At 27.5% G+C, this 143,434-nt stretch overlaps 2 protein-coding genes across 10 annotated transcripts; both read right to left on the bottom strand.

The window, feature by feature from the left end:
- Nucleotides 1–10,475: 10,475 nt before the first annotated feature.
- On the bottom strand, nt 10,476–11,198 carry LOC136081638 (protein UXT-like). Its single transcript, XM_065799180.1, has one exon. The coding sequence runs from the start codon at nt 11,101–11,103 to the stop codon at nt 10,621–10,623; it is 483 nt and encodes a 160-aa protein (XP_065655252.1). The 5' UTR covers nt 11,104–11,198; the 3' UTR covers nt 10,476–10,620.
- A 12,177-nt stretch (nt 11,199–23,375) lies between these two features.
- Nucleotides 23,376–116,850, bottom strand: LOC100200117 (voltage-dependent L-type calcium channel subunit beta-2). 9 transcript variants are annotated; one of them, XM_065799174.1, is made up of 13 exons: nt 116,657–116,850; nt 116,173–116,277; nt 54,373–54,480; nt 54,083–54,205; nt 41,787–41,854; nt 30,042–30,178; nt 25,398–25,534; nt 25,068–25,148; nt 24,894–24,952; nt 24,659–24,771; nt 24,402–24,553; nt 23,935–24,030; nt 23,376–23,654 (listed from the first exon to the last, which is right to left on the bottom strand). In XM_065799174.1, exons 2-13 carry the CDS (start codon nt 116,263–116,265, stop codon nt 23,436–23,438), a joined length of 1,386 nt encoding a protein of 461 aa, XP_065655246.1. In that variant the 5' UTR covers nt 116,266–116,277; nt 116,657–116,850; the 3' UTR covers nt 23,376–23,435. The 9 variants fall into 9 exon arrangements, with proteins under 9 accessions (XP_065655246.1, XP_065655247.1, XP_065655244.1 ...); XM_065799175.1 differs by lacking the exon at nt 116,657–116,850 and adding an exon at nt 65,057–65,233 and having other exon boundaries at nt 116,173–116,372; XM_065799172.1 differs by lacking the exons at nt 116,173–116,277; nt 116,657–116,850 and adding exons at nt 89,846–92,200; nt 92,283–92,329.
- Between the last annotated feature and the right edge of the window lie 26,584 nt (nt 116,851–143,434).

The raw sequence follows: 143,434 nt of genomic DNA, 5'->3' as shown, positions 1-143,434 counted from the left end.
TAAATATGAATGGTTTTCTATACAGTGAAGACAGTGGCGGATCCAGCGTTTTTTGGTCTTTGAGATAGCTAACTTCCAGACATGGAGCAAACTCCAAACATTTATATGTTTATACTTATGTCAAATAAGGATGCTTTGCAAAAAATTGCGATGATTGGAGCTTGGGAACAAAAAAGCGAAGTGAAGATTATAAAATTAAAAACTTTTACGATTCTTCTTTCGAAACTGGAGCAATTCCCTTGAATAATCGTCCAATCAGAGTAACAAAAAACTCAGTGTCTTTGATTGATAATATCATTACAACAGATATATCCGACAATGATATTCAAACAGGTATCTTAAAATTGGATATATCCAATTTTAGGATACATATCAGATATATATTTAATTATTTTCCTATATTTTTGTTGCTTAAATCAAACTCTGAAAGTATAACGTTATATGGTTATAACCAAATCAAATAAAATGGTTATAACCAAATGGTTATAACCAAATAAAATGGTTATAACCAAATCAAATAAAAAATTAAAACATGCGCTTTTAACGAAACCAGTATAAAACAATTTAAAAACCAATTATTACTCCTACACTTTAATGATAATGCAGACAAAATTTACAATAATTTTTTTGAAACATTTTATTCCGTGTATGACGCTAACTTTCCTATCATTGTAAAAACAATAAATTCCATATCAAAAAAATATAAACAACCCATGGGTGACCAGGGATTTAAAGAATCATCAAAAAAAAAACAGAAGTTTTATATAAAATATCTTAAAACAAAATCATTTGCAAATGAAAAAGTATATAAAGAATACAAATATCTATTTGAAAAAGTTCTTAAAAACTTGAAAAAAATTTACCACTCAAGACTCATAGATAAATTTAAAAATAACTCAAAACGCACTTGGCAAATAAAAGAATTATCTTATGAACTATCTTTTCAAGAATTTGAAAAAGCTTTCAAAACTCTAAAAAAAAAAATCAACCGGAGAAAATGACATAATCGGCAATATAGTCATAAAATGTTTTGAATACTTAAAAGATATCCTACTTAAAGTCTATGGAGCATCTATACGCCAAGGAGTTTTTCCTGAATAACTAAAAATTGTTAAAGTTACTCCAACTTTAAAAGAAGGTGATCAAACAAATATTAGTAACTATTGCCCTTTCTCTGTCCTCTCCACATTTTCAAAAATACTAAAACGTATTATGTACAATAGATTATACAATTATTTTCATTCTAATAATTTTTATACAACTATCAATTCGGCTTTGAAAGAAATAAAATGGTTCAAAAATTATCAATCCAACCGTAAACAATTTATTTTCAGCAATAATGATCATCCAAATAAATTTCTGAATATTTCATGTAGCGTTCCACAAGGTTCCATTTTGGGACCACTATTGTTCTTGATTTATATAAGCAATCTAAACAAAGCCTCGAATTTAATGTGTATCATGTTTGCTGATGACACTAACTTATTCTTTTCCGATAATGACATTTACAAACTCTTCTATAATATGAATGATGAACTTAAAAGTATATCTAAATGGTTTAAATGCAACAAACTAACTCTTAACATTAAAAAAAAAAGTTGTTTTTTTTTCAACTCAGTCTCAAAAAAAGCTTATTTACCCCTAAGTTTCCCTAAAATATTTATTGAAGATGTTGAAATAAAAAGAAATAATGTAACAAAGTTCTTAGGTGTTTTTCTTGATAAAAACATCACATGGAAAACACATATCGACTATATTGGTACAAAAATTTCTAAAAATATTGGAATTTTATATAAAACCAGAACATATTTATGTAAAAAAATCAACTTTATTACTCATTAATTCATAGTTATTTAAATTATGCTAATGCTGCATGGGGAAGCACTGAAAAAAGTCGAAATGCCTTTATCACCGTCAGAAACATGCGATCCGTTTAATAAATTTTGCGGATCGATACACTCATTCCAAACCATTTTTTATTGAAATGAAAGTTCTCAAAATTCATAAGCTTAATGTTTTTAATGGTTTGTGCTTTATGTATATGTCGAAAAATGACATAAATTTACCCGTTTTCAAAGATCTAAATAAATATACACTTAGAAACAATAATTTTAAATACGAGCTTTTTTGTCGAACCAAGTTTAATCAGTTTTGTATTACATATTGTGCATCATATCTTTGGAATAAAATTGTTTTGTCCAATTTCGACATGCATTTTACTTTTTCCATTTTCAAATATAAACTAAAAAATGTGATTATCTTAATGGATGATGCGGTTAGGTTTTTTTAATTGTAATTTTATTATTTTATCAAACCGTAATAATTTTTTTTTTTTTTTTTTTTTACAAAACAAAAAAAAACAAACAGCAAAATTAATATTTTGTTGACAATCCTTTAGCTTTTAAGCATTCGTTGATCCGTTTTGGCATGGAATTCACTAAATTCTGAGTAATATCTTTTGGAACATTACTCAGTAATTTTGTTACTTTTTCTTTCAGCTGGTCCAGACTTTTTATTTCAATTTTGCCAAGATTATGGTCTAACCAAGGCCATAAATTCTCTATGCAGTTGAGATCTGGACTACTGGCAGGCCAAGGCATTATTTTAATGTTGGTTTCTTCAAACCATTGCTTGCAAATCTTAGCAGTATGACATGGAGCATTATCTTGTTGGAAGATAATTTCTATGTTTTTTGGAAAATGTCAATAGAAAGCATTAAATAATTATCCAATATATCTGAATATCTTTGAGAATCAAGCCTTCCATAAAATAGTTTGATGCAACCAACGCCTTCATAGTTCATACAGGCCCAGATGCCTATACTGCCATTATCTTGTCTTGTTCTATACATAGAACAATCTGGGTTTATTTTTTCATGTGGCGTTCTTCTCAGCATTACTTGGCTTTATCTTGAATCAACCTCAACGTTTATTTTATCGCTGAAAAGAACATTATGCCACATGCTCTTAGACCAAATTTTATGAGCTAAACACAAGTTTTCCTTGCTTACTGATGTTTTTTAGCAAGCAGCTCGCCACATGTAATTGTGTTTTTGTAGTACTCTTCTAATTGTTGGAGCTCTGGCAACAACACAAGAAGCTTCTTTCCATTTTCGACAGAGACCAGTTGAGGATAACTTTCAATTTTTTTTCACTATGAGAATAAGTGAACATTTGTTTCTTTCAAGATTTTCAATTGTGATATCGCTTGACTATTCTGCTAACAATTGCATGTGTTGTGTTTAAATGTTTTGCTATTTCTCTCATTGAGATGTTTTATTAAATTCATTGCGATGATTTTGATGATTTTTGCTATTGATTTTACATTTTGTCATATTATCGATAGTTTTTCTGGTCATTTTGGCTGTTTTATTTAAAAAAATATTAAATCGATACTAATTTTTATATTTTATTTTTTTTCAAAAAGTTTTTAAATATTTATAACAACTTCTCAATTAACTATTAAATTCTCAAGTAGTTATGAATAATTAGAAAATGAGTTAAAAGTTTAACTCAAAGACAAATGAAATTTTGAAGGAAGTTTGAATATTTTTATGAGTACTTATTTGAAAGAAAATATGATGCTTATCAATTAACACTTTTTATATTTGAAATGAGTCAAAAAATTATTGAATTATTATCAATCAAAGTAGAATATCAAAAAAAAGATGATGGATTGTTATTATTGGCCAATACTGTGTGTGCGTGTTTATATATATGTATTCATATATATATATATATATATATATATATATATATATATATATATATATATATATATATATATATATATATATATATATATATATATATATACTTATATCATTTTCTTTCACTTTTGTGAAAGAAAAATGAATGTAAAGTTTACTAAAAATCAACTTTATTTTGTTATTAAGGACAGAATTTTGATTTAAAGACATGAATTTCTTCAAAATTAACTTTTTAAGGTGACACACAACTGAAAACAAGTTTTTTTGTAAATAATCAAAGTTTTGATTTTTTTTTTTTTAATGACAATTATTTTATATTAAAATAAAATAAAAAACAGATAATTTTTTTTTTAATTAATTTTATTATCCATAATGGCCAAAAATGGGTTGTAAAACATGTGTTTTTAGTAAATCTTCAAAACCTAATAACTTAATTTTGCCTCAACTACTGAAACTAAAATTTTGAACATAGCTTCCTAATCATATTTCACCCTGTTTGACCGTGGGAATTTTTATAATTTAAATTATTTCATGAAATATTGCATTTCTAACAAAATCACCTAATATATATATGAAATATCAATAAATTCAGCACTATAAACATCAATATTTCACTTTCTATAACTTTTTATGAAAATTCTGAGGGTTAAATGAAGTATTATATTATGATAAACAAATCCTGAAAATTGTATTATGTAATTCTGTTTTGTTAATGAGAAAATGTGTTTCAAAGTTTAAAAAAATACATATTGAGAAAAAAGCAAAAATAAGAAAAAAATATATAACAACATAAAAATTATCAAAATCCACCAGAGATGTAACTATCAGTTGTTTCTTTTATTTGCTGATCGTCTATGAAACCTTTTTTAACTGCTCTTATTTTTTTTCTCTGCATTTTACTTTTATCCGTTGACTTTGACTTCATATGTCGAATTCTGGTTTTGTCAACTTTACTTGACGAAGCTAATGTAACAATTCCACTCAAGCCAAAGTATTTTAAAACTTCTAATACACCATTAGCACCATCATTATAATGCAGCACTGCTGAGTATGTTCCCATTTCAATTGTAGACTTACTAACAAATGTGTGCTTTGGTACGCGAGACCATATAATAGAATTTAATGCTTCATTGGCATTTTGCGTCGTTCCATGCAAACATTTAATTAGAAGATCATCAGCCTGAAGATCCTTGATGATTGGTAAAATAAGATTCTTAATCCAGATAGGTATACATGATTTTGATTTGTAATTTGTATTATTTAGAGCCCAATATTTGCACCAACTTGCCAATCCTCTTGGGCAAAACTGATGTTGCATTTGCTGGTTTTCAAAGTTGGTAAAATGAAATAAAATAGCATAAACTGCCTTTTTCATAGCATACAAGTTGTTGACATTTTGACGAATGGCCATGCCATAATAGTTTTGCATAGAATTTATACATTTTTCTGTTAGGTTACCTCTACCTGATAAAGGTGTTTTAGTGCCTTTGTGTGCTTTGACTAAATTTCTAAGTCGTGTACCCAATCTTTTTTGCACATGACCTACACATTCAAGTTTTATTGGAGTGATGTCAAAATCCTGGTAAGGGTTTGAGTTTTTGACATCTTTGAATGAAGAAGTGTCTCCATCACCTAGAAACTCTTTATAAATTAGATTATTTTTTTTAACCGAGCGATTAAAAATTGTTACTGCTCCTGCAGACTCCATACTTCCAGACGAAGATTTGTGATTTATTTCACATTGATGATCAATTATCCAACACTGATATTCTGGAGTTCCTTTTTTACTGTTCCACATTTTACAGCCCATGCAGTACTTAGACAAAACTTCAATATCAATGCATTTATCCCCAGAAATCGCAGTAACTACACCGTGCAATGAATTGTGACCGCGTTTCTGCCATGTACCATCAATTGAAACTCTTACACATGGTATATCCTGAGCAATGTCAACTTTTTTAGAGTCCTTAGTCGCTAATAACATACTTTTCTCTGAAGCACTTTTATAAGCTACCATAATAGTTTTGTTTAATTGTTGAAATCCATTTTCAGATATACATTTTAAGTTCATGCAAGATGAAAATGTTTTTATAGCTCCATAACCACAGCCTACTTCTCGAAAAGCTATTATTGCACGAATATTAACATCATATGGTGAGTTAGCTGTTACTGCATCAAATTTAGCATTTATTGATTTGTTTGATGAATTAAATCTTTTAACATAATCACAGTGTTCACATTTTAATTGAAACAAATGTGCAAATCCTTTTCTACTGGAATCAACATCTGTTAAAAGTAATGGCTGAAAGCAGTTGTTGCATGCAGTTTTAGCTATAAGTTCTTTAAGAATTGAAAAATTAATAAAAACAAAATAGTTATCTTTTCCAGAATCAAATGTATTCGAGTAGTTGGGTTTGATTTTTCTTTCACTAGAACAGCTACTTGCTGCTTGAGTTGTGGACGATGTCATCGTCGATGATAAGATGTAAGAAGAAGATGATTTTTTATTTCCAACAACACCATTCCATTTTCGTTTTATCCTTCTTGATAAATTTTGTTTAGTTTTATTTCCTTGTTTATTCATTTAAAAACAACTTTATTCCAACTAAATTGAAATCAATTTTTAAATTATTTGGTATAAAATGAGAGAAAAGTTACAGTATAAAAGACTAACATTAACAGATTAAAAACACTCTTGTTCGTAAATAAAATTTTGAATTATGACTTTTAAAACTGAAAACTAACAAGAGTATAACAAATTAAACAAATATAACAAATTAAACAAGTATAACAAATTAAAACCAAGTTTGTGATGGTGTTTTACTGTTTTGAATTCAGAAAAACTCCTATGACTGATGGTTGCTAAGGCGTTGTTAGGGAATTTATTTTCAAGTGTCATCTACTAAAATGATATTAAATCAACTTTTATATCATTTTTGAGACTAATTTTTTTTTTATATGTTCAAGGAATGGTTATAGAATCAAAATACCCAAAAATCTAAAAATTGATTTTTTTCAAAAAACTTGCTTTTTTTCAGTTGTGTGCCACCTTAATTACTTTAAAAAATTTAAAAAAAAATTCTACTCCCCTCCCGACCATAATTGACTCTATTTTAAAGAATTTTAGTCTTCTTTCTGTCTACCTTTTAAAAAAATAAAAAATTACATTACGTCGTTAAATTAGACTTTTTCGTTACATTACCATGTAATATATGCAAAAAATAGATATATAAATACAAATATAAAAGGACTATGCTTTTTTAACTTTTATTTATGAAGATTTCGAATTTCAAATAAATAAAAATGAGATAAAACATGAACAACAAAAGAAGGGAAGTTTACAGCTAGTATTATGAACAATGTTTACATATTATAATTCATATTACACTTACATATTATACTTCATATAAAATAAATTTTTCAGCAACTCTATCATACAAAACACAAAATTATAGTATAAAAATTGAATATAATATAAAAGAAATATATTTATAAGAAATAAATAAATATAAGAACAAATTAAAAAAAAAAAAACAAATAAGTTTTTTTGTAACGCTATTATACAAATACAAAATTATAGTATAAAAATTGAATATAATATACAAAATATATATAAATAGGTACTCACTCATTTACACATTTCTAAACACATATTTTATAAAACATATTGTTGTTACAATTGTTTATATATCAGATTTATTAAGATTCAGATCAAGATCAAGGAATAATTTGATCAAGAATGTTGTAAAAAAAACAACAATAAACAACAAAAAAACAACAACAAGCGATTACTTCTATTTAAAAGTTTCAGAAGTCGTTGTCAATTATCAAAAGTTTTTGTTTAAGTTTATTTTTATATTGATCAAGAGTAAGAAATCGGCAAATATCATCGGAATCATCGACAAATAAAACAAAGTTAAAAATATTAGAAAATTTATTTAAATCGTTAATGTAAATTAGAAACCAAAGGGGTCCTAGAATTAATCCCTGGGGAAATCCGCATGTGATTGTCGTTTAATCCGTTTTTCCACCGTTGTTTATTTTTTTGAGACATAACCTTAATGATAACAAATAGATCGATTTTGACGCCCAATCAATAACGCCTAGAAGTATTAAGGACCACAGCAAAAACTGTAATCTATTAAATTATTATCTAAAAATAAAAAGCTAATAAATTTCTTTTAAATTCAATCGTTTCATTAAAAATACAAAAAACAATACCACATTAAAATAAAATTGATATTCTAGTCTATAATAAATGATAAGACAATAGTGATAAGACATTAATAATAAACAATAATAAAATAAACAAAATAGATATTAATAATTTACCACAAAATAATATACAAACGAAAAAAATGTAATCTTGAAAATACTAAAATTCTGTCTCAATAAATGAAAATATTATGAAGTAGATAAGGTATGAAAAAAACTATACACTACTATTGTCTAATAAAAGGTTTCTTACATTACTTTCTTAAACATCACTCAAAGATTTTTGAGTCATGTTTAAGCTTTAGGTGTAAATTGTGGGAACTAAATTATTAATTCTGTATTATAACATAAGGTTAAATAACAAAAGGTTATTATTTGATTTAGTGTGTCACTAGAATCTTTCTATATGCATATGTGATTTGTGTGTATGTATGTATGTATTCATGTATGTATGTATGTATGTATGTATGTATGTATGTATGTATGTATGTATGTATGTATGTATGTATGTATGTATGTATGTATGTATGTATGTATGTATGTATGTATGTGTGTATGTATGTATGTATGTATGTATGTATGTATGTATGTATGTATGTATGTATACATATATATATATATATATATACATATTTATATATATATATATATATATATATATATATATATATATATATATATGTATATATATATATATATATATATATATATATATATATATATATATATATATACATATATATATATATATATATACACAAATTCTTTACAAAGAAAAAGGCAAAAAGTCACTATTTAAATTAAGAAATCATAAAATTAAGAAAGACGATTTAACAAGAGATCAATTAACAAAAAATAATGGTAATTTATAAAAATTAGAAAAACACAAAAGAAAACTTAAAAGTATCTTTGATCATGACAAAAAATTATATAAAAACTTTATACAAAAACTTTTGAACCTTAAAGAATAATAAGTCATTAAATAATAAATTTGTTAGCTGCAGCAAGAGATAACTTATTTTAGAAATTAACATAATTGTAGAGAGAGACTCATCATAGAACTGAAGTCTGTTAGATTTTGCCCAGCCAGATATTTTCAACTCATTTTATATAGAGGTAGAGGAACAATAGTAAATTGACAAGCAACCTCAGCAGATCCACAACGAATTTAATGGTTTCCAGCAGATTCCACAACCTCAGCAGATTCCACAACGAATTTAATGGTTTCCAGAAAAGTTCAGCAGCAAGAAATAATTAGAAAAGCCTTTAAGATCTTACAACCTTAGTTTGAAATTCCTTTGAATTTCAAATTAAGATTGTTTATTAATAAAATAACTGTAATTTTAAAACTAATTGAAAAAAAAAATGTAATAAAAACTTTTCACAATGTTATCATTGCTCAAATGAACTATGATAACTTGAGCAATAATCAATACATAATCTTGCATAACCTGTCATCTGGTAAAATTATCCTTTTACTGTCCTTGTACTATTTCCTCAAGCTAATTAAATTATTGTCTAGTTTTTTCCACAAACATCAGTGCTTTAAAATTTCTCTTGCCTTAATGTCTTCTTAACTCAATATAACATATTTAAGTCTTCTATTTAACCGATTTCTTGTTTTCTTGAGCTTTTTTTTTCTACTTTTAAGTAACTCCCAACTAAAAAAGTGTTTGCCTACAGCCATGTTGGAAATGAATTTACTAAAAGAAAAAAAAGAAGAAGAAAATCTTGGTCTTTTATTTTTATCTTTAAATCTTCTTAATAATTTTTTTTTGAGTAACTCACAACTTAATTTGTAACTTTAAGTCAAACAAAACACAGTTTAAAATATACATAAACACATTAGGGCTTTTTAAAATAACTGGTCGTTGAGATTAAAATAATTGATGACCAATTACTGATAATAAAAATGATAAATTAAGATTTGATAAGAAAAACTTTCATAAAATTTATCAAAAAATCTGTTGTTTTTTTTTACATATATACATACATTGTTAGTTTTTTTTGCATTTGCAAAAAAAACTAACAATGTATGTATATATGTTTGTAAAAACAATATATGTATATATGTCAACAACTGCAATAACTATATAGAACTAATATAAAATTATTATAACCTTAACTTAGAAAAGATTTCAAAAGTTTTATTTTTTCACACATTTAAAAATCACAATTCTTTAAAAACAATATTATTTTTGTAAAATAGGTCAAAATTTTTTTTTTGGGAAAATTTTTCCACGTTGAACCATTCTGCAATTACATTTTTTATCATTTAATAAAAATGATTTAACAGAATATTTTGGAGCCTCTTTGCAGCGACACTATATATAATAATATAGCAACACTATATATAGTATAATATATTAATTTTAATAAATTGTAAACTATTATTATGCATAAATTTCATTATAATTTAAAATTTTTAGATATTTTTTTACTTTTTATTTTATTTGTTTTTTTCCTTTTAGACCTCTCTTAAAAGTAAAAAAACAGCAGTTTATCAACATTAATTTTGATAACTAAGATTCCACAAATAAGAAAAAAAATATAAAAAAAGCGCATTTTAATTTTATTAAAACAACTGTTAAATATTATAACTAAAATTCTCAGCATATTAAGAGCATATATAAACATAATGTAATAATCATTATTCATTTTAGTGTTCTGTGTATTGTACTTAATTTCCATTAAATTTATATAAAACACTCTTCACTGTTCTCTACATTTAAATTTTGAATTTCTCTTAAGCCCTCCATCACTAATCTAATATGAGCTTTTATTTTTGCTGAATCTTTTACAAAACGATCACTTTTTTCTGTAAGAATTTTCATCTTCTTATTTATAAAAATAATTGCTTCTTCTAAAGTCATTTGAACAAAGTATCCATAACCAACTGAAACATACACAAAAGACGTATCTGGAATGAGTGCCTGACAGTAAAAATTACACCCTAAGTCTATTTTAGTGCGTAATTCAAATTGCTTATGAGAGTTGATGTTTTCCTTTTGCTGTTGTTGTATTATTTCAATAGTTTTCTTTAACTGAAGATATTCAGCCATCTCTTTATAAACTAAATCTCGTTGTTTATGGACCTCAAGGAGATCAGATTTTAACTTAGAATTCAGGAAATCTTCGTATTGCAGAACTTTAGAGTTGAGATCGTTGTTTTTACTCATTTTAAACTTAATCAGAATTCATTTATATATTTAAAGTAATGCGCGAAATTTTATTGAGCGTTAGTACTAACAATTTATAGTATCAAGGATGCAATTTATTGAATAACCCGAAAATAAATTACATTTTATTTACACTCGGATTATTCCCCGAATAGGTACCCCAAAAATCAAATTTGATTATCGGGTATAGAAACATCAGACGGATCATGGGTAAAAAAATGTTTGTCGAAGAAATTTAATTCGCCTATGGACGCGCTTCGATTTCCAATCATTTGTCTAAAGAATTAACCGATTTTTTAAACGGAATTCAAACATCGATTAATAACTTTAATTTAAAACTTAGTATTTAAAAATTAAATAGAAAGTTGTAAGGGTAGTAGGGTTAGAAAAAAATCTAATTATATTAAAAATCGTAATTTTTTTCTTCCCAAAAACCATATAAATAAGTTCTATACAAGTTAAAAAGCTGACTATTTTTTAATTTATTTTCCTCGCAACGCATTTTTATGTAAAAAAAAAACAACTAATTTACAAAAAAAAAAAAAAAGCAAAAATGAGAAAAATTCGTATAATTTATTTTAATAGACTAAAAAAGTACCTAATATAAAATACAAAATATTTATTTTTCAATAGTTACATTTAATTATAGAAAATTTTTAGTTGAAATGAATTTTATATGAGGGCTAAACATCAGGGCCGTCTCATAGATATAAGGGGCCCAGTGCCTAAATTGTTGGAAAAACCAGGCCGCACACCCTGTTAGCCAAGCCTGCTGAACATCCCACAAACAAGTATAAATTAAATATTATATATATATATATATATATATATATATATATATATATATATACATATATATATATATATATATATATATATATATATTATATTTAATTTATACTTGTTTGTGTTTTGGTCCTGTCCATAAATCTATTTTAACAATAATTTTTCATTTGATAAATAAACGCAGTTTTTTTAATCTCTTTTTTCAGTGATCAAAAAAAAAAAAAAAAAAAATCTATTTATAGTTTAATGAAGAGGTGCTACACCAAGCTCCTCTATGCTGACGAAAAAAAAATACAGACAAAGCAGCAATTAAGTCTCTAAAAGTTACTTCGTTATACTGTCTTTGAAACTATTGATTGATGGAGCGTTCACTGCTGCTTGGGAAATACATTCCATGGGACAACAACTCTATTTGTGTCGTTCTTCACAATTTCGTACTAGCTGGCATTCTAGTTTATGGTTATGACCAATCAAAATACACTTGGCTTTATTGTTTAAAAGTTTTTGCGGGACAAAAAAACTGATAAGTGATTTTAAATTGTTTGATAAGGTCTGCTCGTTTACGACGTTCTTCAAGTGTTGTTAGAACAAGCTGTTTGAGTCGATTTTCATAAGACAGGTGATTGATAGATGATATTGTTAATGTTGGTCGATGTTGGACTTGCTCTACCCCTGCTAAAAATAGAAAATATAACCATTGAAAGAACTCAGGAAATTAAATTTTTAGGAGTTGTAATTGATAAAAATATATCTTGGAAAGCTTACATAAATGCATTAAATACTAAAATATCAAAAAACATAGGTCTACTTTATAAAGCAAGGCCTATGCTGTCGCAAAGTAATTTAAAACGTATATACTTTTCTTTTATACACAACTACTTAACATACGCTAATAGAGCTTGGGGAGTACGCAAATAACCAAACTAAAATTATTATACCAACATCAAAAACACGTCCTTGAAAACAAACTCCTTGAAAACAAAGTTGAAAAATCTGATCCTGAATTTAAAGAAATACTCAGAATTTTACTAACAGACTGAAAATTAAATTAAATACTCATCAACCTAAAAGTAGTAGACCTCAAAATGTTTATTTGTGTTATTTGTGTTTTATAAAATCTGCTTTTTAAATTTCTAGTTTTCATTATAATTTAAAGGTTCTTAATGATAAGACTTCTCCTAGTCTTCTGCGAGCTTTCCTTCAACTTCATAATCTTACTAAATTTATAATATATATGTATATCTTCTTTTAACGACAACCACGAGCAAGTCTCTAGTAGCCCTGTGGTGCGACGGACTTGCATATATTTTTTAAATGCATGGGTTAATAGCCAGCACTTTATTTTATCAACCACGAACTTTTAAATTCATTATTTCAACCCACTGTCTAGCAAGCACGCGCTAACAGTATTTTTAACTTTCATTTATTGTAAATATATGTGGTGTAATAATTTTATTTTGAGTGATTTTGTACACATATATATCGGAGATTGTAAACACTTTTTACCCAATTAAATAATGTTTGTTGAAAAAAAAAAGAAGTTACCCTAGCATTTTATTCGCTATTGATGCTGTTGATGACCACTTGTGACCACTATCATGCTTGTTTGAAAAATACTTTCCACCATTTTGAATGGAATGGATGTGAGCGAGGAAGGCCAGTAATTTGATACATTTAGTTTACTCTCCTTTCTTAAAATAAGCGTTACATTCGCTTTTCTCCACAAGTCAGCAACTACACCAGTTGTAAACGAGCACTTGTAGATAAGCGAAAGAAGTTTGACAAAGGCACATTTACTAAAGATCCGCAGCTGTAGCGTCGTAACCGGCTACCCGTCGTAGCCGGTTGACTTTCTTTCATCAAGGTTAAGCACTTTTGTACTATACCGATAGAAAAATTTGCTGGATCAAAGACACAAATTGCTTCAGTACAAATTTCAAAGGCTGGCATTGAACCTTCGGGCTTCAAAACAAAATAACAATAGCCAATTACTTAACCATATTACTTTTAATTGAACGTGCAAAAATTTAAACAGCATTTTAATAGAGCTACTTTCTTTGCCAGTTCAAATTGTTTAAAATATCAATAACATGGATGTTAAGCTCTCTAAGCATTGTATCCTAGTGAACCCTTTTATTTTTCCATATTCTATAGCCCATGCAAAACTTTGAAACCTTTTCATAACCAATACACTTATTACCCAAAATTGCCCTTACAAGTTTGTTAATGGAGATACAGTGCTTTCAAAAAAAAAATAGGCGCAGTAAAATATTGGTGATCCGTTGGCGATCACAAATAATACCGAATATGTATTATAACTTATATTTTTAAGATCCTAACCGTTTTTACATTAACTATATCAATTCAATTTTCTATATCGTAAGCCAGAGGGATAACTTTAAACATTTTTATACTTTGGCCAGAGGGATAACTTTAAACATTTTTAAAAATTTTAATTAAACATTTGTAACTTTTAAACAGTTAAGTAACGTTTTACTATTTTTGTTTTATTTGTAAATGCAATCTTTCTTGCTTAAATTTTGATCTGAAGTTTGATGCAAATGCTCTTTACTATAAGTGAAAAAGAATAAAAACTACATCTTGGTAAACACAATCAAAAACTGTAAAACAGAATGTTGTCTGGGCGAAGATAAAAATGATAGCAAACAGCTCAGTTTTTCTTCTGTTTTAAAGACAAACGTTGAGATAAAATTAAGCGAAAAGTTTTTGGCTCAAGAAACAACCTTCTGGTTTTTTTACAGGGTGGTCAAAGTTACCCCGTAACTTAAACCGTAACGTAAACCGTAGGTTTATACTCTTTTGGGGTAACTTCAAACAAGTAAATAATGTTCATTTTAAAGTAGTCTGATAGTTATTTATTATAACTATAATATTGTTTTAAAGCATGTTATCCAAATAATTTATTTTGAAAAACAGTTTTTAGCATGAATGTATTTTAGGATTTTAAAAAAAGTATATTTTCTTGTTAAAGGGTCATTCCGTGTCAAATCAACCAAAAAAAAAAAAATTTTCGGCACCATGCGATCTTGGATTTTGATGATTTTTGGAATACAAGCTTAAATTAATGAAAAAAAACTTTACTCAAAATTTTAGTATCTGAATCCATACGGTTTAAGAGATATCGATACTCTGTCCCAATCTCTTTTTTGACTGTTTTTTTCAGCGCCATTTATTTTTTTAGCTAATTGCACAACACAATTAGCTTTAACTTCTGAAATACTTGTTCAAAAGTGGTAAAAATAGTATCTAACTATTTGTTAGGGCGAGGAACTCAAAACTGATGGTTAAAACCCAAAAATCGAGTTTCTATATGAAAATCTAATTTCAAAACACTTATTGTATGTTTTTTGATGCCCCGTACAAAAAAATGCTTATTTCGAGATGCCTAAATGATATGATTCTGAAATTTTTTCTTAAGGTTCTATATGTAACAAACTCCATAATATAAAAAAACTGCAAGGAACGTTGTTGCAGTTGCATATCTTTGCTTTGGATTATCATGTTTGACTCTTTAGATATGTAATAAAAATTAATTCCTATGATTTCATTTTGACGAAAATAAAACATTGCAGATGCTGTAAGTATATGAATTGTTGTTGTTCAATGAAGGCTATCAATAGAAGTTAGTCGTTTAGTAGTCCCACCAATACCATCACAGGGTAATTTACCGTGACTTGTAGCAAAGAAAGACCATGTACATTTCATAGAACTATCTTGTTCATGGTGGCATATATTTTTGAAATGTTTGCAGTATTTGTACTGGCCAGCACACCCATGTGAAAAGTAATGAACAGTTTCTATTTAATGAGAAATATTGCTTTTAATATGTTCAACTGTTAACTTCATCACATGTATACCATATCTACATCATGCAGTAAATCATCGGAGATAAAACATATTGAATCACATTTGAAAACGCTATTTACTTTATAGTAAATTACTGTTGGATGCAATGTTGCTTGAATTTTGTTCCAGTGAAAACTTTGTACTTCGTCTTGTACTACAAACTCATAGTTTTCTGAGAAATCACAAAGGACAATAACCTCAATACTACTTAACTCATCTTTTAATTTTTTTAAAGAAGCAGCTTGACTTTTCGCAATATAAGAATGAACAGTAAGCTTTTGTAACTTATTTGTCAGAGTATTAATGAAGCTACTTGTGGTTTCTGTTAGACTTACTAGCTCAGATCGGTCTGTTGTCTTCCATTGTTTGTAATCTATACAACAATCATCGTCTCCATCAATATCTTCTTGAGAACTTAATTCATTTTCAAGATACTTTCTTAATTTAGAATCTTCTGGACACAAACGGCAACGATGTATCATGCAATTCTTGTTAGCCCTACTACAAATAAGCATGTCAATAAGTTCATGATAATCCTTTGATAATTCAACTGCACTAATTATTAACTTAACATTTTAATGGTAGGTACACACATATACTGTATGCGTACCAGATGCTCCTACTGTAATCAAGGAGGTATAATAGCTTAGCTGGAGGGAGAACAAAGCCGAAAATGAATTAAAATCGCGTTACAGTCTCTGTAGTATAATTATTCCAGAAGCAAGTCAAAATGGTGCTTTTGCAAAAAAATGGAAAATTTTAAAACGTAATCAATAAGCTTTGAGAGTTGTAATCCAAATGGATTAATAAAAGAAAAGTTTGTTAGATACGTTTTTAACAACTATTCGATCAATCAAGAAGTTAATTAAAACAAAAATCACGATTAAGGCGAAGTAAATGTTTTTTGCTTAACTCAATTATAGGTATAAATATCAAAGTTTTAGACTCTCTGCCTTAATCTCTACTACCAATTTAAATCTTATTTTTTGCTTGCCTGTTCAGCTATAGGTTAGTTACATTCGTTAAAACTGTTATTTCGGCCAGGAACTTATTAAATCCCTCCAGGATTTTATTTTGTGTTGGAGTAGTTTTGTCGGATTTTATTTTGTGTTGGAGTATTTTTGTCGGATTTAAAGCAAATATAGAAACATAAAACTTCTTTTTGTAAATCCGGCAAAAATACTATCAAATTTTTATTTAGATATTTATTAGTTAAACTCTAATCTAGAAATTTATTATTAGTCGTTCAAAAGCACAACAAAAAAATAACAATAAACTAACTCTAAATATTGTTTACGAATTTCTTAAACTTCCATCTTTTATTTGCGATCGTTTATAACGTTTTGAAACAATATCATTGGATAATTTTTGTTAAACGTGGAATGTGATTGGTTAACTTTAATTATGATAATTACGCAGTGTTAAATAGAAAATTATTTTACTATAAAGACTGTTCCTTGAAAAATGACGTATTTTAACTTCGTTCTCACTCCAGTCTATGATAACTCTTTGCTGTAATGCACCATTTTGAACAATGTGAGCCAAAGTTAGAAAACCAAGTCTTTATATCTGGATGACTGGTTTTAAACTTAGCATATAGTTCTTTTTGATTTGAGAGAATCAAACGCTTTTGCATGTGAGATCTTCGAGCTATACTCACAAAATCTTTTTTACCAGTCATTTATCTGCTATTTTCATCATTACAATAAAATTCAATAATTTTATCTAAAGTCTCTTAAGTTATTTCTTTTCCTTTTTTTTTCTGGGAACAATAAAATATCATTTTTCTGCAGCAATTTGCGTGATACCTGCACCATATAATTAGTAACACTAAATTCTCTTTCTATATCTTTGTTAGACCAAGAAATTGTTAGACCAAGAAATTGGAACCAGTGTTAGTAGTTGAATTTTCTGATTCCGATTTGAAATTAACATTTCTTCTTTGATTTTTCCTATAAGTATGTCCATATCATTTGCTTTATTTTTAACTTTTTTAGACAATTTATTGAAGGAATCTTCTTGGCTTAACTGATCAAGATCTATATTTAAAGTCCTTGCAATACCTAACTTTACTGTTTTTTGAACATGTAATAATTTCTTTTTACCACGAGCAACTCTTGAGTGTCTATTCACAGCATGGATTTTAAGAAGACTTATGTTCATAACCGTCAAATAAGAATTAAGATTTTCTTTTAACAATTCGTTTATAGGTAGTTCATTATCTTTATTTTCATAAATCTGGCTGCAAGTCGGTTCTCCTGGTCCATTATCCTTAAATGACATCAATTTAATCTCACATGAGAGACATCTTTTCTCCAGGAATAACATTAATACCAGTGTTTTTGAATTTTCCAGCAAGTTGGATACTAGTTTCTTTACATCCTCCTAAAAACATTATAATTACTGCTTCAGTGAGAGTTTTGCAAAAAAAATAATCTTATATATAATTACAATAAAGCTTTAAAAAAGTTTTATGGCTAATTAGTAAACCGTTTTCTTCTTTTTCTATTGTGTAAATGAAATGGATTACAGCAAGTTATATGGATTGTTGAGTAACGTTTTAAGTAAACATATTCATGGTGTAGGCAAACTGTTGTATTTTCATTAATTTCAATACCAGAACGACTAATTATCAAGTCTTTATCAAAATCATCAAGACTTGAATCTTTCTTGATATCATTGGATTTTACATATGTTTGATTGTGACAAATTTTTTTATTAATCCAATTGAACATCTCTTTTTATCATTCATATTGTTATACTATTTTTTAGTTCTGTAAGAAATAATTTTAAAATTATTATTATTTTAAGATTCTTAAATAAAGATCTTTTTTGTGAAATGCAAATAAGTTTATATGTTAGAACTGTACTGAGATTCTACCAATTTTTTTAAAACATAAAAAATAAATGCATTCTTTTTTTTTTTTTCTTGTAATTTTTTTTCCAGAATAATATGAACAAGATAAATTTACAATGAATATATTACTGGTAGGACTTCCAGAAGATCATATGATCTTATCATGAAGCCCTTTACAATCTATATAAAAAAAAATTCGTACATTAAAAAATTACATATGCGTTATAATACTCTTCAGATGTTAAGGAAGTTTTAACATAATATTTATAATGTAAGTATATAACATTCTCAATATTAAATAATTTTATAATATAAAGTATTCAATGTAAGTTGTATAAATTATATTCTTTATACAGTAAACAAAAATAATGTATTAAATCATATTAACTTGAAATATTAAAAATAGATGAATATATTTTGTATTGAAAATATTATTTCTTTTAATTTCTTTTTAAAGGAAGGAAAAGACCACTTGAAAGAAAAATCAAAGTTAGGTAAGACTATTTTATTCCAAAGAAATGGAGAAATGAAATAAGAAATACAAAACTGGTCAATTTTCGTTTTGCAAAATGGCTCTTGAATATTTTTACTACAACGAAGTTCATCTTTGTTTTTGGGTTCCAAATTAAAGAGATTTATAAATACATTAGGAGATACATTTTCTTTACAATTTAAACATAAAACATAAAATATTAAAAATATTTAGTTTGTATATATTTAAAACTTTCATTTCTATAAGAAGTGTTGTTGAGCTTGAAAAACGATTTGCAAAATTAATTGTGCGAGCAGCGTGTTTCTGATGCCGACAGAGAGTTTTAAGTTTGGTTTTGTGAGCGCTTCCCCATATAATATTAGCATAGTTTATATGGCAATGAATAAATAAATAATATAGTTGAGTTAGTTGGTGTTTATTTAGTATATATCTAGCTTTATATATTTTTTTTATATTTATAAATTAACAATTACAACAAATTGATTATATTTCATGGAAATAAAATCAATTTGTTGTAATTGTTAATTTAATAATATTTTTTCATTATTAAATTAACAATTTCTTATTTTTTTTATACTAAAACTTTAAATGCATATAAATCTGATTTAAAAAAGAAAACTCTTGAAGTTTTTTTGTATTATAGAGTTTGTTAAATATAGAACATTAGAAAAAAATTTTAGAATCATATGATTTAGGCATCTCAAGATAAACGTTTTTTTGTACGGGGCATCAAAAAACTTAAAAAAAAAGTTACACCATTTTGAAACTAGATTTTCATATAGAAGCTTGATTTTTTGGGGGTTTAAACCATCAGTTTTGAGTTTCTCACCCTAAAAAATAGTTAGGTACAAATTTTCAAAACTATTGAACAAGTATTTCATAAGTTAAAGCTAATTGTGTAGTGCAATTGACTTTAAAAATAAATGGCGCTGAAAAAAACAGTCAAAAAAGAGATTGGGACTGAGTATCAATATCTCTGAAACCGTAAGGTGTCAGACACTAAAATTTGGAGTGAAGTCTTCTTTCTTTAATTTAAGCTTGTATTCCAAAAATCATCAAAATCCGAGATGGTATGGTGCCGAGTAAAAATTGAATTGAGCTGGAATGACCCTAAACTATTTATTGTTGTAGTTGCTAAACCATAATTTTATTAACTATATAGCAAAATTAAAATTCATAGACTCTTATTTTTAAATTTAATTGCAATTTAATAAAATTATATAGTTTAATAAATTACTACATTGCAGTTTGCTTGTGTTGTTTATATTTACTTTTGTTTAAGGCATAATGCCTCGTAAATATAACAAGCATAGCGTTGGAGAATGTGCATACAACACTTGTTCTAATACCATTCTTTTAAAAGAGTGATGGGTATAATTAATGAAGGTATGTCTATTCGTCAAGCCTCGAAAATGTTTAGTATACCAAGAAGCAATATACACAATAAAATGAAGTCAAAGCAAAATCGTACTTTAAAAATATTCAAAAACAATGTTCCTGGTAATAATTGAGTCTCAAATTTTATGAAACGTTCACAATTAACCCATAGAATTGCATCAAATATTAAAAGAAAACGTGCAGTTATAAACAAAGAACAATTAAAAGTTTATTTTGACAATATTAGACTTGAGCTTGAAGGAGTTCCACCTTGTAACATTTGGAATTATGATGAAACAAATTTGCGTGATGACCCTGGAAATAAAAAGTTGTTATGAAACGTAAAACGTGAAACCAAGTACCCTGAGAGAATAATGAATAGCAGTAAGGCTTGTTTCTCTGTAATGTTTTGTGGAAATGGTGTTAAAGAAATTCTTCTACGATACACAGTTTTTAAAAGCACACATTTATACAATTTATGGATAAAGCATGGTTCAAAAAATTCTTGCTTTAATAGAACCCAATCTGGCTGGTTTGATAAAGTTACTTTTGAGGATTGGTTTTTTCGAACATTATTGCCATGCGTTAAGAAACAAACTGGGAAAAAAGTATTAATAGGTGACAATCTCTCTTCCCATTTAAGTCATAAAGTTATTCTTCTTGTGAAAAATATAACATTAGATTCAAATGCCTTCTGCCCAATTCAACCCATAGGCTTCAACCTCTTGATGCTGCATTCTTTGCACCATTAAAAAAAGCGTGGAGAAGTATACTTCTAGATTGGAAACTTACTTCTCGAGGTAAAAAATTTGCAACGTTTCCAAAAGAAGATTTCTCTAAGTTGCTGTTTATTTAATGACATCCATTAATGAATGCTCAAGAAAAAATTTAATAAGTGGATTTAGAGCTTATGGTTTGGTGCCATTTAATCCTAATGCTGTGTATATCAAATTACCAAGTGGAAATGTCTTGAGTCCTCGTAAAGTTTTAGACCAGAGCCTTGAAGAGATGCCAAAAATTTTAAAAAAAAAAAACAGAGTTTATGTTACAAATTGTTTGTTTATTCTTTAGTACTATCTTATTTTTTGATTTTTCTGACATTTATAATAAAAAAATAATTAAAAAAATCAAATTAATTGAGCCAATATATTTCTTTAATACTGTTTATATTTATTTTTATTGTCCCTTTTTTAATTTCTTGACATATTTTAGGTACCCCTTTTTAAAATAAATGCTAAATGTAAGTTTAAACTACATTAAATGTGGTTAATAACACTTAACTTACATCCGGTGCTAAAAAACAATTTACTATGACAAAGTTACCTCATTGCCGGGTAACATTGACCACTTCATTATTTCCATAAAAACTTGGATTTTTGTGAATACAATGAATACACCATTTTACTAATTAAATGACATTAGTTATGCACAACTTTTAGCATCAAAATAGTTTTGGGAAAATGTTCCTTTCTTTTCAAAAAGTTATCTTCTTTGTCAAAATTGGTACAAATTTACCTCGGTTAACGGTAGTCGCCATATAATTGCTATTTAGTTTGTTATAGCCATATTGGCGCTATTTACTGGGTATAGCTACCGTGTGATTGGAATATTGTTTTTCTTGATGCTGATCCAATTTTCTTATTTAAAACTTCATAAAAATCCTTCCATATTTTCTAAAGGCAAATTTTTTTGAACAAAAGGAAAAATATTTCTCTATAACTAACATGTTTATGACAAGTTCACTTTTTTTATTAACTCACTTTTATTAATGTACTTTGATACAGGAGTGTTGATATTTGAAGCTGCTTTAGTTTTAACGGAGTATTTATTTATTTTTATTTCGTCCTTTGAAATAAGCTTTACAATGTTTTATAACATAACAATATAAAGTTTTGAAAAACTTTGACTGGAGCTGGGAGAAGACATGATCTTATCATCAAGCCCTGTTATTACAAATGTAGATATAACCTCGTATATAATACACATACATGAACATTTTTATTTTATATATTTTTATTACGTGCGTGTAACATTTATACAGGCCAATTCAACTAACATAAAATATAGAGACGCTAGAGAACTGCCCACACAGCTTGTATAGTAAAAACATAGATGTAAAGAAAACTAAGTAGATTTATTGCCCTGGCCAGCTCGTTTATAAGATTTGAATCCAATCGAACCTGTTTGGACTTGGATGGACAAAGAATTAGTCAAGGTACAAATAAGACCTATATAAAGCCTAAAGCAATAATTAAATTCCACTTGTAGAAGAATTCTAAACGAAATTTGCAACAATCTTTTAAATCGATTCAAAAAAGATGTCGATTGCAAAATAGCTCGTATATTTTAAATACTAGATTAACAATATATATTTCTTACATCGCAGTTTTTTTATTAATATTTTTTGAAATTATGTTTGATAACGTTTTTAGATACAGTTTTATATTTTAATATGTCATCCAAGTTGCGAGATTTGTTTTAAAAATTTATTTTTTAAAAATAAAACAAAAATTGTTCAATATCTTTGGTTGCAACTTTATGGTAATTTAAACAAGCTTTAAGCAACTAATTTTTAATGCATTTCTTTTGTTTGAAAGCACTGTACGTCCGCGTTGTTGTCATGCACTGTTATCATTTCTTGGTATCATTATTAGTAGGAAATAACTGAATTAAGTTTTAATGCGATGATTTTAAAAGGAGGGTTGGCAAAAATATTGTGACAACAATAGTATTTATAAACCTGTATGAGTTAGTATTAATTAAACCAAAAAAAGTATCAGTTAACTTAGCGCTTTATTTACAATTAATTCTCAAAATTTATTTGCACATTTTATTTACGTTAATATATCCAAATAAATATCTTTAAAAATAGTATACTGTAACTACAGAATCCTTCACTCCAATAAAAGGATTTCTTTAAGAAGAATTTAAGTATTTTTGTGTCCATAAAATTCAAACTTGAGCAGTCCTCAAATTTCTTTGTGGAGTTTCATTAAATTGGTTAATCTTATTATATCCAAAAGGTATTTGACTAGCGGATGAACTACCGATAGGTGTTGAAGTGTTATGATGGGATGGAGCAACTTTACGCCAGTAAGCTTCCAAAAATTCACCAAGATGTTCACAAGCGTCTTCTAATTGATTCTCATCCAAAACTAGATCAATCATATCCTGAAAATAAAAGATTTAATCATTCCTTGATTCGTTGAAATTACGTTGAAACTTCTTATTTTAAAACCAACACCTTTACTCATTTTAAAATTAACACCTTCACTAATTGTAAAATTAGCGTCTAAAGTAATCTGAACTTTGCAACAAGCGGTGTCACTAATTGCAAGGTTAACATTTTTAAAATAAAATAAATTTTAAATAAAGGTAATATCTTTTTACAGAGATGGCTGCACACTTTATGAGTTACAAAATAAACACATCGAATCAAATTAAAAAAAACCTCATTGCATTGTGCTAATTTTTCTGCAGCAACAAGTTGTACGCTTAAATGTTTCGATTGTGATTTTCCTCTGGATTTTATCAAACGTGTCAAAACCTGTTTTTTGAGAAAAAAAAAAAAAAATTAATCAAAAATGTAATAAAATTTTTTTTTTAATTCTAAAAAAAAAAATTTTTTTTATTATTATTTCTTTTTTATTACACACATTTATCTTGTGTAAAAAATAATTTTAACTTTCTACTTTCTAAATCTGACAATTAGAACGTTTTTGATTCTGCCATGAATTGAGTGAAATTAATGTGTAATATAAACTTGTAATTTATAACACATGTATCATAAGAATATAAAAACATGTTTTCTATGTCTTACAAATTAACATATATTATTTTAAACTTTTTAATTTAAAATCTACAATTTAATATTGAAAGACATATATGATAAAAAGGCTGTAAATTTTTGAACAATACCTTAGGAGAAGCAATTTTTATAAGTATAACAATTGGTGCAAGAGAACTCTTTATAACTTGTGAAGGATGATTTATCATATCACATTCAAGAACAACAAGTTGCATATTACGACATAATTCGAAAATGCGCTCAATTTCTTGCTGAACTTCCGCTATAAGAAATATTCCATAAAATATATCTCAAAATGTGAATAACAAATGTCAACAACACATTTACAGTACAAAAATACCATCATCAAATGTATTCAATAATTTACCTATCGCTGGTGCTTGATTAGCTTTCTTTTGTGTTAGTAATTGTTTATTAGGATTTTGAAGAGCAGTACGTTTAGCTAGAGATATATCTGATGTGACTCGTGTGACAGTAACTCTATATAAAATGCAAAAGAAGTTAAAATGAAGATACCAAACTAATTAGCGGCATCCATCACATATTACTAAAAGTTAATAAAATACAATAAAAAAAAAATAACTTAATAATGTAAACATTACCTTCCTTCAAACCGATGTTTTAAATAGTCAAACAAAGGTTTCTGCATCATATCTGTCACCTAGCACGCAAAAAAAGGATTTACTAAATGTTCTAAAATTTTGAAGAAATAAAATTACCTCACTATGTTCAGAAGAAGACCAATTAATATAATACTAAAATAGTAAAACAAATACCTCGTAGCCTTTAAGAGATGGACCAACAAATATAATTGGACGTATGGATGGTACAACATCATATGGTGGTAAATTTTCACTCTGAATAGATAAAATCTCTATGTAACAACTATTCAAACAAAACAAAAATTTGATAAGGCGCTACCATTTACAATTCAAATAATTTAATATGATTCCATTCTTAAATTTAAAACTCAATAAGAAATTTAGATTTAATCATGGTATTATAAGATCTTACCAATTTTCTTAACAAAATCAAAACAATCAAAAAGATAACCACAATATTTTATCAAAATATTTTATTGAAATATTTTTTAAGATAAAGATTACCTTTTTAAAAATCCCTTTTTTATTTTTTAATGCGTTATTTGATATGGCACTGTTATTATTATTTGAAATGTTACTTCCTATTGGAGTAAAAGTTGGCAATGATCCATCTTCATCAAAAGATGAACTTCGCTCTTCACCTTTAAAATTAAGAAATAAAAATATTAAATCTATAAATATTAAAGAAAACTTTTATATACAACAGTTGTCCAAAAAGGGTCCTAACTTCTTTGGAAATGACCCAAAAAATCCCTTGGAGGGGTGATTCTATAGGTAATAGGGATCAGTTTAAAGAAAAATTAAAATCTTTTAATTACGTCTGCAGGAGAAAATTGCATTTAATGTTTCCGCCTAAATACACCAAAAACCTTTATTTTCAAAAAGTGTTTGCACAGCAAAAAGTTCAAAAAAAAAAAAATTTTTTACTTTAAATTTTAAAACTAATAATTAAATATTAATAACAAATTAATATCCCTCAGATTCAAAATTATGTTTTAATAAAGAATACTTGTATATACATTCCTATACTAGTATATCAATATACAATATAATATATAAAATTTTCTTTAATTTTTTTGCAAGATAAAAAATCAAAAAATTGCATGTGCTTTGAGAGCGCATGCAATTTTTCATTTTTTAACTGAAATTCCAAGAGCTATGTAAAAATGGTTGAACTCTGAAATATTTTGACAGAATCCTGCCAAGATCTTTCCAAAACAAACTTTTTTAACAGATTGAAGCTTTCTGAAACAATCAATAAAAGGTATTGCTTGCAATGCAAAAGGCTTTTGTGCAAGACTCTGAAGAATGTCAACATTGAACTGTCCCCCATGATATGCTTGCATTTGAAGGTGCAAGAGATTCTGCAATTCTTGTGCTTAATCGCATATTTCAAGGAGATGCTTGAAAATACGGTTGAAGATTCCAAGAAAAAGATGGAGTTCCATTGGAGTAATTACATCAAGAATAAGCTCAGATTATCTGTAGGGGTTAATTTTTGGGGGATGGACAACATTTGAATAATTCTTCGCCAATTGAAGTTTTGCATGTGAAGAGAGGTATCCAGCATAGCTGTTGCATAAAGAACTGAATGTTCTTGATTGGCCAGAGCTTGTAAGATTGTCAGACTTTGAACATCACACCAGCAACATGGACATCACACCAGCAACATTGGACATCACACCAGCAACATGGGTGTTTGCTAGAGTGAGGCTGGATACCACATAAAATATTGGTTACTTTCATGTCACATGAAATTATGTAAGACACATCTTGAATTTGTATGAGGCTTAATAATGTCTTAAGATTTTCATATATTTCAGGAATACCTTCTGCTACAGCAACAATCAGCTATTTTTTTTTACACCACCATCCTGGGCAGAAGTAGAATGATTGTAGACATGATGATCCTTGAGTATAACTTTGCTTGGAATATGTGTCAATTACTCTGAGGGTAATTTTCAAGAATGAACCACCTCCATTAATTCCAAGTTTAACTAAATGATGTGATGTAAGACCTCTTACTGAGAGAATATGGTTGATTAAGACATTCATTCTTTCCAAAATGACAATATTTGACATCATGAAAAAATCTGCTAATTTTTTTGGGAGATTTTTTCGCTTCACGTTTGCCTCTACAGCTCTTTTTTCCACTGAGTTGTTTAGAGCTGATGCAAGCCTTTTCACACCAACATTGGAAAGATTTGTGCTGTTTTGAACTTGGACCAATGTTTCAGCAGTAAATGGCTGCTGCTTGTACTTTGCTGAATACTCTTTACTGAATATCCTCACAGACTTTTAAAGATTTTTTTTTTTTTTAATTCACCTCCCCAAGATAGAGAAGGCCACTACAGATCAGGAGGCTACTTGTGGTTATAACCCTCTCTCAACTCTATAACTCTGAAACACGAACCTTGACAAACAAGGCCGCTGCACGGAGAAACAAGTATCTACTTCCACTTGCTTGACTAAGTTTGACAGTACCTCCTGGAGAGGCATATTTTTAGAGATTAAATCAGTTACTATTTGTTCAGCACACTTATGGTCCTCTACAGCAAGTTTCTGTACATTTTTCCGCCTTGCACCTATAGTACAAAAGTGAGGATGTCCTTTCGCAAGTACTGAAAAACGAATACTGCATCTTTTTTCAGCTGACTGTGATGATGAAGGTTTAAGACTGAAAGCTTTGATACGGTCAGTTTCAGGGTAGACTTGATTTACAATTCAATATATCAAGCTTAATCTGTAGCAGATTTTCTTTGAGCTTTGATTTGGCCACCCTAAAAATTATACACTGGCAAGATCCAGAATATCTTGTAGATGGCTTAATGATAATCAAATTGAATTTGTACAAGTTTGGTATCTGGTTAATAATACTAACAGTATCAAGTCATTGTAGTTTGCTTCTAGATGAATTGCAAATGCCAGTTGGATTTTCCTCATCATAGAAATTAATATTATACTTAAAAATATTTTTGACTCTTTCAATCAAAAAATCAGTTAATCAATTTTCTTTAAACTCAAAAAGCAAAAAGATTTTCTGCAATCACCATGAATTTTTGCTGAATTGGGCATTTTTTGACAAAGACAAATTAACTTTTAACAGAAATGCCAATTTATTTGTTTAGATTATTCCAGCAGAAAAATTTGGCGCCAACATATTTTAATTTTATTGCCTTTAAATTTTAATTTTTATTAAAGAAGGAAAAAAAGTTAAACAATAGGTTAATCAGGCTTGGTTGGGAAGTGGGTGCAAAATATTATTCCTGGGAGTATAATATAATTCCTTATTTAAGTATTTATGTTTTATTTCAACAAGATTTTAATAAAACCTAAAAAAAATTTAAAACAATTTTTCTTAAGATAAACAAAAGACATAACTAAATCTTTGTGTTACTATAAAAATATTATAATGCCATTTTCTTTTGTGTCTTTAAAATGTTTAAAAAAAATTCTGCAATGCGCCAGACCCCTGGAACAGCGGTGTTTGACTGCTTCACAATACTGCTGATGATGTTTAGTGAGTGGGCTTTTTAATATATTTGTATGTTTGTGTTCTGTATGGACCTCTGGCACGGTGCTGTTTACCAGTAAGTCACGCTATATAAATGTACATTTGTGTTTTGTTCCAACTTCTGGCGCAGTGTTCATTCACTCGTAAATCACTATGTATATATATATATATATATATATATATATATATATATATATATATATATATATATATATATATATATATACACATATATATATTTATGTTCAGTTGCCTGTAAGTTCCTGTATATTTATTGATTAATAATTTTATTAACTTTGAATATTATTTTTTAAACTTTATTGGAAACACAGTTGTTGTTGAAAGCCTTCTTTTTATAAAATCAAACAAGTATTTTTTAATAGATTTACGTTTAAAGAATAAAAAAATAATCTATATTTTTATATAATTTTTTTTATAATTTTCAATAAAACATACTAAACTTTACTTTAAAAAATAAAATTAAAAATTTTCTTTTTATAAACGATTAATAAAAGTAAATCATCGCACAGTTTAAAAGCGCTTTGCCAATATAAAAACATTTGATTACAAAAGATTATTTACAAATTTAATTGTTTTAGCATGTCAAAACGTTTCGGACATACATGGAAACATATATAAATTGAATGTTCTCAAAACATCTAAAAAGCTGTGGCCAAGTTGTCGCAACTAAATATAATTTGATTGGTCAGCAATAGAGTGCGATCGCACCTGCTTCCCAACCAAGCCTGGCTAATAAAATATTGTTTAGAGATATTTGCATTTAAGACAAAAGGCTTTTTTAGTTACTTTTAGCAGTGGAAATTTTCAAACTAAGTTTCTTAGTGTAAATTAGACAAAAAACTTTAAATGCAATTTTCTCCTGCAACTACAATAATTGCTGTAATTAGAAGATTTTAATTTTTGTTTTAAAGTGATCACCATAACCTATAGAATTAGCTCCATGGGATTTTTTGAGTCATTTCCGAAGAGTTTAGGACCCCTTTTTAGACAAATGTGATACTTATGCACTGACAACTTGTATTTATTGCAGTTATAAAATAATGGAAATTAGTATGTGTGTGTACATATATATATATCAACACACACATATTTATTTATAAATAAACATAAGATTTTAGTCTAATGTTTCTAAAACATTTTAGATTTGTTTGTATGTGCTCTCTTAGATTAGATCTTGTCATTTTTTAAAATATTTTTATATTTGCAAAACTTCTGTTACTTACAAAAATTCAATTCATTCATATCAAAATAATTCTAGATTTTGTAGTTTCTTTGTTCATACTTCATTTCTAATTATATTATTTAATAATCATAAATTTAATGACTAGAATATTGTTTAAAAACAACATTAGAAATTATTAAAAATATGCATTAAGAAAAATTAAAAAATGTAATAGGCATCCATATTTCACACCTATTTTTATTTCATAAATTATAATAATCTTTTCATGTATTTTATTTTATTTTGAGATTACAACCAATATTCAAAATACTTTACTTTCCTGGGAATCAGTGAACTAATGAAAAGTTTCTTATAAAATAAGTATAATTAATTTATATATACAAACTAAGAATTTTTTTAATAATAGGTGAAAAAGTTTTAAAAAACTTACTTCCTCTTCCAATTGCATTTATCCTTGGAATTGATTGAGAGCTTTCATCTAATTGCATTTTGCTGGCGGATGCTGATTGATAAATTTTTCCTTTGTTAGCTGATCCAGATAAACGAATGCTTTCAAGTTTACTGGGGCTGAAAAAATCAGTACATAATACACAAAAACAATATTTCACAAAACATAACAAAACTAAAAGACATGCTGTAATGAACAGTATTTTGTAGAGCTGTAATGAACAGTATTTTGTAGAAAAGAATTTTTGTAATTGTAAGTTAAAATATTTAAAAAGTAATATCTAAAAAATAGCAATGATTTAACTTCATTATAAATATATGTATCAGTCTTCTTTGTTTACCCAGCATTTTAACACTTGAGTTTTTTTGCACTCGCACACAGAACTTTAAATAAAAAGTTTGTTTTGCTGTTTTTATTTCAATTATCTCATTTAGAATTTTTAATATAACTTTCATTTTGCTGTTCTTAATGCAATTATTTCATTTAAGATTTAAATAAAATTTTTTTGACGTTTGTTTAAATATATTCATTTCATCTTTTTTAATTCTTTCATTTAAAATTTAAATAAAACATTTGTATTTCGATTTTAATTGTAACTATTTTGTTTAATAATTATATAAAACGTTTTTAATTTTTTGGCTGTTTTTAATTTTAATTTAAATAAAACATTAATTTTATTGGATTTTTTATTGTATTTATTCAAAGCATTCTTTTTGCTGTTTATTTTAATTTAAATAAAATAGCCCAAGCCAACCTAAAAATAACCATCTGGCTAGCGCTTTTTTGTGCACTGACATTCTAAGGGAGAAGACCGCAAAGGAGTGCCAATAAATAGACTAAGGGTTTGGGCTGGGGCAGCAATCTTTTCTTCTATTATTCTTGTTCCCCCCCCCCCACCCTTAAAAAAAAAAGCTGTATGATATAAAAGATAAGAAAAAGTAAAGAAAAAAGAAAAATAAGTTATTGCTGATCTATATAGGCCAGAGATGCCACGAATAGTGATTTTGCTAATTGTTGAATATTTGGCTGCCAAAGATACAGCAACACTAATGTCACAGCAAGCATAATTTGTTGACTGTTACATCAAACTGTTTTAACTATGGTTATGTATAAATGTATCATACTCTTCACACCATTCAAAAAGATTACAAAAATAACCAGCTCTGGTATATCTTGCATTTCTGAGATAACTTCAGAAGATGATATGGATAGATATAGCACAAAGAACTTTAAACTTATTAAAAATAATATCTTCACTACAATGAAAATGGCAATTATGTGGTTGTCTTTTTTATTAATGTATGTATTTCCTAGAATGAGTTAAAACACAACAAGCAAAACAAAAAAAAAATTAAAATTTTTTTGTTTTGGAAAAAAAAAGTCCAGAAACTGTTTGCTCAAATTGGACAGCAAACTCTTACTAGTGGTGGTGAGTGGTGTTGTTACAACTATTAAATAACATAACTGTCAACTAAATTGACTTATATACTTTCTTAAATCAACTAAAATCGATTAATACATTTTTAAAATCGATTAATACATTTAAAATTTTTTTGATAACAGGACAATCTATTCACAGACCCCAATGATTTAGCCTTGCTACAATGATATATTATATAAATTAGATGCTTATATATTATATACAAAGAGGGTTATAACCACTATTAAGTAGCTTCCACAACATTAACTATATAATATTTTGCCATTTTTACAAATCTAGTATATATATATATCAAGCCTTCCCGGTAAATGTGTGCGGCTGCACACCTTGTTTGTCCACATTTAAAGTAATATTTTTACACACTGACCACGCAGTTCGCACCTTTTAACTTATAAAGGATTTCAATAATTCGTAGGAAAAAGCTAAACTTGTCAACTGAAAAAAAAAATCTCAAAAAAAGAAAACAAAATTGTAACTAAATATCAAGTTTTAATAAAATAAACTAGAAAATTTAATAATTAAAAAAGAAAATTAAAAAATATATATTTTTTTAATAAAATTTTTATACAAACAGGATGCGACTAATCAACGAATGTGCGAATGTCTGCTAAAAAAAAGACAGAAAACAAAGGTCACGTTTCTTTAATTTTCCTTACGCAAACATTGGCGTTCGCCTAAAATTTTTCAAAAGAAACACATTACTTAAGCAATTTTTTTTCCCCCAAATAATTAAGCAATTAAAGCGTCTTTATAAAAAACACATAATTGCAATAAAAAACAATTACTTACGAAAATTTTAAACACATTTTTAAAGACTTTAAAAGAAACCAGGCTAAAACTACTTTCTTCAATGGAACGAAGAAAGTAATTATGTTCAAGCATGGTTTTTGCATGCATTTACAATTTTAAAACAGCATTTAAAATTTTACTTAGGATGACTGCATTTGTAATTACTTTAAAAAAAACATGCTTAAACTTAACGATTGCTTTCTTCAATAGTGTGCTTTCTACAATTGCGTGCTTTCTACAATAGCGTGCTTTCTACAATAGCGTGCTTTCTTTTTTTTCTTATTTTCCTTAAAGTGAAGTAATGTTTGATTGCATATTAAATAAACTTTTAAAAGTTTTAATAACCATTTTTAAGTTTTACTAAAAAATGCATAATCTAATACAACATATAAATTTATTATGTTTATTATAGTTTTAATTCTTCATTGTGCATTTAACAGCACCAATAATATGATATTTTTATTAACTTATTATTAAATACCTAATATATAATACTATTATTTTTAAAGTTTTTTAAATGTCAAAACAACTAAGCATCTTTTCGATGTTAAAGAAAGATGGTACAGTGGAGCGTATCACTAAACGCAAAGGAGAAGAAGAGAGAAACTAAGCATACAAAAAAAAAAAGTGCAATGACTTGGATTGTGCTATGACTTTGGGAAAATTGGATATATGGCCAAAAGATATTGAATTTATGTTTAGGAACACCATAAATGGATTGCCACCAAGCAAAAAAAACACATGGGCAACAACTAAGCTGGATTCATATTGACAAATCAAATGAGTGTTTATCTTTTTGGGTTTGTCAAAAGTATCCAAATATTAACAATGCAACCAATTCAGTTAACAATAGGATGTAAATTTTGGAAAAGAACATACTTGTTACGCCACAATAAAGATGATGGGCATAAAGCCTGTATTTCTAAATATCGAGAAAAACTGTATCAACATCAATTTTAAGAACTACTGAAAATAACCAAGAAGAATTGAACAAACTTTTTCGGATATCGTATTTTGTTGTTAAAGAGGATCTTGCATTTAAAAAATTTCCTCAGCTCTGCAAGCTACAAAAGCTAAATGGAATTAAGTTGGGCAAGAACTACTTAAGTGGCAAAACTTGCAAAAACTTTGTTTCGTCAATTTGTCTAACTTAAAATGTGACTTAAGTTTAGACATCAAATGTTTATTTTATTGCAATTTTATCTGACGGTTCTACTGATAAGAGTATTAGTAAACAAGAAACAGTTTGTTTAAGATTTGTTAAAAATGGTATACAAATAACTATATTTGCTGGTATTAACTCACCACTGACAGTTGATGCCGATGGTATATTAAATGCAATAGAATTTGTTTAAAAAGTTTAACAACAGACAAAGTGAATCAAGATTTATATTTAAACAATATCTATGCAAAAACTGTAACTTTGATAGTGCATCTGTAATGTCTGGCAAAAACTGTTAACTTTGATAGTGCATCTGTAATGTCTGGCAATAAAGCTGATGTTCAAACTAAAATGCGAAATAAAAACCCCAGTAAAGTATATACCCATGGTGTGGCACATAAGTTAGAACTTTCTGTGTTAGACTCAATAAAGTTTGATATTTATTTAAAGAAGTTTGACGATAACATCAATAGTTTGTTTCAATTTTACTATTATTTATTGCAGCAAAGAAAGGAACTGAAAGAAATTGCTTCTATTTTAGATAAAGAGTTTAAACAGCTTGGGAGAATATTAGCTGATTAGCTGATGATGCTAGAATCGCTGTACTAGACGCGTTATCAGTTAATCCAGACTCGAATATTGGACATTTACTAGATAATTTAAAAGTAAAAGAAGATTAGTAAATCTACAAAGGTATTGATTTAACAGCATTAAAAAAGCGTAATTTAAAGAGAATTGATGAGATAAGACAACATGAGATGTTAGACAACAACTAAATGATTATTTTGATTATTATAATAAAAAATACTTTATTAAAATTATTGGCGGAGCAAAAGAATACATAGATAAAAAACTCCGCCGTGATTTCAATCAAAAGCCATTAAAATCTTTAACCACAATCTTTAATTGTTGAAACTGTCCAAATTTCTTTACAGGTTCGCTAGAGACAAAAAATGGGGATTTAATGAAATAAATTGCAGTGGCCTTTATTCAGGGAGAAAGTCTCTAAACTAAGAACAAATGAAAATTCAAAATTCAACTTCATTAAATGAGGACACCTTAGAAGATATTATGTGTATAAAGCTTGATGGCCAGTTAATTGAAGACTTTTTGTCCCAAAAATATGTTTAAAATTGGATTGACGCAGCAGTTGGTATGAGACATTTAAAAGGCCAAAATTATAAAATTCTAGCAATTCTTAAATCCATTTATATAAAAATTATAAATAATAAATATAAAAATTAATATATAAACATTATTGAGACATCATTTTGCGAGATATAATACTTTAATTCCTTTTATTTAGTTTCTTCAAGTTTATACGTATATTTTATGAGTAAATAAATTTAAAGAACTAAATTAAAAAAAATTTTTTTTTGTATTGTTGGATAACAGTTTACAATCATTGCATATTAATAAACAATAATTTGCGCACACTTTGCAAATGCATGAAAAATTGTTTTGAAAATATGACAAATGATTCAATTCAATCAGCATCTTTGATATATCCAATAACTTATCAACTATAATAAAAATTTATTTGAAAAGAAAACTCCCTTATTTAACATGCTTCTCTTGAATTAGACATTCATCAATAATTGAAGATACAAACATTAACATCCATTAAGAAAAATCAATTTGTTGCACCCTGACAACTTTTGTATTCTTTTTTTAAGGGTGGTTGTTGTTTTCAGATACCAAATTCGATACAAGTTGTTGAAAAAAAACATCTTTTATAAAAATTTAAGAACATTTGAAAGTTTTGATATGCAATTTATTCACGATTTTTATTAGTTCGTATAATTAAGAAACTATCAATGTACATTAGAACTAAGAGAAATTTTGTTAGTTTTATTTTCTTGTTTGTTTGTTTTGACAACATTTTTTAAGTTTTTAAATGTATTTAAAAACTTAAAAAAAAGTTTTAAATTTTTTGGAGCATTTTCAACAACATTAGTTCATTAGGAAATAAACTATCAGGCTTAAATACACAATTTGGATAATCCAACAAAAGTGCAAACAATTTCAATGGGGGTAGTGAAAACAACCAATTATTTTATTTTTTAAAAATTATTGATGTTTCTAGCACAAACAATAAAGCATTTCCTTAATATACTGACTGAAAAAAGTTGCAAAAAAATTGTATATCAAAAAATGTTTTTAATTTCGTTATATTCTTTTCTGCTTTTTTTCCTAGACTTTTATCAATTTTAGTAGTGGAAAATAACAAACACCCTAAAAATAAGAAAACAAAAACAGTAAAATATTCAAGAATATTTCTTTTTTGACAACAGTTTTTTTTTTAAATATTCAATTATTTTTAGGTTATTATATTTAGATTTTATATTTTGTATTGTCTTCGTTTCTTTTCTTCTTCAATGATATATATGTATATATATAACTATATATATATATATATATATATATATATATATATATATATATATATATAACTATATATATATATATATATATATATATATATATATATATATATATATATATATATATATATATATATATATATATATATATATATATATATATTATACACAGGGTGTGGAAAAAGTTCCCGTACAAAAGTATGAACAGCAAAAACAGCAAAAGTTCCGGTACAAGACGAGAAACAAATTATATTTTAATTTAAAAAAAAATAATACTAAAAAATACTAAAAGAATACGAAGGAATACAAAAGAATACTAAAAACACACTATATATTGAAAGAAAACACCATACAGATAATTTTTTTAAATTATACTTTTGTATGAGAACTTTTTCCCGCACCCTGTTTATATATATATATATATATATATATATATATATATATATATATACAGTGGCAGCACAAAGTAAGGACAAATCCGACAGAATCTAGCATTTTTTACATTTAAGAGGTTCTAACGAAAGAAATTTTAAGAGATGTATGTTTTCTTATATAAATTATTGAACACTACATACAGAGTGAACACATATGTAAAATAAACATTGTTTTAATAATATTTGGTATGGTATCCACGAGCTTTAATTACACACCTCATACGGCTAGGCATTGAGGCAAAAAGACCATCGATTGTTGTCTGTGGGATATTGTTCCACGCGCCTTGTAACAATACCCACAGGTCATCCAAATTGGATGGATTCTTTAATCAATGCTCTTAGACATGACACTCCATAAATTCTCGATGGGGTTCATGTCTGGACTCTGAGCAGGCCAGTCGAGCACGTCCACTCCATTTTGACGAAGGAAATTGGTTATCTTCTTTGCTTTATGACATGGCGCATTGTCATGCTGGAAGATAAACCGATTTCCTTGTCCGAACAGAGTATCAGCAGATGGTAGCATTGAGTCCTGAAGCACCCCAATGTATTGACCTTGGTTTATGGACCCAATGTACCAATACAACTGCCCTACCCCGTGTCCAGACATGCACCCCTAAATCATAACACTACCACCGCCATGCTTCACAGTTGGTGCAATACAGTCTTTTTTAAACTTTTCACCAACTCTTTTTCTAACAATCAGTCTCTTTGCCCCACAGAATAGTTGAAATAAACTTTCATCGGAAAAAATAACATTTTTCCAGTCCTCGACAGTCCAGTCTTTGTGCTCTCTGGCAAAGACCAACCGTCGCCGGACATTGGCGGCAGAGAGCAAAGATTTCTTTGCTGCCACACACCCTCTTATTCCGGCTTTTTGTAGTCTCTTCCGCACAGTTCTGGAAGCCAAATTAACTCCATGTTCCTCCGACAGTCTCCGGCTTAGTTGTAGTGCAGTCAGGCAACGATCCTGAAGTGACATTCGGACCAGCACCCGATTGGTATGAGCCGTCGTCTTCTTTGGCCTTCCGGAACATGCCTTGTCTGATGTAGAACCTGAATTCTGATATTTCTTAACAATTTTCCTGATGCCGCTTGCAGTAGCACCAAGAATTGTTGCAATTTTACTATAATTTTCACCATTTTCTGCCATGAAAATAGCACGAAGGCGCTCTTCCTGGGACAAGCGACGATATTTTAGACAGACAAAATAATATTAATACTGATAGTCAAGCTGTCAAAATGGAAGCAGATGCTAATAAAACCCAAAAAGATTGGCTAAAGTAAAAAAACTTGGTGGAGAATACCTTAAAACTCAATAGTTACCCTTGACTGCTGGTTCTCAGTAATCATATCGGGCTTTAGATGACCTTAAACGACCTTAAATGGTATATACTGACTCAATATGTGATTGGTAATACAATGAACACATGTTTTCTACCAATTAACAATGATGACATTAATATCACAATGAAGGCACATCACTTACCTCTACTGTCTTGTTTCCTTTGCTTAAAATATGATAAACAACTTTCCAATGTGTTATATTAATTTATCTAAAAAACATGTGCTTGTTGCTAAGGTAAACAGGAAGTGCAAAGATATTGAAATGTCAACACAACAGAGATCAATAAATGTAGCTATAACGTACATATATATATATATGTATGTATGTATGTATGTATATATATATATATATATATATATATATATATATATATATATATATATATATAAATATATATATATAGATCTATAGTTTGTTGTCTTTGGGAAGGAAAAAAGTGATTCTTACGCCAACACATACGTCACTTTTAATTACTTTTGACTCTCGTCCAACATTTGCGTGTGGTAAGTAAGTAAAAACCATTAATTTAATTACAAATAAATCGTTTTTTAAAAAAACCACAAAAACGCAAATTTAATTGACCAGAATGTTTTTAAAAACATTTTGAATGTTTTTAACAATATAAAACAATGTTTTTATTTTTATTTTTTTTAATAAAATGTTTTTATTTTTAATTTTATTAATAAAATGTTTTTTTTTTTTGTTTTTTTTACTGTAAATCATGTGTGGAGTGTTGCTACATCGACTATCTTATAGCCTGACTCGCAAGGGAGTGCTGCTACGTCGACTGACAAATAGCTTGACTCGCAGGGTAGTGCTGCTACATCGACTGACAAATAGCCTGACCCGCAAGGAAGTGCTGCTACATCTACTATCTTTTAGCCTGACCTGCAAGGGAGTGCTGCTACATCGACTGAGGGTTTGGTTGGGGCAGGCAGTCTATCAATTAATAAAAATAAATAAAAATTCCGGTTTTGCATTTTAATTTTTACTCTTTGTCAACAAAATATGGAAAAAACTTTCAGACAACATCTAAGGGTTCTATATATATATATATATATATATATATATATATATATATATATATATATATATATATATATACATACATACATACATACATACATACATACATACACACACACACACACACACACACAACTACACACACCATTAGATTTTTTTTAAAAAAACATTGAAGACTAGGAAAAAATCGAAAATCAAACTTAAAATTTTTTTTGATAGGTTGCCTGCCCAAACTAAAAGCCCAAGTCGATGTTGTGGCACTCCTGTTGTTATACTTATTTAAATCAATCGATATATGTACACTCCCAGCATGTTTTACCAATTTCAATCAATGTATGTACACTTCAATGTGTTAATCAGCAGGTCTTGTTAAGAAAGGTTATGCCATTCAAATTTTAATTTTTTTTTAATGGCCATTTCACTTTTTAAATTTTTTTAAAATTTTAAAATGGATTAAAAAAAAAAGTTTTTTCTTTATCATTAGTTTTTTAGAATGATTGTAGAATGAACGCTGATTAGAAACGATTAACTAGTTTATAAGTAGTATGCGAAGATTTTGTTAAAACCAAAATGGGAATTTTTTTAACACATTTAAACTTTATTAACAATTTTTTTTATAACATTGTTTAATTAAAGATGTTTCATATTATATTTGATAAAGATAAAGACCTGATTTTTAAAGTGGTTTCAAATTAAATTTATTTATAACGCGGTACTTTAAAATATGCAACTTATGTAATTTACACTATGTAAAACAATACGCAACTGACGCTTTTCTGTTATGCAACAAAATCTCATAACAAGGCCTGAATCAGTCGATAAAATAATAATGAAAAAACAATTTAAAAAAAACAAACAAATTAAATAACAGAAACAGTAAAAAAGAAAAATAATATTCTGAAGCATAATAAAAAGCAACATTCTATTTTTTCTAATATTTTACTAATAACTTGTGGGAATATTATTTGCATAAATACGTTAAATTTGCAGTATTAAATTTAAAATTTTTGCAATATTTTAAATGAAAAAATTAATAACTTTGAAACCTTTGGAAAATTTTATTTTAACTTTTAAAAAGTTATAAAGTTATATTTTAGAACTCTTTTTTTGATAGTTTTGTCTTAATTAGTAATTTTTATTAACTTTATTTATTACAATTTTTATAATTTTACTTACTAAATTTTATCATATTAGATAAAAAAATATAACCTCCTCAACATTGAAAAAATGCTAAAAAAATGTCAAAACTAAGTTAACTAAAGCATTTTTTTTTATTTATCAAGTCTTTTCATGTTAGTTTTCTGATTAGCTATTATTGGCTTTAACAAATGGACAAAAGATAAAATATAGCTTTCTCTTTAAATTTTTGCGTAGAACAAATTATGCAATTATTCAAAAAATTAAAAGAAATGTTCAGAAAAATCATGGTGTAGTGATAGTTAAGGTAGGGTTGACATCGGTTGCTCTTTTATATTAGTTAAAACAACTTGCTTTGCAATACTAAGTCTTTAATTATGTTTCCAAAATAAAGAAAAACAGTATCTACAAGTTTAGAATATTATTAATATTAAATTCAAAAACCTGTATTTTCATAAAAAAACAAACAACAAAACTACGGGTTGAAAATAAATTGCCACTATTTGCTGCATTATAATCAACTTTTACTCAAAAAAAGAAAAAAGAAATTAGATCATTGTAAAACATTTTTTTCAAACCCGGCAATACTTAATACATTTTTAAAAAAGAATTTTGTTTTTTTAATACTAGAGCAGGGGTTCCCAACCTTTTCGTACTCGAGAGCACATTTCAAAATATGGGTAGGCTATTTGTATGTAATAAACCTAGGCACTCAAAAAAAATTAAGACTCTAAAAAATAAATAAAAACAATTCATATTTTTAATTAATGTTTATGAAAAAATTATTTCACTGTCGAATAGTGATGGGCACATATGAATAGTTCAGTGGGTGCCATGGTGCCTGCTGGCATAAGGTTGGGAAATCCTTTATTAGAGAAATGAACATTTCTAAACTACAACTTGTATTATGCATACTTGCTAAACAATTTGAGAGAGGGCATGTTGGATAACTAACCTTAAAGTTATCCAGTCATGTCATTTAAGAAATTGTTTACCAGAGTTTCATTGTTTACCCTAAAGTATCTTACTTTTTACTTAACTTATTAAACTTTGTTGCATTTAATATAAGATCCTTTAACAGTGTAAATTATTTTTAAAGTATCACATTTGAAAAATAATGCATGGCTAATAATAATTGTGCATGGCTAATAACATTAACAAAAGTGCAATAAATTAGCTAATAATAACAAACTTTAAATGATTTTGTTGCAGCTTTTTATAAGTGTGTAAAACAAACCACTAACAATTGGTTGTAAGTCTAACATGAGTTAGTGCTAGATGTTATTTTCACTAACTCAGTCACTTAGTGCAAGATGCGATTTTCAGAAGGGAATTATGGAGAACAGTTTTGTAAGACTATAACAGGAATGTATTCTTGGCCACAAGAAGTAGAAGAGTTTAAGAAAGAAATTACTTTAGCAACAGAAGTGCCCCTCTGCATTGATTTCTTGCAATAATAAATAGAAGCTTATTCTCAAGAGAGCTTTTGTAAAAAAGATGAAAAAAATAATCATATTTAGAAAGAACACCTGAATAAGAAAGTGAAAACCATGGGGTAGAATAAGGATTCATTCGAAACCGGCAAGAAGGAATTAAAACTTCTGCACCTGCCTAAACCCAGAAGATCATGATCAGGACTGTCATAAAAGAAATCACAAATGAATCCCACAAAAGAGAAATTAAGTACAAGCTAGCTTTCTTAAAAAAAGGAAATAAAATATAGTAAAAATACGAAAGCTCATATAAAAGCCTTTAACATATACTAAAACATATATACAACTGAAAAAAAAAACCTTATCCTTAGAACCATTATATAAGTTAACTTAAGATTATCACAAACATTAAATTGTGATAAAAAATGTTCTTTGCTAAATATATTGCTTTAAACATAAATGACCAAAGATCTATATAAGATCTAAATAGGATCCCTGCTTAGTGTACAGTTAGTGATTTACACTCGCACACTTTTAAAAACTCAACTATATAAAAATTTGTTTAATGATTACCTTGGTACAAATCCGATGTCATGTCCTTCTTTCACAGCTCTTCCTATCCACCAATCATTGTTAAATTTCTGAAAATGGAAGATTTATTTATATAGGTAACTTTTTTTGATTAAACATTAAAAAAAAAATGCATAAACATTATATAATCATGTTAGGTTAAAAACTCTTAAGGGAAATCAATAAAAACATTTTATTACATTCCCACATTACAAACTTTTAAAAATAAATCTTGGTGCTTGGAATTTGATACTAAAAAATTTAACTAACAAATTAATTAGTCAATGGCAGCCCTCGGAATTAGGGTTGGCATTCAGCAACACCGACCTGAAAGTGTTTGAGGTTGGCAAAAAAAAATGCAAACCTTGTTTCAATGTTTCATGGTAACGCCTTTGTGTCAAATTTTTTTTACCAACCTCTAACAGTTTGAGGTCCTCATTTTTCTTAATGCCAAGGGTTGCAATGCTATATATTAAAAAAAAATGTTTGAAAGCAGTTGCTTAAATTGTTTAAATCATGATCATCAGAGAAATAAAAACCAGAACTTAAATTAAATCTTCTGATTTTAATTGTTTGTAATAGATAAGAATATTATTAATATAGTTAATAAACTTGGTGTAATGTGAAGTGCAGAAGAATTGTTACAAAAGCATTAACTAATTGCTGAATTGAACCTGATGCAGAGAGATTTAATATTGGTAACAGTATGGAAAAACACATAGAAAAACCTTTAGAAGAATAAACAATTAAACTTAACCAAGATGGTAAGAAGGAATTAAGCAAAAAAAATCTAACAGGCAGCTTAAATCCCATTCAAATTCTATTTTCTCGAATCAAATTTATTAATTACAAAGTTTTTTAAATAATAGATATTTTTGGGTTAAGTCTTTGATAATTTGTAAATAAGTTAACATTAAAATTTCAAATTGTTTAAAGATGATTTAAGATTTTATAATGTAGTTTTACTTAAACAGCTTTCTTTTTTTTATTTGGAAATGTCACCAAATATTTGTGACATTTCCAATTTTTTTACTTAAAAATTGGAAATGTCACAAATATTTGGTGACTATTCGGTACTCAGTCTATTCTGCCACTTTTTCTACTATACAGTATTCTGCTAAATATTGCAAACTATTTAGTTGAATACTAGATTTTAACAATAAAAAAAAAGGATTGCATATAATTTTTTATTTTAACAAATAATTAGCATATTTGATATTTAAAATCTATAGATGGTAATTTACAATAAAAATATTTTCATTGCTTGATGATAGCATATGAATTGTACATAATATATACATACTTTCAAAAATAGCGATTCACTATGTACACTGCCACTGGGATTGCAAAAAGTCTCAATTTTAGCTGAAGCCGGGGCCAATTAATAATAAAATTTTAGCAAGTTCTGTTAGGATAATATTTTGCAGTTGCCACCACTTGTAAGTGTTTGCTGTCCAATTTAAGCAAACAGTTTCATGTAAAAACTAATTACATTTGCAGTTGGACTTTTCTTTTCCACATCTTGATGTGTGCATAAATTTTGTAGAGATTGGTTAAATTGTTTTCATTTACATTATTTTTTCTTAAGTGGAAATGAACCATCACTGGTGTTGCTAGAAACCAAGGGGTAAAATTATATGAAATCATCCAAAAAAAATAATTTTCGACACCCTTACGTCTCAGAATTTGTTTATTTTTACACCACTTGCAGTCCATATCAAAAAAATAATAACTGCGAAAATTTTAGTTAAAAATACCAATGGGTTCCAGAGATATCGTCACTTGAAATAATGCTGACTCAGCATTTTAGTGATTTTCTGAAGTGACTACACAGCAACTTTGGCATACAGTATCTTCATAATGGCTTGGGGAAATTTCCTAAAATTTGGTACTCTGATAGATTTTAACTTGAGAAATCCAAAAATAGCACTCTTAAGACTCGATTATTTCAAGAAATGCCTCATTTATCCAATTTTGTTCAAAATTATTGACTTGTAAATTAGTGATTTTTGGAGGTAAAATGAAGACTGTGGCCCAAAATCCCGAGTAAAAAGTTTAATTGTATATCATTATTTCATCTTAGGTCTACTGAAAAAAATATAGATAAAAAATAAACAGATAAAAAATAAGATTCATCAATTGTCTCTCTAATACGTGATCAAAATTTGCATTTAAAAATGGTGTCTTTTTAGAAAAATTTAAATTTTGTAACAAAAGCAATTAAAATATTTTTTAAAACATTTATTTGAATAAAACATCAAATAGTGTCATTTATTGACTAGTTTAGGACATTTATAGTCATGGGCCAAGGGAGATACCCTCCCCTCCCACGGGAGGCTCCTACGCCTCTCCCCCAATCTCCCAAGATTTTTTTTTTTTTTTTTTTTGCATAAAATGAATAAATAATGCAAAAACATACAATTTAATTTTAATTTTGAAAAAAAAAATTTTTCATTATTTCAAATTGGTGACTTAAAACCTCCTTTTATATAAAAAACAAACATAAGTTTTGTTTTGTTCTTTTTAAAGGTATTTACTTGTTTGTATTTTCTTAAAGAATTACTTTTAATTTTATAGTTTTTATATTATTTTGTTAGGTAATAAATAATAAAAATAATTAATATGGAGAAATGTGACATTGGAAAAAGTCTTAACATTCATTGCCACAAAACTGGATTTTCAAGAAAACAAGGTTTTCTTCAATTTAAAGATCTTCCTTGTGAAAAACAAGAAGAAATAATATGCAGGCCTTGTTTTAAATAAAAAAGTGCTTAATGCATTAGCTTAACGCGATATTTGACGTCATAGGCTTATCTTTATTTTTTTTTATAAACTACCGCAATAAATAAATAACCGCGAACTGGTTTAATTTAACAATCAACTCAATTAACTAAAACAATGTATAAATGTTGTAAATGTGAATATATTATGAAAAGTTTGTTGTGTTTTCAATAATTATTTTAATATCAATTTTAGTTCAATATTATGAAGTAATATATATATATATATATATATATATATATATATATATATATATATATATATATATATATTCATTATTTTCTAAAAATTGTAATTGCGTTATTTAATAAAAAAAACAATTATTTTTTATTTTTTAAAACTTCTGGAGTAAAAAAAAATATTAACATATTGATAAAGGAAAACCCTTGTTAATTACTTGAACAGCGATTTTGTTTTGACTAGCAAAGAATAAGTTAGGTTTTTAAGATAATTCGTATATTAGGTATATTTATGTTGCTCAGCGTTTTCACTTGCGTTATAAAAAAATACAAAAAAGTTTAATGCGTCTTTTGAGCATATTTTTGCACTTAGTAAGATCGCGTTCGCCAGGAATTTAATCAATAAATTTTTTACGTTATCTTATAAATGTTTTACATTTAAACAACACACAAAAAAACACCGCTATAGATAATAATCTTTTTTAACAACTAAATTTTTTTTTTTTTTGAATTTTATTAAACAAAAAAAAAAATTAAATTACATAAAAAAGTCTTAACTATGCAAACTCTTTTGTTAATAATTCTCAAAACAAAAAACTTTTTAAATATTTCTATGCAATCGTGCAAACTTAAAAAAATACTCAAATAAACCAATATAAGTATAATTAATAAATCGTATCGTATCTGTTTATAATAAGCATTTGTTAAAAATTGTTCATAAAAAATTAAGTTTCTTAACTTATAAACAAACTCAAAAGTATTTTAATTTTATTACAAAACTCTTTTTTTTTTGTTAGCAAGCAATTTATTTTAGAGTAATAAAATAAAAAGGAGAATAAATATGAGGTAATCTTTGTTAAGAAACGTTCAATTTATTTATTGAACAATATTTGTTTTTATTTGCGTACCTACTTAAATAAAATATACTGTTAAAAAAGTCAAAATCAAGCTTAAAGAATTCATTTATCAATATAAACTTATAATTTTTTATAATTTTTTAGAATATATAATTTTTTTTTATTACATGATTAGTTCGCGAAGACTATCTGTTAAAAGATCATCGTCACTATCAATGTTTTTTGTAATATAGATTTGTGTTGAGTTTTTATACTGTATTTTTTATTAAAATCATCTGCAAAAAATATTTAGTTAAGGATTGGCGAACTTTTTTCATTTTGTAAAATATTTAGATAAAAGGTTAGCGTAAAATTACGTTGAATATAATCGTTATAAAAAGATAAGAAATATCATCGCAATAAAAAGTTACAACAATTAATTTTAACGTAACTACTTTCAAACTTTTGTAACGAATATTTTTAAATATCGTCATTCAAAAGTTAATGCGGTTTTTTTAAAAATTAATTGCTTCTTTTATCTTACCGATAATTGAAAAAGTTAAAAAATGATAAAAAGTAGCTTAACCAAAATCGCTCTACGCGTACGTAAAAATCGCTTAAGGCGTACGTAAATCGCTCTAGGCGTAACAGTTTAAAACAAGGCCTGATATGGCGAGCAAATTTAAAGGAAAAATATAGTTCAATAAGAATTATATGTTGTTATCATGAGCAATTCTATGGAAAATATTTTGAGAGAAAAATTACAAAGTGTTGCAATCCTTTTGGAACACACAAGGAAAGTAAACAAATTGCTATAAAAGGTAATCTTACCTTATTTACAACAGAATTGATATGGAAATTAAAAGAAAACAATTTATTATTTATAAAATGTTTGATAATTTCAGTTATTTTAACCATGTAAAAACTAAATTTGTTTTTTAGGTAATATAAAGATTTCCATAGACATGGCAAACTATTTGCAAAAAAATAATGTTTATGTAACCCCAGGTTGGAAATTCTGCAGTAAATGTTACAAAAAAGCAATAGAAACTGATGAAGATTTAAATTTACAGGAGGAATGGGAATCCAAAAGTGAGAAAAAAATTAAGTTAGATACCACTATAGAATTGTTTGGAATTTCACCAGTCAAACTAAAAAGTCTTTCGAAACACAGCAAATTGCCTGCAGCAAAACAAAAGTTTGAGAACACTATTGACAGAGTTGCAAAAATGGTCTCATTAGCATATAATATTAAAGAAACTTTTTTAACAACAGAAATAAAAAGCCCTATTTTAAACAACAACATTAACAATGACCATGATCTAGACATTTTAATGTATGAAATAAAAAACAAAATTTCAGAGACTGACTCTTATTGCCATAAGGTGCAAATGTTAACACTCGCACCAAAATCATGGACACGTAAAAAGATATCAAGCTACTTTGAAGTGTCTGAGTATCTTGTTGGAACAGCAAGAAAAGTTAAAAATGAGAATGGAATTCTATCATTACCCGGAAAAAAAACTGGAAACCCACTTTCACCAGAAACAGTTAATTTAGTGATTAACTTTTATCAAAGTGATGAATTTTCAAGAATGATGCCAGGAAAAAAAGATTATGTAAGTATTAAGAAAAATCAACATGTTCAAAAAAGATTATTGCTACTCAATCTTAATGAATTACATGTTGCATTTAAAAAAGACTACCCTAACGTCAAAGTCAGTTTGTCAAAATTTTGTACTCTTAAACCTAAATGGTGTATTACAACTAATGCGTCAGGTACCCACAATGTATGTGTTTGCATACATCACCAAAATAATAAATTTCTCATTGATGCCATTAGGTGGAATAAAAGTTATAAAGATTTCATGGCATTGATTGTTTGCTCTCTTGAAAATGCAGAATGTATGTTGCATCGATGTAACCAAGGCCCTGGTATTGAAGTGTTAAAAAGTTTTTTAGTGCAGGAGTTTATTGACCATGAGCATGAAGATGTAGTATTTAAGCAATGGCAGAGTACCGATCGTACAACACTACTTTCACAGTCATTGCTACTAGATGAATTTAATGATTTATTATGTGACAGCATTGACAACCTTACCACTCATTCATATATTGCAAAAACACAAAGTAGATACTTAAAAAACTGTAAAGAAAATCTTAACCAAAACGAATGCTTAATTTTAGGAGATTTTGCTGAAAACTATCAATATGTTGTTCAGGGTGAGGTTCAAAGTTATCACTGAAGCAAAAGTCAATGCTCACTTTATACAATTGTACTTTATTTTATAGAGAACAAACTTCTCAAACATAAATCTTTTTGTTACCTTTCAGAAGATGTTGATCATGACACAGGATTTATTTACAAGACTCAGGAAGATATAACTAGATATATCAAAGAAAATCTACCTGATGTATCAAGTGTGAAATACTTTTCCAATGGTTGTGCAGCACAATTTAAAAATTTAATCAATCTTTGTCATCACAGTAAAGACTTTGATTTAAATGCTGAATGGGTATTTTTTGCTACCAGTCATGGTAAATCCCCCTGTGATGGTATTGGTGGGACTGTTAAAAGAGTAGTATGTCAAGAAAGTCTAAAACAATTAACTACTGGGCAGATTTTAGATGTTAGTTTAATGTACTCCTTTTGTAAAGCCAAGATAAATGGAATTTATTTTAAGTTATTTTCAAAAGAAGAAATTGATCAAACACGAGCACAATTAGAAAAAAGATATTTAGGTGGAAGAACAGTTCCAAGGATGGATGACAAGGATGACAAGGATGTATCATCATTTTATTCCAATTGCTCCAAACACTATAAGTTATAAAAAAATAAGTACTGATGCATGCACTGAAATATTTGATATCATTCCAAAAAGCAAACATTATGTAGATATTTCAATAAATATTAAAAAAATGAATTATATTGCATGTTTTTATGATGGATTTTGGTGGGTAGGGATTGCTGAAGATGTAAGTGAGCTTGATATAAAAGTCAGATTCATGCATCCACATGGACCAGGTAAAAACTTCTTTTGGCCAATGAGAACTGATAAGAGTTGGGTGCTCAATTCTGAAGTTATATGCCTAATTTCTACACCGCGAACAATATCAGGTCGTACATACAACATATCTGATTTAGATTTGAAGAATATAAACTGTTGGTTACAAAAAAAAATTAATTATGTTTAAAATAATTTTGTTTTTATTTCATTTACCTATTTTGCATTTAAAATGTCTTTTATTTTTTTCAAATTCTTGAATTGTAGGCTGAGAAGGAGGGGTGAAGGTTTAAATAAATCACAAATCACTCCCATCTTATTATGTCAATGACTATATTAGTCTAAAACTACATAAAGATATTGATTGTCAAAATGCTTTAAAAACGTTTTAATATTTTTGGTTTTAAAATTTATGATTTAAAATCGTAGAAAGATCTTTGAAATAAGAGGTAAGTATTTATCGATTTGAAGTAACGCAAATAAACTGTTTCTCTAACTTAAACTGAAAAAATATGTTTTTAAAATGTATTTTAACAATCAACTATTATTTATTCATTTTATGTAAAAAAAAAAAAAAAAAAAAAAAATCTAGGGAGATAGGGGGCGGTGTGAGGGCCTCCCGTGGGGGGGGGGGAGGGCGTCTTCCTTGGCCCATGACTATAAATATCCTAAACTAGTCAATAAATAACACTATTTGATGTTTTATTCAAATAAATTTTTTAAAAAATATTTTAATTGCTTTTGTTAAAAAATTTTTCTGAAAGGACACCATTTTTAAATGCAAATTTTGATCACGTATTAGAGAGACAATTGATGAATCTTATTTTTTATCTATATTTATTTTTTATCTATATTTTTTTCAGTAGACCTAAGATGAAATAATGATATACAATTAAACTTTTTACTCGGGATTTTGGGCCACAGTCTTTATTTTACCTCCAAAAATCACTAATTTACAAGTCAATAATTTTGAACAAAATTGGAAAAATGAGGCATTTCTTGAGATAATGGAGTCTTGAGGGTGCTTTTTTTGGATTCCTCAAGTTAAAATCTATTAGAGTACCAAATTTTAGGAAACTTCCCCAAGCCATTATGAAGATACTGTATGTCAAAGTTGCTTTGTAGTCACTTCAGAAAATCACTAAAATGCTGAGTCAGCATTATTTCAAGTGACGATATCTCTGAAACCCATTGGTATTTTTAACTAAAATTTTCGCAGTTATTATTTTTTTGATATGGACTGCAAGTGGTGTAAAAATAAACAAATTCTGAGACGTAAGGGTGTCGAAAATTATTTTTTTTGGATGATTTCATATATTTTTACCCCAAGGATGGTTTATCAGTATCAAGCAGCCTTTTACTGAGGATTACTTACACAGTTGATCTTTCACTGAGTAAGATTGTGAATTGTGTCACATATTGTAGAGCATTTAATTTTTTGAGTTTATTATTATTAACATTGGAACGTGCATCAATAAAAAGGCAACCTTATACTTGACATTCCCATTAAAGTTAAACCACGCTTTAAGTTCAGGTTGAAGTTTTTAATTAAGTTTGGAGTTCTTCATGCTATAATGATCTATAGTAACTTCTAAAATTACCTCTGAAATGTAAGATATACCTGAGCGGGTTATTTTTATAACTTTAGTTAAAACAATTTGATGTAACAGTCAACAAACAATACAAATTGTGACACAGCTTAGTCATTAATGAAACAAAAAGCCTACAACATCGTTAACATATGCATTTCAATGTAAAATTCTCAAAATAATTAAGTGTCGTCAAATTTTCGATGTTTCGGCTAAGTGCCTTGCAAATATTCAGTATTTGACAAAATCACTATTTGTGACATCTCTATTAAAAAATGAAATCCACTAATAAATAAAAAAAATTTAATTGGTTTTTTTATACCATAACTTTTACCAATCTTTCAATAAAATTATTGTGCAACACTCTTTACTTAGTAAAAAGAAAGAAAAAAAAAAAAAAAAAGGAAAAGTATCTTGATTGAATAAACAATTTTACTTTAAAATAAAAACATATTAAAAAGTAACAAAAAATGCTTCATAATATAAGGTTGAAAAATGAATACCCTTAATGGCAATAACAATATAAAAAACACTGTAAATAATAATAATAATAATAATAATAATAATAACAATTATAATAATAACAATAATAACAATAATAGTAATATTACAGGGTTCCCACTATTAAAACTGGGGCTAAAATTAAGGATTTTAAGGAGATTTAAGGAGATATTTTCCTAATATTTAAGGAGATTCGGTCGCGAATGACAATTTTTTGAAGGAAAAAGTAAGGAGAATTAAGGATAAAACAATTATATTAAAAACAGAATCTTTCTTTTTTACCTAAATTTTAAATATAAATAAATAAACTATCATAAATGAATATATATATATATATATATATAAATATATATGCATATATATATATGTATATATATATGTATGTATATATATATAAATAAATGTATATATACGTGTATATATATATATATCATTGTCGTCAACGAATATGTTAATTTTTTTTTCCAACAAGTTTCTTTTTTTTAACATATAGCTTCTCTAGTAACTCTTGTTTTTTGCAAGTGGCTCTTTTTAATGCATTAAATTATGATATATCAGCTTTAATCTGATCTAAATGGAAAAGGAACCATTAAATAATGACACTGCATTTAGTGATATAAACTAAAAAAATATTTATATTTAAGGCATAAACCTAAGGCTATTATTTTTTCAGCACAAAATCCAGTTTTATCAGATGACTTTTTTAAATTCTCAATTATAAATAATTTCTGTCAAATTTAAGTATTGACAATTTCAATATCTTCCATAACGTTTCCTTTTGCTTCCATTTTCAATGTTTTTTCTATAGACAGGGCTTTTGAACATTGATCATCAAAATACTTCTTTCTTTGTTTGCAGTAAAATAAATAATCTTTTGTTATTTCAACTTCATGAGCCATGAACCCATGAAATGTGAGGTAATCTTGAATTGAACGTAAAGAGATTATAGTGTCTAGGACATATTGCCATCAATCAGACTTTTGTTGCTGCTAAAACCACGTTCAACTTGAGCTTGTCCGGTTGAAATCCGGTTTGTGTAATTAAACAAATCTATTTTTAACAAAGACGTTGTAGTTTTGTCCTTTAAAAGAAACATCTAACCGAATGAATTTCGCATAAAAGTTGCGTAGTAGTTCTTCAAGAGTCGCCACTAGAAAAGGAGTTATTGGTTTATCAGTTTGAAAAGAAACTAGAAGAAAAAAAAATAGCAAGATTGAAAATAACATTTTGTGATTTTTTCTCAAAATTTTAAAAATAATATGAAAAGAATATCTTTTATATACTTTTCATATTATTTTTAAAATTTTGAGAAAAAATCACAAAATGTTATTTTCAATCTCTATACTTTTCTAATAAAACAGAATATATTACATAAAAAGCAATAAAAATGCATCTGGATCAAATATTACCTACCAAGAAATGTATTTAGACTGCCACTAATTTCTTCAAAAAACTTCAACTTTAAAGGAACTAAAACTTTATTTGTTTGAGCATTTAAATGTTCAAATTTGGTGTTTTGCCCTGATTTACCAAGTCCAGAATGCTTACTCTTTGGTAAAGACTTCCAGTAGTCAACAAGACTACTTTTGACCAAACCTCTATTGCTTTCTTGGCAACACTTTGATTTTTAACCGGTCAAGTGCCACAAAATATGTAAGGAAAATCTGTTGCCTCAGCTATTCTTTCATAATCACTTGCTCTTGATGGACTTTGGTACATTAAAGACATTTGGTACATTGAAGACATAAACTTTAAGTTCCAATCTGTAGCTTTAGCACCAGTTTGTAAGGATCCATTGATAGTATGTAAACCACAGGCAATATCAATGAGTATATTTAATTCATTGTTATGACGTTCTTTGTTGAGCATTTCCAAAAACAGTTTATTTACATTAGGGCTATCCATAGAAACCTGAATCATTTTTTCACCATTTAAACCTGTCATGCAGGATTTAAACATATTTAGAATATCTGGGGCTGCAGCTTTTCCTATGAACTCTGAACTATAATATCTTGTACAATAGCGCACATGTAAGTCCATTTGACCCTTCTTTACAACTTTATGGTAAGACTTATCAAAAAGACATACAAAGTTATCCAGCAAGTTAAGATCTTTTATCAGAATTTTTTCAAAATAAGGGGCAAGACCATGAGTTACAATATAGCCAGATTTTGTTCGACCACATGAAAAGTCGCTGGCAATTTTGCTATCTGGAAACATCAAAGCAAATTGTTTAGGCTTATTCTCACTTGATCTAAAAGAGTATTTGCTTTGAACAATATTTAAACACCAAATTAATTCTGCTTTCAAAACTGCTTCCTTCTGAAGCATATCTGAAATGATACATTGCTTTGATGAGGTAGGCTTCTGTGGTACTGATTTCAAAGTTTCATTGAACACAACAACATAACCCTCTTTAGGCAATTGCTATACATCAAGAGCCTTTATACCCATGCCTGCTAATGAGAATGACTTAAAACAAACTTTGCATCTTGCAAGGCTGGTATATTTATCTTTCTGAAATCAAGAAGTATAACTATCATTATTTAACCAAATATTCCGAAAACTACTTTTACATTTAGGCATCTAAAGGTACTTAGTGAAAAAAATAAAACAATCTTTTTTATATGAAGTTTGTTTATTATCTTGCTAATGGTTTTTTCCCTAAAGTATATATATTTAGTTGTAATTAAGTGTATATATATATATATATATATATATATATATATATATATATATATATATATATATATATATATATATATATCCCGTATAGCATGGTGTTCAATTGTTAAGAAAACAAAATAAAATTATTTAAAGAAAGTGAAAGTTAAATACAAAAAGCCAAAAAAATACATTAAAAAACTTACTCTAATACTCGGAGGGTTGATATATGATATATGATATATATATATATATATATATATATACATATATATATATATATATATATATATATATATATATATATATATATATATATATATATATATATATATATATATATATAACAAAAGTATAGGATTTTAACTCATCAAAGAAGTAACTATATGCTTTTCTATAGATAAGTATAATCCATTTGCTTTAATAAAATTTCTTAGATGATAAAAAAAAAAGAAAGTAAGGAGAAATTAAGGAGAGCAGTCAAATTTTAACTTTTTTTAAGGTTATTTAAGGACTTTTAAGGAATTTTTTTTTTTAAGGATATTTAAGGTTTTTAAGGAGGAGTGGGAACCCTGTATTAACAATAATAACAATAATAGTAATAATAATAATAATAATAATAATAATAATAATAATAACAAACAAAAATAAAACTATATATATATATAATAAAGTTTTTCAAAAATATAAAAATATATTTTCTTGTTGTAAATGATTTTACATGACACTAATAAAATAAATAACCTCTTTTATATGTAAGCAGTCTTTGGCTTCAAAAGAAACAGCCATCCCATGCACTGGGGAATCGTCATCTTCAGAACCATTGTAGCCATAGTTAGCTCGAACTGCAAATGCAACTGGTTTTACCTTTAACAAGGTACATAATATAAATAATATTATACTTTAAAATAATATAAAAATATACTTTATAACTCATTTTTAACAGATTTTTGATTGAAGACACTTTAAAAATGTATTCTAATAGAAAAAAATAGTAAAATAAAATCTCTTAAAACTTAAAAATAATTACTAACTCTTGCGAGATTTAATTTTTCTAGAGCTTGCAGTCTAAGCGTTTCTAAATCTTCTTCACAAAAGTCTGACGATGTTCCAGAAGTTTTGTGTCCATCAAAATCGTCACCCTGATAATCAAATTATATTAAAAATGATCAAAAATTTTAAATTCCTTATTTCAATACAATATTATAATGTAAATAATTAAAATAAATGTGTTTGGAAACAATTAAAAAAAAATTAAAAAATTATTTTATTCTATATTTTGACATCTAATATAAAATAGTTAAAATATTACTACATAATTACAACATAAATTCTACAACATTTTCAGCAGTTCTTACTATCGTGAAAAAATGCTGATAAGGTAATATGATATTATCCAAGAACCCATGCAATGAAAGTATACACTTTTTAGTGCATCCAAAAATTTCGCAGTCTCTGCGATAAGTATTTTTTCTTGAAATTGGCTCTTTAAATGTTGGACTTTGTGGCGGCGTAAAATACAATGTCCTTGAACGCTTTTTTTCATCCTGTATATGAAGGTTGGAAGTGTCTATATTATTGCGGTCATCAAGTTTAGTCAAAATTAGGCTTTCTTCAAACCCTCGATTTAAAAAACCTTCGTTTACAGATTGTAAGTTAGAATCATTTTTTAAGCTAATTTCTTTTAATTCTTTGTTTTCATCAATATCGATAATTATGGACCCCCTTTTATTAATAAAGTTCTCTTTTTTTTCGCTCATTTGTGAAGAGAGATTTTTAAGCAAATAATTCACAACTTTTTTTAAACGAGCAAATTGTTTAAATAAAAAATGAAATGAATGTGTTATTCAATAAAAACTTCAGTTAGTAGAAATTCAATTTAAAAAAAGGATTCAATGCATATCATTATAGTTGATTGAAAATGTCAATTCAAAACACATCTTTAAGAAATAACTAAAATTCAAGGAAGATTCGAAAATCGTTACGCAAGTTAATGTAATATAAACTGTTGCGTAAGTTGTGATACCTTATTACACTACGATGTATAAATATAACAGCTTTAATATAATAGAAGCTAATACTTATAAGCGTCGTTATGACGTCTGTTATATATATATATATATATATATATATATATATATATATATATATATATATATATATATATATATATATATATATATATATATATATATATATATATATATATATATATATAATAGTATAGTTTTATATCAATCTATATAATAGTTATTATATAAAGCTAAATAAACTCAATATAGTTTATGGATAATGAAACATCTATAACTTTTTCAGTTTTGTATAACCTACTTAACATTAACAACATTATTATTCTCTTTAAATATTATAAGTAACTGAAACTTAATTACTTATTAGATATCCGAAACTAATAAAGAATTAATTCGTATCAGAAGAGCACACAAGATTGGTTGTGGAAGGTTGATTGAAGGTTGAAGAGCACGCAAGAAGGTTATGCACTCGTTTATTGTAGAAACGTTGCACCGTTTCATCAATGTAAGAAGCGTGACGTCAATTATAACGTCAGTGTTTGTCGTAAATAAGTAAATTAAATAACTAAAATTTTCGCAGTTATTATTTTTTTGATATGGGCTGCAAGTGGTGTAAAAATAAACAAATTCTGAGACGTAAGGGTGTCGAAAATTATTTTTTTTGGATGATTTCATATATTTTTACCCCAAGGATGGTTTATCAGTATCAAGCAGCCTTTTACTGAGGATTACTTACACTGAGTTGATCTTTCACTGAGTAAGATTGTGAATTGTGTCACATATTGTAGAGCATTTAATTTTTTGAGTTTATTATTATTAACATTGGAACGTGCATCAATAAAAAGGCAACCTTATACTTGACATTCCCATTAAAGTTAAACCACGCTTTAAGTTCAGGTTGAAGTTTTTAATTAAGTTTGGAGTTCTTCATGCTATAATGATCTATAGTAACTTCTAAAATTACCTCTGAAATGTAAGATATACCTGAGCGGGTTATTTTTATAACTTTAGTTAAAACAATTTGATGTAACAGTCAACAAACAATACAAATTGTGACACAGCTTAGTCATTAATGAAACAAAAAGCCTACAACATCGTTAACATATGCATTTCAATGTAAAATTCTCAAAATAATTAAGTGTCGTCAAATTTTCGATGTTTCGGCTAAGTGCCTTGCAAATATTCAGTGTTTGACAAAATCACTATTTGTGACATTTACATTATAAGAAAAGCAATAATACTTTGTCGGTTCGTTTGTTTTATCACAATGATTAATTGCTTGCATGAATTTTCAGATTGAAAGTAAAAAAAATTGAAATGTAAAATTCATAAACTGTCATCTAATCACGTGACCGGGATAAGATGACTGACTATGCGTTTTCTCTCTCCAATTTTATAAAATTTTAAAAACTACTTACTACTCTAGCTAAAGTAACAAGAAAACAACATGCGTCGCAAAAAAAATACATCAATAAAAATTATTTGTGCATTATTATTTATACATTATTATATATATATATATATATATATATATATATATATATATATATATATATATATATATATATATATATATATATATATATATATATATATATATATATATATATATATATATATATATATACATATATATATATATATATATATATATATATATATATATACATATATATATATATATATATATATATATATATATATATATATATATATATATATATATATACAGGCCCGTAGAAACAAAAATTATATTGGGGGAGGGGGGGGCAAGGGCAGTGTTAGATTAAGGGGCCCGAAATAGTTTTAAGGACCTTTTTTTTTCAGTCATTTTTTTAGTCAATTTTTATCAAAATTATTGAAAAGCTATTAAGGGGGGGGGGGGGGTGGGAGAAAGGGAAGAGGGGAGGGGGACAAATGCCTTTGCTGACCCTCCTGATATATATATATATATATATATATATATATATATATATATATATATATATATATATATATATATATATATAAAAATTATGTTAGTGTATTCTACAAACAGAGTGCTCAATGTAGGTTCATCAGGAAGAATCTTCCTGATGAACCTACTGATGAGGAAACACAGTGTTGAAGTAATCAAAAATTAGATAAGTGTTTTTACTAATGTATTATTGCTCTGTTCTTTTAGAACATTGAGCACTCTATTTGTAGAATACACTAACATGTATATATATATATATATATATATATATATATATATATATATATATATATATATATATATATATACTTAAATTAGTAAAAACATTTATCTAATTTTTATTTTTATATCTTATTTTTACTAATTTATTATTGCTTTGTTTTTTTTAGAACATTGAGCACTCTGTTTGTAGAATACACTAACATAATTTATATATATACTTATATATTTATATATATTGTCAACATTGCCTTTAAAATGGGATTTCCACAAAATTTGTTTCAAAAAAAAAGTAATGTTTTAGCTCCTAAATGAGTTATATAGATTTTTTTACTCTAGAATGTACTCTTGTTTTAAAATAAAGTCAGCTCAAAATGCAATTTATAAAGAGAGCTTTTAGTCTGCTAATTTTAGCCTGATAAGAAATTAATATAGAATAGTAAAAGCAATATATATAATTCGCAAGAAAAAGCGATAAAAAGTTGAACTCTTTATGAATCCATTTTTTGTTTGTTGAGTAGATAGAATTTGATGGCTTGGTACAAGTAACTCGAAGCTACCTAAGCTACCTACTTTTTAAATGTTTGAAAGATAATTTCACAATTATCTTTGAAACCAACTAATTAATACGATTAAAAGCGTATTAAATGTCTTAATTAATTAATTCTCTATCGAATGGTACATAATTGGAACTCGTTAAGTTAACCAGTCTTGAGTAATTATTAATTTAATTAGAACATACCTGTATTTCTATAGTAGCAAAAATATAGAGTCAACTAAAAATTATCATTTTTATAAATGATAATTTTATTCTATTTTTGCAAAAATGGCAGAAAAAGCTGTTTCAGACAAGGTACGATGGCAAATTATAGGTCTGCTAAAAGATAAAACAAAAAGCCAATGAGAAATAGCTCGAATGTGCAATGTTTCGCTTAAATGTGTACAAACAACGATAAAAAACCACAAGCTACTTAATGATGTCAAAGATTTACCAAGGCTTGGTAGGCCTTTAAAGCTAACTTCAAGAGATTAAAATTATCTCTATCAAAAGGTTAGACAAAACTCTAAATATTCTTACCACGAACTTGCTGAAGGGTCCACAAATACGCCTGGTAACGTTAGTGTTAGTAGATGGATTGTACGAAGATGCCTAAATAAGAAAGACTTAGATTGCTATGTCGCTGCTCGAAAACCACTTTTGCGTGTCTCAGATCGCCTAAAAAGATTCAAGTAGTGTAGAGAAAGACTTCACTGGCTTGTAGAAGACTGAGCCAAAGTCATTTTCAGTGACGAATCTAATTTTGAGGTGATAAATCACAAGTCAAGATTAACCATCAAGAGGCTGGCTAGTGAAAAGTTCAAAGAGCGTTTTGTGTACCAAAGATACAAGGCGGAGGAGGATTAGTTGGAATATGGGAATACTTCTCCCATAAAGGAAAAGGGTCATACAACATTTATAACAGCAGAATTAACCAGTACAACTATAAAGAGACCCTCAAAAGTAAATTTTTGCCAACAGCCAGAGCTTTTTGCGGAAGACGACAACAATGGATTTTTCAGCACGATGGCGCTACGGCTCACACTGCAGTCTCGGTTAAAGGGTGGCTTGATTGGAAAAATATTACGGTCATGCCTTGGCCAGCTCGTTCTTCAAATCTCAATCCCATTGAGAACGTTTGGGTTTGGATAAACAAGAGATTGGTTAAAGAGAGCATAGCCATTGTTGCGCAATTACAGCAGGCGTTAGAAAAGCTTTGGAAAGAATTTCCTAGAGAATTATGCACCCGACTAGTTGAATCTATGTCTAGACGTATTCGTGCATATGTGAAAGTTCGTGGTGCGCATACAAAATACTAAAATGCACCCTGACTCTATATTTTTGCTCTGTTTTTTTTGTTTTTTTTAACAGTTGTATATATTTCTCATAAAAAATCTTAAATTTTTTTTTTTTAAAAACTTTTTTCGTTATTTTGTTTATAAAACCATTGTTAATAAAATTTAAAGCAATTTAAATTCGTGACATTTTTGTTTGCTTTAAAATTTAAAAGAACATTAAAAAAATCTTATTAAAAATCAACTGACTCTATATTTATGCAACCCACTGTATATTGTAGCAATATTATTAAAGTTGTTTGGTAACACTTTGTTATTTTATTATGTTGTTAAAATGTATTAACAAATGTTTTGATAACTACACAAAATCTTTAATTTAAATACTCTATAAATTAAAACGGTACGGTAATCAGTGAACAGTAATGGGTGAGTCTTTAGACAAGAAAGTGATGAAAAAATTAAAAAAAAACAATTTGCTTTTCAAAAATCCCAAAAGTTTACTCAATAGCTCAAGAGCAGGTAATGTCAACAAGGTCATAAGCTATATTGGTCATGAGTAGATTACCATATATATATATATATATATATATATATATATATATATATATATATATATATATATATATATATATATATATATATATTAAATGTCTTAAGAGGTCCTTACTGTCTTATCACAGAGCACTGCGGAAGAGCATTTATATGTATGAGACATCACACCGATGTCATCGGTATGATGTCTCTTGCTCATAAATGGGTTGAAGCACGGATCACTTGCAGTAAGTTCAATTGCATTTAATGCAAATTACGATAAATCCAACTGCATTGAACGCAAATTGCGGTAAATTCAATTGCATTTAACGCAAATTACGGTAAATCCAACTGCATTTAACCCAAATTGCGGTAAAATCCAAATGCATTTAATGCAAATTGCATAAAATGATAACATTTTTCAGTAAAAGTTTTTATTTTAGGTAAGTCCCTAACGGGTGAGAAGTATGAAATGCTAGGTTAGACACTGGTGTAATGCAATGCTAACCTAACCAAGTGAAACATGCACGGTGCTAACGTTGACTCGCAAAAATACAACCAACTAAATTGTTTTGTTGGTCCAACTATTGAAAATGCATTGGACTAATATTAAGCTGGTTAAATTGTACTGCTCTAAAACTATTTATTACATACCCAAAAACACGTTGAGTGTTTAAAAAACGACTTTTGTTGCTAAGATATGTTGTATCCTAATTTAATTTATTTAAATCTTGAAAAGAGATAATTAAATGTAAAAAAGTAATAACAATGAAAAATATAAAAACGATTTATATAAAAAAAGCAATCTTATTTTGTTTATCTGCTGTGTATGTTTATCGGTTTGTTATTCGGCAATAATTTTCAACGTAATTTTTAGACAATACTTAAAGCGAATATTTTCTTCTGCGGTTTTAAAGTAAAAAATTGAATAAAAAAACAAGATAAAAAAACACATAAAAACAAATAAAAATAACTACCATTTTTAATGCAAAAATGTTTGTTAAGAAAAGACGAACAGTGAAACAAACGCCGAAAACGCCATATTACAGTTTATAAAAAAATCTTTCATTAAAATAAATAAACAAAAACAACGCTAACCTAAATCCCCCTCCCTATATTGAAGTTTTTATTGCAATAAAATAAGAAGTCTTCGAATATAGAATAATATACTCACATAATATTCCAAATAAATACTCGGATATTCCATTTGTAAATAGGATGGATTTTTATAATTAAAAAAAACAGTTTTTCCAAAGAGTTTTTTCTACTTATTTAGAGTCTACGTTTTTTTCTTTTCTTAAATCACATTTGTTTTGTTTTTATTGTGAGAGCTTTTAAAGTGAACAAAAGAAGATCTGGGAACAATTCATTAACCGGCAGATTTTAAAATAAAATTTTTTTAAACAATCAAAGTTCATAGACCAAATTACACATTTTTCGTTAACTTTAAATTAAGTAAGTGTAAGATTTAAATTGAAATACAATGAGCCGTTTAATTGTAGCAAACTGAAAAACTCGCAAGTTGAATGATTTTCAAACTTCTCAAAGATTTTATTTTAGAGATCAAATCAAAATGAAACACTTTTGTTTTGGAGACCAAATCAATAAATGTAGCTAATAAAACAAATTTATTAATGAAAAAGAAAAGTATTTATTTATTTACTGCTAGTCATGCAATTTTTCTTTTGAAACCAAATAATAATAAAGATAATAACAGAAAACTTTATGCAAAATACTTAAGTGCAAATTAATAACCAAAATGTTCAGCATAACCCCAAACCATAACCTTAGACTTAAATATAACCAAGAACCTTACCCTATCGTTTTACGGATACGTTTCTTTTTTTGCGATTATGCGCACTTATTTAGATTTTCTTTTCATATTTTCAGCCGTAGTAATAAGTCGCTGTTTTGAAAACATATTGTCAGGAACAAGCATAAAGGCTAAAATTTTATGAAAGTCTTTAGTTGTTTTTCTTTTACTTAATGGCAATCAATCCAAAAGTGTATTTAAAAAATCATTATATTTATATAAATAAAGTTTATCGTGGGTATAAGAACCCTAAAGTACAATCAATAATGATTCTTTAATCAGAATTATTATTTAAGAAATCTTTTTGTTTAAGAATTACTTTAAAGTTAAAGAATTATAGCCAGATGTTAAAAAAAACTATTTGCATTATGAGTAAAACTTTAAAAATGTTAAAATGAACATTTTACAAATATTCATTTAACATAAAACAAAATAAATCATTAATTAAAAACTTAAGAAAAATGAAGATATCAGCTACAAAAACATTAAGAACAACACGACAACAACATCAACAAAAACATGGCATAATAGATTAATGATTACCAAACAACGATAATTTTTTTTTATATACATACTCATCTCTAAAATAAAATTACATGTAACTAAATAAACATATCCAACCATTATTAAAACGTGACTTGTTTATAATATAAAGAAAACATTTTTTCTCATGTAACATTTACAGACATCTGGTAAATAAAAGTCTAACATACAATCTGAAAATTATTAAATAATGAAAATAAAAAAAATAATGATAATAAAAAAGGCATCTGATAGTATATGGTATCTTTTTATTTGAGCCTTCCCGAACTTTTTAACTATTTTTTTTATTTTTTATCTTTTGCATAAAACAACCTTTTTTTTGCACTAATCGTATAAAAAAACGATTCAATATCTAAGTATATAAATGGGCCAAAAAAAAATTAGTGGCTAATAAAATAATATTCCAATTATTTTGTTTTTGAAAATAACGAATAAATCATCCCTTTGGATCAGAATTAGTTTATGTCTAAAATACTTGGTATTAAGAATAACCAAATTGCATCATACAAATAATGCCATTTGGTTTAGAATTACTACATCTGTACATACAAAACTAATGTCGCAAAAAATAATATTCCCATAATCAAAAATTAGGTAAATACAAACAATTAAAACTTTCAAAAGGCTCTTCAGTAAAACAGACGTTTTAAATTTAGGCTATTTCTGATCTTAAGGGAATAAATTGCTTTTTTCTGCTGTTACTCGATATAAAAGAAAAGCATGAAAACAAAAGATGTAAGAGCAATATAAAACCTTTTTTTTATATTTACTGTTAAAACTTCAAAGACGAAAAAAATTAAAATGTAAAAAACAACGAAAACCAAGTTAAAAATAAACAAATTATATATATATATATATATAAAAAGAAGAAAGGGCCAACAAAAAAATATATATATAGCAAACTAAAAAGTAAAAAAATAATCAATAAAAAAAAAAAAGGAAAACTTTAAAAAAAGCTTTATGAAACATAAAAAGGTTTTTTAACATTAAAATTTCTTTGACGCAAGAAGTTTTTTAAGGCCTCTCACACTGACAAAAATTTACTAAACCCACCCAACAAAAACAATTTTTTTAAGCTTCTATACTAATCATATTAATCAAGCTTGTTGTCAAACGTCGTATTAAATCTCTGAAACAAAGGTTAGTACCAAAAGTCCGTTTAAAAATAGCAATCTTAGTAAGTGATTTGTTTTTGCTGGTTCAAATTATTTGTCTTGCAATTTCAAAAATTTCATTCCACGATTCGCTTCATTCATTTGAATTGCAACTTAAAACTTCCACTTAATATTTGGCATTATGAATGTTGATGTCATACATTATTGTTTAATAATCTTTTAACAATAGTTTTTTTTACATTGATTTTATAGCGGTTCTTAAAAACTTGAAGCAGTAAATGGAAAATGTAAAGTTTAAAGCGTGACACAAGGAGAGATTATAATCTTACCATAAGAAAATATAAATTATTTAGTCGCACAATTAGTTGCATAACTTTTCCGAATTTTAAACAATAGTTATCTTAAATACCCATTGCCTTAAATACTTGTTAGCTAGTAAAACCTTACACACTAAAATTTCCTTGTTATATTAATCAAAAATTGTTCGTTTACCAAACTGCATACCTTACAGATAATAATTTATTGAAGAGATTTCTTATCAATACAGCTAGAATAAATATCATTGTCATGGTTATATATTCAACTATAATAAATGTATTATTATCATAATTAAACTATGATTTTCTGCACTTTTTAGGCAAATTTGCTTTTAAAAATAGTGGCAGTGCAAAAAGATAACTCAGGTTGGCTGTTGATCACAATCTTTAAATTAAGAAAATCTTTAAAAAATTTGCATGCAAACATATTAAAGCAGTATAATAAAATTAAAAGAAACTAAGCTATTCATTATTTATTTTTGAAGTTTTTGTCCCAAGAATTTAATTTATATTTACAAAACTTTTTCTATTTTTTAATTGTGAAGTAAACCAAATAAAAAAAAATAATGATGATAAAATGCAAAATATAAAATGGTTTTTTACATTTTATCGTTTTTAAATTTTGGGTTGTTTTTCTCTAATGTAACGGTTGTCATTTTAAACAATATTATTAAGTTTAGATCGAAATTGATTTCATACTTCTTTTTTATAATCAATTATTTGATTGATTTTTCCTAAATAAAAAGACATCGTATAATTGTGTGTTTTTACTTTATTCTTAACACACATCGTTGATACGTGTGTTGAGAATAAAGTAAAGGATCATTGCAGCTATTCCGTAAAAGTCCAGCGTGACACGTGATTTCTTTTAAAAGACTTATTTTACTTATGGGAACTTATGAATAACTGTAAAAAAAATAATTAAAAATAACAGGCTACTTTTAAAAGAATCTACTTTAACAAAAACGCTTTTAGTGTTTTGCGTAAAAAATATTTGAGTAGAAAGTAATGTGGAAGTTGCAAAGATATTGCGTAAAATATTTTTGTGTTAAAACACACTGCAAAAAGTAAATTTTCACACGAAAAAATTATTCTAAAACCATAAAAGTTCTATTATAAATTTTCACATAAAAACCTTATCGAACCAAAGTAATGGTAAACTCTTATGAATATCCAGAATCAAATATGACTTTTATATTTGCAAAATTTTACACCAAAAATTTTGAATTAAACCATCAAAAAAATATTTTTTGCATTTTGGATTCATTTAAAAATATTTAAAACGTATTTTCAAGGTTGCAAAAATGTAAACGCAAGTTTTTATCCAAACAACTTATACTATATACAGGAGTTTACTTACGGCCTGTTTTTCATTCTTGTGAAATACAAAGCGTAGAATTCTTGATTTATTTTTTTCCATTTTCTTTCTTTATAGTATGCACTGCGAAAGACGCTTCCACACTTAGTAACTCATAATGAAGATGATTATAGGATTTTGAATTGCATAATTGTTCTTGATATTGGTTTACAGATCTCACTAAGTGATCAATAAACTTTGAATTATTCAAGACAACAAAATTTAAACCGTAACGAAGAAAATAAACAAAAAATGAAAACACACAAAACTGTCGAAAATAAGTGCGGAGTGAAGTAAATTTCGAACATTCACAGCTAACAGTTTTGATAGCCAGTTTTTATAGCTTTATATATATATATATATATATATATATATATATATATATATATATATATATATATATATATATATATATATATATATATATATAATAAAAAACAATTCACACAAGCACACACAAACACACACAAACACACACACACACACACACACACACACACACACATGCAAACATACATACACACACACGCACACAATCTAACAAGTATTAAAAATACATTAAATCGATTTCAACCATTTAATAATAATTATTATTAGTTATTAAATTAATTATTAAACTTAAAAACTTTTCAATCGCATTGTATCAATCATATTACTTATTTTTTATTATACAATAACATTAAAAAATATTCAGTGAAACTTGAGTATTTGCACATTTTTAAATATTTGTGACAGATTAGAGCCAACCGAGCAATAAATTTTGCAAGTTTATTTACATATCAAAGAGCAATAATAACGATTTATTTTTTCGTTTAATTTTAGTTAATAATTTTTTTGAAAACTCAACGAAAAAACTCCAAAATGAACTAATTTAATTACAGTATCTAACGTAACTTTTTCTTTATTTTTAAAAGAAATACGTTAGATATGGAAGTACTGGATGCATATAACACATTTTTTCTATGAAGGAAAGAAACATAACACTAATGATTGATACTAAAAAACTATTTGATAAAGTGAGCATTTGTTAATAATCCTAAATGAGGTTAAAAATGAGTAAAAACACTTATTGAATAAATGCGGAGCCCATTTGCAAAGCGCGCTAAGTCCAAGTAAAGTGATTTTGAGAAAAAAAATATCTAAACTCTTAGTTGCGCATCAACAGAAATTTTCTTTGTCCATTTTTCGGAACAAACATTTTTTAAATTGGTCTAATATTTAGATAGATGACAGATTTCAGTATATAAAATGTATTAACTCAAAATTTTTATTTTTGTAACTTAGATTGTCTTGCTGATGGGCACCTCAAATAAAAAGTTTATATTTTTTTATCTTTAGATTTTTTTATTTTTATCTAAGTCGAATTAATGAAATTAATTCAACTTAAACAATGAATTAATGTACTGCAAAAAGTTAAAGTCTTAGACTGTGCAGCGGGTACCACTTCACATTCTTATACATTCTACTATGTGTTGCGGGTCAACACAGCGGTGGATTCTTATTTGTTTATATATATTTTTTTTGTTTTGTAATGAATCACAGCACGTAATCAAAAAGTACGATTTCATACTTATGATGCTATTTCTGTATATAAAGAAAAGGAAAAAAAGTTTATTTGATTAAGATGCGCGATTCACAACATGACTGCGCATTATCAAATAAAAAAATTAAACTGTGAAATTAAATAAATAATAACTCGAGTCCTCTATTTTCCACATGTCTGAAATGCTTAAAACGACAGACCACCTTTAATTACTAACAACCCATTAAAAGTTCTAAAATACGCGTACGCGTACCAAAAAAACTAAAATGAAAACTATGCAACTGTTTGTATGCCAACAAAATTTCTCGTTATACACAGAAAGCTGATTAAATATTATTTAAAAGTTGTTGCAAAAAAGCAGACTAGGGAATCAAAATTAAGTTAAATAGGAAAAAATTTCTAAAGTAAGACATTTCGTAGACACAAAACATTAAAATTTATGTGCTATGCTTTATTCCATTCTAACCTCGCATATATATCATATATATAATTATGTTTTGTAAATGGCTAATAAGTAACAAACTTAACTTAGTAATAATAGTATATTTCTGCAAAAAAAAACAAAAAAAAAAACAGTAAAATCAATTCGTCGACTGATTTTGCTGTTTTAATCTTATCAGGTAGTTTATTCCGCCCCTTTACTATTCTGTTTTTTAAAAAAATAATGAAGAATATCTGAGTTTTGAACTTTTAATCTTTCTCATAAAATTTCCTCTAGTATTAAAGATAACCCACAATAAATGGTTGAGTTCCACTCTTCTAACTCACCCCTTTTATTAGGGGTGAGTTCCACTCAAATATACCGAAGTTGTTTTGTAACTTAAACATTGGTATCAGATCTCAAGTTGTTAGATCAAGTCTAGTAATTCGCTTTGTATAAAATACTTTTTTTTATAACTTTCTTAGGTTTTCCTTAAACTTGTTTAATTTTAGTGATATCTCCTTCGAGATGTGGTCACTAAGCAGACATTAGGGTGGTCCATTTAAAACTTCTTTTTGAATTTTTAACAGGATTTTTTATCTATTTAATCTAAAAACAGGGGCTTTATCTATTTGATTTAAAAACGCTTAATGCCAAAAATTTTTAGTTTATGACAATTTTTAGATCCCCCACAAAACATTGGTACTTAGAATAACGGATTACGCAATGTTGCGCAACGTTTTTATCCACTAATTGTTATTGTCTCTTAGTGGAGTTCACTAAGAGACAATAACGATTTTGAGGACCTTATTTTCTTTTTTAAAGGCATCAGTCTGTACTTTTTAACGATTGAACCCCCTCCCCACATACTATTCGTAGAATCGCCTCTAATTTCAGATGTTGTTTAATGAACTTGATGGTTTCTTCTTCACTTTTAAGGTCAATTGATTTAAATTTCTTCATTAAATAAAAGAAATGCAGGTGGTTAGCTGAATCAGAAGCAGTAATAAAAACTTGCAGAAAGTACTTTTTACCAAAAAAAGGCAAATGTACTTGGCTATTTTCTCTACCTTTTTTGTTTTTTCATCATTAAGTTTAAAAGTACCAAATAGTAGAAATTTTTTGTATAGTAAATGACATCTATCTTTCATGATAATAAAAACCGTCATACCGAATACGGAAATCTCTTTTAATCTCTGGAATATGATGTTTACATTTAAATCGGATTGCAGAAAGATCAATTTGCTTCTCAATTAGAATTGCAGCTTCATTATACGCTCCACCGCCTGTAGCTTTTGTATTTTAAACAAGTGCAAAAAGACATTTTTAATTACCACTTATCATTTAGTTTCATCACTGAACAACATTGGGTTTGACCAGTTTCGTCAACAATTTTAGGAGCATCTAGCAATTTAGGAGGTTAGCTGCTTTTCCTTTATTCTCGTGCTTGCTTTAAAAAATTTTCGTTCCAAAGAAAAACTTCTTTGGAACGAAAATTTTTGGAAATGGAAAAAATTTTTTGGAACTTTTGGAAAAAATTCAAGTTGTATCCAAGTTTCTTCAATTAATTTAGCTCCGTCAATTCTGTTACTGATCATACTTTAAGAACTGATGTTTTAGAACAAAGTAATTTACATGTCATTTGAAAAAATGAAATTTTATGAAAGTATTATACGGTTGGAGCAGCGTTAAATGAAATATCATTTAATGCTGCTTCAACTAAAACCATTCCTAAAATAAGTAGTTGTTATTTTTACTAATATCGGATCGTTCGGCAACTGAACATGTTTCCTTTGAAAAATCTTTTTTTGAAGTTTTTGTTTCTCTTTCACTGAAAAGTTTTCATCTCCTTCAATTTCTTCTGTAATATCTGAAGAAAATTGGGTGCCCTCGTTGACTTAATAATCATGGAAATACTTTTGTAAAAATCAAGATTTTTGACTCACTGTTTTTTAATATGAAACATTAACAACATATTTGTACTTGAATATTTTGAACGTACTTGATACACTTCAAGTGTAATAACTCAAAAGCGCATTCTCGTTTTCAGTTTTTCTATGGGGAGTGTGATACTTTAGGCAGATGTGATATTTCATTTCAGAGCCATTACCGTCGTTTAATTCAAGGCTAAATTTAAACTAAGGGCTTAAGACTTATGACTAATGACTTCCATAAATGCGATTTCACAAATTTCACGATATTTAGTACGATTGCGCTAAAGTATAGAGAATAAAACACTTGAAAAGTATTAAAATGAGAGAACTAAACTGATTTATGTTAAGTAACATCTGTGGTGTTTTAAAACAAATCTTTTGTGGGATAAGTACAAGCAGCCTTAGAATGATAAAGTTTTCCAGAATTATACCTCATTAATTAAAAATTAAATTGTGTTGACCCCACTAAGAAACAGTAAAAGTTAGTGGGTAAAGGCGTTGCACAACATTTCAGCAATCCGTTAGTTGAACCCGTAAGCATACCTATTTCGGAAAAACCTATATAAAAAAAGGAATAGTTTCAAAATGAAACCTCTTGAAATGATATTTCAACACTTGTTTTGAAGCAGCAACAAAAGGAATAATTTCGAAGAATATTTGTTTTAAAATTTTTTTTTGATTTTGTTTTAAGATTTCTTTCGAAAAGCTGTTTAAGGAAAAATGCGGAAAACATGAAAAAAAAAGGGAATAATTTCGAAAAGTCTGTTAAGAGGAATGTAAACATTGTAGCTCATAAGCTTGCATTAGGTTGTTCATACATCGAATAACTAAAATAGGGATAGGGGTAGTAGAGTGTTCATTAATGTTATGACTTTTTTTCAACCCCATGCTCCTGTACTGTAGTTTGATCAACTTTTACCTAAAAAGCACAAAATGAACTATTATTTGCATATCTTTTGAAATAGTTCACCCCGCCATTGAAAAATCGATTTTGACATAAGTACTACTATGTATTAATACTATTATATATTAATACTATTATATATTAATACTATTATATATTATTACTATTATATATTAATTCAATTGTAATTACAGTAGTACTTATGCCAAAATCGATTTTTCAATGGCAGGGTGAACTTTTTTCAAAAAGATATGCAAATAATAGTTCATTTCGTGCTTTTTAGATAAAAGTTCATCAAACTACAGTACAGGAGCATGGGGTTGAAAAAAATCATAACCCTAGTGTTCATACATTAACTGACTAAAGTAGAGATAGGCGCAGTGGAGTGTAAAAGGCTTGGTTTGGGCAAGTAGTTAAAAATAAAAATTTTAAAAAACTATTAAAAGCCTTCAGCTTTGCTTAAATTAAAAGCATTTAAATCTTTATTTTGAATTATGGTTGCACAGTAGCAGCAAAAAAATTAGCGCTTTTAAAATTATTCCTCTTTTTGAACTTTCGAAACCATTCTATTTTTAGAATTTATTTCTTGTGTGCATTTTAAAAACACTAGACAAACTGTGATTGAGTCTCATATTATTTTCTTGAAGTTCTTTTGTGCATTTTAAAAACACTAGACAAACTGTTATTGAGTCTTATATTATTTTCTTGAAGTTCTTGTGTGCATTTTAAAAACACTAGACAAACTGTGATTGAGTCATCATGATGTGGATTATTTTTATCTATATACAATGGCACACACTTATCGATATTTAGTCTCATATTATTTTCTTGAAGTTCTTGTGTGCATTTTAAAAACACTAGACAAACTAATGATTTTTTCACAGTAGTCATAAATTTAATAGAGGGACAAAATTTGTTAACATTTCAAATATTTCGTGAACAAAATTTAAAAAACTTCAAAAAAAAAAGAAAAAGAAACTTGTTTTGAGACAAAAAAAAATTTAAAACTTTTCTTTGTGTTCGAAAAAAAACAAATTAATAATACATTTAATTTGATTTCATGTAAAAGTTTTCTTTAGTAGCATTAGGTTGTTAAATATAAAAATAGCCTTAGTTTTGTCTCCTTTTTTCTGATTTTTATTTAATCATTATTATTATTACTATTATTAGCTTGGTGTCCATCCTTTAATCAAACTTTTCTTAAAGTGACGCTATCCTTATCAATCTAATATTATTTTCATCCATAAATACTATACTTTAATATTGCTTAATTATTATTCTTTAGTGTTACTATTATTACTACTTTTAATGTTTATTTCAATTTATTTGAGTTACTGTTGTGACACCATTCTTAACAGTCACTTTCTATTTATGTTAATCATATAAATATTTTTTAATTCTATTTATGTTAATCATATAAATATCCATTTTATTATTTGCAATGTTATCATTGTTATTATTTATATTGTATAGTTTTTTTGATGATATGATGGTAAAGAAAACTAAATATCTTTGTGGTTTTATTGTTATATTATACTAAAAATTCCTCTCTACAGGTTCGTGTGGAAATATGCCCTTCTCTACAGGTTGATGTGGAAATATATTTCTGTCAACAGGTTCATGTGGAAAGCTGAAAAGCATCTACAAAATCACAGAAATAAGAAAAACGTTTATATGAAAGTTATATAAAAACTAAAACTTTATGGCTAAAAACTAGAAACGGGTCAGCATTTTTAAAAATCGCTGTTAAGTTTTGGTTTTTACAAGCACAACCTCGTTTTCACGGAATGTTTTACAAAAAGGTCTATTTAAGGACGCTTTGGAATAACAACAAAAAATGAGTATAAGTCAAATTTTTTTTAATAGATTTTAATGGAAACCAAAAATTAGAAATTATTAATTAAGTGACTTAATATAAAGTCAATAAAAAGTAAACAGTAAAAGTAATAACAGCAATAAAGAAATTTGAAATGCAAATATTAAGGAGTTTGAATTTAAATATGAATTTCATTATATATATATATATATATATATATATATATATATATATATATATATATATATATATATATATATATATATATATATATATATATATATATATATATATATATATATGTATATATATATATATATATATATATATATATATATATATATATATGGGCGCGGATTCGGCATTTTTTTATGTTTGAGATAACTAACTTCCTGAAATAAAACAAACTCTTAAAATTTAGATGATAATATTTATTTTAAATAAGGATGCTTTGCAAGAAATTGCGATGATTCAAGTCTGGAAATACATATATATATATATATATATACACTGGCGAGCAAAAAAAAGTGAACAGTACAATTTTTCAGTAAATTATGTATTATTAATCAATTAAAAATATAATACAAAAAATATAACATATAGCTTATGTTAAACACATATACATACACATATATACGACTCATTTTGAAAAAAAAAATTAATATTTTGTGTGGCCACCACCATTTTTCATCACTTCATTTAATCGACGCGGCATCGACTCAATTAAATTTGCTATCAAACGGTCAGGTATCGTAACCCAAACTTGTTTTATGGCTGCCCAAAGATCACCCAAAGATGAAATATTATTTTTATGGACCTCTTTATCCATATAGTCCCACAAATTTTCAATGGGATTAAGGTCTGGACTTTGGGCAGGCCAATTTTCAAAAAGGAAGATATTGTTATCCTTGAGCCATTTTTTAACTTGTTTAGACGTATGGCAAGAAGCATTGTCATGTTGAAATTTAATTTCATCCTCTTCTAATTCTTCCAGTGTGGGCAGCAAAGATTTTTGTAGAATACTAATGTATTCTTTGGAATTTATTCGTAATCCATCTTCGATTCTATGCAATCTGCCTACACCTTTGGCAGAAAAACAACCCCAAACCATAATTCCAAGATTACCCTTTACCGTTTGGTGAATACAATCTGGATTTAATTGTTCGTTCTTACGTCTAATGCACATCTGTGGACGATCTGAATGCAAACAAAATCGTGATTCATCTGACCATAATATTTTTGTCCAGTCTGTATTTTTATTATATTTTACCCAAGCTAACCTTGCCTTTTTATAGCGTGCTGTAAGAAGAGGTACTTTTTTACATGGGTGTATTTTGAACCCCTGATCTTTAAGACGCCTCGAAATTGTCCATCTGCTAACCTTTTTATCATCAGAACACGTTAAAGTTTCTGCGATATGCGTCATAGTGGTTTTTCGATTTTTTAAAACATTCAATTTTAACTTGTGACAATCTCTTTCCGTCATTTTTCTTGTTCTGCCAGAACCTTTTTTTCTAGCTGTTGTTTTATTGTTTTTCTGACGTGAAAGTATCTTGTGAACTCCACCAACACTAATGTTTACACCTTGAGCTTTCATAATTTGAATATTTTGGCGTATCGATTTACCGGACGCACTCATTCCAACAATGATTCCTTTTTGTTCCATTGTTAAATGAGGTCCTCTGTAAAAGAAAAATGATAATATTTTTAGAGTAATATATGAAGAAAATATTTATTTAATGATAAACTATGTATTCTAAATGAATTTTTTTTTTTTCATAAGAATCCAATAACATCAAAATTAAAGGGGATTTTTCATTTTAAATAAGTTAGAGGCATAAATAATAACCAATATAAAAAAATAAAAAAAATTACCTTTTATTTGGAGACATTTTTTTCTTTTCTTTTTTATAATAATAATATAGCGATAATACGTCCTATTTCACCCACGCTCTAATATTAACTACAGATTTTGCTGACAACGTTCACTGTATTCATATCTAATGTTTAGAAGCTTATTCATGTTTTCTTTGAAAGATAAACGTAAATTCTTTGATAGTACGAACAAAAATAAACAAGCTTGTATGAGTTTCTGTCCAGAGCTCTTTCATTTTATGCGCAAGCAGTCGCTGTTCACTTTTTTTTGCTCGCCAGTGTATATATATATATATATATATATATATATATATATATATATATATATATATATATATATATATATATATATATATATATATATATATATATATATATATACATATATATATATATATATATATATATATATATATATATATATATATATATATATATATATATATATATATATATATATATATATATATATATATATATATATATAACTTCTAGTTAACTTACACAACTTCTAGTTATGTAATTGAAAAACATCTTAATAATTATTTAGTTTTCGCTATGTTATTTGCTCTACCAATTATATAACACGGTGTATTGAGCACTCACACGGGAAATATTAGCACAATTCCTACAATAATATATATATATATATATATATATATATATATATATATATATATATATATATATATATATATATATATATATATATATATATATTGGAAGTCTAATATGCAGGATTTTACTAGACAAAAAGTGAAGCTGTTTTTTTCCTTTCCACTATTTGTAAAAATGGAAAAATATTATATAGTTAATGTTGTAGAAGATATTTCTAATTAAGGGGAAAACGGCCTTGCCTTTTGGACCGAAGTTTGGCATCTAGTATATATATTTATCAAATTATCATTAATTAGAAATGCATGTGCTAAGTTGTTCTGAAATAAGTACGGCGCCAAAAGTAAAATACCACAAAATGATACGTTTGTACACCCCAGTGAAATATGAACTCCTAAAATCATATACGAGTAAATTTTTTTTAATTACTTAATAAGAAAAATCTTTTTTTACATTTCTATATAAAAAAAAAGTTTTAATGAAATAAAATTGAAATGAAATAAATTTGACGAAAGTCCACGTCACTTACAAATAAACTAGTAAATCAAAAAAAAAATTCTTTTTTCAAATCCATGCTTTATGCAAGCAGAATTCTATTGGGCCTAGAAATTCTTTTTTTGTTATCTTTTGTAGAAGGAAAAATTACTGTTACGTTTTTAAATTTTTTTTTATTAATTCAGTGTTCTTATGGGGAAATACAAATTAAATTTTTGTTAACTTAATTAACTTTTTTTGGTCAAATTTTTCCATTTCCTTGTATTGTCATCGAAAATGATTAAGTGTGCAAAATTTGAGCAAAATTGGTTGAGAAAAAAGCTTTCAAAAATTGATTTCAAATTTTGTGGCACACAAACATATATATATAGAAAGTAACCTTATATAAAGCATGGAAAAAAGGGTTTCGTCAATTTTCATTCAAAAAAAAACAAAAATTGAAGCAAAACTTGATTTTCAAACAACTAATAAATTTGTTAAAAGTATTAGTCCAAATGCAAAATGACTGTAGTTGGATAAACATCCATATTTAAAGCGCTATTGTTTAAAGCCTTTTGAAACGGTCAAGTGTTGGTCACTTAAGAAATATTTACTCAGAGACTGTAGACTGTCTGTCCAAGTTGATACACAAATTCAATTTCCTAATTAAAAAAATAAGTCGAAGTTGCTACAAAGTTTATCTAAAAGTGAAATAATTGATGTTGTTAAGTTGCTATAAAGTTTATCTAAAAGTGAAATAATTGACAATGTTAGCAACGTAGATGATATAACATGTTTAACTGGCACAACCAAGTGGGCACAAGACGTGTTAAAACAAATAAAAAAATAAATTAAAGTGTTAATTCACGTTAAGCGTAGAACGTGTTTAACACGTCTTAATACTATTATTAGGTATTAACACTAGCCTTTATGAAATTGAAACTTTACCTATAAAAATGAAACGTGTTAGTAATTGAAAAGAGATTACAGATTATGTAAAAGAAAAACCTTAGCAAAATTCAGTGTTTTATTACAGTTATTACCAAACAAAGGATTTATTATCGTTAATGGGGTTTATCATCAAATAAATTCTATCATTAAAGAGTTAATTTTTTATTTAAAATTATCAAAAAATTAATGTTCTTAGGTTTAAACTTTAACTCTTATTTTGGTCAATCATAAAAAATATGTAGCGAATTTAAAACATCAGAACAAATAATTACTGTAGCAAAAAAGCAAAAAATAGATCTTAACACTTCTTGAATAAAATGCAGCAAACTAACCCGCAAAAATATGTTAAGAAAAAGCCGGGGTCAAACCTCGGTTATCTGGCTCTTAACCAGGATGGCTGCACTTTGCTGAAAAATGAGTCACTTAAATTTGAGCTTTGGTTGATGGAATAAGTAATTAAATCACGCTTGAGCAACGTCATGGTATTTATAAGAAAAGAAAAAGAGTGAAAAAGTTTTATAGTTCGAGCAGATCCAAAAACATTTATAATCCATTTTCGGAGTTTGTCTCAACCAAAATTCGAAAACAGTGCTAAGGTAGAAAATAAAATCAGGTGAATGAAAACGGAAAACAAAGCAATTCTTGCAGATACTAACTTCTTAGTGGGTATGCGTTGTCCGGTAGACGGACGTCGGACGACTTACAAATGTCGGAACGTCCACGAGACGTCCAACGGACATCCATAATACGGACATCGTATGAGACATATAATCTCCAAGAGAGATCCGTGGAGAAAAATAGTCCAGGAAAAAAATAGCAACTTTTATTTGACTAAGAAGTTGCCTCAGTCCTGCTAATCAACCCAAAGTTGTAACAAACGGCTCCATTTGTTTCTTCGACAATATGCACTAAAGATATTTAAGGACTCTATCTATGCGGAACATGGCACTGTTCCGCATAGATGCCATAATGAGAGCTAATAAACTGAGTTTTATTGCATTACCCACCTAAAGAGATAAAAGAAAACGTTTCACAACTACGTTTACTTACTAAGTTTACTTAATTATTGGTTCTTCAGGTTCTAACTGTATTTCTTACGCACTATTTAAAAAAACATGTTACTAGTTCTTGACCGGTTGTAACTATGAATGTCTTACTAGGAAAATTGTGTTTAATACTTAATATCCAAACCATATGCTTCATAGTTAAGACAAATGTGCAGCGGCTAAAGTGTTTAAAACTTATCTTAATAGGAGTTTTAAAATGACAATGGTATAACTTTTAAGTAGTCGATTATTAAAGCGAATCTCGTAAATATATTTTACGAGATTCGCTTTAAAAGCAACGACCTTAATTAATAATAAAGTTTCAGTTTATCGATATACTAGATATTATTAGTTATTATTTGCGATCATTATTAAATAAACTAAATTTAAATAAGTTGATAATTTAAATAGTTTGTCTTTAAAGTGTATGCTTGTTGTGCAAGATGATGTTCAAGGCATTGGAAAACAATCAAGAAACCCTGCATACTTTTATTGTTTATTAATAACTAAATGACGTATTTAAAAATAAATGTTATTGTGTTATTACTGATTTTTATGTTCAAGATACAAATTCTTCTATGATCTTAAATGACACCTGAACTTATAGTTTGTTTGTCTTTTGAACTTATACATTATTTCAGTGACAACCCAGCAAACACTATTGTAGTGATTTATAAGAATTATGTGAGATTAGTCGGAGCTTTGCTAATCAGTTATATATATATATATATATATATATATATATATATATATATATATATATATATATATATATATATATATATATATATATATATATATATATATATATATATATATATATATATATATATATATATATATATATATATAAGTAAATTATGTTAGTGTATTTTACAAATAGAGTGCTCAATGTTCTTAAAGAACAGAGCAATAATTAATTAGTAAAAAACACTTATCTAACTTTTATCTTCGACTTGAAGTTTCACCATTGCTGGATCATCAGGAAGAGTTCTTCCTGATGTACTTCAGGAAGAGTTCTTCCAGAGAGTACTCTTCCTGATGATCCAGCAATGGTGAAACTTCAAGTCGAAGATAAAAGTTAGATAAGTGTTTTTTACTAATATATATATATTTATATATATATATATATATATATATATATATATATATATATATATATATATATATATATGAACACTTATCTAATTTTTGATTTCTTCTACACTGTGCTTCACCATCAGCAGGTTCATCACAAAGAATAATATATATAACAGTTTTTAATATACTTGATAACGAGGTTATCAATATTTCCTCGAAATATCGTAAAAATAAATATATTTTTAACAAATAGAAATTAATCCATAAAAAGAAGATTTATATATATATATAATATTATTATTATATATATATATATATATATATATATATATATATATATATATATAAATATATATTGACTTTAACTAACTCTTACAAAGAACATTGTTTCGTAAACTTAAACGGTTTTGTATAATATAGAGATTTTATTTTTTATAACAGTTTTTAATATACTTGATAACGAGGGCATCAATATTTCCTCGAAATATCGTAAAAATAAATAAATTTTTAACAAATAAAAATTAATCCATAAAAAGAAGATTTATATATATATATATATATATATATATATATATATATATATATATATATATATATATATATATATATATATATATATATATATATATATATATATATATATATATATATATATGTATATATATATATATATATATATATATATATATATATATATATATATATATATATATTTCGTTCCTGTTTTTAATTTATGCAAATGGTTTTAATGTTGCATTTGCAAAGCTAAATTTAGTTGTATCCCAGCAAACATGCTATAAAGGAATTTCAGTGGATCTATTTTTTGAGCTACATTTTGAGCGGACCACAGTAGTATTGCTCATCAACTACTTAGTGGATCATTAGTGGCAGCCGCCAAAAGTTACTAGCCACTATTAAAATGTTGGAAAGTTATCAGCTTGCCATTAATAACGGCTGCCACAAATAGTCTATTAAGTAACCACTGTGTCACGAAATGACTTTTAATTCGAACCTCTTGTACCGAGAAAACCCCTTTGGAGGTTTGAGAGTACACATGTGTAGAATTACACTAGAGTTGGTTTTGAAATCTTTCATCATCGTCCGAGAAAGAAAAATCAGTTTAAAGTTTTTAATTTTATGCTTATTTGATAAGGTCAATAAACTAAGAATTTTTTTTCTTTCTCAAAAAAACTGTCTATTTTGGTTATTTGTTTTACAAATAGTACATACAAAATATTTTAGCAAAAAAATAATTAACTAAAAACTTCCGGGAAAAACCTGCAAACAGTTTAGAAACCGTTTTAAAAGAACAAGGTGTGCATCATTTTTCAAAATGCCTAACCAAGCAAAAACTCATGAAGACAACAGGAAAACTGTCTGTTTTCTCTGTATGAACAAAGCTAACAGGCAGCTGACTGATTTTATGATTAAACGCAGTCAAGAAATTTTTGGCCAAAGAATCAACTTTGAAGACCAAAGAGTACCAATTGGAATCTGTGAAAACTGTCGAGTAAGTCTCAGAAGAAAAGGTGAAGGGAGAGATGTCCAACTTCCTTCCTTGCCAGACTATCAAAGCATAAAGATCTGTCCTGCAACAAGAGAATCAGCATGTGATTGCTTGATTTGTAGGGCATAGCAATAAAATATACACTATGAATTTCGGAAATGATACAATGGTAACTTTCAGTGATTTTTTGCAGGTCCATCGCGACAAAGAGAATTATTTCCTTCATCTACACCCACTTTGACTGCACAACATCTAGTACAAGTTCAAAACCAGATTGGTCTTTCAAATAGAGGAATGAATATGCTTGCTTTAACTCTAAACAAAGTAGTTCCACAGCGTGTTTTGGAGAAAAATTTCAGAGAAAAGTTTGAATCTCTTGGAAAGCAACTTTCTGACCTCTTTGTCACCTCAAAAATTACTGATACATCCAAAAGCACTAGCCAAGAGTCCAAACATTTATTGGTGTACTGCAATGACATGGAGGCATTAAGAAACACTGTTGCTGAAGTCAGAGGACCTCAGTCAGACCAGCATATTAAGGTGGGGATAGATGGTGGAGGCGGGTTCGTGAAAGTTTCTTTTGGTATTATGAGCTTAGAAACACCAGATACTTCTCCTCCATCAAAGAAACCTCTCTTTAAAAGTTTCAAAGACTCAGGAGTGAAGCGTCAACTTTTAGTGGCCATTGCAGAAAATGTCTCTGAAAACTATGACAATGTCAAACAAATCCTGGATAAACTGTGTTTAGAGAGAATGTCTTTTGTGTTGTCATTCGACATGAAGCTTGCTAACATAATTTGTGGCTTGCAATCTCACTCTAGTGCACACCCTTGCACCTGGTGTGACATTGAGTCAAAGAATCTTCATCACAGTGGTGAGCTTCGAACACTTGGCTCCATTCGTTCTGATTTTGAAGGCTTCCAAGCAGCCGGTGCCCAAACAAAAAAGGCAAGGGACTTTCAAAATGTTGTTCACCAGCCAATAATAAGACTTTCTGATGATACTCTTGTCCTAGATTTTATTCCTCCTATAGAACTTCACCTTCTTATTGGTGTTGTGAACCACCTCTTTAAGAACCTCTGTCAGGTTTGGCAAAATGCAGATGTTGTTCATGCCTGCTTTGGGAATACACTCCAACAGAACTACTGTGAGCTTATTGAAGAGTTTAAAGCTTCCTATCTCAACCTTCCAAACACAAGTGTTACCCCCAAAGCACATGCTGTTTTCTTCCATGTGACACAGTTTATTGATCGCCACAACCACTCTCTGGGCATCTTTTCTGAGCAAGCCACAGAGTCACTTCACCACAACTTCAGTCTTCATTGGCAACGTTTCAAGAGGCCAGCCATCCATCGGGATTATCCCAGGAATCTTCGAAACTGTTTGATCGAGTATAACAGTAAACATTTATTTTAATTTCTATTTGTGGAAGAGACATTTAGAGTTATTAATTACATATGCTATGTAAGAGTTTAATAAAGGCTTGCTTCTTAATCAACTGAGTAGAATAATTTTGAATAAGTATCTAGAATCATTAATGTTTTTCACAGCTTGAATTTCAAAGCTGAAAGTAGAAAACTGTTTGTCTTTCAAGAATAGTTTGTATGTATTTTTTTTGGTTTTGCTTTGTTTAGAGTTGCAAACACATTATATGTTGAAGAAATTTATATGTTATAATAGAGAACAAGATTTTTTTAAAGAAATTATTTTTTTGTAAAATTTTTATTCTGAGCAATAAAATTAAAAACTTTAAACTGATTTTTCTTTCTCGGACGATGATGAAAGATTTCAAAACCAACTCTAGTGTTATTCTACACATGTGTACTCTCAAACCTCCAAAGGGTTTTCTCGGGACAAGAGGTTCGAATTAAAAGTCATTTCGTGACACTGTGTAACCGATGAGAAAAACTCCAATGAACGCTAAAAAATGTCTACATGGATCCACTGTAAATTTACTAAAACAATGTTTGCTGGGATTAGCTGACGATACAAAATAGTGATAGCTGACGTTACAATTTATTTACCATACAAATAGCTCTTTTTTTCAAACAGTGACATTAACCAACTTTGTTCTGACATAAACTTTGTGTAAAGGAAAGTTGTTGAATGGTTTAAAACAAATAAGCTCTTACACAATGTGGATAAACTTATTTCATTTCATTAAAAATTGCAAGAAACAAATTATTCTTTAAAATAACCTGATCTGAATGTAAATAATAGACAATTTGAAAAAAAGTTGAACCCATGAAATTTTTAGGAATTTTTTGTAATAAAAATTGATCATGGTTTTTTCACATAAACTATATTCAATCAAAAGTCAGTAAAACTTTGATACCCAGATAACTTCACAAAGTCTGAAACTAATATATTTCGTTTTATTACTTATATAATATTTAATAATTATTATAGTTAATGTTCAGAATTAAAATTATACAATTATTTAACTTTGTTATTAAACTATTTAATTTAACTATTTAGTTATAATTACATCTATTTAGTTATAATTATTTAATCATAATTAGTTATAGTTATTTAATTATAACTATTTGATTATAATTAAACTGAATAGTTAAATTAAACAATTTAACTAAACCACATATAGATATTTAAAGGTACAAACGTTTTGCACTGTTAAGTTATTTTTAATATTTTATATTGTTTCATTAACTATTCTCACACTAAATGGACTCAATAAACAAAACCTGAAAAAAAAATTTTTTTTTGACAAAAACATGGATGTGGACATGAAGCATGGATGTGGCATAAAACGTAAGAAAAAAAAAGTAAATAAAACATCTAAGAATGAACCATCGGAGTAATTATGAAGCAGCTGTGGCACAGTGGTTAGAGCTCTGGCTCAAAACCAAGAGTTTCAAGGTTCAACGGCGTCTCTATTCTAATAAGCGACATTGATTAGGAAGGAGGCGTGAACTTTCTTGTTAAGTGTTCTTCCACGGTGTTATGTGATAAGACCGTAAGGACTTCTAGAAGAAATCCTTATGGTCTTATCATAAGATGATGGATATAGGACTTATAGGATAGATGGGTATATAAGATATTATAAGATGATGAATATAGGACTTCCTATATCCTATAGGAAGTATAAAACTTCTGGGAGAAGTCTTTACAGTCTTATGATAAAATTAAAAACTGCATAGAATAAGGTTTTCTGCATAAATGAAATAGTCTACCACGGACCAAAACAATAAGACGAAAAATTAAATACGGGAAAGTCTTTCCCTTAAATTTGTAATAAAAAATGAAGTTTTTAAACTAGACAATTACTTTTAAATAAATTTAAAATAGATATTTATTTTTAAAGAATTTATCATAATAACTATTTTTAACAATTCGAATTCCAAACGTTTTTTTGCAAATTTATTTTCTTATTATAATGAACAGCAAAATATATATTAAAAAATAATAATTATTATTTAAAAATCTTGGATGTAAAATCAGCATATTAAGTTTTCTGCGCCACGGCTGTTTTTACAAAGTGAGACAAAGTCTTTTCTCATTAGAGCCGGTTTTAACTTTGGCTTGTTCGTTCTATAATTTATACTGGCTTTCTTCAAAAATTCAAATGTTCAAATAAAAGTCTGACAATCCTTTATCTCATCTTTTATCTATTTTTTGTTTTACATACATGCTAACTCAAACATATAACAATAAAAAAGAGCTTAGGTCTCACAACGAAACATTTAATATTAATATTTTAAATCAAAAGCTCCCAATATAAACTTGCTTTGTGTATTTGATTAATTAGTCTCTTAATAAATAGTCAAATAAAACAGGCTAGCTAGCAAACTAAAATTAGCTAGCTAACTTTTTAAAGTTAAGTATACCGTAAGTAAAGTTAAAGTTATATTCATCGATAAAATTTAAGTTTCATAGTACAATCTCTTAGCGCTTAAAAACTATGATCAACTTGTAAACCCATCAAATTTTTTCATACTTTATATGATCATAATTTTTAAACGCTGAGAAATTTTACTATAATATTTAAAACTTATTTGAGAATATGAACGTTATTAAGAATAGTAGTTTTATGTCTTAGGTCCCCAAGAAGACCTAACGGTCTTGTCACAGAGCACAGCGAAAGAGGAAGTTCCTTGCCAATGGCGCAAAATGTTACCAGAAATAACTTTGATTTTTTTACACTATTAGATAAGTTTGTAAACCTAAAAGTATTTTGATTAAAATGCTTTGATATAAGTCATAACAATAATAAAAGTGCTAAAGTGAGCGAAGCTACATAAAAAATGGGCCATCAACCAAAAAGTAATGGTTTACCATCGGAAAGTTGGATTAATGAAAAGCCATTTATTTTTTTAGAAGAAAACGACCTAAAAATCAAATCCAAAACACATTTCTCAAAATATTGTATAATTTATTTGGCTGAATGATCAAATATTGAATAGAATGATTTGGCATGCCCAATCAGCAGATCTCTCCAATAAAACTTTTAAGGGACAAGTTAAAAGTAGATTGGCAAGCAAATTATAAACTAATCATTAGATTAGTTTATATACTTTTACGAGTTTTGTTATTTTCATGAAGACTAAATAAATAAAAAAATACCGGTTTTTACATCCATTTAAAACAAACATGACATCCATTTAAAACAATCGTGACATTCGTTTAAAACATCGTGCCAATCAATTAAAACAATCGTGATTTTCAATTAAAACATTTAACGCATGCGCAATCTCAACATTCTATATTATTCAAAAAAAAAGGTTTTATTTTAATATAAATTTTTATTTTTTTTATTCAATTTTTGAAAATTATTTAAATTTTTTTTTATTTAAAATAAAATGTTTATTTTCCAATTACTGTCGAGGTATGTCATCTGACCTGAGACACGCTTCAAGAAAGCGTGTCTTAGGTCAGAAAAATTGGAAAAACTGCGATTGTTTTAATTGATTGGCACGATGTTTTAAATGAACGTCATGGTTGTTTTAAATGGATGTCATGTTTGTTTTAAATGGATGTAAAAACCGGTAAGATATAATTCAGGCAGATTTGTTTTTAGTTTTTCTCCAAATATTAAGTAAAACTTTGATATCTTATATTGAAAAGTAAGACCATTCGAATAATGAAATTAGTGTTTTTAGAAGGGCGAATTTGCTAGAGAGGTTTTGAGCAAATTGCCCTTTTAAAAAACACTGATTCATTTATGAACGGTAGTGTGCATAATACAACTGTCCATAAAACTTAAGTTGAAGCAAAAATATTTTTAAATTTGAACTTGTAGTTATTGATCTTATTAGCAACCGCGGATGTTATTTTTAGCAACCGCAGATGTTACTTTTAGCAACCATAACTGTTATTTTTAGCAACCGTGCATGTTATTTTTAGCAACCATGCATGTTATTTTTAGCAGACATGCACGTTATTTTTTAGCAACCACACATGTTATTTTTTGCAACCATACATGGTATTTTTAGCGACCATACATTTCATTTTTAGTAAATGTACATCTTAATTTAGCAACTATAAACAATAGTTTTAGCAACCATGCATAATATTTTTTAAAAAAATCAATAAGAAAAATTATTTTTATAATAGATAACACAATAGAGTTCTTTGAAGGTTTATGTGAGCACTTACAGAATAACCCCCCACCTCTCAATTTGAGGGAGCCACAAACTTTACATGGTCTTAAAAATTGAACACTGAATAATTTAAACATAAAATTTGAAATCTGCAGATGAATACATAATTAGTTTATATTTATGAAAAATGAAATAGTTTAACTTATTTCCCTCACGTTTAGGGTATGGGGCCTAAGATTTTAGGGTTTCTTGTTCCCATACTCCTATCGCAGTAATTTTTTTTGGTAAAGAATATTTTATTCATACATATGAACGTAAAAAAGTTTGGAATATTCTTTTTTTTTAAATGTTGATTATTTCAAACATTTAAAAACCTTCTTATGCCACTGAGCATACGTATATATTTTTTGTGAGTATACAGTGGAGAAAATAGAATTAGTCTCACCATGTACTGATTCAATATTTTGTAAATCTATTAGCAAGTTATTGCGGTGCATGTTTTTCATCCAAACACATATAATTATTGTTACAAACAACAAGTTTTTAGATTATAATATAGCATAATTAAATTGCGTTACATTTGATAAAGACATAAAATGTATAATACTTGATATTTGTGGTAACAAATAGAACTAGCCTCATCAATAATTATTTTCAGTTTAATTGTATATTTTGATCTGGTGATACACATTTGTGACTTAGTTTTTATTATTATTTGTAAGTTAAACAAAGACTGTGAAATCAGTCTCATAATGTTTTTAACATTTGGTTTTTGATACCTTAATTTGAAATGGGACCGTGGTAAGCGTTTAACGAATGAAGAATTAGCAGTAATCAAAGCATACGAAGATACAGGCTTATCTAATCAGGAAATTGCAAAGCAAATTAAAAGATCTCCAAAAGTGGTTAATAATTACTTCAAGATTGGCGTTAATTATGGAGCTTATAAAGAAAGTGGTGGCAAATGTAAAATTGACAATCGTATTAAACGAGTTATTGTACGTCGTGCTGCTGCTCAGCACATGACTGCATCTCAAACTCGTCTTGATTTACAATTACCTGTATCTGTTCAACGCGTGAGACAAATCTTACATAAAGATCCAAACACAGTTTTGAAAAAGCGTAAACCAAAACCAAAACTTACTGCTCGTCATAAAGAACATAAAGAAGTTAGATTACAATTTGCAAAAGAACACATGTCTTAGAAGGAAGAGTAGCATCAAGTTCTCTTCAGTGATGAAAAAAAGTTCAATCTAGATGGTCCTAATGTCTATCAATATTACTGGCACGATTTTTGAAAAGAGAAAGAAACTCGGATGAGTCGTAACTTTGGTGGTGGAACTGTTATAATTTTGGGGGCTTTATCCTTTTCTGGAAAACTTCCACTGGCATGGATTTCAACAAAAATGAATTCACAGGACTACATTGACTTATTAGAAATAAGTTTGCTTGAACATAGTGAGGAATTGATGGGTGAAAATTTCACTTTTCAACAAGATAATGATGCTATCCATAACTCAAAGCTTACAAAAGCTTGGTTTAGAGAAAAAAATATTTACGTAATGGAATGGCCCGCACCTAGTGCAGATCTTAACCTAATTGAAAATCTATGGGGAATACTATCTAGAAAGGTTAATGAAAATGGTAGCAATTTGAATTCACCTTGGAGTTGAAAACTCGTATCAGAGAAACCAGTAATGAAATATCTATAGAAACTATCCAAAATCTTGTGACTAGTATGTCAAGTCGCATATTTGAAGCCATTAAAAATTGAGGACGCAGTACTAAGTATTAAATGAGCGTAAAAACAAAACATTTTCAGTATTTTCTTGTATATAACGTAAATGAGGCTAATTCTATTTTCTCCACAAATTGAATACTTTTAATTTTTTTTCCATCTGTAATTAATTAAACATACCAATTTATAAACTCTTTAGTTGTAGTAGAAGATAATAAGAAATAAAGTAGACTTAATTATTGTTTCACTGCCGTTTTTGTTAAATTAGAACGAAAAATAAAGGTGAGACTTATTCTATTTTCTCCGCTGAACGTATGTGTTTGTTGTGAGTATACGTATGTGTTTGTTGTGAGTATACGTATGTGTTTGTTGTGAGTATACGTATGTGTTTGTTGTGAGTATACGTATGTGTTTGTTGTGAGTATACGTATGTGTTTGTTGTGAGTATACGTATGTGTTTGTTGTGAGTATACGTATGTGTTTGTTGTGAGTATACGTATGTGTTTGTTGTGAGTATACGTATGTGTTTGTTGTGAGTATACGTATGTGTTTGTTGTGAGTATACGTATGTGTTTGTTGTGAGTATACGTATGTGTTTGTTGTGAGTATACGTATGTGTTTGTTGTGAGTATACGTATGTGTTTGTTGTGAGTATACGTATGTGTTTGTTGTGAGTATACGTATGTGTTTGTTGTGAGTATACGTATGTGTTTGTTGTGAGTATACGTATGTGTTTGTTGTGAGTATACGTATGTGTTTGTTGTGAGTATACGTATGTGTTTGTTGTGAGTATACGTATGTGTTTGTTGTGAGTATACGTATGTGTTTGTTGTGAGTATACGTATGTGTTTGTTGTGAGTATACGTATGTGTTTGTTGTGAGTATACGTATGTGTTTGTTGTGAGTATACGTATGTGTTTGTTGTGAGCATACGTATGTGTTTGTTGTGAGTATACGTATGTGTTTGTTGTGAGTATACGTATGTGTTTGTTGTGAGTATACGTATGTGTTTGTTGTGAGTATACGTATGTGTTTGTTGTGAGTATACGTATGTGTTTGTTGTGAGCATACGTATGTGTTTGTTGTGAGTATACGTATGTGTTTGTTGTGAGTATACGTATGTATTTTTTTCTGTGTATTTATGTATAGGCATAAAAATAAACTGATTATTTAAAAAAGCTTTTATATAAAAACACTGTCTATAACCAAATATTTATGGGTTAAATCGTTTAACAATATTATCATATTGTTAAACGATTTTTAGCGACAGGATCCTTCTTATACTTTTTGTCTACAACGACATTATACCGGATATATTATTGTAAAAATTGTATTATTTTTGCCAAGGAACAAATAAAAAATGAGATTTCTCTTCACTTAATGTTCCTGGAAAAAAATAAAATAAAAAAGGTAAACTTTTGAAGGATGAGATAACATTAATTTCGTATAAAAAATGTACAATGACAGAATTGACCCAAGGAACAACCAATGAATGCATTGTTGAGCCAACAAAACCCTAACGAGGTTATGCAAACTGTGGGACAACATAACACTAATTTTTAAGAGTATGAGCGCTATCTTCGGTAAAACAATGAGCTGCCTCTCATATATTATAAGCAAAGTTACTATAAACACAAACTTAGGCCTAAAATTTAAATAATCGAATTATTACTGTAGAAGACAATGCAGTAAATGTGTTAATGGAAAAAAACAACAGAAAATCCGAGAAACGAGTTACTAGAAAATTTGTTAGTGTGCAAGCCACTTACTCATACCAACTAATGCAGGTGATACGGGTAAACTGGTATTTAGCTTTATTTTTACAGATTGTTGCCAAAATTTGTTACATTTTAATTTTTCAAAAGAAGATTTCGTATAAAATTATCAGAATTAGTAAAACATCAAATTTTTAATTGTTCCCATTTAGGAACGCTGGATCGATATGGGTAATATATATTTCATAATTATATTGTAACAATTAATATTGAATTAATATAATAAATTAAATTTGAGTAGAACAAAAAAAAATTAAGTTTTTATAAATCTTGCGTAACTTAATTGATATTTATGTTAATTTTTAAACTTTTTTTTTTCATGTTTAATCTAAGATTAATACAAATTATTTATTGCAGTCGTTATGCGCGGCAAATCCCATGTTATATTTGGCGTGTCCAACACAATAAATGCAATATGGTAAGGTATATTCAGGTAAAAGGAGCATCTAAGTATGAGCATATCAAAAGATTTCTTAGATACACATCTTAGTGAAGTCGTAGTGATGTTCAAGTTTTGTATTTGCTTTGTATTTTTCAGGTTTAATTTATGAGGTGAAAACAGAAAGCAGTATAATTAGCGTCAATTTGTAACCAGTAATTAATGGCTCTAATTAAAAAGCTATTCAATTTTTTGTTCTGTTAAAAGCATTATCATTACAAATGAAAGAATCTGTGGCGCGAATGTTGAAATATAGATATTTACTTTTTCATTAAAAAAAAAAATGTTAACTAGAAATCCATTTCATTTTTGTTCGGAAAACCATGGGTAAAAACATTTAATTTTGGTTTTATTTAAAGATACTATTTTCGTGTAATAGGAGTATGCTCAAATACCCAGTGTTTTTTAACGAAATTAAACTTAGTGTAAAGTCCTAAAATTGCAGTGGTTTTAATCATATTGCAGTGGTTTTAATCATATTTCAAAAATTAGTTCTAATTATCAGGCTGATATTTCTTTACTTAATTTATGTTATTTTTTGGGCTGATTTAAAGTGCTCATTTTATCAAGTGGAGTAGTGTAAGAAATTTCGGTACTTTTTTAAAACCTCTGTATTTTTTTGAAAGAATTTTGGGTTGCCAAAAATTCAAGTGAATAATGAGAAGTGATTTCTTAAAGTTGTTTATTTGCGAAAATTATGGATCCAGCTTAGTTATTTTTGAAAAAATTTGCTCAATATATTCTATTTTACCATATATATCTAATATATATATATATATATATATATATATATATATATATATATATATATATATATATATATATATATATATATATATATATATATATACATATATATACCAATGTTTATCACAGGAGCTTCCCTTAGCACAGGTGAAAACGCAACTAAAAAACATGGCTGACATTTGTAATGACCTAATAAAAAGTATGGGTAGGAAAACAGAAAGAGAATAAACTTATTTTCATACCCACCCTGCTCTCTTTCAACTACCATATAAATATTTTACCCACCATTATAAGTCATAACTTCATAAAATATTTAACCATGATGATTTTATAAGATTAAAATAAATCTAAAAAACATTAAAAACTTACGACAAAATTTTTGAAAATAACATCCCAAGAGTCATCAGCTGATATAATATTATTTAAAATAGATTTAAATTTTGAGCGGCGTCTACCAAATGCAGCTTTTTTAGGATTGTGAGGAAAGCTTGCTCTTCGTTGTTCATTAATTTTTTGAAATTGTTGACTGTTTAAAAACGAAACGCTGTTACCACGCATTCTACCATTTGTTGGGCTATTTGGAATTTCCATCAATTTAGCGTTGGATGCACTTCGAAATGCATGAGGAACATTTGAAAAATGTTCAGCAGAGCTGTCTTTTTGGCCAAACATTTTGTTAAAAATAAACTAAGTGAAACGGTTGTGTAAGTCCTGTGTTTCTTCAAATTCTATTTGTAATGATTCCCGCCGTGTTCAATAAAAAAAACAACAAAACATGTTTTTTATAACAAATCAAAAGAACGTAAAGTTTAAAGAAAAACGAATGAAAAATTCATTCATTAAAACTGCTGAGTATTTTTCATTTCATTTATTGGAACACTGTGCGCATTTTTTTATCATTCTCTTGTGATTACAATTCTCCAATGATTACAATTTTATAAAAATAAACTTGATAGAAACACAAATATTAAGTAGATTAGCGACTGTCAAGCACAGATGAAAAATGAAGAAACACGAACAATACAAAACGCAAACAAAGGATAATTTGCAAGCTAAACACATCCAATTGAAAGCGTTGCCAAATACGTAAACTATTTATGGCGAGTTATAACGATATTTAAGTAAATATGAAACTCACAAACGCGAACACTACAGACAGCAGACATGCGTGTGGTAGACACTATGAAAAGAACCTGAGATTGAAATCTACAGATAACATTTTGAAACAATGACGTTGTAAAATAACAAGACATCTTGTTACAGATTTTATTAAACAAGCGTTAACATTGCCGACTAAAGACACAATATAAATACTGCGCTGGATATTTTATTCAATTTTCAAACTTAAACAAGAAAATGAGTGGTTTCATAAAATGAAACAGATTTTCACAAACGAACTGATTTCTTTTAAACTTTGCGCATAGCGCAGCTTGATGCGCAGTCAACACAGTATTTTGCGTAAAATATTATAAAAATTAATAAACAAAGAAATATTCATTTTTTATTCTTCATTGATAATTTTTCATCACCAAATCATCTTTTATTCATCAATTACATTTGTTTATAAAAGCAAATAAGTTTTATAAGCTTTAGAAAAAGTGAACAACAAAACGAAAGTTTTTGTAAAATCAATATTTGATCTTAATTACTAAGGTCCTAATATTTATAATGGCTAATAAAAAATCTTTTCAATACAATTCAAATTACAAACGACAACTTAAAGATATGGAATTTAATGTATTAAAGTTTTTAAATCTGATAGTTATTCAAGAATGCATAGTAGCCAAAAGCAATATATTTTTTAACAAATGTGTTTTAAAGGAGCTTTCAAATTATAGATTAAATATTCTTTATATAGTTAACAGCTTCACAAATGAGTTATTTTTTTAAACAGGGCACGGTTTAAATTATGCCGTGTAGAGATGGTGATATAACCCTTGGGAGAAAAAAAGGTTTATTTACGAAATTAAATGCATTTAAATAAACGCTTCGGTTATTACAAAAATAATAACTATTATTACGTATACTTATTAAAATTATAACAATAATAAACGTATCTCTCATTATGAATAAGCAAAAAGCAAACAAAAACAAAACAAAATTAAAAAAGACAAAAACAAAACAAAACAAAACAAAAATAACAATACGCAACAGGGTGCTTTATTCATAACACTCCGTAAGTAAACCTTGCGTAATTTTGATTAAATTTTCTTACGCAATGCAGACGATCTAATGCAGGCGAAAAAGTGAAAAAGCAAGATTATTCGCGCAAACTCTTTCTATTTACAAAACTTTTAATACTCCTTATTTTAAAGAAAAAAATTATGTGAAATCAATGTTTTAAAAAAAGACTTTTTAACATTTTTCTTTCACAAACAAACGCTTAGCTTATCTTAAATCAAGTTTGTTAACTATTAACATTACTCATAATTACTCTCGAGGGTGGTGGCCTAGTATGGCAGGCCGCCAATGCTATTTCTAAATAATACTTTGTATTATTATAATTATTTTTGTATCAATATATAACAACACTATGAAACTAGTATATTGTGTATGTATAATAAAAAAACAATACAAAATTAATCAAAGTCATAAAACCTTTTGTTTATTAATTAATTAAAATTTAGAGAAATTGTGCTTTGATCGAACAACTTTCTAGATAACGATTGCCCGTTATAATAACCGAGTAGTAAATAATGTCAGTGCTGAGGGTCACGAGTTATTCTAGGAATAAATTTGTTTAGGATCAATAAAACTGATTGCTTTCTTAAAAAAAAAGTCTAAAAAAAAATAAAAATCTACTAACTTAGATGAGTTGATTACTGATAATATCCTAATTTCTTTTAGTCTAATCTATTCAAAAAAATAAAAATGTTGTAGAGTGTTAGAGAAAAAATTAAAAAAAAATTTATTTTTAATTTTTTTTTTGATTATATTATAAATTTTATCAAAGAGTTTTATGCAATAAAAATACAATTTTTTATAGCAATTAAAAACTCAAATTTTGAATTTTAAATAATAATATTAACTGAAAGGCAATCAAAGAAGGTCTGGATGAATAAAATAATGAAGCTCTGGATGGCTATTTCATAGAACCACTACAAGCATCTTTCTTAAAAATAGCATCAAATATTGTATTAAAATCTTTTTTAAATATGTTTAAAAAATTTATTAAAAAAACAAACCCATTTAAAAGCAATTGTTCTAAAATAATTGTTTATTTTACTTAACTTAAACCCTAAGCATCTGCGTCCCAAAAAAATAGATACAAAATAAAACTGTAAAACTACATTGTTTTGATAAAATCAAAACGAAACAAAACAAAGTAAATTTTTCTAGTTTTTTAAAAATACCGTACAAAACAAAATAGATTTTTTTTGTCTCCTCAAAACGTTAGAAATAATCATTATTGTTTTTTACCTTATAAAATCAAACTTCCGAGAGAATACAAAGCAAAGAAAATTCTATTACTCCGAAATTACGATGAGACCTCGGTTCAGGTAGTTACTAAAACAAAATGGATTACAAAGAGTCTGCGAGTTCAAAATTAAATTTTAAATTTAGAAATAAAAACTTGTTATCTTATAAGTTTTTACGTTCAAAATTTTTATGTTTTCTATTGCGTGTTTAAAAGCCCCTAAAACAAAAAGAATAACAGGTATCAGGAATAACTATTACTTTTTACCAAAACATCAATTGGGATATTAGGTTTTTTTTAATGGTTTCGCCGTTACGGAAACGTAGTATAATATTAAACTAAGTTTCCATAACGAATGTAAAACCAATAATAAAAGGACACGATATTTAAATTTGACTTTAAAACCACATAAAACGCGTGTTAAACTTGAGTAAAGCTGCACATAAAATCAACGCTTTGATTTATTGAAAAAAGTTTACGCCTTGAAAAACACGTGTCTATACGGGTTTCCGAAAAATCCGAAAAATAAAATTTGATGTACCAGCTGGGAAGTATTATTTCTGAAATTTTTAACCCAGAATAAATTTTTAACCCGAAATAAGTACTTCATCAACCATTTAAATAACAACTATAAACACCCTGTTATTTTTTGGCAACTGAGTTTTTAATCTCAATTAGAGGATCGAAAGTATGTAATAAATTACTGACAAATGAATTTAAAACATTCGTAGAGATAAATAAATTTAAGGAAAAATTGAGGAAAAGATTACTTTGAACAATACACTTACTGATGTTGAGCGAATATAAGCTTATTAACTATTAAATTATATACGAAAAATATTTCCATGAATATTCTGTTTTTTAAAAAAAGTTTAAGCTAGTAGCGGCTGCTTGCATTATAATATATTCAATTTTATTTTTTTCAAAATTTGATTTAACAAAAAGATTTATGATTATTCAATCATAAATGAAAATTAATGTATAGTCAGTTTTACGATAATAACATTTACTTTCTTCTATTAATTGGGGAAGACAGGGCACGAGGAAAGTCATGAAAATCCTTAGTTTTTGAAAAAATAGAAGAAAAAAATTAAAGACGGTTTACGCTAGTAAAATGAGGAAATTTTTTAACGTGTAAAGTTGCTGGAAAAAAGTGCGCAAATTTTCTGCACTTTACTCAGTCAAAAGAGAAACCAAGAAAAATGATCTCTTTTTTTTTTGTCGTATTAAAAGTTCTACATATTTAAGATTATGCCTAAAACGAAATCAGTTGATCTAAGCATTAAAGTTGCCGAATTTTTGTATAAAGCCGTCCGTGATGTTTTATTCAAGATATCTAATTTAATAAAATAACTGCTGTCTTCAATACTCATGTTTTGAATAAACAATTATTTATGCAATTTTCTTTTCTTTTTCTTTTTTGTATCATAGCATCTCTAAAAGCGTTTCTATAAAAAAAATTATAAACTTTTTTTTCAGCATTTTACCAACGTTTACGAATCCCCCCCCCCCCTCCTGCACTTTGCTGTTAAAAGTTTCAGCATTACGTTGTCCCAGTTTTAGCTTTAAAAAAATTTTATTGAAAATTTATTATCACAATTTTTTAAAAAAATAGTTATATCAACAAGATGCAACAAAAACTAACGTTTTTGTAAGTTCATTTTATTTGAAGTGAAAACTCTTAGTCATTTCAGACCACTGAAAGTTTTTTATTTTAATAAAATAATGCTCATTCGATTTTTTTATTTCCTATATATTTTGCTGTTTATAAGCAACCAATGAGCTTTAATCAATGGTTTAAAAAGCTTTAACCAATGGTTTATAGCTAATAAGTTATCATTAAATTGTGAAAAAACAAGTTTTACTCTCTTCCATAAAATAAGACAATCAACTAATCTTTCGTTAAAGTTGCCAAAACTGTCAATCAACAAAAATGAAATAAATCGAGTAAATCTTACAAGGTTTTTAAGAGTAATATTTGATGAGAACCCATCATGGAAAAAATACGTTGGTCTCATTGAAAGAAAAATATCTTCTGCTATAAATATATTATATAAATCTACGGCCTTTCTTGATTATAAATCGCGCAAAATGCTTTACTTCAGTCTTGATCATTGTCATCTTTTCTACGCTAATATTATTTGGGCTAACACACACAAACTAAATTAATAAGATTACAGAACCTAAAAAACCGCGCATGTAAAGTAGTTAACTATTTAAAGAGATTAGAAAATCCTTCCCCTGTAATGAAATACAGGGGAAGGATTTTCTATGAATGGTTAAGGTTAGAATGTCCTAAATATATCAAAACATAATTCGTTTCAAATATTAATATATATGTAAAAATATAAGAATAACTTGCTGCATAAAGTATTTTCTGATATTTTTACATCGGCTTTTCACAAAAATACAATCTTCTGACAAATGCCAATCATAACCATCACTTAAGAATAATAAAATCTTAAGTGTCAAAATTCTCATTTATTAACCTAGGCCCGTCATTATGGAATCAATTGAAAAATAACAATACAAAAAGTTTGAAAAGCGCTTTCTTTTTTAAACAACAAATGAAATTGCATCTCCTTGATTTCTGAAATATATGTAAGTATGTTTGTATATGTGTGTGTGTTTATGTGTATATGTATATATGTGTATGTATGCATATATGAGTTTTTAACAAATATTCTTCACGTAGTATTTTTCAGAAAATTTTTTTTATTGTAAACTTACTAAAACCATGTGGGCTTTAAATGTTATTGCAAAGGAGCTCTATGAAAAGATTGTAGTGACACCAGTAACCGTATCTTCTTTGAGCCCCTGTCTGCTTTATATATATTCTTTGTGTAACGTAAAAATTCCATTGTAATTTTATTATTTTATTTTTATAAAGATAAATAAATATATAAAACATTTATAGAAACAGGTTGAGAAAAAAAATGTGATGCATTGCTACCTCAATCTTTTTGTATTAAGTATATATAAATATGTATACAAAGAGTTAATGACTAATACATAAAAAAAATTGTAGCTACTTACTAGGATGAGTATGGTAAATTGAATAAATAATAAGTTTATTCACATAACTTCACAAAATCTTCAGAAAAAGTATATATAATTGTAATATTATATAGCAAACTCTGCAATATTAAAAATATGTTTTTCGCTCGGACCTTAATTGAGTTTAATGGTTTTAACATATTTGCATTACCTTTTTGAAGAAAATTTCAAAACATCAAAATGCTATCGAATATTCTGTATATCTATTTAGTTTGCATGGCAACTTGAAGAAATTTGATTGATTTGGTGAAAGAAAATAGTTTTTATTTACTTTTTTCAAACTTACAAATAATATATCCATAGACGAAAAATAAATCCTCCTAAATATCAATGTCAAATGCATTCATCATTTTCATATCTTTCATTAAAGGTTTAGTATGCTTTCTTCTTTTTCCACCGTATAACTCTATACGCACATTTTTTAAGTGTTTTTTAAAGTGTTTTTTTTTAATATGTACCACCCTATGTATATATATATAGCATAGAAATATATATAGCATATATATATAGCATAGAAAAAGAAACAATGAATTACAGAGAATCAAATTAATTATAGAAAAAGTGAAAATACATGTGGACAAACTAGGACACATTTCATGTGTCCGAGTTTGCCCACATGTATTTTCACATAACTCGGTACATTTTATGTGTCCGAGTTGTGTTCAAGTTTTTCATATGTAAGTTCAAAGTGTACTAGCATATAGAAAAACTTGCTATATATTTTATAAATTAACAATAATACATAATATCGGGAAACAAAGATAAACGCTGATCAAAAAAAAAAAAAAGTTCCTAAAAACTTTATATAGTCTTGCTTCTTTATTTGTTCAAAAATAAATCTAAAAATCTCTCATTTAACGTTAGCAAAATTGTTATTAAAAAAAACTTACCAAAATTATTATTAACAATTGGTATCGTTGCCTGATTCTTATACAAAGTCGCTTTTATGTAACTAAACATAAGTTTAAAAACGGTCACTATTGGGCTCTGCCTGATTTTTACAGAAAGTTGCTCTAAAGTCAAAGCTATGCACTATTGTGTTATCAGACGGTTTAATATTAAGTAAAGAATTAGAGGACGATATAACTTTGTTAACAAAATCAAATTCAACATTTGCAAAATAAATATTAAATTCTTTAGATTTTTATTTAAGATAAAATATATCAGTATTCTTGATATTGATTCTTTTTGGTAGTAAATATTTTTTATTTATTATTACAACATTGATTACTGACCTTTTTTTTTTTTCTTTATCAAAAAATATTTGTATGTTTTGCGATTTTTTTTAACTGCGCTTTTATTTTAAAGAAACTTCTTTTATGATTTTTATTTGGTCGAAGAGTTATATATCCATACTTAGATTCGCAATTTATTTTTATCATTATGGACACGCTTCATTTGCGCTTTAACTTGTATAAGCAGTACTTCAATTTTAAACAGTAATTTTCTATATATAATATGTAAGTTATATTGTTCGTATTAGTAGTTAAAATGTTGGTCCTTTTTTAAATGTTCATTTTAATTTTTTTAATCATCAGAAATAACTGTAATATTTTTTATGTTAATGTTTAACGGGAAATGATCACTAATATCGGTCTTAAATATCCCTGCCTAAATGACTTTTATAATTAATTGTCAATCAATATTTTTAATGATTATGTATTAAATGTCGACCGAAATACTATTAATTCGAGTCGTTTTATTAATTACTGACAAAACGTTGTTTGTAACAAAACGTGTCAAAAAAAGATTGTGCTTTTAGCAATTTCTGATATGTTAAGGCGTTTAAAATTGTGACACCGATTATATTTAATTTATTTTTCTTTGCGTATTTTTAAAATACTATTTTTAATAAAACCTTGAAATGACCTATTTTTACCATCAGGTGATTGGTAAACAAATCTGGGATTTTAGAAATTCACTTAAAAATTAAACATTTATGACGCTGCTTCTTTTTTAATTCCTTTATAAGATTTTTATGGCGACCAACATAACCATGGCTACCGATTCTATTTCATGTTGTCTGACCTGTAGCCTTAAGCAAAGCCCTTGATGTGTCAGATATTTTTTTTCAGAACAGTAATTGAAACCTTCAATCAGCGTCATAAACTTTTAAAGAATATAAAATGTTTGATAAACATCGTCCTTGATCTACTAGGCCAAAAGGATATAAAAATAAAAAGTGCCGCTGTTTTATGCTTGCAAAGTCTAAAACTTGAACAATATAAATCATTTCTACTTATGAAACTAGGCTTTAAAAAAGGTTAAAAGATAAATAGACACGGTTGCTAAGATTTTTTGCTAGGAATTCAAAAATGACTTTGTTGGCTCTAAATACATACTTAGGAACATTTTATTAATTTTTAAAGAATAGTAAAGTGGAATTCATGATCCATTTTTGTCCTGCTTTTAATAGGTTAGTACCAAATTAAATAAAAAGAAAGTTTCTGTTCTAAACTGCTCATTGGAAAAATCATTAAAAATTTTTCCAATGAGCAATTTTTCCTGACCATTTAAAAATAGCCGGTCACACCAGGTTTCAAAGTAGGCGATTCAACTTGTGTAACACAATATTGCAAAATTTCAGTTTTGTCCGTTTTTTCTAAAGTTTTAAAGAGAACTTTTATATATATAAATTACAATGAAATGTATAAATTATTTTATGTGTAACGTAATTTATAATTATTTTACTTAAGTAATATATTATACGCCAGTCAATACGGATTTAAAATGAACAACTCAACAGAACACGCAAAATATCTACTTTCACTATCGAAATTAAGATCTGTAAAATCACGTGTTTGTGAAAATCAAAAACACGTTTTCTTAAGGGCAGTTTCACTCGATTTTTAAAGTGAGTTTCCACTCATCCGTTTTTCTACGGGAACGGGAAAGGGAACGGAAAAATAATCACGTGAGCATGCGCAGTTTTCCTTCGGACAAATAAAAACTTTTATTACGCATGCTCACATGATTATTTTTACCTTTCATTTCCCGTCTCCGTAGAAAAATGGATGACTGGAAACTCGCCTTAACAAGTGTTTTTTAGAGGTTTAAAGTCATGTTTAAATGTCGCGTACTTTTATCACTAGTTTTTCATTCCTTTTTTAGTATAATAATATTTCGTTTCCGTAACGGTAATAAAACTATTTATATTTTTACTGATACTTTGGTTAATTTAAGTTAATTACAATGAATGGAAAAAACTTTTCTTGAAATACCATTCGGGAACTATTCTGGAAATACCGCATTGACTTCTTGCATAATAAAGTTACAAAAAATATAGAAATTTTTAATAAAGCTAAAAATGCTTTAAACATACGTAGTCTTACGTAAATTTATCCATAGTCATTTAAACTATGAAAATATTATTTGTTGTATTGCCAATAAGTCTAAACTGAAGCCTCATTATCGTCAACAGAAGCGTGTTGCTCGTCTTATCAATTTAAGACAGATTTACACATGCTAATTAACTACTTTTTGTAAATGCAATGCATTTTAGTGAAGCTGCCCCGAGTAATGAACACCTTAGAAATGCATAATAAGTTGAAAAGAGTATAGCAGAGTGAGATAAAAGTGCAAAAGGACAGATGTTCAGTGGAAAACAAGGAAAGAAAGAGTCATTCATTGCTGTGCTACTAAAAAGTTGTTAGTGTCGAGCATTAATGCGATGTGTAGACAGTGTCAGTGATGGAGCAGAATTATTCGTTTTATAAGTAGTTACCATGTGTTCTGTATTATTGGGGTGATAAACATACACTAAAGATATATGTGTTTCATGGACGTCAAGAGTAAGGTATGGATTCGCGCCTTATGGTACAGTATGAACACAAGAAGACCTCCAGCTTTCATCCAAAACTGGTATCCCATAAGAAGTTGCACTCTGGGTGTACACCAGGGTATTCGCTAATGTGTTCCTCTGTGTTATCCCAAAAAGACTATTTTCAGGGTATCCCATCAGGACAATTGCCACAGACCACTGCATTGACACTGAGACCAGTGGACACTTAGTGGTGTTCAGTACAACTTGCATACAACTGTAAGTAGTTTTTTGACATGAGTGACAGTAAGTGCAGTGGTTTGTTGCAGTATAATGAGGGTCAGTAAAAGTTGTGAACTGTTTCAAGTTCTTATAGCTCTGCATGTAATGCAAATAGTCAATGTACTGTACGTGTGTGTGCATACTGTAGTAGTATGTCTTATTAGTATGAGTAGTTATTAAGAAATTAGTTGAAAGTCATTTAAACTGGTATAACGTAAGCTAGGCGTGAGTTCAAGTAGTCATATATCATACTTATTAAAAAAACTTTCTATTACAACTAAATAAACTAGAATACTAAAATAGAATGACAACATTATAGAAAAAGTAACTTGTATATATATTTTACAACTAATAATCTAAAATCATTACCTAACTGGTAAATGTATGTCGTACAAAAGTGTGTTTTGTAATTTCTATAAATAGAAAGAGTTAACTGCATATATGTCACGTGACTATAATGTTATGAGATGTATCTGAAGAGGAGTAGAATTATTTGTTTTATAAAACAGCTAGCAGGTAGCCTCTAGTTATTTAAACAAAGTGTGTGTGTAGTGTGGCCTATTTTGTGTTTAATTATGTTCATAGTGACTTGTGTCTTTAGTATGAGTTTTTAGTACCGAAATATTATTAGTCGTTAGAAGCTGGTCATTGAAATTAAGTAACGCAATATCTAATGATAATATAAAATTTGTGTTTTTGAAAAAATTCTTTATTAGCAATTTCCTAATGTTTTAACAATATGAAAACAATACATTAACAATAAAATGTATTTTTATTTTGTAGTTTTGTGGTATTACTTATCTATAATAAAGGAATGTGTATGGGTGTATGATACAGAGCTGGAGCAGAATTATTCGCTTTTTATGTAGTTTTTAGATGGTAAGTATAAAATAGTTTGTAAGTGGCGTGCGTTATGGGTATGATAAATATACATAGTAAAAATGAATAAAATTTTTTATACTATTGTTATATCTATTTACTATGTACACACTACCTCAAATATATGTTTATATTTACATATGCTGATATATATGAAGATATTTCTATATGTACAAAACAAAAAATTATAAATTATTAAGAAACCACACATTACAATGTTACGTCTCGTTATGTTAAAAATGTTACTTTTTGTTACGTAAAAATAACAGACATTTGATACATAACGTTACGTAAAAATGTTAGGTCGCGTTAGATAAACATTACCTTACGTAAACATGTTATGTAACAGTTTCGTAACAGTAAAAATGTTATATCTCATCATGTATCGTTAACTGACATTTTGCACGTATTGTAACCTGGTTTCGTTACGTAACGAAACTTAAAAATGTTATGGGGGATATATATACATTTACATCAATACATATATAAACATACACATACGCAAACATATTCATACAAATAAGTATCTATATATCCAAAAGTATATACACGTATGAGTATATATGTACACACACATACTTTCATTCAAGGCTAAGAATTTTTATTCAAGGCTTAAGCCTTAAATGAAAGTTCTTAATATATACCAGCTCAATGTTTTTAATATACATTATATTATGTACAAATGTAAAATAGACAACTCGGTTTCTTTCTATTATTTATATACATTAAAAGATAAAATAAAAACAATTTAAGAAATTATAATTTAATTCGGAACCCATTTTTTTAAAACTAATTTATTAGCTTCTCTATGATGTAAAATAGTTTTAAAACAAATTAATTTTTTTGCTAAATTCTTTTTTATAAGTCCAAAAGTTTTATTTACTTTTTTTTATTTTTAATGACAAATATTGTATACTATGAGTTGCTATTTGACATAGTTGATATAAAATGAAAAATAATTGAGAAAAGATCTAACTTTTTTGTTTTTTTAGAAAAAATTATGTTGTTCCTTTTTATTTTGAGGACACTGTATTTATATACAGTAGTAGCCAAAAAATTAGGACCGGCTACGTTTTTTAAAGTTTTTTAACTGATTGTTAATTTCTGGCGTTATTATTTGATACAAATTACTTTTTTGTTTTATTTTGATTTTTGAAGATACTTTGATTTATTTTACACCGTTAGATTGCCATAGATTGATATTATGGGTAGAAAGTGCGATATTAATAACTTTGTTATTGGTAAAATAAGTACACTTTTTTCAGAGGGTTGTTCTTAAAGAAGATATCAAAACGCCTTAAAATATCATGATGTGCCGCGCAAAACGCTTTACGTTTGCAGGGCTCAGCAAATCGCAAAAACTGTGGTAAAAAACGAGTGAGTACATCACGAGAAGACTGATTTTAAAAGGATCTTTTCAATTGTGAGCCCTACACAACATCTATTGAATTATTACAACTTGCTATGGAAAGGGGTGTTACTATTAGTTCGAGATCAGTTAAGTGAGGGCTGCGATACAACTTTGACTTAGTTACTAGAAGACCAGCTAAAAAACTTTATTACCTCCAGCACAAATACAAGCTAGGATTAAATTTTGTAAGAGTTTAAAAGATAGGACACTAAAATGGTGGGAACGAGTAATGATTACAGACGAGAGTACGTTTCAAGAACGCGACGAGAGTTCGTTTCAGAACGCCTGAACCCTAAGTATACCATAAAAACACTCAAACATCCTCCTTAAGTTATGGTATGGGTGCTATCACAGAACAAGGTCGATGTGGTATGCACATCTTTAAAAAAGGCAAAAAAGTTAATGCACAAAAGTATCTACGTGTGTTGATAAGATAAAGTGAAACTGCATATGGAAATTACTAAAACCAGCATATTTCAGCAAGATTCAGCACCATGTCACACAACTAAATAGTTAAGATGTGGTTTACTGATAATAACTATCTCTCAAGTTCACCCAATATGAATTTTATTGAGAACTGCTGGAATGTTATGAAGCAGGAAGTTGCAACACATTTGCCAAAATCTGAAGAACATCCCCAAAAAGTTCTAAAAGAAGTTTGGACTAATGAAATCACACCAGAACTTTGTAAAAAATTAGGCCATAGCATGCCAAGAAGAATGCAAGCAGTTCTTGATAATAAGGGACATCCAACTAAATATTGAAATATAACATTTAAGTCATTTAAACCGTATTTTTGTTATAATTCGTTGCTATAAATTTTTTTTAATATTAACAATTAATGATTATTTTTAGTTATTCTTTTTCATTTATTTTACATTTTGTGTTGTGTTTATTCAATAAACAGTTTACAATGCAAAATTTATGTTAATTTTTCTGACCGGCTCTAATTTTTTGGCCACTACTGTATATATATATATATATATATGTATATATATACAGTAGGCCTGAGGCGGCCTGAGGCGCCAAAATTGGGAGGGCGCAAAATTCCCCAAATTAATTAATTTATTTTCACATTATGAAACTAATTTGCGTGGCGTCACTTTTATGTTGATAAGAAAATTAATTAAAATTGCGCCTCCTGACGAACTTTAAAATAAAAGCTCATTTACCAAACAGAAGAGCGCCCTTAAACACTAAAAAGTTGTATTTTCTGAACATTATTTTTTACAATGAATCGTGCAAAAAATTATCTGGTGCTGAATTTAAGAACGACAATTAAAAACCAATAATTATTTATAATATAAACAAATGATTCATTAAGGATCATATAAATTAATTTAACGCACACATTTAAAATTATTCTAAAAAGAAAAAAATAAAGACAAAAAGAACTTCGAATTTAAAAAAAAGAACGCTTAATTTAAGTGGCTTAAATAAAGAAACCAATGAAATGAAAGCTAAATAAAGTAAAGTAAGCAAATAATAATAAAAATAAAGAGGGAGAAGAAAAGAAAAAAGAAAAAATAAATAATAGAAAAGCGCAATTAAAAAATAAAAAGTTGTATTTTCTGAATATTATTTTTTACAATGAATCGTGCAAAAAAGTTATCTGGTGCTGAATTTAAGAAGAAAAGAAGAGACCGTCTTGAAAGTGACGCAAAACTAAGAAATTGTTTCAAGAAGTGGTTGGTAACAAACTCTTCTGTGGAAAAACAAATTATTTCAGAGGATATTTGCAATGAAGTTGATAATGATTCAAAAGCTGAAGTTGCTGCTACATCTTTAATTACTGACTTAAATTCATATCATCCATTGGAATTAATTGAAGAGGAGATTTTCATTGGCCAAAGTCAAGACGAATTTGGACCAAATGATTCAGAAGCACAAGAAGATAGAAATTCTCAGCTTTCCAAACCAATTGAACAGTGAATTTCCTCCTGAAATCTCAGAAATTTCAGCAACCTCAGGAGAAAACTTTCAACACAGTGATCCAGCTACATGGCCTAAAATGACAGATAAAACAAGGTGCTTTTTGATTCAGCATGGGCCGGAGCAAGAAAGAAAAGAATTTTTCCCAAACACACTTTGTGACTTTGACAACAGAATGCGACACTTCAGTTCAAAATGGTATTAAAAAATTCATCCCAATGGTGAAAAATTTGTTCGCTACTGGCTGCTGTACAGCAACAAAAAAGATTCTTTGTTTTGTTTTTGCTGTCTGCTATTTTCAACGACAAAAACCAACAATTTTTCAGAAATTTCAAAAGGATTTTGTGACTGGAAAAACTAAACCCAAGAATTCCAGAACACAAAAACAGCAATGAACACCAAAGATGCTATTCTGATTGGAAAAATCTGGAAAAAAATCTCAAGGAAGGAAAGACCTTGGATTCTGATCTGCAGAGAGTTATCAACGGAGAGATGAAAAAGTGGAGAGATATCTTGAAAGTGATTGTTGATGCAATTTTGTTCTGTGCCAAGAACAATCTTGCCCTTCGGAATTCAACAGAAGTAATTGGAGAGCAAAACAGTGGCATCTTTCTGAACTTAATTGAGCTGATAAGCCATTATTATCATTTAGTGGCTGAACACGTTGCATCCGTTAAGGCAAAGAAAACCACAACATCCTACTTTTCTCCTCGAATTCAAAATGAGCTGATTGAATTACTTGGGCAGAAAGTCAGAAATGAAATTTTGTCAAATATCAGAGACGCTAAATACTACTCTGTTTTGTTTGACTGCACTCCAGATGCCTCCCACAAAGAGCAGATGACCCAAATAATCAGGTATGTCCACATCACCGAGGAAACCTGTACAATTGAGGAAAGCTTTGTGGACATCATTGAATCTCACGAAAAAACTGGAAAGGGCCTTGCAGCTGAAATCACCGAAAAACTGGAGAAAGATGGCCATTTCTGATTGTTGGGGCCAAGGTTACGACAATGGAGCCAATATGTCTGGAAAATATAATGGCGTCCAAGCTCACATCCATTCTCTAAATGAGTTTGCAAGATTTGTTCCATGTGCAGCTCACACTTTAAACCTTGTTGGTGTCCATGCTGCTGAAGTTTCTCCACTCATGATTACATTCTTTGGAAAAGTTCAAGCCATCTTTAACTTTTTCTCAAGTTCTACCTTAAGATGGGAAAAACTGATGAAAACATTGACCATCTCACTAAAGGGAAATAGTGATTCAAGATGGTCTGCCAAAAAAGAAGCAATCATCCCACTACACAGACAAATAAAAGAAGTTCTTCAAGTTTTGGAATCCATAATTCCCACTCCCTAGACAAATGCTGTCTCAGTTTGCAGTGCAAAAGAGCTTATCATTTAAATTGATTTCAGTTTTCTGTGTTTGTTGGATTTTTGGTGTCAAATTCTTTCTTTAATTGACCGGGAAAACAAACTGCTTCAGTCTAAAAACATTTCAATTGACATTGCAGCAAAAAAAAATGAAAGGACTGAAGGCTCCCATTCAGAATCTGAGAGATGTTGGGGTGGACAACATTATCAAAGCTGCTGCAGAAACAGCTATCCAAATTGGAATTGAAGGAGACTTTCCTATGAAGAGAAAGCGCAAAGTGAAGCAGATGGCACTTTATGAAGCTGAAGATGACTTTTGCCGTTTGTCACCAGAAAGAGATTTCGGATCCCAGTGCAACCTTGTGTTTGACAGCATTCTCACACAAATGGAGTGGCGGTTTGAAGCTATGTCTGCAGTATTCTCAGATTTTGACTTCCTCAGTGGACATTCTCTCTCCAAAAGTTCAGTGGATGAACTTAAGACTAAAGCCAAAAATTTGTCTAAAATTTACAAGGCAGATTTAGATTCTTCAGATTTCCAGTCAGAAATGACAAGCTTTAAATATCAAGCTGCTGCCATGATGGAAAACTTTGAAAAATCTAGCCCGATGGAAATTTTGCAGCTCATTCATAAATACTCATTGACTGATGCTTATCCTAACACGGCAATTGCTATTCCTATTGATGCTTATCCTAACACGGCTATTGCTACTGCATCTTCCTCACCTTACCAGTTACAGTTGCCACGTGTGAAAGAAGTTTCAGTAAACTTAAGATCATAAAAAACTATTTGAGATCAACTATGGGCCAAGAACGTTTGTCTTGTCTGGCAGTAGTTTCAATTGAACATGAAGTGGCCAACGCACTTGATTTTGATGATGTCATTAGTGACTTTGCCTCCAAAAAAGCCAGAAAAGTGACCTTGAACTGAAGTTTGTGAAACACTATTGACAAATTGTTCTTTTAACTTGATGCGATAAATTTTGTGATCAATGATTAATTTTTTTTCATGTAAATATATATATATATAATGTGTTTTTTGTATATTTTTTTGGGATGGGGGCGCAATTTTATTTACTTGCCCGAAGCGCAAAGTTGGCCTGGTACGGCCCTGTATATGTATATATATATATATATATATATATATATATATATATATATATATATATATTTATATATGTCTATATGTATATATTTATATATGTCTATATGTATATATTTATATATGTCTATATATATACAAGTATATATATATATATATATATATATATATATATATATATATATACAAGTATATATATATATATATATATATATATATATATATATATATATATATATATATATACATATACACATATTTAATATTAAATTTTTTAATTTTTAAAAATTAATATATATCTGATTAATATTTGATTGCTTTTAAACGTGTATATTTAATTGCTTCTAAAAAATGTTTATCAAACATCTTTGATATCAGGCTTAATTGTTGTTGGATTTCGACGCCATTATTATTAAGAAAGAGTATCATTCAAGTACCTCTATTGCAATCTAAATATTTGACACTTCATCAATCTCCTGTTCTTTACGACGATGTGATAATGGTTGGAGGTTGATTTGACACTTCATCTATCTCCTGTTCACATTACAACGATGTGATAATGGTTGGAGGTTGGCTGCAGGTCCAACTATGTTTACAATTTACAAAAAACAAAAAAATCTATTTATATAATCGTCAACAGCTAATTTTTCATCTAATAAACCACGTAATCTTAGCTCGTTTGATGTTTTATTCAAGCAATTTGAAAGGATCAGCTTCATCATTTATTTTTGAAATCTGTATTTCCTGCGTGATGGCTGCCTTTCTAAAACAATTGTTTAGTTTTTAAAGGCATTTTATTAGCATTGATCTAACGCCTCACAACATTCTTGAGATAAAAAGTCTTCAATGCTCTTACGACTCTCTGGTCCATTGGTTGGGTTTCGGAGGTTTTGTTGGGTAGTAAAAATACTAATTCAATTGCTATAAGGTTTTCAAGATTAGAACAAGCTGTGCTGTTATCTATGATTAGAGCAACTTTCCTTCCCTCTGAATTGAACTTTGCGTCATGGCTTCTTACATAATCAGTAAAAATTTTAGGCTTTTGACACCTTTTAAACATCGTGGTTTTCCTGCATTTCCATTTATCAATATGAGAAGCTTTACGCCAAACCCATTTCCTGGTGCTTGGTCTGTTAAACGAACTTTGGTAAATTTTCTTCTTGCAATTTTTTTACTTTTATTGAGAAAAGGTTTTTGTTGAAAGCTGTTGATAAAATAAACCAAACTTATCAGCGTTATAAATATCCCTCAATTTATACCTTAAGAGAATCGTGGGAAAAAGGGTCTGCTCCTAACTTGCTGTCATTTCCTTTGTGCACGATCTTTCCTTGTCAGAAATAGTTTGAATAACAAAATTATTTTTATTATTCCACCGATCTAACCTTCTGAAGCCTAAAAATCCATTAAGTTCTTACGCAAAACCTAAAACTTTCTGCCTAACGAAGTGTTGATCAATTGATACATTTTGTTCACGTGCGTTCATAAACCACTTATATACAGCTCTTTCAACGGAATTATGGTTTCCAAAACTTAACTTTTGTCTGTTTACCCCAAATTGACCAGACTCATACTTGTTGATTATGCCTTCTTAATGCTTAATCCAGTAAATTAACTTGTTTTGAGGAACATTAAACTTTTCGAAATATTTAAGAGCAAGTTATTTTTCTATGTCAGTGTTGTCTTCTTTCGTGTAGACGCTATGTTGAAATTTTCACTTTTTAAATATTTTGATAACGTTTATATATATATATATATATATATATATATATATATATATATATATATATATATATATATATATATATATATATATATATATATATATATATATATTTATTATATATATACATATTTTTTGATTACGTTCGATAAAGTTATATTTCGAAATGCAATGCGATGATATCTTGAGCTAATTTAAAAAGTTCGAATAAATGACAGGGTATTTGTCAAGGGGAGCAAAAAGTCACTTAACCATTCGAATAAACGAAATTTCGAATAATTGCACGTTCAAATAACTGATGGATATTTGCTTGAGTTTGTTAAGGAAAATTTACGGGGAATAAAAATTGCTTCAACCAAGCGGGAAAATTGATTTAGTGCTAGTTCGAACAACCACGAGTTTACTATTTATATAATAATTGTTATTAAAAAGATAAATGAACGCGGGGACTCGTACAAGACCATAAGGTCTTGTTGTCAAGAACCGCTAATAAATTTATGCGTTAAAATTTACAGGATATTTACAAGATAAACATTAATTTAACAAAATAAGAAACTTTCTTTATAAGTATATATACTTGAAGGTAAACAAAAAAAGAGAAAGAAAATAAAATAAAACTGAATTCCATTATAAATACAAAGTTTTATATCCATTATAAATGAAAATTAACATTGTTAATAATAAATGTACAAACTTTATAAGTTCTTGTATTAATAGATGGTAAAAAGGAGGATCACTAAAAAATATCAGAAGTATTTTACTAAATCTTTAATTGTAAAAATGAGTTCTTTAAGTTTTTTATTTAAAAGAAACGTAGATTGATGAATGAAATCATCAGTTAAAATTTTGAAAACTATTTTATTACATAAAAATGGTTCGCAAATATCAATCCAAAGTTTACTAAAATTTGCTTGAAAAATGGGCTGCTTAATAAAGTTATCATTACGTAAAATATATTTATCTTTATGAATACAAATTATGATAAGAAACTGGGGATGAACTGGTTTTGTATTTAAACATAAAATAAAGAGTATTAAAAGTATTAATCTCAAATATACTAAAAGTTTCACTTCAAATGATAGAGGCTCGGAACAAATAAAATGGTCTTTAAAATACATAGAACGTGCTTCATGCTTTTTCTTTTTTCTTTTTTTTTCTTTGTTATATAGGTGCCCCAAGAACGGTCTTGTCACAGAGTACCGCGGAATCGCAGTCAACCAGGAGGTTCACGCTTCCTTCCTTATCGTAAAGCAAATATGTCCAGAGCTCGTTTCGAACCTGGATCTCCTCCTTCTTAAGCAAGCGCTCCAACCACTGCGCCACGGCCACACTTCTTTTGACAATAAAGAGGTTTAAGTTTACTTTTGTTAGTACTACCCCAAGCAATGTTTCCCCCAATTTTTTTTACCCCAAGCAATGTGACAATGAATAAAGGGGTGATACAGTTATGCTAAAGTATATTTATTTAAAACATATCTTGCTTTGTACAATATTCTTATTACTTTTGAAATTTTACTTGATAAGCTTTTAATGCGATTTTTCATGTAAGATTTTCATCTATACAAACACCTAGAAAGTAGGTTACTGTTACTTTTTTAATTTTTATATTGTCAACAACAAGTTGAAGCATGCTAATTGGAAGTTTATGTTTTTTGATAGGAGGATGGAAAAGAATCCATTTAGTTTTATCAATATTAAGAGATAGTTTGTTAGTCTTAAACCATTCAGGTATTTTGATTAGTTCAATGTTCACACAATCAAATAGAGTAGAAATGCTTTTGTGTAGCATAAATAAGTTATCAGCTAACATAAATGTTATTAATTCCGAGGCTTTGTGTAGTCATTATTATATGTAAGGAAAATGAGAGGTTCTAGTATGGATACTTGAGGAACTCCGTATTAAGACTTCTTCTTTTCCTTATATATATTATTAAGTATATGTAAAGGTTATATACAAAGGGTTTATTAACAAGTATATTTAAAGGGTATGTTAAGACCTCTTGAGAGGCGTCTACAATACTCTAACACATCAAAAAATGTAGAATATTTTAAGAAATTGATTTTTTATTAAAATTTTGTTTTATTTATCATATATAAATAATATGTTTATTATAATACATAAAAACCATTTCTTTTTAAAGAATAACGTATAACCAAGAACCAACTTATTTAAAATCAAGTTTGTAAAAGTTTGAGCTAACTACTCTTAATTTCTTAAAAATATTAAATACTAAATCAACCGATGACTTATATAGCAGAAGAAGTTTAGCATTTTGTTCATTTAATATTCACGTGCTTTCAAGTAATAAAATCTTTTCGTTATGATGAAACCATAGCTTGAAAAAAGACTAATGATGTATGAAACATTAATACAAAGACATTTGATTTATAGAGTTGTTTTGCAATTCATGTACTGAATACTATTGGCTATAATTCAAAAGATTTTTGATTAAAAGTTTAATAACGAGTTTTTAAAAAAAAATGTAAATAGGCTGTCCATTAATTACATCAATAATTTTCTTGTAATTTTTTACATCCCCTCTCCCAATTGTCAACAACTTGTCAAACTTTCAGAGACCTCCTATAAAATTATGTCAACAACTAATTTAAACCCTCCGTCCCTCCTTCCTTAAGTAAAATTTAAAAACATATGAAAAAAAAAGTTTAAATTGTAGTAATAGTAGTTAACAACTTCAAGAAAAAGTGATTAAAAGTAAAATGTTTAGAAAAAAAAATTTAGTTCAACTATTAACTTATGAACATTTTTTAAATATATATAACCATTCAAAATTACAAAGGCTTGCTCTGAAAAAAAAGTAAATAGAGGTAAAAGTGGTTGCTACATGCAACACTCTTGGTTTAAATTTCTTCCAGTGAATGATAGAAAGTAAAAAAATTAAATTCACTTAATTATTGAAAAACTGCAAGTCGATAATATGTCAATAATAAAAAAATTGTTCCAGCTATGGAATTTAAAAAAACAAGGAGAAACATTAAACCTTTGATGGAGGAGAGTATTCCTCGATGTTTTCCTCGATGATAAAGAAATCGTAACTATTGAAATTTTTATAAGATTTTCAAGATCTTCTTTCACAAAACAAGTTTATATCTTTAAGCTGTTATATTAAAATTAATGGTTGCAAACTTAAAAACTATATATATTATTAATATGTAAGTTATGAAATACATACATACATACATACATACATACATACATACATACATACATACATACATACATACATACATACATACATACATACATACATACATACATACATACATACATACATACATACATACATACATACATACATACATACATACATACATACATACATACATACATACATACATACATACATACATACATACATACATACATACATATATATATATATATATATATATATATATATATATATATATATATATATATATATATTGTTTTTGCATGGATACAGTTAGCATTTGGGTAATTTGGGATAACGGTAGTAACCGTTATCCCAAATTACCCAAATATATAAGTAAAATATTTTTTGTGTACAATGTACAGATTGCTATAAGTTCTTTTTAATTCAATTATTATACAAAACTATTAGCTATATATTACCAACCGTGTCTGTCAACAGACCTACTCCTAGATAATGTTAAATATTTATCATAATATTTTTATCATAATTTATGCACAGCGCAGAGCCACAAAACGTTAATGTGCCGATCCTCTTTACTTTAACTTTACACCTAATCCAATTTCACATTGAAAGCAAACTAATTCTAATAGAGTCTAGTATAATAAAATAATGCATTTGATAATTTGTATACACAAGGGGTTAGCAATCTTTTAAGACGGAAGAGCCAAAGTTTATAGTTTAAAAAATTTTCTAGTTTTTAAAGAGCTGCTAACATCTTGTTTTCAATATTATAATAGCATTTGTGCATTGAGCGGGAGAGCCACATAAATAATCTTACTGTGAAGACTTCTTGTAAATATTTTCAGCGGGAAGACTTGATATAAGTAGACTTACTGTGAAGACTTCATGCAAGTAATCTTGTAGTAAAGACTTTATGCAAATAATCACTGTAAGATTACTTTAAAATACGAAAAAATACACAAACTGTCAAACCGATAGATTACAAGATAGATGTTGTTGGGAAATTAAGGTTTGACTTAATTTAGTTATCCAAAGTAGGAAAAATGTAAGCTATTTAGATATTTGTATTACTCTTATTATTTTGCTGATATTTTGCTTATCAAATTTTATTGCTTTGATAAGCGTTGAAATCGTTTTTTAAATATATTTTTTAAAAAAACATCCATAAGAAATTCTTGATTCAATCAAACGCTGCAAAAATGCAAGTTTTTTCAAAACCTTACATTATGTTTTGTTCGGAACATTTGTTGTCATGGTATAAGGATTTTTTCAAAACCTTATAGCCATGAATAGTTTTTCAAAATCTTATACCGTGAATAATTTTTGGATTATAAAAAGAATGCTTCATTATTTGCACGTTTATTACTAATTGTAATTTTTTTAAATTTGTAATTGCTATAGCATCTTTAGCAATGGATATTAAAGATGTATTTCCGGATTTGTGGTTTGTTGCTGAAAAATCTAGAAAATTTGAAGAGCAAGAATAATTTTTTATTGGTATATATTATATTTTATTGGTATATATTATATTTGTAAATTATCTAGCAATTTTATACTTGTAAGTTGTTTAGCTAAGTTAACGTCAACGTTTTTCAAAAAAATGTTTTATATAAATTTGCCTTGTTTGTTTTATAAAAATTTTTTAAAGAACTTTTTTTTTTGCATGACTAAAAAATATTTATCTGTAAAAAATTCATTCCTATTTTGTATTATATGTAACTTTTTATTAATTTAGTTTTATCGAGAGCGTAAATATATTTAATATAAGTATAATATATTTTGTGTACAATGTACAGATTGCTATAAGTTCTTTTTAATTCAATTATTATACAAAACTATTAGGTATATACTATGTACTTATTTCTATGTTAACTATGTTAAATTTCAAGGCTTATTTTTAATATTTGGAGAATATGTATTTTCTATTGAATTGTGAAGGAAAGTGTTCTCAGCTACACAAGGAAAAAAAAAAAGAATGCCTTTTTGAGTGTAGTCAGATTTTTTTTGTTTCTGATTATTTAACAAATTTTAACAAAAAGTTTCATGAATTTAAATAAAATATAAAAGTTTTCTAGAAATCACGAACTCAAATTTTACATTTAAAATATTATTATAAACAGAAAGGGACGCAATTAAGGTATAAATGATGATATCACCACAACTTTTTTCACAGATTCCATACAAGTACCTTTCTTTTATATTACATCAATTCCTGAAATATTTTTATATATAACAGGATTTAAAACAGGAATAAAAAATCTTATAAAAATTTATAAAATAGGCTTCCGTAGTAAACTATGGTGTTAATTAATTTTTGTTGCGAAAAAATAAAAAAACCTTTTTAGTAAAGATTACAAGGAAAATAAAAGTTTTTGAAAGAAACAAATAAAAGAATAAGTTAAAAAATAAAAAATAAAAAAAAAAATCTTTTTTTAAATAATATATTTTAATATAAAAAAGTTATATATATATATATATATATATATATATATATATATATATATATATATATATATATATATATATATATATATATATATATATATATATATATATATATATATATATATATATATATATATATATATATATATATATATATATATATATACTTATAATTTTCATTTGACGCCATTATAAAAGTTCTTGTCATTATTGAAAAATTTGAATTATTAAAATTATTTGCCCCCTAAATAATAGCTTTTGTGCATTTGACCGAAGATTATTATTTTGAGAAAACTTTTAACAAAAAAATTTCTGAAAAAGCATTTGTTAGTAACTTTTTTTTTATGCTTATATATGAATACTAAAATCTTTAATAAATTAAGCTCGGCTATATCTTAGTCCTTCATTGTCTTTTGTTAACCAAAGAACTTCATTGTTTTTGTTAACCGAAGACCTTCATTGTTTTTATTACACTGTTAGCATTACTTAACTTCTTTAATTAACTTGATGTTAAATGTTACGTAATTTTGTAAGCTTTGTAATTTTTTCAATTATGTTTTGTGAGGGCTTGCCCATACAATATTATAGTATAAAAAATTACTGCAAAAAAGACAATAAAAAAGACACCTATTGCAGAAGAAACATATGCAATACATCTATTGCAAAAGAAACTTTTGTTTCTATGAGATGTATTTAGTTTCTTTATAACAAATTTTCATATATATATATAAAAATATATAAAAAAAAATCCCCGAAAGCTTTAAATAATTTTTCTTGAAAAACCTCTTTTTTTTATCAGTTAACAATTTAGGTAAATTTAATGGAAGAATGGTTACTTATCTTGTTTTATGAAAAATAAAAAAGCTGGTCTTTTCACAACTCAAAGACAATTTATTGGCTTTAAATTAGAAAATAAAACTTTCTACGTTCATAACATTGATTAGCTTTTGCCACGGCCTCGGAGTGAACAAGTTTATATTGTCATCATCGTCATCATATATTAAAAAATGTGTTTTAAAAGCACAAAGCATCTTTGATGTATATGAAAAACAATTATATCCCCCAATAAGACTCCGCACAATATGTCTACCATGTCTAACCTATCGCGACGCCTCTTGTTAAAGATATTAAATTATTATTGAATTTTTTTGTTCGATGTTACTATTCAGTAAAATGTTTTATAGCTATAAAGGTTTTGTGAAATTGGTGAGTACAATTGGTTGGTATAATTCAGCACTTTGTAGCTAAAATAAACATGAAGGTGATAGACCACAACTGAATGCTACCGCAACGCTGTGGAAAAGAAAAAGTAAACTTTAAATGTTTAAATTTTAAATACCCATTACGTCCTTGTACTTTTAGATTAAGGATGGATATTTTTTTTCAGTTTTTTTTAGAGGAATTTTTTTATGATCGTCAATTGTAACCGTTCATAATTAGTATGTAAAAATATTTCTCAGTTTTCACCAATTCATCTATTTTAAAATGTTTTAGAAGAAAAATCTAAAATAGAAAACATTTGGTAAAAGAAGAATTTAAGCGAAGTAAAATGTTATGAAAGAGGAAATAGATTGCGTCATCTGATTGCACGCAATCTATTTCTACCTTTAGTCTACATAATCTTATGCGCCTCTGATTTAGTGCGTTGATTTCGTTGCTCATTTACTTTACCTGAAATGACCGATTAGAGGTTTATATTGTTTAAAGGCACAAGTTGTCAAATTACCCAGAAACTTTACCGAGAAATGTAAATCTTTGATAATCAGCTTTCAGATTAAAAATAATAACGTAATGACTCGCGATACTTTTCTAATTAATCTTATAGATAAATAAAACTAATGATTTGAAAAAAAAAATTTAAATTTCATAAATAATATTTACATAAATTGCGTAATAAACATAAAACATTTTGATTATTTTAAGAATGTCAAAAATATAATTACACTTGTAAAAAAATAAACTGTGACTCTAAATAAAATAGTAAAGATAAACCGAGTTTAAATAAAATATTCAAGTTAAACCGAGTTTAAAGTTAAACCGAATTTAAATAAATATTTTTGATTATGATTATAATCAATTAAATGTAATTTTTCGCATTTATTAAAACTTACATTTTTTATTTTATGTACAAAGAATGTAAACATAAAATAAAAAGACTTACATGGTGAAATGAGTATTTGTGATAGCCGAGTCTATGCAAAAGACTTCTTCTCTTGTTTGGCAGAGAATAGGAGCGAGTTCTTCCAAGAGACATCTACTATTTTTTCTATATCCAACAATATATATACATTTAATTTAAAAATAGTTTCCTGCACATCAAAATAGTATCTTCCTTTTAATTAGAATATTATATTATTTGCTATCAATAAAAGTTCGATGATCAAAAAAATATCTGCAATATTAAAAATTCCAGTGCAACAAAAGAAGTATTCGAGAGAAAAAGATATCAATAACACTAAAAAAGTTTTTACAAATTTTATGCATTTTATAATATGCGTAAATTAATTTTAGTTTATTAAGTATTGACACCTCAAATAATTAAGAAATCTAAAACGAATTAACAAGTTTATAAGGCACGAAAAGGTATTAACAAGTTTTTATTAGACATAAAAAAGGTATGTGAAATGAATACATATTTAACTTACCGAGATTAACTTTTTATAAAAGTTCATTTAAAAAAGACGGCATTTATCATTTAACATGGATTATTATTAGCGTTATGTAATTTATAATGCCATACCAAAACAGGACCTTGGCTTATTTTAATCAATATACAAAACCCACAGTAAGACATTGAAGCAGTTATTGAGGGTTGCTTATTTCATACTTTTGTATGTTTAACGAAAGGAAATTTACTTATTGTCTAAAATCTTTGAAGGATAAATATTATTTTTCTCCGTGTCTTTTATTTGTTAAGAGCAAATTCTGTTAAAAGTCAAATTAAAAAAAAGTTTCAAAGCGTCACAAGTGATGACAATGTCGTCATTTATGATGTCAACGTAAAATAACACAACATGTGTCAATGACTGAATTATTTTAATACAAACGAAGTCAAATAAGTAATTTATTTAAAATTTTTATTATAAAGTTTATTAAAACGTAAATCTAAAAATGTCGTATAATAAAGGATAAACGATGCTGAGCTCGGTAAAACCAAGTTAAAAAATCTAACTTATAAACTAATATGAAATAATCGCAAGTTATCACATATTAATCACAAGCTATCACATATTAATTTACAAATTTTAATCAAATTACTTGGATTTGTGACGTGTAAAAAGACGCAAAAATGGGCGCAGATTAAGTTTTGTAAAGAGTAGTTTTATTTTAATGCTTTTCCTATTATTTAAAAGTGATTTGACTTTACGCTGTTTGAACCTTGTTCTGTTCTGGAATCAAGAAACTTAAGAGCTTGCAAATTTTCTCTCTTGTTCAATTCAATTTTGACCGGAACACTGCAACTTAAATGCCGTCATTTTTATCGATTCACACAATTCTTAAATAAACAAAGTTGTGAAATAACGTAAATAGGAAAGCCAACTAAAATTTTCAAGTCTTTGAAAAACTAAACATTAAAGCTATTAAAATTATTTTAGTTTTGAATGACAAAAATAATTCAAATATCAAACACTATAAAGGCCACTGTGTAGATAAATACTGAAAATATAATAAAAACATGTTTTTGTTATGTATAATATTTATTTTCGTATGATAAATGTTGCTATTAGACACAGTACCATGAAACCTTATTGTTACCATTAAAAATATAGTAACTCGAAGTTGCACGTGTTTCCACAAGCGTCCGACAAAAATTTGGACTGTCTAAGAAAGACCAAGTATGATTTTTACACAGAAAATAATGATTAATGAAATATTGAAATAAAATCAAAAAAAGATTTGTTGGATTATTTTCAAAACACAACATTGGAGTAACCTTAAAATATCATTAACTGGTTAATTGGTTAATTGTTTAATGCAGAAGATCTAATGACTAAAGTCAAAAATACTAGAATCCAAAAATATAACTTTTATTTAATTTAACGTGAAAAACATGTTTCTATTTTTTTTAATATTTAAAATAATCTTAAATAAATTGAGTTTGATGTTGTGAATCACAACCGCTACTTGTGATGTGATAGTAAGGTCGTAACTTGTTTGTCTTTTGTTCAGGAGATGTGTGTGGCAATATAACTTATAATGCCGCACTTTTTTCCGTGCGGCTGTTTGCTTTTGCAATTCACCTTTTCTCGGGGCGACTGAATAAGTGCGAATTTCATAACTGCGAATCTGCATAATTGCGACTGGCATAAGTGCGAACTGGCATAAGTGCGAACTGGCACAAGCGCGAACTGGCATAAGTGCGAATCACTTGCAAAAACTGGCATAAGTGCGAACTAGCACAAGCGCGAACTGGCATAAGTGCGCCTAAAGAATTTGCAAACATTGGCATAAGTGCGAACTGGCATAAGTGCGAACTGGCATAAGTGCGAAACAATCGCAAAAACTGGCATAAGTGCGAAACAATCGCAAAAACTGGCATAAGTGCGAACTGGCACAAGCGCGAATTAGCATAAGTGCGCCGAAAGAATTTGCAAACATTGGCATAAGTGCAAATTGGCATAAGTGGCGAATTGGCAAGTTCGCACTTATGCCAATTCGCACTTATGCCAGTTCGCACTTATGCCAATTCGCACTTATGCCAATGTTTGCAAATTCTTTCGGCGCACTTATGCCAGTTCGCGCTTGTGCCAGTTCGCACTTATGCCAGTTTTTGCAATTGATTCGCACATATGCCAGTTCGCACTTATGCCAGTTCGCACTTATGCCAATGCTTGCAAATTCTTTCGGCGCACTTATGCCAGTTCGCGCTTGTGCCAGTTCGCACTTATGCCAGTTTTTGCAATTGATTCGCACATATGCCAGTTCGCACTTATGCCAGTTCGCACTTATGCTAATGTTTGCAAATTCTTTCGGCGCACTTATGCCAGTTCGCGCTTGTGCCAGTTCGCACTTATGTCAGTCTTTGCAACTGCTTCGCACTTATGCAGATTCGCAGTTATGAAATTCGCACTTATTCAGCCTCCTCCTTTTCTCTTATTATTATTTCACGCAATGCATTATGCTATTTGTATGTACAGAAAAATCGAGAACTCGCGATTCATAGTGTTTTTAATTTTTCATTATTTCGTGGCTTCCTTGTACATAGATACTAGTTTTCTCTCTTAAATTCAATTATATTTACGCCAAAATCTTGGTGGCCTATAATTCAACCTAATTTTGAAATTTCTTAAATCGTAGATTTTGACGTTTTCGATTTTCACCCGAAAATTTTTGAATTTTATATTTACACCTAATTAAAACATGTGCTACTAATTTTCCTACCTACTAAATTGTTGCAGGAAGTTATGGCAGGAATAAATAGACTTGTCATTTGATATAAACCACTTACTAAAATTTAAGATTTATCTCTTCTTTTTTTTTACTGTTTTTGTTTTCTTTCTTTTAGGATGCCTGTTAAAGTAGATATTGATGGCGATATTGATAGTAAACGACCGGGGCTTGTATTTGACCTGAGCCAAAGCCGGGTTTACGGCTGGGGCTGTATAAAATTGGTGCATATTGATACTTAATATATAAAAATAAGTCGATACGCACTAATGTTTATGCAGTCCCGTCCGTAGAACCGGCCTTGGCCACAGTCAAATACCAGCCCCGGTCGTTTACTAATTGAAACAATTAAAAAATATGAGTTGCTGGTCTCTCGTTATGAAAGTCCTGCTGCAAGAACTTTTTTCGTAAGTTTTATAAACAGTTTAAATTCATTCTGTAAACGCTAGTATAATTGTGTAACAGTAGGAATTCATCTTTGCAATAATCAAGAGGTTTAATAGCTAAATATGTACTTTTTATAGATGCATTTTATCTTAATTTAGTTACATTTGCTAAAGAAAATTGGTAGAACAGTATTTACTTATTTACTTATTTAACGAGCTACTTATTTATCTCATAAATTCGGCGCATGTGTAATGAACTCGATAGTTTTTTTAAATTTTCATATAATATGACGCAACTTTCAAAATTTTCATCAGAGCTGGTAAAAACTACTGCATATTTCATGTTGCTACGTTACCACTACGTTACGCTACTTTATGTTGCTACGTTACCAGTTTTTTTAATGTCAAAATTAAACATGAATGGTACAGGAAATTTCGGAAACTTCCTTTCAGAAAATCCTCTATATATAAAGTTGTTCTGTGTAATTCCAATTTTGATTTATGAATGTACATTTAAAATGCCAACTATTTTACCCTAGTTTTTTGCGGTCACAAATCAGGTTACGAACTCAGACGATCAGAATACGAATGTAGAAGATGATGTTGCACAAACATGTGCATAATAAACAAGCGGTAGACGGTATTCTAGGAAAATTTTTGATAATGCATAAACCCGAGAAAACAGTGATCCAAAATATTTGTTTATGAGTTTATTAATTTTATTTGTAATCTTTGACTTAATCTTAATGTAAACTTTTATTTTCTGCTAATGAGATTAAATTTAAAAAACATTTGATTGAAATTGTTACTAAAAAAATTTCCAGTGCAAAAAGCTTGATCATTTAATTTTTTTTAATTATCAAAACATAAACAAGTATTGTGCACAAACATTTTTTCTCTAAATCCCCCTCTAACTCCCCACTATATGAAAACGTTTTATATAAGTTTATAACTTTATATATAGTTTTATAAAATAAAAATAAATAAATATAGTTTTATAAAATAAAAGTATAGTATGAGTAGTATATTATAAAAATTTATTAAAAAACATATTATAATAGTTATAAAAAATATTAAAAAAAATAAGACCATGTCTTTTATAACTATATCTAATTTATAAGTTTCATTACTTTTATAAATCTTATCTAAAAATTTCAAGACCTATATAGCTCTTATTACTTATAACGTTAATAAAGGTTATAAAGTTAAAAAGTTATACCGTAATTTTAATTTATATTAGTTTTAAAGCTTAAATAAATCGAAACTACGTTAATTAAATCAAAGAAACGATTAGACAAGATCTAAAAGTTTAATATACGTTTACTTAGACTAAATCTAAACGCTTTATATACGTTAATTAGACTAGATTTAAACGAAAATTAGACAAATTCTAAACGCTTTATATACGTATAATAATCCCATAATAGACGTCTAAAATGCGTTTAAATATAGGCGTTCTATGGACGTTTGTTCTAAACGTTAATCTAGATTTTATGTGTTTACTGGGACATTATTATATATTTGAAAAACAAATAATATTTACATGTCTCCAGTCTATATAAACGTCCATCACACATATTTACAATATCTAAAGAGCGTTAACAATACTGTTTTACGCATGCGCGTTTGACAAATAAATATAATAAATATTAAATTGAAAATTCGTGGTTTATAATATAAAGTGCTGGCTATTAACCCATGCATTTAAAAAATATACACAAGCCTGTCGCACCACAGGGCTACTAGGTACTTGCATGTGGTTGTTGCTGAAAATATACATTTGTATATTATAATAATAGGGGAGACCGGGGCTAGTTGGCCGCAGGGGTAAGTTGACGAACTGCATTTATCTTTAGAGCCTTTCATCAGAAAGTGACAAAAATTACTCAGAAACTTCCTCATTGACCATTTCATCATTCACTGTAGTATTGTCAGGATTTGCGCATGCGCATGGGAGATATTGAGATTTATGCGTTTTTTGGACAAAAACGTAACTTTTAGAACATCGCTTCTTTTTTACTTTACAAAGAAAATATTAAGTCGTATGAAAAAAAAATTATTGTAAAAGTTCCAGTCACAATTGGTTTACTATATCCAGTCGGACTTTTTTTTCAAAGCTGCCGTTTTTTAGGATCTATAGACTGTTTATTAAAAAGAAAGGTTTCGGGGTAAGTTGACAAATTTTTTACGGGGTAAGTTGGCTCATAGCATTTACTATGGAAAAAAATATTTATTTTTATAAAATTATTTTTTTTAATTTTTTTTATTATAAACAATATTGAAAATATTTATTCTTACAAAAAAATTAAAAAAAAATTTAGTTTAGTTTTTTTTTCCACAGATAAAAGGTGGGTTACTGTTTGGCTTTTATACGGACTAATATTTGGTACCAGCTAAAAGTAATATTAAATTTTGGGATAAAATTGTTGCAAAAATTAATTTTAAAAAAATTTCTATTAATTTTGCACTTAATAGTGCATTAATAATCATTTTTATAGTTTGCGCCAACTTACCCCGTGGTGGGGTAAGTTGGCGCAAATTTTTTTTTTTTGAGGGTCCGGAAAGGCCCCAAGAATTTTTTTTTTTAAATGAATGCAAATTTTTTAAGATACCCTAATCCATACTCTTTAAGACTACACTTTAATATTTAAAAAAAAATGTACTGTTAGGGCTACAGAGCTCATAGAGCAAAAACCGAGCCAACTAGCCCCGGTCTCCCCTACTATTTAGTTGTAAGGAAACTCGCAGAAGACTAAAAGAAGTCTTTTCATTAAGAACCTTTAATATACAAAATAAACTAAAAATTTAAAAAGTAAATTCATGAAACACGCGCTAACTTTTTGAGGTCTACTGTTCAGTAATATTTTACTATGTATAGTTGCTATATTTATTTATCTTTTATATATTTTAATACATATCGATAAAATTAATTTTGATCCGTAAAAATTAGTTCCACTTTTTGGTAGATGTTCTTTTAGTAGAACAATTTAGAAGGTCGAGATTTTTGCCGGACTAACTATCTGACACGAAAATCTTTAACAAATCTTTATATCTCCGCATGAGAATAACTGCATTGTAATATAAACAAATATTTCAACGTAGTTGTAGTTGAATTTCGTTAGAGAAGTTGTTTCAAGTATATTTTACAAGTATACATAAGTAAAAGAATATATAATTAACTCTATTAATATTCCTGCTGGTTCTAGCTTTTTTAAAAGCCCTACCATGATTTCACAAAATGCAAAATTTTGTATAATTACAAACAAGGAATTTAATAGTCAAGCCAACGAGAGTGACTAACAACTCTTCTACACTTCTTGATAATATAATAACTAATAACCATCTTAATAACAGTCTTTACACAGGCATAATCAAAACTGACTTATCAGATCATTTCCCAACGTTTCTAGTTACTAACAATATATTATTTAACAGTATTCTTTCTCAATCCATTATATTTAGGAGACAGATCAATGAAAACTCGGTAAAAAAATTTCAAAATCTTTTAAAAGACAACGTTGATTGGAATTTGGTATTGCAGTCACATGACGTTGACAACGCATATGATCCATTTTTAAATCAATTCTGCAAGCAATATGATAAAGCATTTCCTGAAAAAAAAAAAACTGTAAAAACCAAAACTGTTTTAACTCCATGGATGTCTAACGGGTTACTAAAATCTTAAAAAAGAAAACAAAAGTTATATGATAAGTACTTGAAAAAAAAAAACTTATAAAAACGAAATGACATATAAAAATTATAAAAATATATTTGAAAAAACAAAAAGGAACTCAAAAAAGCTTTATTATGCAAAGCTATTAAGCAAAGCCACCGGAAACACTAAAAAAACATGGAGTGTAATTAAAGAAATAATAGGAAAAAATATTCATGCGAGAAACATTCTGCCAAAAAAAATAACAATTGGTAAAAACACAATTTATGATAAATCAATTATTGCTGAAAAACTAAACAGCTTCTTTACTAATACTGGTCCGAATTTGGCATTAAAAATTCCTATGAATTCAACACCATTTGAATCTTATTTAAAAAGTTACGATAAAGTCATGGAGGAACCTAATTTAAAACTAATTGAATTGCAAACCGCCTTTTTTTGCCTTAAAACTAACAAAAGTGCTGGATTTGATAAAATTAACGTTAATGTTGTAAAATCAGTATATAATATAATAGAACCCTCGTTATTTCACATATTTAATCTTTCACTTAAAACAGGTATCGTCCCTGAAAAGCTGAAAATTGCACGAATCACGCCGATATTTAAGTCCGGAGATGACTCAAATATTTCTAATTATAGGCCAATATCTATTTTACCTTGTTTTTCAAAATTACTTGAGAGAATAATGTACAATAGACTTTTTAATCACTTATCAGAAAACGACATGCTGTATTCAAAACAATTTGGTTTCAAAAAAAAAAATTCAACGGAGCATGCAGTGATTGAACTAGTAAATCAAATATCAAGTGCATTCAGTAGTAACTACTTTACCTTAGGAGTTTTCATTGATCTGTCAAAAGCTTTCGATACCGTTAATCATAATATACTAATAAAAAAACTTGAACACTATGGTGTAAAAAATAACAATTTACTTTGGTTCAAAAGTTATTTGGCCGATAGAAAACAATTTATAGTTTATGAACAAAAACAAACATTTCCGACTGCCGTAACTTGTGGGGTTACCCAGGGCTCTATTTTAGGACCACTGTTGTTCCTAGTGTATAATAATGATTTATGTTTAGCAACAGACCCATTAAATTGTATTCTTTTTGCAGATGACTCCAATCTTTTTTACTCCCACAGTGATATTAATACACTATTTGAAACAACAAACGAACAATTATTGAAAGTTAATGAGTGGTTCAAAAGTAATAAACTTTCTCTAAATGTGGATAAAACCAAATTTATTTTGTTCCACAAAGATAATAAATCAAAAAATATTCCCATCAAATTGCCTAATCTAATAATAAATAACACTAACATTAAAAGAGAAAACTCAGTAAATTTTCTAGGCGTAATCTAAGACGAACATTTACGTTGGAGTTTACATATAAAAAGTATTGAAAATAAAATATCAAAAAATTTAGCAATGATATATAGAGCTAAACCATTTTTAAGCAGTAGTTCTTTGAAAAGTTTATATTTCTCTTTTATTCATTGTTATTTAACTTACTGCAATATTGCATGGGCAAGTACAAACCATACAAAATTAAAAAAATTGTACTGTAAACAAAAACACGCGTGCAGAATAATTTTTGGAGCTAATAGAACACTACCTTGTGAGCCTCTTCTGCGTATACTTGGAGCATTAAATATATATAAAATCAACTTACACCAAGTTTTAATGTTCATGTATAAAACAAATTTAGGATTATCTCCTAAAATATTTCAATCCTATTTTGACAAAATAGTTCATAAATATCTAACAAAATTTTCAAATTACAACTTTGTTGTCCCAAAATATAATTCAAAACTAACTTCATTTTCAGTTCTTTATCGTGGACCCTACTTGTGGAAAATGTTTCCCAAAATTGTAAATACACATAAAACTAGTATAGAGCAGTTTAAAAATGAATCAAAACAAGCATTCTTACTTATGGATTTTAATATATCCGATTTTAAATGTTTTTTTTGATTAAAACTCAAATACATAAAATAATTAATACAAAATGTCACTGAGTGTATCAACATTTTTTTTTTTTTTTTTTTATTATGGTATTACCTCTATGACGTTTGCTAATTTATTTACGTTATTTCTATGAAGTTGACTAATTTTTTTTTGTTATTTCTATGGTGTATATTAATTTATTTACTTTTTATTTTTAAATCTTACTTTAAATTTTTAATTCTTAAATAAATGATAATTTCTTATTTATTTTTTCTTATTCTGAAAAAATGATCTTACTCTTTCCTTAAAGTTTTATTCTTTAAGTTTTTCTTTAAATGATAAGGAATTGTTATCTATTTTACTTTTTTACTTTTATTTTTATTTTTTTTTAATAAATAGTTTGTTAACTATAGATATTTAAATATTACGGTTTTTGTAAATACGTGAGAATAGGGCTCGGTGATAAGGCTAAATTAGTCTTCTTCTTGCCCTGCCAATATTTATTTTTATTTATGTGCTTCGAAACTGTATGTATTATTTAACGGCAAAAAAAAAAAAAAAAAAAAAAAAAAAATAGTGATGAAAACAAAATAATCTCTAAAGATTTAACTTAATGGTCAAAAGACAACATCTCTGTTTCCAATAATACAACAACATATATATACTTAATTAGTATCAGACGATATATTGAAAGAAGAGCTGCTGTACATGAAATAGCTGGTTATCAGTTATTCAAAGAGAACTACGTAAAATAGATTAGAGTTAAACCAAACATTTTATTATATAGAATTAAACCATGGAATGACAATGGCTGTTTTAATTATTGAAATTTAGCCAAAATCATTTTTGTGAAATATTTATTAACGAGTAAATGAAAAAATGTTTAAAAATTCAAGCCTAGTTATAATGGGAAAATTTCTACATTGTGCGGACCATTTAATTAAAACTAATTTGACTGAGGAAAATTAAAGCTTGCCATAATGTTAATCAATGTTGAGAAAATAATTCAAATTAAATCAGAAACTAAAGATAAATACAAAAACAAAAATGGATTGAAAAACAAAATAAAAAACTTATTGCATCAAATTTTGGTACAGTTGTAAGCCATAGAAATAATACTCCTCCAACTTCATTGTTAAAAAAGCTTATAAGGAACTGTGATAGCAGTTTACAATCACAAGCTTGTCAGAGGAGAATGAAAGAAATTATTAATTAGAAAGAGAGAAAATGAAGATGTTACTCATGAAAGGTGTGAAGAAAAAGTTAACTGTGATGCTAAAAAATGTGATCTTGTTATAAATTCTAAATGCCATGGCTAGTTCTAAACCTGATGGGACAACTACAAAATAATTGAAGAAAAGTGCTCTTTTTTAAAAAGAAATCTTTGTGCAAGACAATAAAAACTTAAAATCAAACAGTTAATTTTACCAATGTCAAGGTATCAAAGCTTTTACAGCGAAATTGACTTTGTTCTATACAAAAATGATGACTCTTTTGTGGAATCAATTAAGTTTGAAAATAAAAACTGGTTCAATAAGATTTTATCTTGTTTAAATACATTTTATTGTCAGTTAAAATTTTTCATTAAAAAAATATTTGAAAGAATGTAAAAGTATGTAAAAATTATTATAAGAAATTAATATTTTTTTTATTCTTCAATTTTTTCTCTATTGGGAATTGCATAAAATAATAAATTTTATGTTTTAATTAGCTGCTAAAGCAACTAAGTAAAAACATAGTTCTTACTTAGTTGCTTAGTTGGTAGGTACACAACATGTAAAATACCGACTTCTTTTTTTTGTTTTTTTTTAGTTAAATAGCATTATTTGGTGTACTTTTTGTTATCTTTTCTTTTAAATCTTATTTAGAGAAAAGTTTACTCCAACAATATAGTTTTTAAAATACACCAAAGTGTATTGGGACAATCTCAGTTCTTTAAGTATTTGACATTTTACTCAACTTTTTTTTTGTTTACTTCCGCGTACATACAAATACCATAATGCATTGCATTCAAGGGGAAGGTCAATTCTTTAATTGAATTGAGTATTAAATTTGTTAGAGAAGAAAAAGAAAAAGATTAAAATAGTAAGATTAAAAGAAATAGTTTTCTAGTGGTCCGGTATACTATGAGGTTATTACTCCTGCGTTTTTTTTTACTGTAAAGTAAAGTAAAAATTTCCAGTAAAAATTCTAATTCTCTGTAAAAATAATTTTTACTCCCATAAAATCCCAGTAAAAATCTCATATTAAATCTTTACTCCCAATAATGAGGTTTTTACTCCCATATGAGATTTTTACTCCCATGAAATATTTTACAGCAAAATGTATTTTACGACTTTGCTGTATTTTGGAATTTAAAAGATTGTAATTTTTTATCAATTAAGAAGCAATTTCTTTATGAACGTTGTTTAAAAACTTGGTAGTTTTTAAATAAATTGACAAAATGCTAGAAACTATTAATAAACAAAATTTTCCTAAATGACGCTTTAACCTAACTTTTAGTTTAAAACTTTGTAGAACTATTATATATAAAAATATTAAAAAAAAACAACAACTATATAAACTGCTTCTTCAGAACACAGACAAAAATATAATTCGATGTGCTTCAATAATGGGGCAAATACTCAAACATACAGTGTACATATCTATAGAACATGTATTTGTAGATGTATAAAAGATGTGTTATACTAGTTAAGTGTATAGTTTAGTTATACCAAATGAACTTAACAATTCATTTGTTTAATCTTATTTTGGTTTCAAATACTTTAATTTTTTTTTTTAATTTCATTTATTTTGCTGTTTAACAATAAATAATCAACATTGCTTTTGTATATACAATATAAAATATAAACTTTTCTTTTTTACAATGGTTTTTTTTTAAATTAATGCTTAATATTTAATGAATAGGTTCTCCATTTTTAACTTAACTAGCAACGTTTATGTGCTTCAAGAGGGTTTCAAACTGGAATTCCTTGGATTATGAGTACAATTCTCCAACTACTGTGCTACGGCTGCTAAAGTTGCTGCATTATCATGTAAAACATAATACATAAATACAAAAAAATGTATGTGTTTATCCCAAATACTGTTCCGATTTGCATTCAACGTAAAGAATTATTGAAAATAAATTATTTTGTTAATTTTTTAAATTTTTTATATAAAATTTATTTTTTTAAAACATTTTGAACATTTAATACTCTATTAGTATATATAACAACATTATTTATAAGTTATTATAAATTAACAATTTATTGTAAATATATACATTTACGTATATACATAAGATATAGATTTACTATAAACTAACAACATAATTCATTTTCAATAATTCTTTACGTTGAATGCAAATTGGAACTGGATTTCAGAAAAATGGGAATATAATTTTATAAACTGTTTACCTTAACACCAGATTTACCCAGATGATGCAACTTATTATCTCTGACTGCAACCGTTTTCGTTTTTCTTTGAAAGTTTGATTTATCTCCTTTACTCCTTTCATAGTTGTCTTTAGATATATACATTTTTAAAAAAAGTTAAAAATGTCGGCAAATTCAGTATGCATTGTTAAATTTTAAAATATATTTGCCACTGCATTAAAAGATAATTTATTTACTGTTCAAGAAAGTTATTAAAACGTTTGAAAGTATTTACAAAATACAAAGCAGTTTGGTTGCAAAAATACGTTTTGACGCAAAATATTTTATGGGAGTAAAAATTAAATATGAGATTTTATGAATAATATGAGATTGGGAGTAAAAATAACGCATAGTTAATAATCTCATGCTAACAATATAACATTTGTTCACTTAAATAATATCACGGAATTTAGTAAGAAAGTAGTAGTTTAGAGAAAATTTAATAGATTACTTACTAAAAGCGGGCTATTTAGATTTTAAAATTGACCAAAAATTTATCTAATTATTTATCAATAATATTTATATTATATAATAAGTTATCAATAAACTTTCAAAGCTTTTCGATAACTTGTCAAAAAGTCAAAGAACAACTTCATGCACATAAAGTACCATATTACAAATTTTGGGCGATAAAATTGACAAGTTAGAGGAATATATTGAAGTATTAAAAAAAGAAAATAAGTCTTTAAAAAAAGAAATACCAATAATGAACACTGCAATGACTTATCAGAACGAATATTATGAAAATATGATGAAAGAGTTTAATAAGCTAAAAAAACAAACAAACTTCAAAACATTGTAAAAGTAAGCAAAAAATTAGAGAATGTCGATAAGTTTAAAGATAAAACTGCGGAATTAGAAAATGGAAGTAGAAGAAACGACCTACACTTTGAAGGATTTAAAGAAAAAGACAGGCCCGTAGCAACCGGGAAGGCAGCAGGGACATCTGCCCCCTCCCTCCCTAATAATTTTATTTTTAAATAACTTTGAAGTTAGTTTTTAGAAAAAAGCAATCAATTACAAATTAAGAAATAAAAGAAAAAAAGGATAGAAAGGACATAATTTGTTATTCGTATTTTCGGCGTAAGTTCCGCTGAAAAAATATTTTGACCTGGTACTATTTGATTTGGTACCCCCCTCCCCACACATAATATTTGTTCCTACGGGCCTGAAAGATAACGAAACCTGGGAAAAAAGTAAAACAAAAATAAAGTTATTTATTAAATAAAAACTTATCATAACAAACGAAGTCTCCATTGGAAGGGCCCATAGAAACGGGGAAAAAAATTAATAATAAAATGAAGAAGAGAGCAATTGTTGCAAAGTTCTTAAAGTAAAAAGATAGAGAAAAAATTTTAAATCAATACAAACATCACAAATTACGGAAAGAAAAAGTATAAATAAACGTATATATAAAGATTTCAGTAAAAGGACCATCAAAAAAAGCAACTTATCTTTGCAAAAGCCAAAGAACTACGAGCAGGAGTTAAGTACGCTTGAGTTGTTCATAACAAACTTTTTTTATAATAAATGTTTTATATCTGATGAAAAAGCAGAGTGCTTGTATCATTTTCCCAGTAAAATAAAAGAATTTTTCTTTAAAAATGAAAATAAACATGATTGTAAAAAAAAAAAAATCAGAACTCTCTACATTAATATTAGGAGTTTAGAAGTTTTTTTTTAAATTTTGACTTTTTTTTAGAGGAAACTCAAAACATTTTTAATATTATTTGCTTAACAGAAATTTGGTGTCTTTCAAATGAGCTTTTAAATAATTCTAACATATTCCTGATTTTAAAATCTTTCTAGTGAAACAATTTATATATTATTATAATATTTATATATTAAATATTTATACATTATATATTAAAATAAATAATACCTATTGGCTTTTGATATGAAGTTAATCAACATTTTGCTAGGAATTTCGGTATGATGTTTTATCATCGTTCTACACCTGTTGCAGGAACTATTTTAAGAAAAGGATTTTTTTTCACTTTATAGAATGTTTTTATTCATCCATTATCATTTTTAACTAAATTAACTTTTATATTAAGATTATAGGCTCATGAAGGAAAGTATGCCTGTGCTTGATGCAAAGGTTCCTCTGAACTATTTCCTGGAGATATTAGAACATTTCAGTCTTTAAATGTTCATTATGAAAAGTATTTATCTGCAGAATATCCGTTGAAAAGTATGAAAGAATTCAAAGAATCTGTATTTTAACAAACAAGTACAAAGCACATTGTAATAAGTTTAAATTTTATCATTTTTCACAAATTTATCGTTTGTGATAAATGGATAAAACAATTATAATTTCCATATATTTAGAATGTCATCAATCCTCGTCTGCTCAAGATAGAAGGCAAACCATATCTATAATAAGAGAAGTTCTGTTACCAGAGAACTTCACCTTCTGATGGGATTTGTTAACCATGAGGCGTCATTTATATTGCAATTTTGGTCTGGATTTACCAATTGGGCAATAAGCATTGGATGCCTTTGGAAAGGGAACATATTAAGGAAACACATGTAGAGAAATACTTAAAGTTTGTGACTAATTTCAGTTAATAATGTCAAAATGTACTCTCTATTTTAATTAAGTAATAAAAAATGTCTTAAAAAGATATTTTTTATTAGTTGAATAAAATTTTATTAGTTGACTAAAGTAAAATATGAGAATAAATATGAAAGTGTAAGGAAACAAAAACCAAAATTTATTTACTGATTTCTCAAAGTTATCTAAACTACAATCAGATGAGGTTAACCAAAAAGTTTATGAGAAACTTTAAAAAGAAATGGAATAATGCAGGTAGACAAATGGAAAATTTATTAATTTTTACAAAAAATGGTTAAATATTGAATTTATTGTAAATGAACCTCAAATGCAAAATGATTTCGAATGAGCATCTTTTAAATCATTTGAGGATCTCTTAACAAGGTCTAAGAAAAAAAAATTGTCAGTGATTACTGAAAAATTAAGTGTTACCACTGAAAGTCTGTGTCATGCCCTTATTCTGAATCTCAGTAAAAAAGGACAGTTTAAAGAAACCAAAGTTTTAAAACATTTGATAAAAAGTAAAACTGATGGATCCTGTAATATATCAGCTACTGAGCAGAAGAAGCTTTAGCTTTAATGTTAGACTGTAGAATAAGTAGGACTGACTATCAAACTAACCGTCAAGGGGTCTTAGATAAAGGTTGCATCTTATACCCCGCCTTCAATTTTATTGTGGAAGCTAAAAGTGACTGCATTCCAGATTCTGGAATAGTCACTTCAAACTACAGCGCCTCTATAAATCTTTATATAATAATGGATTATACTACAAACAGGATTTTGAAATTTATGAATAAACCGAAACTAACTGAGCTTTGTAATACTCTTCTTCTTATAAGCCAAGTCGATGGCTTATTTGCGCAGTCTGTTTAAAAACAGAGAACTAAAGATGAAGAGGACAGATTACCAGTTCTATTTGAAGAATCGTTTTTTCTTTTGTGTATAGTATATGCGCAGCCTAATGTAAAGAAAACTAACGTTTTTCTTTGGACAAACACCAAAACATCCTCAACCCAATATTTTCGTCCTATTCAAATGCAATACCTTAAAGAAAACCAGCAAATTGTTAAAGCAGAATAAAATTTTTTTATGTCAACTAAACTCAGAACAATAACCTAAAACTTATTTCAGCTTAAGCTCAATTTTCGAGAACATTTTACGAGAAAAACTTCTAGAAAAATTATAAATTAAGATGTAATGCGAAGATTGCTCGGCATATCAGACCCCTTTATTACTTCTATGAGGCGAAGTTCTAAATCAAAGAAGGAACTTGCCCTTCCAACAGTATGTTTAGACCTTCTTTTGCAATTTTCTTAATACTATCATATTTTTCATATCAAACTAATCGTAGTATTGAAAATATGGTAAAATAGATTCTAAATAGATTTATTTTATTTGAAGAAATCTGTAAAAAGCTGCATGTTTAAAAAAAGCAACTTTTTTTTTTAAATTAGAGGTGTAACACCTGCTTCATTGCTGTTTTTTAAAAACTGAAACCCTTTATAAATATATATTTTTAAATAGCTCAGTTTACTAAAAAAGTTTTTAAATATAGACATATTAAAGAAAATTATTATATACGTTTGATTAAATACAAATACAAATACATTATTTTTAAATTTCCAAATCCAAATTTTAATAAAAATATATTCAATCGGCATTTTCCAAATACAAATAAAATACAAATATTTTAAATTTAGGTTTAGAAAAACATAAAGACATTTTCAAGATAAGACTAATAAAATGGTCTACTATATAGAAGAATAAAAAAAGTCTTCAAACAAATATCCCTTAAAAACCAATTTTTAATTTATTTTAGTGTTGAAAATCTTAAAAAAACGTATTTCCTGGTATTTCCCAAAAAACACGGGTTAACTTAGATTATGGAACTGCAAATACATTTCAACTAAATACAAATACAAATATTTAAGAAAATTTTTTTTTACCAAATACAATACGAATACAAATACGCTAATTTAGCCTATTTTTACCAAATAAAAATACAAATACGTATTTGACACCAACCCTGTTTGTAAATAAATTATTAAATTACTTTAAATAACGTCATACAAAATGTGTCATATGTTGTGCCTACTTTTTGTCCTTGGTTTTGTCCCTGGTGTGCTACTCTACATGTTTATGCAATCTACCAAGATGTCATAAATTTGATGTTGTCCTCTAGAGTATATTTAGTTAAAAAGTATTCCGAAAATAATTCTGTTAAAATAAGTACGTTGAATGCAAGTTATTACGTTATGAGTTCATGGTGTTCTGAACATTTATGATATTTATATTCATATATGCTAGTGACTATTTATAGTTAATAGAAAGTTGAAAATTAAATATGAAATATATATCACTTGTTTATTATTTTTTATTTCATTTGACCATGGTTTTGTGTTATTGGTATGTCTTTCAAAGGTATGACAACCGACATTACAATAATAGTTATTGTTAGCTAGGGTGTAATAACAATTCACCAAAAATTTTAGCTTTTAGCGTCAAGATTGGTGAATATATAACTTTTTGCCTCAAAAGTGACATTTCTGGACCACTGTGAGCAAAAGGAATACCTTTAATACTACTACAATTATCAATAATATTATTACTGACAACTGAAATTTTTTACAACGAGTTGTAAAACCGAATAATAAAATCTGATATATCAGACCATTTCCCTATTTTTTTAACCCTGAACACAACATCTTCAAATGAAATTTTTCACCAAAATAATTTAGAATTGTTTAAAAAACAATTGTCGCTACTAAATATGCCAGTTCGTGCCGCGTTGCAGAGTATTTAAAAAAAAGACTGGATTGAGTTTATAAAAGAAATAGTTAATATATATAAATAATAAAATAATTAATATATATAATATAAATAATAAAAAAGTTAATATATGTAAATAATAATAAAAAGTCGTAGCTTTTAATTCTTGAATAAACGAAGTATAAACAAACAACATAAGCAAAGCCAATCACCATTAAAGAAGTGGAACAAGATATATGTACTAAGTACAAAATAAAACCTTTCATAAACGGTATTGAACTACCTGATCCTTTCAAACTCAGTAATGGTTGGTTATCAGAAGACGAAGGTCTAACTTTTAGGCCAACATTATTATATCTTGATATTTACAATTATTTATTATATTACCCTGCTAAAATTGCCAGTGAAGACTTAAGTGACTACAAAACGTGGAAAGCCTACTTTAAATTTGGTTGGAAGCTTGAACCTTTATTTTATCGTCAAGTAGGAATAGAAAGTGAATATTGTATAAAAAAAAACTGTAGGAAATCTAAAAAAATTCCCTTTCACAAGCTATGGATTATTTTTAATAAAAAGACTGCTAAAATAGAGACTGCTGTTAGAAATGACAAATGTAGTTTATACTAGTTTAAAATCGGAGTGGCTTCCAAACCGTAGCATAGTAGAACCAACAAAAATATGCAACCTAAAATTTAATCAAGATGAATTTGGTCAGCGTGGAAGAAAAAAGCGTTCACTAGCATTAAATGAAACGCATAATTACATCCCATAAGTAAACTATGACTTGAAGCATTTAAATTTAACTGACAGAGCAAAAGCAATTGAAGCTGTTGCTCCTTATAGTATTATAACTTCTGTTAAGGCTAAACCTGACATATTATTATATGGAAGATTTAGTTGTGACTGAAACTTTTACCAAACCTGCAATTTTGACCATGGATGATATTATTATGTCAGACAATAAATTTTCATTTAGTGAAAACATAAAAACAAATATGACTCAAACAATAGTTACTGATATAGAGCGTATGACTATGGGTCAAAACACAAATGAGCTTTGGTTTAATTTTCGAAAGCGAGTTATAACTGCTTCAAAAGTTCATGATGTTAAAAAAAAAAAAAACTTAACATGGGCATTAGAGTTGACATGTGGTCATTAAAACAAAATATTTCAGGGCTAACTTTTGTGAACCTAGATATACCTGACGTATGAGAGAGCAATGGAAATTGAAGCAGCAAACCAGATTTTTAAAGTTATGAAATCTTTTCATCAAAATTTAACTGTTAATGAATGTGGATTATTTTTAGATGTCGAAATGCTCTATATAGGTGGAAGCCCCGATAGAATTGTTTGATAAAATTGTAAAACAAAAATATGTGTTTTATAAATGTTTTATAGATTTATAATTATAAAACCCTTCTTATATTTAAATTTATAAGTAGTTAAATTTATAAGTATGCACCTCAAGAATTTTTTTTATTTTTCGCTAATAAAAGGAGACAATACGAGCCAAATAATGGCGTAAAAAAATTTAGGTTAAGAAAATACTCAAAACTAAAATGTTGATCCATACCATTTATGATAGTAAAAAGCAGTAATAATGTAAAACATCTGAATTCATTAAAAGTGCACGGTAGTTTCTCGCATCCCTTAAAAGCGATTAAAAAAGATTTACAACCTTAGTACTCTTGTGTGTTTAATACAAGGGGGTGGATGTTTAGTAGTTTTCTGAAAATTTTCTTACCCATCCAAAGCTTATTAAGACAATCAAGTTTTTAAAATTGTTGACCTATAAAAAAATGCTTGTATAAAATGGTTTATTTCATACCTATTTTATACAAGCGTATTAAAATATATTTTAATTATGATAAAACAGTTATGCTGTAAAAATTGTGCATTTAATTACAATCCACACTAGAATTAAATTAATTTATGCGTGTTCTGTAAAACGAAAAATTCCCACCCACCCTTATATGAAGATCCAACATTTATTAGATCTGAACTAAAATTCACACTCTCTCTTGCATTTAGCTCGCAAGAGTACTACTAAATCAAAATATATAAATATTTTTTTAAGAATGAGTTTTTATTAAAGCCGGCTATAAATTGCATAAAGCTGCACATGATAAAATAATATTGTCCATATGATGAAGCATTAAAATAGGTAATACATTTTTTAAGATTCGAAAAGTTTTTATTCTGTTTATGGCCCTTTCTATTTGGATTCTTAAGTAAGCAACATCAGTAGTCTTCTTACATTCACTAGCAGTCATTTGATTCTTTACCCTTGCACATGGTGGAACTGATAAGCTGCAATAACAAAATAATAGTTCTTCTCTTATTTGAAATTCTCTATTTGCCATTACTTCATCATCCTTTTCCAACAGATCATAAAAGTCACTGTCACTTGTAATTAATTTATCTGATGCTCTGCCACCGCATCATTTAGATAGAAAAGTTATGTATCCATTTGGTGCTATACCAATCAGTACTTTGACAGTGTTGTGTTGGTTATAATCAGACCAAGTCACTGCTTGGTTGTAAAGGGACTTAGGAAGTTCAATAAATATTTCAAAACAATTAAGAATCACTCTGCACTTGTGATGCTTTGCTTTCACAAAGGACTCTGGCAAGTTTTTTTTTACGACTTCACTTGGCAGCCAAACAATAATAGCTCGCCCCAGAATGTTAGCAATAATTCTAATAAAAGTGGTATATGTATTAGAACACACAGATTTTGAAATACTAAAACGATCAGCAATATCTTCATTTAATAACCCTAAGCGCAACCTCATAAGCGTCATTAAAAATTTTTTCTCTGTGTGATAACAGTTTACATTTAGATATAGATTTTAGTTGCTTAGCTATGCTACGTGAATGTTTTGAGCCTCTCCAATAACAAATGGAGAGTAAAAATAGTTTTAACAAACCAAAAATAATGTTAAAAATAGAAATAGAGGATATACCAGTATAAAAGTTCATTTTTTTTATCATTGTTAACTAATCTCCAAAAAAATTTTTGTTTGGACTTGACTGTTTGTTTTATTTTCATTTTTTTAAATTGATTAGTAAGGCAATTTACTTTACTCATAAGTGAAGATTTGTATTCACATGAAGTACATTTATTAGGTAGTGGCAAACTCAATGAATACGTATGGTCTGATAATATAGGTGATAAAACATCTGCATTAAAACTAACACTTGGAAACTCTATGAAAGTACTTTTTTCAGTCAACAAAGGTTGCATTTTACTAGAACATGGTAAAAAAGTGATTAAGTGCTTTAATAAAATTCTTCTACCTTTTTTTATTCAGGTTGATCAAAACCCATATTTATTGTTGGATTTGGGTTCATAACAGTTGGTACTTTATCAACAAAGTATCGGAGCATATTCTATCAACAGTTCCGGGTTTTCATGCACTTCCTTTCTTTTTTCCTTCTCTTCTAAGCTGACTAATCCAGTGTTCTCTTTTTAAACTATTTCGTTTTAAACTTGGGAAACAATACATTTGGAATAGTAACTCACATTCACACTCGGATAGTATTTTCCTTCGTGTTGAAAACATGTTTTATTTTTCAATTTTTCTAGCTTATAGGAACTATTGATACATCCTGTTACAGCACAATTAACGTTCGTCTTGAATATCTTATTACTAATTCGCAACCGAGAAAATAAATATTTACCCTACTAAGTTCGTTCCAGGACTTTTTCTTGCGCGATATTAGTAATGACAGAACCAAGCTCGAACTGGTGTAAATCATATAAACTTTTGCAATGGCGCAAATCAAATCTATAATGAATTCTATAAAACATATTACGCTGTATATGTTGCAAACTTTCCAGTTTGTGAAAAAAATTTTGGTCCTAAAGCTTTAAAAAGTCCTTGGATACTATGCATATCTGCAAATATATGTATGTATGCTACTTGTAGAAGTGAATCATTTCTCAGGGCCAACAACACAAGTCTTAAAGTAGAGGGGGTACAATCGTCAACTTCTAAAAAAAGTCCTCTTTATCTAAAAATTTCATAAGTGAAAAAAAAAAAAAAGGGGGAGCAATGCCCTCTGGCCCCTGGTGTTGTTTGTTCTTTCCCTAGACAGTGGTTTGGCGTTTTTGTTGGCAGGAGCGTAAACGCACCAACGTTTAGTAATCTGGCTTCATATACAGCAACACCATTGTATGGCTTTTGCATAACTTTTTGCATAAATTTGGAAGTACACCAGTACAAATATACTTTTATTATGTTCAATTAATAAGATTTTAATAATCGTATTCGACAAGTAAGATTGTATCCGAGATAATAATTATATCCGACAATTGAGATTGAGTGGGCACAAGACAATATATATACTATTAAAATTATGGACGTTTTTTATCCGCATTTTATTTTTAAACTATTATCATTTTAAACTTGAAATTTATTTAGAAATATATATAGATTATTGTTCCCATATTTCAGCGGTTAGGAAGTCTCAGATGTTTGATAGATGCAAACAGTACACAACATATCAAGAAAAAAAAAATTAATACATAAGCTTAAAAACTTTTTCTACAAAAGTTCTAACTTTACTAACACTGTTTCTCTCTGATAAGACCTGGAAGCCTTTTTGGAGTATCCGCCTTCGTTTTACTTTATTTCTTATTTTTTATATTTTAACAGTACATTCTCTAATAATGTCTCTACTTTTATTTACTAGTATCTTTGTCTTATATTTTATAATGAAGAACAACAAAATAATAATAATAATAAATAAATAAAAAATTTAACTTTAGCCATTGCAGAGATAATTTAAGTATCTGACAAGAACCTGTTTTATAAGGATGACTGGTAGAGCATGCTTATTTGAGTAAAGAAATAACTAATACAAGAAAAGTTTTTTGAAGCCATTTAGCATCACCCTTGGAATAGTTAAGAAAGTCAGACTAACATAATGATTTTCTTTGCACTGATTTCTTTCCAATATAAAACGACGTTAGTTCTCAGTTGTTTTTTTTACAGTGGTATAAGCTGAAAAAACAAAATTAAAAAAGACCCCTTTATTTTAGTTGAATTCTAAGTTTTCAATTTTTGCTTTGGAAGCAAAAATTGAAAACAAGCATTTAAATTTATCAGCATACAAACAAAAAATCATTGAGTACGATGTTTTTTCATTCATTCTTTATCACATTTTAACACTGATTCAACTGTTTCTTTTTAAGAATTAATCAAATTTTAAATGAATTATTTTGTTTATGTTTTTGATGATTTTATTGCTTGTTATATGTTAATATGATTCTTATGTTATTTGTTTATTAACTCAGTTATTCAGATTTGTTTATTAACTCAGTTATTCAGATTTGTTTATTAACTCAATTATTCAGATTTGTTTATTAACTCAGTTATTCAGATTTGTTTATTAACTCAGTTATTCAGATTTGTTTATTAACTCAGTTATTCAGATTTGTTTATTAACTCAGTTATTCAGGTTTTTTTATTAACTCAGTTATTCAGATTTGTTTATTAACTCAGTTATTCAGATTTTTTTAACTCTTTATTTTCGTTTTATTTATTTTTAGTTTAGATTTATTAATTATTTAAAAAGTTAACACTGGGTCTGTTGCGTGATAAAAAGTAAACACAGGGTCTGTGGCGGGATAATTTTTCATTGCTTTTTTGTAAAGTTTATTTTAAAGTCTAAGTTAAGATTTTTTACATGAAGATTTATTTGAATTGAGAAACATTTTTATTATAGATTGCAGATAACTCTTCGCACGCGAAAAACTGATATACCTTTATGACAACTTTTATGGTAAAATATTGTGATATTTTACCATAAAGTTGATATACTTTTACGATAACTTTATGGTAAAATATTGTGAAGTAGATCATACAAATTTTAGAATATATTATAAAATATGTATGATCTACTAGGGGTATATACCCACTTTGAAAAACACTTTTCTCGGTATTTTGTTGAGTTTTTTTATTATAAATATAAGTAGCAACTATGATAATTTGTTTTCAAAGTTTTCTAAAACTGTTTTATCCTGTTATTTGCTAAGCATATTGATGTTCATTGCCGTGTTTTTCAATATCTATTAAATTGGCCTACAATTCTTGCTTTAAAGGCGTTATTGATTAATGAAATGCAAAAAGTAAGGAAAATTTTTTGCTAAATTTAAACTATTTTAAAATAAAGTTAGCAATAAAAGTAAAGAGCTAATGATTTTGAGATCATAAATTCCACCGCTATATTTAAATAAATTCCACCGCTATATTTAAATAAATTCCACCGCTATATTTAAATAAATTCCACCGCTATATTTAAATAAATTCCACCGCTATATTTAAATAAATTCCACCGCTATATTTAAATAAATTCCACCGCTATATTTAAATAAATTCCACCGCTATATTTAAATAAATTCCACCGCTATATTTAAATAAATTCCACCGCTATATTTAAATAAATTCCACCGCTATATTTAAATAAATTCCACCGCTATATTTAAATAAGTGCGTTTAAGCCGTAGCGCAGCAGTTATGGCGCATGCCTCAGAGGCTGGAGATCCGCAGTTCAACACCTATGTAGAAGTTTTAAAACATCGATAATGAAGGAGGCGTAAACTTCCTTTCAAATGCTTTTTCGCGGTGTTCTGTGATAAAACCGTAAGAACATCTTGGAGCGCCTAAAATAAAAAAATTAAAAAAAAGTATCATTCGCCACAAATTTACTAGGACACTTTTGACTTTATAAATCAATATGTTACAAAATGAGGGAGGGTGGAGAGGGAATTGGTAAAAAGTACCGTTTATTAAAAATAAAAAAAAAAGGTCCTTAAAAACTAAAATTGAACCAACTGAATTGTATCAAATACTCGTCTTGCCGACTGAGTTTGTCAAAAAACCAACTATAACTTAAAAATCACCTTCTTTGAGAGGGTAAAACATCCCCTTCCCCTAAACAACCTCCTCCAAAAATCGTATTTGTATGCAATCTGTACGCATAAAAAATCTTTGTTTCTTTAAAATACTTTACAAAAATAATACACAATAAAATTTATTATAATATAAAGACTTTATTCTTTGTATATTTTATGAATATTTTACATCATAGTTGAGAGAAGTAAAAGCAAGAAATATGTTATACACAAGCCCAAAAGACAAGCTAACGCGGAAAACATCTACTTTTGTTGTTTTACAAAAGTAATGTAAGTAAAAATAACATATAACAACTTGAGCGTTTTATTGTTTTTGAAAAAAATCGAAATTATTATATTGACAATATAAATTTGATAAAAAGATGTGCATTTTTGCTCGTGGGTCTTTATTATTTTATATTTTTTGTTGAAATTTTTAAAGATTACCCAAATACTACGATGATGAAACACATATTTTTGAAACAAAGAAATGAATTTTATAAAACTATATAAGAACTATGAAGTTTATTGCTATAAAAAATTTTTGAAATTAAAGCTTTAGGACCCTAATTTTTTTCACAAGTGAAGTTTTTGTTTAATGTAATTCCAAAAGGTGTTACTTATTTTATTTCAAAGACACTGTGTAGAACAAGTGATAAAAATCTCACTGGAAATTGTTATACCCTTAAAGTGTTGTCGGGTGATATTGTAATAGCAGATAATAGAGGAATCTGTTGCTGTTTATTGTGCGATACAAAGATAAACGTGAAATGTAAATGTAAATGTAAACGATAAACGTAAAACGTGATAAAAGTGAAATACTAAGATAAACGACAAAGATAAACGATTAGCGGTAAAAATTTGCTTCAGTAATTCTGTCATCACGATACGAAAACCAGTTTTTTGATAATGGTTAATTTCTTGTTAATTTCTCAGCAGCCACTTTTTGTTTAGCAGTAACTTGAATAAAATTGTTGTTTTTGTTTTGTTCACATAACTATAAGTAACTAATACTAAATAAGTTTATATCATAAATAACAGATAAAATTTTAGGTAGTAAATTGACATTTTGTTTTGGAATATAAATATCATCATAAAGAGATATTATTAATAAAAAGGCAGGTCTAAAATTGTATAGACTAAGTTGCTGGAAAAATAAGTCAACTTGCTTTTGTAAAGATCCTTTATACTAAGCCTTACTAAGACCTAATCTTAGTAATATCCAAGCTAATGTATTCTCATTAAGTAGTAGTCTATGAAGCTATATGAAAGATAAACCAAGCATATCAAGTCATTACTGAAGAGTTTTAGGCCAAAATCTTTCACCATATCAATTTTAAAATGTTTTATGTGTCTAAACATTTAAAGCGTATAAGTTCTTCTACGATGACAGGGCTTTGTGCAAGAATTAAATTTTTAAGAAGGTCAGCATAGAAGATTTTAGGATATAATTCTGGATTGGAATTTTGGAAAACACTGTTAATATTTGAGATCTTAGATAATGAATAATTTACTATATAAAAACCAATTTGGCACTAGAAAAATAGTTCCACTGAACAAGCCATTACTCAGTATACATTTGAAGTCTCAAATTCTATTAGTAAATCACAATATACACTTGGTGTTTGTATTGGTTTATCAAAAGCTTGAGGCACAGTCACCCAGTAGGCCCACGTTGTCCGAGGGACAACTTCCGGACGACGCTTGCCCACTGAGCAATCATGACATTTTACTTTAAAAAACTTGAATTCTACGGAATAAGTTGTAAATTGATAAAATGGTACAAAAACTACTTATCAAAAAGAAAGTAATTTGTCTGTTATGGGATGAACTGCTTTTTAGTAGTCTACAAAATAAAACATCAATTGAAATAAAAAGTGGTGTTTTGAAGGGTTTTTTCCTTAGTCCACTTCTTTTTTTAGTATATATAAATGATTTAAATAAAGCTTAGGATCTTATGATCATCATGTTTGCTGACGATGCCAATTTATTTTTATCAGAAAAAAACATGAACATTTTTAAAGAATGAATGAGGAACTTATACAAATTTCTACCTATTTCATTTGCAATAAATTAACATTAAATATTTCAATTGCAATAAATTAACTTACTGACAGAATTAACATACTGACAGAACAAAATTGATTCTTTTCCATTTTTCTAAAAAAAATTTTTTTGCCAAAAGATTCCGTTGAACTTTTTATCGATATTGTAGATATTAAAGAAGATTCCTTTATTAAGTTCCTAGGTATTTATCTTGATGAAAATCTGTCATGGAAAATATGATATCGATTATATATCATCAAAAATTGCAAAAATATTAGAATCCTATGAAAGGCTAAAAAGTGTTTGAAGAAAACAAATTTAAACAGCTATACTACTCA

The sequence above is a fragment of the Hydra vulgaris genome, chromosome 06 (assembly GCF_038396675.1).
Source record: "Hydra vulgaris chromosome 06, alternate assembly HydraT2T_AEP".
Lineage (NCBI taxonomy): Eukaryota > Metazoa > Cnidaria > Hydrozoa > Anthoathecata > Hydridae > Hydra > Hydra vulgaris.
Note: the sequence above shows the minus strand (reverse complement) of the source record. Positions and strands in the feature narration are given on the sequence as shown.

What these genes read in the sequence shown, in the direction of transcription:
- LOC100200117 (XM_065799171.1), bottom strand. Translation starts at nt 55,098, where the DNA reads ATGAGCGAAAAAAAAGAGAACTTTATTAATAAAAGGGGGTCCATAATT. An exon ending in AAAAAGGGATTTTTAAAAAG is followed by an intron (nt 25,149 to 25,397) that starts GTAATCTTTATC and finishes TTATCTATTCAG; the next exon opens with AGTGAAAATTTACCACCATA. An exon ending in TAATCAAGCACCAGCGATAG is followed by an intron (nt 24,554 to 24,658) that starts GTAAATTATTGA and finishes TATTTCTTATAG; the next exon opens with CGGAAGTTCAGCAAGAAATT.
- LOC136081638 (XM_065799180.1), bottom strand. Translation starts at nt 11,103, where the DNA reads ATGAGTAAAAACAACGATCTCAACTCTAAAGTTCTGCAATACGAAGAT.